This window comes from Anabrus simplex, chromosome 1, assembly GCF_040414725.1.
Source record: "Anabrus simplex isolate iqAnaSimp1 chromosome 1, ASM4041472v1, whole genome shotgun sequence".
NCBI lineage: Eukaryota > Metazoa > Arthropoda > Insecta > Orthoptera > Tettigoniidae > Anabrus > Anabrus simplex.
The window spans coordinates 1581731389-1581875567 of record NC_090265.1 but is presented as its reverse complement, the minus strand read 5'-3'; the positions used below and the strand labels follow the sequence as shown (position 1 = coordinate 1581875567).

General features: G+C 40.4%; 1 protein-coding gene across 2 annotated transcripts; it reads left to right on the top strand.

Annotated features, from left to right (window-relative positions):
- Nucleotides 1–71541: 71541 nt before the first annotated feature.
- On the top strand, nucleotides 71542–132369 carry LOC136881036 (protein obstructor-E). Of its 2 annotated transcripts, none has more exons than XM_067153642.2 (5): nucleotides 71542–71667; nucleotides 108257–108475; nucleotides 110774–110968; nucleotides 124166–124373; nucleotides 132067–132369. In XM_067153642.2, the coding sequence occupies exons 1-5, from the start codon at nucleotides 71619–71621 to the stop codon at nucleotides 132086–132088; spliced, it is 693 nt and encodes a 230-aa protein (XP_067009743.1). In that variant the 5' UTR covers nucleotides 71542–71618; the 3' UTR covers nucleotides 132089–132369. The 2 variants fall into 2 exon arrangements, with proteins under 2 accessions (XP_067009743.1, XP_067009739.1); XM_067153638.2 differs by having other exon boundaries at nucleotides 131973–132369.
- Nucleotides 132370–144179: the final 11810 nt, after the last annotated feature.

The window sequence follows — 144179 nt, the reverse complement described above, 5'->3', positions numbered from 1 at the left end:
CTTCAACTACTTCATCTATCTTCATAGGTAGCTGGTTAGCGTGCTGGCCTTTGGTCCTAGGGGTCCTGGGTACGATTCCCAGCCAGGCTGGTGATTTTAAACTTCATTGCTTGATTCCGATAACTCGGGGACTGGGAAGGTGTGTGTGTGTGTGTGTGTGTGTGTGTGTGTGTGTGTGTGTGTGTGTGTGTGTGTGTGTGTCGACTTCAGCATTTAAAAGTTCACCATATGTAGGCGCCCATCCTTACAGCCGCGCAAGTCGCGTATACGTCATCAACTCGAGAGACCTGAAACACGCCTCTCCGGAGGACACACGCCATTAAAAGGAAAGCTATATTCCTAGATTCAACGTTCTACTACTACAATGTTGTTGTTGTTGTTGTTGTTGTTGTTTTTTGAGTCATCAGTTCACAGTCCACAGACAGCTCTCCATGCCACCCAATCCTGTGTTAACCTTGTCATTTCTATGTAACTGCTGCATCCAATATCCGCTCTAATCTGCTTGTCATATTCATACCTTGGTCTGCCCTTACCGTTCTTATCGCCTACACTTCTCTCAAAAAACCAACTGTGCAAGTCCTGGGTGTCTTAAGATGTGTCCTATCATTCTATCTCTTCTTCTGGTCAAATTTACTCTAATCGATCTCCTCTCACCAATTCGATTCGGTATCCCTTAATTCGTGGTTAGATCTATACATCTAGCCTTCAGCATTCTTCTGTAACACCACGTTTCAAAAGATTCTATACTCTTTCCTTCTGAGCTAGTTATCGTCCATGTTTCACTTCCATTCAATGCCACGTTCCAGACGAATGTCTTCAAAACATCTTTCTAATTCCTACATCAATGTTCGAGATGATTAAATTTATTTTCTTGAGAAAGGACTCTTTCCTTGTGCTAGTCTGAATTTTATGTCCTCCTTACTTCTGCCATCATTAGTTGTTTTACTACCCAAGTAACAATATTCATCTACTTCCGTTAAGACCTCACTTCCTAACCTAATATTTGCTGCATCACCAGACTTCGTTCGACTGCACTCCATTACTTTTATTTTGGACTTATTTCTTTTTATCTTTTACTCCTTACCCAAGACTATGTCCATACCATTCATCATTTTTTTTTTTGCTAGTTGCTTTACGTCGCACCGACACAGGTAGGTCTTATGGCGACGAGGGGACAGGGAAGGGCTAGGAGTGGGAAGGAAGCGGCCGTGGCCTTAATTAAGGTACAGCCCCGGCATTTGCCTGGTGTGAAAATGGGAAACCACGGAAAACCATTTTCAGGGCTGCCGACAGTGGGGTTCGAACCTACTATCTCCCGAATACTGGATACTGGCCGCACTTAAGCGACTGCAGCTATCGAGCTCGGTCATTCATCAATTCCTTCAGATCTTCTGCCGTCTCAGATAAAATAACAATATTTTCAGCAAATCTCAGGGTTTTGATTTCCTGTCCCTGGAATGTGATTCCCTTCTCAAATTCCTCTTTGATTTCCTTTACCGCGTGTTAAATATACTCATTGAAAGGGAGGGGGGAGGGGAAGAAACTGGAAACTTGTCTCACTCCTTTCTGGATTGCTGTCTATTTTTCAAAGCCCTCGATTCTTATCACTGTAGACTTATTTTTATACAGATTGTAGATCATCCTTATTTTCGGTACTTGATACCAATCACCTCCAGAATCTCAAATAGTTTGGTCCAATCAACATTATCAACTGCATTTTCAAGATTCACGAACGCCAAGTATGTGGGCTAGTTATTCTTAATTCGATACTCGAATATCAGACGTAAATTCGGGATTGCTTCACGTGTTGCATCATTTCTCCTGAAGCCAAACTGATCTTCTCCCATTTCAGTTTCAACTTGTCTTTCCATTCTTCAGTAATTAATGAGTATTAAAATTTTTCAGGCGTGAGATACTGAACTAATGGTGCAGTAGTTTTCACACTTGTCAGCACCAGCTTTCTTGGGAGTGTGTATGACAACATTATGCCGCAAATCTGATGGCACTTTCCCTGTCTCATACAACTTACACACTAGAAGGAACAACCACGTAATGCTGATTTCTCCTAAGGCAGTCAGTAAATAAGAGGGAATGTCATCAGTTCCAGGTGAATTGTTCCTTTTTAGGACTCTCAAAGCTCTGTCAAATTCTGACATCAAAATTTGGTCTTCCATTTCATCAGCATCAACAGTCGCTTTTTGTTCCAGAACCATATCATATCTTTACCGTAATACAACTGTTGGATATGCTCCTGCCATCTTTCTGCTTTGTCTTCTTTCCCTAGAAGTAGTTTCCCATCTGAGTTCTTAATATTCATACACCTAGCTTTCTTTTCTCCAAATGTTTCCTTGATTTTCCTGTAAGCAGCATCTACATTTCCTATGACCATACAAACTTCAACATGCTTGCACTTCTCCTTCAGCCATTCTTCCTTAGCTGTCCTGCACTTTCTAGCCACTTCATTAATGGCCTGCATTCCTTTTAGCCCTAGTCATTTTTTGCATTCTTGTACTTTTGACGTTCATCATTCAGGTCTAGTATCTCCTGATTTATCCAATGATTCTTAGTAGATCTTTTCTTTATTCCTAACATATCTTCAGGAGCCTTACTGACTCATTTTTCACGACTGTCCATTCTTCCGCTATTATGCTTCCTTCAGAATTTTCGTTTAGTCCTTGTGTAACATGTTCCTTCAAACGATCCCTCACTTTTTTCTTTCATCTTGTCTAGATCACATCTCCTTGCATTCCTTCCTTTCATAAATTTCTTCAACTTCAGACGGCATTTCATGACCCAGAGTCCACGTCTGCTCCTGAGAAAGTTTTGCAGTCCAACGCCTGGTTTCTGAACCTCTGCCTAATCATAATGAATTCTATTTGATACATTCCAGTGTCTCCAGGTCTCGTCCACGTATGCAGCCGTCGTCTGTGGTGTTTGAACCTAGTATTAGCAAGGACTTAACTATGATCTGTGCAGAATTCAACCAACCGACTTCCTCTTTCACTCCTGTGTCGCGATCCGAATTCTCCTACTCTATTACCTCCTCTTCCCTGGCCTACCACTGCATTCCATTCTCACATCATAATTAGATTCTCGTCTACTTTTACATATTGTATTAAATCTTCTATTTCTTCATATATTCTTTCGATTTCTTCATCATCTGTTGAACTAGTAGGCATGTAGACCCGCACGATTGTGGTGGGCATTGCTCTGGTGTCTATCTTGACAACAACAATCCTTTCACTATGCTGGCCGTAGTAGCTTACCCGCTGCCCTATTATTAATTATTACACCAACTCCTGCATTTCCCCTGGTTGATTTTGTGTTGATAATTCTGTAGTCGCCTGACCAAAAATCCTGCTCCCCCTGCCAATGTAATTCGGTTATACCAATTACATCTAACTTTTGTCTCTGCATCTCTCTTTTCATATTCTATAACTTACCACAACGATTCAAACTTCTAACATTCCACGCTCCGACTCGCAGAATGCCAGTATCCATCTTCCTGATGATCGCCCCCTCTCGTGTAGTCCCCATCCGGAGATCCGAATGGGGGACTATTTTACCTCTGGAATATTTTATCTGGGAGGAAGGCATCATAAGTACATCATTCATACAGAAAGAGCTGCAGGTCCTCGGGAGTTAGTTACGGATGTAGTTTTCCGTTGCTTTCAGCCGCGTAGCAGTATCAACACAGCTAAGCCATGTTGAGTATTCTTAGAAGGCCATATCAGTCAATCATCCAGACTGCCACCCTTGCAGCTTCCGAAAGGCTGCTACCCCACTTTCGATGAACCATTCATTAGTCTGGTTTCTCGACAGATACCCATCCGATATGGTTGCATCTGCGACTCGGCTATCTGCTTCATTGGAGCATGCAAGCCTCCCCATCACGGCAAAGTCACATGGTTCGCGGGGGAGCGTACTACTAGGCCTATATATAATGAAAAACTATGCCACAAGCCTATAAGATCGTTTTTCTGCTTTTTATTTCTTCCAATACGGAACTGACTTCTGAACATATTTTTTTGGTTTGCCTTTACCTTGCTGATTGTAGAAGTACATGTTTCTTTGTATATCACCGAGAGATTTGCCCGTGCGGACAGGATCGCGTAGCTGTGAGCTTGCATTTGGGAGATAGTGGGTTGGAACCCCACTGTTGGCTGTCTGAAGATGGTTTTCCTTGGTTTCCAATTTTCACACATCAATTAGGGCCACAGTCGCTTCATTTCCACTCCTAACCTTTTCCCATCCCACCGTCCCCCATAATGACCTATCCGTGTCCGTGCGACGTAAACTAAAAAATTGTATAGTATATCAAACTTTTAAATGCATTTTTACTCATTATCGGAAAAATGACCAGCTTCATGGCTAAATGGTTAGCGCGCTGGTATTTGGTCACAGGATGCTGGATTCGATTCCCGGCAGGTTCGGGAATTTCAGCCATCATGGGTTAACTCCACTGGCACGGGGTTGGGTGTATGTGTCGCCTTCACCATCATTTCATGGTCATCGCGACCCGTGGATCGCCTACGGTCGTCAAAAAAAAAATACCTGCACCTGGTGAGCCGAACATGTCCTCGGAAACTCTCGGCACTAAAAGCCATACGCCATTTCATTTTCACCAGAAAAATGCAATAAAATTTTTAAAAAGTGACAGTTCTACACTAGTATGTATTATGGTTTTAATTTAATGTCTATTGTATCCAACAGCTGGCACTATAATCCAGAAGTCGTCTTTTGACTTTTATTGCGTTATTCACTGTACTGAATGTTTTCTCCAAGTAACATGTTGCATGATTTCCAGAGCCATACCATACACCCACGCATCGCTCATTTGCTGTAACAGTGACGCATCTTAGAAACTGTCATTTCTCAGAACGGCTTGTAGTATTTCGGTATAAGGTTTTATGAATCGGTTGTAAAATCGCTAACCTAGAATAGGACTGGTCTGAATTCGATTTCAGTTTCCTCATTTTTCTTCTTCTTCCTCATTACTGTTGCCCCTTAAATCGTCACAGTATGAATATTTATAAAATATCGATGTCGGGCATCCTCGCATAATGTTCACAACAGCAGTTTCAAACAGTTTCCTAGTAGTCATCTTGAGGGGAGCTGTGTTGCTAGCCAAGGCATTGATGTCGTATAAGCCTTCGTAACAGAGTCCTTTTACAAGGAAAGGAACCTCTTTTCTTTTCACTGATCGAATGGCACACATAAAGTGTTCTGGGGCATACATTTCATTTGTCTCTCTACCAATGAATGAGAAGAATCGCTCTCATTCTGTATGCCCATTAATGAGAGATTTGTGGGTGATTGGTCTTATTCGAAGGTAGCGCACGGCATGAAAGTAGACAGCAATCGGGATTTATTTTGTTGGTCGGCACAATTTTCTGATAAAGTACAATGGATGTGTCCTTTTTAAGGCTGATACCCTTTTCAAAGACTATACCACACAGGAACCCATTTCACTGACATCGCGATGACTATTTCCCTCATCCCATATAGAACATTCACATGCAATCACTTTTAAACGGTTACTACTGCATCAGACTTTTCCTTATCCCTATTTTCTCTTCTTTTTATAACTTTCTCATTTAGACGCTGGTCATATTGGTCCTTCAGGTCCTGTTTATCCTTGTTATCTGCATTATCGAAAGCTATGCGTATGTTACAAATGAAATATTGCAGTCCTCTCTAAACACTCTATAAAATATGGTATAGTTCGCGAATGGAAGATTATTTTCTTTACAACTGGCTGCATAGTCCATATGAATGTCGGCAATCGATTCGCTTGCATCAAAACAACTTTAATGTATTTGCTCGTAGATAGCGGCTCTCTACCTTTAGGGTAGAATTGATGCGCTATTATATTCCTTACTTTATACTGGAATCAATGGCCTTTAACTTTCCGTGATACCTCTGAGATCTGGTTCCAGTAATGCATTTGTGATCATATACAATGTATTCCAGTTCTAGAAGAGTCGGGCAGTCATTTATACAGATAAGTTGTTTCCAAGTCCGCCTCTGTGGTGTAGTAGTTATTGTGATTAGCTGCCTCCTCCCCGCCCCCCCCGGAGGCCCGGGTTCGATTTCCGGCTCTGCCACGAAATTGGAAAGTGGTACGTGGACTGGAACGAGGTCCACTCAGCCTCGGGAGGTCAGCTGAGTAGAGGGGGTACGATTCCTACCTCAGATATCCTCGAAGCGGTTTGCTGTGGTTTCCCACTTCTGCTACAGGCAACCGAAGGGATGGTACCTAACTTAAGTCCACGACCGCTTCCTTCCTTCTTCCTTGTCTATCCCTTCCGATCTTTCCATCCCACCACAAGTCCCCTGTTCGACATAGCAGGCGAGACCGTCTGAGCGTTGTACTGGTCCTCCACCCCTGTTTTATCTCCCTCACAAAATGCTTCACGCTCCAGAAAACTGCCCTTGAAGCGGTAGAGGTGAGATTCCGAGTCCGAGGTCAAAACCCGCCTTGAAGGGTATATAGATTAGGAAAGGAAGAAAGAAGGAAAGAAAAAAGTTGTGTCCGAATAAAACTTTACACATGCGGACACTCGGGTTGTTTTGATGGAAATAAAAAGCACTTCTATTTGCTCCCACACGAGCATAGCGGAACTTAACCTGAATAACTTGAATAGAGTTTGCCGAATCGCCTCTAGTATACAACTGCTTCCTTTCCTATCCTGAGAGCTTACTGAAGTACTTCTCTCCACATGGTGGATTAATAGTTCTTTCTTCCCGGATCATTTTTCCTGTCATGTTCATTTCATAAGCCTTTCCAATATTTCTGTTCTTATTTAACAAGTTTCTTTGCCAGTTTTCTCGATCTTTTTCGCTTGGTAATGTTAGAGGACTTATGCAGTTAGTTAGGAGCCTCCTGGGTTGGAGACAGAGAATTGCTAGCACTTGAAAAAGGATTGTTGTTCATATTTGAAGAAGCTTGCGAGGTTAGCACACGTTAATCTATTCGCAGCTACATTGACATGTTTCCTCGTCACTATTCCTTCTTATGTCGTCCTTCGGTAACTATGACTTAGTTATTTCATCTTTACAATCTTCTAAAGATAACTCCCTGGATGGGGTCATCACTCGTTGAATCACTAGTACGTGATCCTTCAGAAGAGGACGAGGAAGAAGAATAATAAGGTTCAGAACTTAACCGACTACACCCTGCCACTACATGCCACTGACTGTCTTCCAATTTACTCCCTAAGGAAGGAAAATTTAAAATATGCCTTTGAAGAATTTTAAAATTATTTAAGGTAATTAAATGTACTATTTAATAAATATTTACATTAAAAGCTTGTTTTAATTTAGTTGATAGTAATTACCATTGTCTTCACAAGATTGACCAAAAGAGGTGTAGACAGACATCGGTGTGTTTTTGACGCCAGGTTCAATCAATCTCTACTGATCTGCATTTAGGGCAGTCGTCCAGTTGGCAGATTCTCTGTCTCTTTCCCTAGCCTTTTCTTAAATATTTGCAAAGAAATTGAAAATTTATTGAACATCTCCCTTGGTAACTTATTCCAATCCCTAACACCCCTCCCTATAAATGAATAGTTGCCCCAATTTTTCCTCTATAATTCCAACTTTATCTTCATATTGGGATCCTTCCTACTTTTAAAGACAACACTCAAAATTATTCGTCTACTGATGTCTTTCCACGCCATCTCACCACTGGCAGCTCGGAACATACTACTTAGTCGAGCAGCTCATCTCCTTTCTCCCAAGTCTTCCCAGCCCAAACTTTGCAACATTTTTGTAATGCTACGCTTTTGTCGGGAATCACCCAGAACAAATGGAGTTGATTTTCTCTGGATTTTTTCCAGTTCTGGTGAGGGTTCCTTACGCTGGAACCATACTCTAGTTGGGGTTTCACCAGAGACTTACATGCCCTCTCCTTTACACTTTACTACAACCACTAAATACCCTCATAACCATGTGCAGAGATCTGTGCCCTTTATTTACAATCATATTTATGTGATTTCCCAAATGAAGATCATTCCTTGTATTAACACCTAGAGTAGGTACCTACACTGATCCCCAAAAGGAACCTTCAACCAATCAACGCAGTCATTAAAAGTGAGAGGACTTTTCATATTTGTAAAACTCACAACCTGACTTTTTAACCACGTTTATCATCATACCATTGCCTGCTGTCCATCTCACAACATTATCGAGGTCATTTTGCAGTTGCTCATAATCTTGTAACTTATTTGTTACTCTGTACAGAATAACATCATCTGCAAAAATCCTTATATCTGATTCCACTTCTTTACACATATCATTGATATATATAAGAAAACATAAAGCTCCAATAATGCTGCCTTGAGAATTTCCCCTCTTGATTATTACAGGGACAGGTAAAGCTTCGCCTACTCTAATTCTCTAGTTCTATTTTCTGGAAATGTAGCCACCCATTCAGTCACTCTTTTGTCTAGTCCAATTGCACTCATTTTTGCCAGTAGTCTCCCATGATCTACCCTATCAAATGCCTTAGATAGGTCAATCGCGATACAGTCCATTTGATCTCCTGAATTACAGATATCTGCTATATCTTTCGGGAATCCTACAAGCTGAGCTTCAGTGGAATAACCTTTCCCAAACGCAAATTTTCTTCTATCAAACCAGCTATTAATTTCGCAAGCATATCTAATATAGTCAGAAAGAATGCTTTCCCAAAGCTTACATGCAATACATGTCAAACTGACTGGCCTTCAATTTTACATCTTTATGTCTATTACCCTTTCCTTTATACGCAGAGGCTACTATAGCAACTCTCCATTCGTTTTGTATAGCTCCTTCATGCAAACAATAATAAAATAAGTAATTCAGATATGGTACTATATCCCAACCCATTGTCTTTAGTATATCCCCCGAAACCTTATCATTCCTCTGGATCATTGATTACAAGTGCATCTTCAGTCTATTAACTTTCAAAATATTGTTTATTCTTTTTTGACAATTTTTTTTTCAATTGCACCTTTTTCTCCCCGACTGCCCACTGCGCGCGTACTGAAATGGAAGCAGCACATAAAATTAACTTAGTTAAATTGGGATATAGTTGATGTAAATCTTTGTTACATCGATATTTAATATCAGAGTGTTAAAAAGGAGAAGGACATGCGTGAAAAAGAAGGGAGTAGAATGTTTGAGTCGGTATACGTCTTATGATTAAGAACGTCATATTGCCAGATAACGCCACACTATACAACTGACGGGAGTTAGCGGCGTTAGAACAGGCAAAGCTCAACTGAAATGTGGCGTTGTTTCGAACAGCGTAGATGAAAGAGTGACATAGTATGCCCTCTTGTGGGAAGTTAAAGAAGCACAGTCATGCTACTCTTGCACTAAGAACTTCATGTAGTCACGGTTCTCTGTACACCAGTAATATAAAAATGGCAGTTTCTTATATTTGTTACTGTTGCTGTAAATGAGGGACACAAACATGTAATCATCGCATAACCTCAGCTCTTGACTTGACAGCATTTAGGCTCTCTGGTGGCCAATTATCACAATCCTTATTACTTTACCACATGGCGGGGAAATTAGAATTCTGTCGCCGGCAAATGGCTGCATTATAATTCTTTTTTTTTTTTTTGGGTAAAATAAAATGTGCCACCAGAAATCTTACGTGCACGACACTGAGTACCATTTTTTTTTTTTTTTTTTTTACCGAGCTCGATAGCTGCAAAGTGCGGCCAGTATCCAGTAATCGGAAGATAGTGGGTTCGAATCCCATTTTCACAATTTTCACACCAGGCAAATGCTGGGGATGTACCTTAATTAAGGCCACGGCCGCTTCCTTCCCATTCCTAGGCCTTTCCTATCCCACCGTCGCCATAAGACCTATCTGTGTCGGTGCGACGTAAATAAAAAAAAGAACTTTCTTCCGTTCTTCAAAAATCTGCCGGGATCTAACCTTAAACCTTGAAATCCAATAATAGACTCTCTGACACAGATCCAAAAGGGAGAATCTGCTTGACGATACTACATGATTTTAGGACAGAAGATCAAGAATCAAAAGAGACTACAGTGTAAATTGCAATCAGGGAATGGCTGTACATTTTTCGTTTAAGAGACTTCAGGTGGATCATTTAACAGTTTATATTGAGTATGAATGATTGTGATAATAAAATAATAATAATAATAATAATAATAATAATAATAATAATAATAATAGTCCGCCTCTGTGGTGTAGTGGTTAGCGTGATTAGCTGCCACCCCCGGAGGCCCGGGTTCGATTCCCGGCTCTGCCACGAAATTTGAAAAGTGGTACGAGGGCTGGAACGGGGTCCACTCAGCCTCGGGAGGTCAACTGAGTAGAGGTGGGTTCGATTCCCACCTCAGCCATCCTGGAAGTGGTTTTCCGTGGTTTCCCACTTCTCCTCCAGGCGAATGCCGGGATGGTACCTAACTTAAGGCCACGGCCGCTTCCTTCCCTCTTCCTTGCCTATCGCTTCCAATCTTCCCATCCCTCCACAAGGGCCCTGTTCAGCATAGCAGGTGAGGCCGCCTGGACTAGGTACTGGTCATACTCCCCAGTTGTATTCCCCGACCAAGAGTCTGAAGCTCCAGGACACTGCCCTAGAGGCGGTAGAGGTGGAATCTCTCGCTACGTCCGAGGTAAAAACCGAACCTGGAGGGTAAACAGATGATGATGATGATGATGATGAATGATTGTGATAATAAAATAATAATAATAATAATAATAATAATAATAATAATAATAATAATAATAATAATAATAATAATAATAAGTTGTGATTTCTGTTTACGACATCAGGTTACATAAGTAAAATACAATTAATATACCTATTTTTGCTAGCAAGAGTTGTTAATAGATCAGTAAATACCTATTAAAAATCCAGGCGAATCCTAGTAGCTTTGACATGCATTGTGCAAATTTTGTATGTAAACGCTCGTGTCTTCGAAGGTTTAAAAATAATTGATTAATGTGATTAACGCTGCTGATATGAAAATGTGTGCTGTTAATAATGCTAAACCCGATAATTAACCAATATATTTCAAAATGATAAAGTGACGAAGTCTTTAGAGTTCGTATTCCATAGACAAATTCTGTGTATTTACAATATTTTCCTCGTGAAAACTTTCTAATTGTCACTTGGAAAAATTGAAATTGTTTAAGATTGCACGTTATATTGCACTAATACCGAGCTTCATATTATTGCCTTAAGTAGGCCTATATAACCTTAGAATATCCTGTCATTTATTAAAATATGGATCAAATAATATATATTCCTTAGAAACACGATGTTAACAAAGTAAACTATTTAAGTTGACCGGGCGAGTTGGCCGTGCGCGTAGAGGCGCGCGGCTGTGAGCTTGCATCCGGGAGATAGTAGGTTCGAATCCCACTATCGGCAGCCCTGAAAATGGTTTTCCGTGGTTTCCCATTTTCACACCAGGCAAATGCTGGGGCTGTACCTTAATTAAGGCCACGGCCGCTTCCTTCCAACTCCTAGGCCTTTCCTATCCCATCGTCGCCGTAAGACCTATCTGTGTCGGTGCGACGTAAAGCCCCTAGCAAAAAAAAAAAAAAAATATTTAAGTTGAATCGTTCCTTCCTGGTCATCAGCCAATTTGTGGACTACCATAGGAAAATCCTACCCTATTTTAAAGCGCACACATCAGAGGAAAATCTTACTGAGTGTTGTCGTTAAGACTAGAAGGGGCCTTATGCCTAGCTCTATATTAATGACTCTTGAAAAGAATGAACATTAGCACAAATAAATTCTTATTTCCACATCAAAATGCGTTTTATTATAATGTTGTCAGGTTCCTTTTCAAGTATAATATGACCGGGCGAGTTGGTCGTGCAGTTAGAGGCGCGCGGTTGTGAGTTTGCATCCGAGGGATAGTGGGTTCGAATTCCACTTTCGGCAGCCCTGAAGGTGGTTTTCCGTGGTTTCCCATTTTCACACCGGAAAAATGCTGGGGCTGTACCTTAATTAAGGCCACGGCCGCTTCCTTCCAACTCCTAGACCTTTCCTATCCCTTTCAGACCGAGTACGCACAATTGTGCGGGTTCGTATTTTAGTTATCCCTGACCTATTTGATGTTTTTTCGGCGCTACACCGGACTGCAGTGATTGTGCAGGACACGTGGCGCGTATTTCAATTGATTTTAGTATGCGCTTGACCGCCAGGGCGAAGGAAGAAGAGTTTAAAAAGCACAGTTGATCGGCGAGATGGCAGGAAGCAGTAGTGCCGAAAGTAAGTATTTATTTACTGCGTTTATATTAATCTAGAAGCTTTACTGAATACCGGAATATATTCAATGAAGTGTGTACATTGGTTAGTGAACGTAAATTTTGAAGCTACACCATCGTACGTGATACAACGAGGTTTTGAATTTTGATATGCACAATTGTGTGGGTCCTGTTTTTCGGATGTTAGTTTTTATTTTGTAAAATAAACTGTTAATATGTGTATTGAGGAGCATTTTAGTCAGTTCTTGACGTACAAACAAAAATTCACACCTCCAGTTTTCTTTCCGGTCTGAAAGGGATACCCCATCGTCGCCATATGACCTATCTGTGTCGGTGCGACGTAAAGCCATTAGAAAAAAAAAGTAGGACTATAACATGGAGCCAACGGCCGTAGCCGTGTTGAAACACCGGATCCCGTGAGATCTCCGAAGTTAAGCAACATTGGGCGTGGTCAGGAGTTGGATGGGTTGCCACGCGCTGTTGGTGGGTGGTAAGGGATTGGAGGAGCGGAACGGAACTGGCCACCCTACAGCACGTAAACTCCGGCTCAGGAACACCTCTGCGGAGGTTCGGACCTGCCTTCGGGCAGAATAACCCTTACCTTACCTAATATGGAAGTCTGTGAATTACTTACAGGCATATAGCGTGTATGTTCATCATGAATATTATCTTATTCCTCTTTACCACTGTAGACAAAGAGTATTTGTTCATTTATAGGTTATAATTTTGACAATGTACATTTATGTTATTTTAGATCCACAACTTGGCTTGTCATTGGGTAAGCCAAGCATGCAGTTAGGATGTAGTTCTTGTACTGTCCGCGCAGTGCAGTGTTAGCAGTTTGCTGGTGTAAACACCGTGTTGAGTGCCACATTTTCCCTGTGGAAGAGCCACAGTCGCTGTTGCCATGCTGGAAGGAATGTGACCTGTTCCTCTACTGACCAGTCTTTCCCTGCGAAAAAATTGCCCTCTTCTTTTTTACCTTGAGACCTCTTGGACTTGGTGACCATGAGATCACGTGACCTGTGGAACAGCTTTCAGCAGATCGTACATATTAACATCCGACCTTTTATGCCAAACCCACACGAGGAAGAAATCTAAACCACTACATGTTAGGACGCATGAAATTTTCTTTATAATATTTAAAGTCTGTTTGATGACTAAATAAACTTGTACAATAATTTGTAACTTTCAGAAATTCAAACTCGTAACTTTTCTGAATATTAAATAAACAATTTTGTAGTGTTATTAACCCATTTTAGGCGAAAGTTAGAAATAATTATAAAATATATGTTTTTGTTACTATCCATTCATTTAAGGGTAATTTATCGCAAATACAAAGGAATATTAAAATAATTGGGAGAGTATAGTATTTAGAACACGGGTCGTTTTCGATCCCAGCATTTAGTTTGACGTTTACTGAGATAACTACGCATTAAATCTCACTTCCAAAGCACTGAGACAAACTTTCTCGAGCATTCGTCTCTACTCAAAAATAATACGGTAATAATAGTGATATGTTTGGATTTTACTCTAATTGGAATTAATTTCAAAACTTTGCCTTCTAGTAACTAAAAAATATATTTTATACGGCCCTTCCCTAAGCCCAAATGCTTAACACCGGTATTAAAAATAGGGCTGTCTAGCCGATGTGGTAAAGGCGTGCTCTTCCGCGAGAAAGTCGAAAAATTTGGAAACGAGATTTCACTTCTGGACATGTATATGGACCTGGGGTTCACTCAGCTTAAGCAAGAAATGAGTACCAGATCAACTCCTGAGGACAACGGTGGCTGCGTATAAAGCCAGCCACACTATTCCACCTAGTACCTAGTCCATTCCTTCAAGGCCCTTCGTGGACTATTCGGAGATGGATTTGCTTTCCTTAAGAAATCGCATCATAGGTGCATATTATAATAACAATCACAAATAACTCTTGAATGATAATATTAAAACTCTTTGTCTTGTAAACAATAGCGATTTGTTTGGACCCCAGTAGTTTGCAGATATATATACAGTATAATGTTTATTCTATTTAAACTTGGAAGTTTAAGGACTGAACCATTCATTGCTACGTGTGATGCTGTCTCGAAGGTAAAATATTAGCGTGGAGGGAATGTATTACTGAGAAAGTGGCTGCGGGGTTTGGGCCTCGCAGCTATCAACTTATATTCGGAAGACAGTGAGTTCGAACCCCACTGTCGGCAGTCCTGAGGATGGTTTTACGTGCTTTCCCATTTTCACACCAGGAAAATGCTGGGGCTGATTAATAAAGGCCACGCTCACTTCCCTCTCACTCCTAAGCCTTTCCTTTCCCATCGTTGCGATAAGACCTATGAGTGTCGGCGCGACGTAAAACAAATTGTACAAAGAAATACAAAAAATAAAAGAGTATCTTTTCTTCAATATTTCTGTCTCCGAAATCGATTGACCAATTTATTAATGTATGTATTTATGTCTTGTATATTTGGTTAGTGATTGGGGAAACCTATGTTATTTAATAAGTTTTGGTTTCGAGATTATTATTTTTTAACTTAAATCTGAAATCAATCGCCTAATGATTGGAACTCACAAATTCTATTTTAATAATTCCTAAATCGTACTTTGAACCGTAAAAATCTGTGATGAAGGACGGTTAATAAAGAGTTTCCAGTCCTGATAATATGAAAATATACTAAGATTTCGGACAAAGAAATTTTACACCTCCTGTGACAGGACTATCACCAATTCCTTCCATGGGTTTCCTTTACAGATTATTGTATATAAAATCAAGAGAGATTGTGCACTTGAACTCGTGAAGATAATGTTAAAGTTGTGTAAATTGCGTTGTAAATGCTTGTTAATATGATGTGTTGTATCCACAGTCAGATGTGCAATCTGAGTTAACAAGTGCCAATATGTTGTCTTATATGCTACTGCTACAGCTTTGTTTCCAATGAAACAATGCTCGGGACAGATTTTTCTGGAGTAAGTTGTAGATTTCCTAGGAGAGCTGATGCTATATTACAGTATAGTTATTTATGTTATAAGGACCGAAAGTAAGGTTTTACATAAAATCAGGTGGAATTTGCAACGAAGAGGTAACCCTTGTAAGGTACAAAATGTTATTTTGTGCTGATTTCTTTATGTGTAATAAAATAGCATCAAGATAAACATTGTGGTCAGTTCAGTCTCCTCCCCATTAAAACTGTCGACACCATGCTTGAAAGAATCAATCAAGAATCAGTCGACATTTTTATTGACCAAACACATGTCGCAATATAGCCATCTGATAAGTATCTATGTAGCTGTTTCATATGCATTTAAGGAGGTTTTTGATGAAATGTTTTGATGCAGTTAGAGGATGAGCGGGAGCTAATTACTGTGTTATGAAGTTCTACTTTTGACGTTACTTTGATAGCGTAATCATATGAAAAGCGGTATAGTATGAAGTTATATATAAGGTCTACCTGCTGATGTTAGTGAGAGACCTATCCTTGGGTGATGGGAAAGAAGTCAATGATTAGAGGATAGGGTGGGGCTACTGCGAAACGCATGTATAATAGGGCGCTCTAAGAGACCTGTCAAGGACGAAATGACCAGTTACTGTATTCTGTTCCGACATTCGTTACCTGCTCAGAGGCCGTTTAGGGAGGTCACTTGTTCGTAAGTGGAGTCTCGAGAATTCAGTGAGTGTACGGAACACAATTTAAAAAGTGATCGAATAGTAATAAGCAAGAACGAAAGGTGTCCATGCACGTCTTAATTGGTCTAGATGGTGACGACGTATTAGTTTTCACTTCTTCTTGAATGAGTCTTTCTTCCCGCATATCGATGAGCAGGTCTCCTTGACCATCAGTGTATCCATGAATGAAGTGCTACAGTACATAGACCAGTTCCCTCGAGTTATATCATGAAGTAACATTCTCCTTCGTAGCATAATTCAAATGTCATCTACTGGAAATTCAATGAACTCAAAGTCAGAAGACCTTTCATTATAGGATAAGAATCAGTGTTCAAACGTCCGGCTCCATGGATAAATGGTTAGTGTGTTGGCCTTTGGCCACAGGGGCACCGGGTTCGATTCCCGGCAGGATCGGAAATCTTAACCATAATTGGTTAATTCCGCTGGCACTGGCGCTGGGTGTATGCGTCGTCTTCATCATTTCATCCTCATCACGACGCGCGGGTTGCTCACGAGATTCAAATAGAGAAAAAAAAAAGACCTGGATCTGGCGAGCCGAACTTGTCTTTGGGCACTCTAGGCACTAAAAGCCATAGGCCCTACGCCATTTCAGTGTTCAAATAAATTGATGTCCTCTCATAAGATTCAAACAAATTTAACTTAACTTAATGAACCATAAAAGTTGGACCATTAAAATTGAGGTTTTCAGTAGGCCTACATGTGATACAATTTCAGATTAATTAAACGGGTTCTTCTAGTGGCGCTATTTCTTCACACAAGGTTGGTGATGATCATGGAGTAGTTGTGCTTCCCGTATCTCGGATGTCAAACCACTCTCTGGAGTTCTTTGGCCAGACTCATCTATTGTACCCACGTGCAGTGGCGGCTCGTGGGGTGTAGCTGAACACACGCACGTGTGAATCAAACGTGTACATTTTGAATAGGTGTGTTGGGTAACCTAGCTAGGGGGAAATCTGGTATCGAGGTGATGCTTTGGACAGATAATGGCCTAAAAATCATCTGCTGTATCATTTCCATGCACTTACTTTAAAAATCACATTATGACTATAAATTTAACTAAAAAGGGAAATATTATTGACTTTCTGTACAGTCTATTGCTTGCATGTTAAATCTATTTTTCGGTCCTTTTAATCAGCGAATTTGTTTGTGATCTAATCGTAAAAGGACGCTGTGTCCATCATGTTGTTGAGTAGTGACTTCTTCAGGGATAGGTTGCCAGCGCAGTCAGCCTTTCCTGGAATGTTGTATTTCTTAAGTACGGTATGTTTTTATTCCCTTTAAGGCACGAACAGCTTCTTTCTACTGAGGAGCTAATAGACGGTATAGTAAGTATTAAACAAATTAATTTATACGCTTCTTGGAACACGTCCTTGAGCTCATTCTTATTGAGCGACAAAATAATTTCCTTCAAACTGGTATTTTTGCAGGTAGAATCAGAATAGATATACTGAAGTTCATTTTTTAACTTTTGCGTGTCAAATATCGTGGGATAAGAGATTTTTAAGTTCTGTAGAGCATCAAGAGGGAGTAATTCTTCAAACAGAGAGCTGTCTCCTAAGCAAAGAAATTGGAGCTTCTGGGTGTCTTGAGATCTTGTATCAGTTTCTACGGAGACTAAATCCAATATCTGAAAATAAAGCACTCGATACTTAAGAAAAATTTCCTTTTCTGTTTTTAAACCAGAATATCTTTTTTGTTCAATTTTGTTTTTCTTCTCAGCCGTATGAAAATAGGTTTTAAATGTTTCTTCATTCCTCTCACCTAATATGAGTTGCCGTGTAGTGCTTATTTTTGAGAGACTGAAGTATACATCCAGAGACTTCTTTTGGAGCACGTTAAATAACATATTAGCAAGCTCAAAAATGTCATTGAATATTATTGATAAAATTGTGAACTGGAAGCTATTGAAGTTATTAAACAACCCCTCTGACTGACGAATGGCTTTTTTCGTCTAAGTGAGGATCGTGCATAACTATTTCAAAAAAAAACTCTTTCAATCCCTCCCACTCCTCGACAACCACGTTTAAAAGTTTCCCATGTGACAAGCAACGTGTATTTATACCAGGAGCTATTCGCCTCGCAATTACTGAATCAGTGACGAAAGTTCTTTTAGCTGATGAATGAAAACATGAAGGAATACCATCAAGACTCGCAAAAAAGTATACGACACTTTAATATGTTGCTAATACTTTGCTTTACCACTAGATTTAATCGCTGTGCCAAGCAATGCGAAAATAATGCTTGGAGAATACCTTCCTTAACCTTAGTTTGAAGACCATTTAGATGACCTGCCATGGCACTAGCTCCGTTATAATACTGGGAAATCAATTTATTTTTGTAAGAAAACTCACTCAAAACAGTCTACAGAATGTTCAACAAACCAATCGCCATATGGTCCATACTAACGCCATAAAAACCAAGAAAGCGTTCAACTAGTGCACCTTCGTGGGTAATGTACCGAAGTTTCAACGAACACTGCGATTTCTTGCCGATAGCAGCTGTATCGTCGACCTGAACTGAAAATAAAGAGGTTTCTAAAAGGTCTTCTTTCACAGCATCCTTAATGAAGGTATAGATGCAGTCTATTAACTCACATTGCATTGTTTTCGAGTCTCCGTTAAAAACTTTCTTTATCGAAGTATAATGCTGTTTTATTTCTAATGAACTGCCGGAAACTGGAAGTTTCAACAGTTCTTTGAAATTCCCTCTATTTAAGGAGGAGTCGCTCTCATCATGGTTTCTAAATGCCATTTCCTGCTAAGAAATAAATAAAACTGCATCGATTGGTAATCGTATGAAAAGTCTGTTAAGCCTCACACTGTCATTACATTTTGTGATTATAGATGAGCCTTTTATCTTAAAGCACCAGCAATTTGATTCTGATTCTTTTTAAGTTCTTTGATTCCCACGGCATTTCTTATATGCTCCGAGGAATCTTCGTGCCTTTGGAAAGACCTAGTAACACAGGACATATTTTCAAATCTTGCGCAATTCCAGAGTCCCCTTTTCACTCCAACAATAAGACAAGGTCAACAAAAGAGTTTCTGCAAATAGTAACTACCGAATAACCACGTATAAGTACTATACAAAGATACTTGGAAATTTCGCGTGTGCATCTTTCCGGAGGCAGGACCGCTTATTTTCTGATAAGTCAAAACTGGTTGGGGATGATTGCTTGATAATATTCCTTTTCATCCTCCCCTTCTGTTTGGAAAACGGAGTTTCTCTTCAAATATAAACTAAATCCACGAAGGGTTCCATAGTAAAACACGCTTTGGAGGGAACAATATTCTTTCACAGTATAAGAAAAGATTTAAATACTATATATATGTAAGACCTCACACGCTACATATTTATATCCCTAATGAATTTCAAACGCACTTCCTCTCCAAAATACGTCAATAACATGCTACACTTCAAAGAGTAACTATAAAAACGCCAACAGCTCATCCTTTGAGCTGTACTACTAAATGCTCTTCAAAAGCACGTATTTTATTTACAGTTCAATCCAAAATTAATCCGTCACACTACCACGATTCACACTATAACAACGGACATTTATTTTCACTATAAAAGAATACTCCGTACACCACACGCTCAGATTTATAACAAGCTTCTTTTTACAGCTGTTGGAACAGTAGCCACAACTCTTGCTACAATATATACTAGTAAATTTGTCTTTGTTTGATTGTGTCTAAGCTTCAGAATGAGATACTAACATTGGCAGCAATGCTATTAGGAGCCGGCATGTGTTCAATCGTAGGCAACGGTTCAACCTAAACAGATAGACCAGGTTACATATTCAGATGTATTCGGATAATAATCGTCCCAGCTCGTTCCGGGCAACCAAATGTCCCAGTGCCTCGATAAGTCTGCACCAAGTAAAATACAGTTTTATACGTACTGATGGCGGTCTGCCACGTTGTCACGGCAACCGTTGTGTTACACGTCACAAGTCAGCCCCCACTGCGGAGAGCATTGAGAGGGTTGCACTCAGACTGCAAGGCGCACTCGTAAAGGAAACGAACTGCCCTACTTGCTACGTGAGTGTTACGCCGGTTGATTAATCACAACATATAAGGTGCACTCTTCGGTTTTTTAAATGAATAAGTTTTAAAGAGAGAATATAGGGATTCAGAAAATGATAGACATTTGTCTTGAGAAATGTTAGTTCAGCCAGGGTGTACCTGATGCACTTGAAAACCCACCTCTGCCCACGTCCACATTTCCCTTAGGTTCTTTCCTTCACGATCGGTTGTATTAATCTGTACTTGTTATTTCGGAAGATGTAATTGAAACAGACAACTTTTCTGAGATTTTCATGATTTCCCAGTTTGAAGGAATACCTCCTCGTTGGTGACGCGATGCACTTGTTACAGCCTACAGTCAGTTCATTGACACCAAACTTCGACACCACTAAGCACCACCGCTAACACAAAACACTTCACAACACGCGAAAAGTTTTGAGTCCAAGTTACTGTTTTACAAAATATGGTGTCAATCTAGAAACATACTTCTTGGAAGACTGAAAATGATTTAGATTTCTACATTCGGCTCTCATTTCCGCGTTAACCTCCTAGGTACTTGGCACACTTTCAGTTATGTTCCTGTCCAATATGATAACAAAGTTGTTTATTTTCTACTTGTTAATAATTATAATTAGATGGGAGGTTAATCTAAACAATGAAAAAGCTATTTACAAAAAAAGACAAAATTAATTACATCGAATGTTTAGACAATTGCCATGAAACCAAAATGAAATACATGCCGGTACAGGAATTAAATGGCAAGCGTCTGACAGAAGAAAGCGTACGATGGACACTGACCAAAGTGTACACTCCGATTTTGTTGATTTCACTGAAAATGCTTTCAAAATGACGTTCAATGACACCTATATTGTTGGCATCCCGTTTACCATCATGGTATTGCCTTCTGTCCCTCTCAGGACACAGTCGAGATCTTTTTGTAGTCACTCACAATCTTGTTACTTATTTACTACTCCATACTTGTAACATCATCCACAATAAAACGTTATCTGTGAATCCATTTCCTTGCAAATATCATATGTAGGTCAAATAATACTGCCTTTCAGGACGCCCCATCACTCTTAATCATTACATGATTAGACAATGCTTCACCTACTCTAATTCTTTGAGTTCTATTTTCTAGATATTTAGCCACCCGTTCATCCACTATTTTGTCTAGTCCAGTAGAGCACAGTTTCGTCAGTACTCTCCCATGATCTACCCTATCAAAATCCTGCAAGTTGAGTCTCACTAGAATAACTTTCCCGAAACCCGAATTGGCTGTCATTATACCAGTTAGCAATTTGACAAACATGTGTATAATGATAAAGAATGTTTTCCGAGAGATTGCAAGCAACACATATCAAGCTGACTGCCCTTTAATTAACCGATTTATGCTTAGCACCCTTGTTTTTGTTCACTGGGACTACTACAGCAAATCTCCATTCATTTGGCATAGCTCTTTCATGCAAACAGTAACTAAATAATTATTTCAAATACAGCACTATATCCCTAGCTTTCAACTTTTGTATCTATTCGTAAGTGGCTTTATTATCGCAGGTAAATATCAGTACTGGGTCAGTATTTTTTTTAAAAATTCAGGGCGTCGACCTACTCCCCACGCCGGGGATAGTAATATTTTACAATCAAAAGCCTCTGAACCAGTCGGGAATCGAAGCCGGGGCCGCCGGGTGACGGGCGGACGCGTTGCCCCCTACACCGTGGGGCGGGACTGGGCCGGTATTAGTCACCTTCTCAACCTGGATATCATCCGCATATCCAACAATCTTTACTTAATGCTAACTCAATATTTCTGTCTTCCTGTAAGTCCTCCCCATGCACATTAATGATTCTGGAATATCCTTCCCGAAACCTGTTTTTGTTTTAAAGTACCCATACATACCCTACCATTTTTCTCTAACATTAATTTGACTACCTATTATGTTTGCCATTATATTATCCTTAGCTTCCTTATTCTCTAAATTCCATTTACTAGTAAGTTCCTTCAATCTCTCCTTACAATAAAACCCATTAAAAATAATGGGGTTATATTTCTGATCTATAAAGTTTTATCACATAGTGATATATTTAAATAACATACTTATCCCATGCTAGTGCTGGTAGTGAATTGAATGCATGTTATTGTATATGCAATTATCAGTCCGTGGCTAATTGAGCATTGCAGTTGACTGTGGTCGTTACTAATGTTGATTCAGCCCTCTTTACTGTCGGATGCCTTTCCTGATGCCAAACCTATGCGGAATGATATATTCACTATTGCGTATTCCTGTGGCGCTTACATTAGTTGTATGATACGTTGTGTGTTTATGAAAATGAACATGATCACAAATGCCCATCCACCGAGCTAGAGGAATTAACGAAATATTATTAAAAGGCCCAGCCTGGTCGGGAATCGAATTCACGACTTTATGCATGTGATTATTTATCATAAAATAGTGTCAGTTAGTAGAATTGATGACACAGGTGACTAAAATATTGACAGGTATCTACATCATATAATCAGTTCTGCTATCATCCTGAAACTAAGCATTTCTAAACGATGTGAGTAGTTCTGCGGCCTCCTCCCGCGGGAAATTTGAATTCTGGCGGGAAATTTGAATTTATGGCCGGAAATTTGAATTTTGGCGCGAGATTTGAATTTGTAAACAAAGCCACGTGCTTTTCGACAGCTGTCATCGACAACAACGCATCGCTAACCTCACTGCTGCCATCTTCACGGGCCTAAACCTCAGTAGTGCCAACTTAACCTAACTAGCGCGAGGTAAACAAAGCCACGTGTTTTTTGATAGCCACGTGCTTTTAGACGGACAACAACGCATCGCTAACCTCAGTACTGCCATCTTGACGGGCCTAAACCTCAGTAGTACCAACATAACCTAACTAGCGCGAGATAAACAAACCCACGTGTTTTTTGACAGCCACGTGCTTTTTTGACAGCTGTCATCCGCCATCTTTAAACTACAGAGCACCGTTCTGCCCTCTTTATCGCAGTAGCTGCAAATTCGTCACCTGTCATCGGCAGTGCTGCCATCTTGGCGGGCCTAAACCTTAGTGCTACCAACTTAACCTCACTAGCGTGAGATAAACAACTCCACGTGCTTTTTTGACAGCTGTCATCCGCCATCTTTAAACCACAGAGCACTGTGCTGCCCTCTTTATCGCAGTAGCTGCAAATTCATCACCTGTCATCCGCAGTGCTGCCATCTTAACGGGCCTAAACCTTAGTGTTACCAACTTAACCTCACTAGCGCGAGATTCGAATCGGCAAACAAATCCACGTGCTTTTTTGACAGCTGTCATCCGCCATCTTTAATCTATAGAGCACAGTGGTGCTCTCTTTAGCTACTTACCTTTGAAATGTGGTGGCGGATAATTTGAAAAATGCTTTTTGACAGCAGCCATCTTTAATCTAGAGAGCACCGTGCTGCCCTCTTTAGCTAGTTACCATTGAAATGTGGTGGCAGGCAATTCCACATGACAGCAGCCATCTTTAATCAAGAGAGCACCGTGCTGCCCTCTATGTGATGGCGGCAATTTGAAAAATTCTACATGCTCTTGTTTTCTAACAAACTCACGCGCTTTTTTGACAGCCGTCATCCGCCATCTTTAATCAACAGAGCACAGTGCTGCACTCTTTAGCTAGATACCTTTGAAATGTGGTGGCGGCAATTTGAAAAATTCTATGTGCTCTTGTTTGGAAACAAAGCCACGTGCTTTTTTGACAGCTGTCATCCGCTATCTTTAATCAATAGAGCACTGTGTTGCTATCATGCGGGCAATTTCGTCAGCTGTCATCCGCCATCTTTAATCCACAGAACACCGTGCTACCCTCTTTATGACATGTAGTAGCGGGCAATTTGAAAAGTTCTGTTAGCTGTCATCCGCCATCTTTAATCAAGAGCGCACCGTGCTGCCATTTTTAGCTAGATACCTTTGAAATGTGGTGGCGGCAAATTGAAAAATTCCACGTGCTCCTGTTTAGTAAACAAACTCACGCGCTTTTTTGTCAGCTGTCATCCGCCATCTTACATAGCAAACCTCAGTGCTACACTCTTTAGGTACATACCTTTGAAATATGGTGGCGGATAATTTAAAAAGAAAAATTCTACAGCAGCCGTCTCTCGACGCTAATTGCACAAGATGGTGGCTATACATGACTCCTTAAAGGTGCTTATGCAAGATGGCCACTATACATAGGTTCTTATGAGACGCCCTTGGGATGCTTGCGCAAGATGGCGGTTATACATGGCTCCTTATGAGATGCCCTAGGGATGCTTGCGCGAGATGGCGGTTGCTCTTATGAGGCGGCTGAAGGGTCCTCGCACAAGATGGCTAGAGACACCCTAAGGATGCTTGCGCAAGATGGCGGACACAAGATGGCGGCTATACACGTCTCCTTATGAGACGCCTTAAGGGTGCTTGCACAAGATGGCTGCTGCTCTTATGAAGAAAGCTAGCTTAGAGGCTAACGCGTCGTGCTAGTTCGATTCATTAAATGTGGGGCTTAAATGCAAAATGTTAAATATCTCGAAAGCGGTGCATCGTAGAGCAAAACGGACAAAAAATTTCTGCCCAGTACCTCGGTTCGCAGTACGAGGAACAAGAAAAACATAGTCTAATGATGAGATCAACGGTTCGGTTCCTACTTAAGCCCTTTGGCATTCGCTCTGTTTTAGCTTGTATTGAAGCAAGTCTTCGTAACATGATCAGGTTTAGCTATGGTAGAGAGTATAACGTGCCGTGCAGGTTCGATTCATTAAATTTAGGGCTTAAATGCAAAATGTTAAATATCTCGAAAACGGTGCATCGTAGAGCAAAACCTGATACCTGGGTTTGCAGTATCAGGAATATGATAGCATAAGAAAAACATAGTCTAATGATGAGATCGACGGTTCCATCCCTACTTAGGCCCTTTGGCATTGGCAGCTATCTAATTCTACAAGATGGGGGCTATACATAGCTTCTTATGAGGCAGCTTAAGAGCGCTTGCACAAGATGGCTGCTGCTCTTATGAGACGCCCTAGGGGTGCTTGCGCAAGGTAGCAGCGACAAGACGGTGACTATACACAGCTCCTTATGATACGGTTTAGAGGTGCTCACACAAGATGGTGGCTGCTCTGATGAAGAAAGCTAGCTTTGCATCATGCAGGTATCTTTACAGCACTAAACCTCATACCTTTGAAATGTGGTGGCGGGTAATTTGAAAAATTCTACGTGCTTTTTCTTAACAGCAGCTATCTTTAAACAATAGCGGCTATACATAAGCTGCTAAGGCCTCCTCTTATGCCAAGACATAGCTCTATCGAACAAGTTTAAACCTGCATCGGGATAGCTAGAGTAAGCACGTGCTGCAGTGATGACGTCAGTATGCATGTTTAGACTTGCAAATCACTAAAGAAACATAACACGACTAGAATCGAACACTGCACTCTATGCCGTTAACTTTATCATGTGATCGGAACATTGATTGAAGTGTTTAGAACACTATATAAATAGAACCGAACACTGTGCTCGGTACAACATGTGTTTAGAACATGTCAGGGGATACCTTTGTTCTAAGAAGATTAGATTACCGCACATTCGTTTTAGGGCTAATAGGCTAAAGGGCTAATGGGCTAAAGGGCTAAAGGGCTAATGGGCTAAAGGGCTAATGGGCTAGAGGGCTAGGGTGCCTCTCCTCTCTTTATCCGGGCTTGAGACCAGCTCTACAACTAGAGGCGGAGTTAACACCCTAAGGAAGGGAGAATGTTGGGAAATAATCTATACGAATATAGCTACTCGATCGACTATATACTACAGATGGATGACTTAGGTGAGGGTAAGCGCTTACTTAATAATACCTACACGACGTAATTCATATTCTTTTTCAAAAATATCTTCTTTGTACTGTGTGTAACCAGCATCATGATAGGCTCTTAGCAGTTGTAAACGTTTTACGAGTACGTTGGGATCTTTACAGTAGCTTATATCTACATAGGGTAACAGAGGCTTGTTGTGAACTTTGAGTCTATATGCAGACAGTTGATGTGCTGGGACTTGTTTTGATGTAATACGTGCTTCAGCAGTAGCGTTTCTAGGTACAAACTTAACTTGTTTCGATAGCGATGAAGCGTTGAAATTTCCTTCTTCTTTACCTTGCATCTCTTCTTGAGATGTTTGCACTTCGACAGAACGTGTAGTAGGCTCAGGAAATGAAGTAAAATCATCAAGCTGTAATGGCAATGAATTTTCTTCTTCTTCTAATTTCCCTTTACTACTGTTTTGATCAGCATCATTATCCTTATTATCATAATCATGATCTTGCCTCTCTTTATCTTGAAGTTTGTGCTTAGTAACAGAACTTGCAGCAGGCCTAGACAACAAGGGAGAATTAAAAATCTCTCGCAGAGGTGTACTTTTTAAACATAAATCAGTGTTCGCTGGAATATGGTTGAGCTCTTTGTATTTTGTTCCCGATGAAGCTACATTACACGCGGCTTCATGACGTTGAGCGTTGTATGCGTTCTTGAACTCCCTTCTATAATGTTTGCATTGAAAAATTGTCCTACATGATATCTCATGACGTCTCCTGTGATAGCTTCGGGAAAATGCTTTTCAACACTCTTCGCAAATATACCTGGAAATAGGTTTTCCATGACGGACTTTTATCTTCTACTAACAGATTCTTCTTTAAATCTACTCGACATTTGTTACTCTCTACTTCGATGATGCGAACAGCTTAGCGATTAACAGTAAACTAACACAAAAGCGTATAACCAAGGTAGCAACAGTAAGGTTTAAGCCCATCAAGATGGCAAGAGTGAGGTTAGCGACGTTCTGCTGTTAGATTTTAAATTCCGCGCTATAACATGCATAAGGTGGTAGCCTTGAGGTTTACTGCCGTAAATATGGCAGCAGTGAGGTTAGCGACGCTCTATTGTCCTTCAAAGTGAGGTTAGGGTTCGTCAAGAAGACAGCTGTCAAAAAAAGCACGTAGCTATGTTTACCAAAAAAGAGCACGTGGTCATGACGTCACGGTCACGTAGTTTGCTGCTTCAGCATGCAAAGTTCAATGTCTACACCTACGTAGTAAACACTCTGCTATGTTCACAAAATTTTTACTCATAACTATTTTTTATGCTTTAAGTTCGTGCACATAGGTTATGTTAAGATAGCAGCACACGTACAAGCGATGGTCACGTGCTCTAGTAGAAGATGCATGCATTATCAAAAGGTGATATGTACACGCTTTTAAACCTTGCTATTCTTACCGCTGCCATGTTCGCAAGATTTTCAAAGATCGCTATTCTTTGTGCTTTAAGTTCGTTCGCATAGGTCATGCTAAAGTAGCAGAGCAAACACATGCGAACGTTGTACATTCTAGCGGGATGTGTTTAGTACGATAGTTGATGCGTGCAAAATCGATAGGTGTTGTGTACACACTTTGAAACAACTATTCTTCGTGCTTTAAATCCGTGCACATAGGTTATGCTAAGATAGCAGCACACTCTTGCGGGAGAGGTTTTGTACTCTAGTTGATGCATGTATAATGGATAGGCAATGCGTACACGCTTTTAAAACATTGCTATTCTTACTGCTGCTGCTGCTATGTTCACTAGATTTTTATACAACAGTATTCTTTATGCTTTAAGTTCATGCGTATAAGTTATACTAAGTTAGTGGCATACTTATAAGGTTGTTGCACGCTCTAGTAGAAAAAGTTTAGTAAGAAAGACGATGCATGCAAAATCGATAGGTGATGTGTGCACGCTTTGAACTTGGGTGTTCTTTGTGCTTTAACTTCGTGCACATAGGTTATGTTAAGATTGCAGCACACACAAGCGATGATCGCACGCTGTTGTAGTACAAGAGTTAATGCGTGCAAAATTGACAGGTGTTGTGTACACGCTATTCTTTGTGCTTTAATTTCACGCACATAGGTAGCAGCACACAATTGCGAACGTTGTACACTCTAGCGGTAGAAGTTTAGTACGATAGTCGATGCATGCAAAATCGATAGGTGATGTGTACACGCTTTGGAGCATAGCTATTCTTTGTGCTTTAACTTTATACACATACGTTAGCAATACACATATGCGATCGTTGTACACTCTGGCGGTAAAAAATAGTCGATGCATGCAAAATCAATAGGTGATGTGTACACGCTGTTAAACATCGTTATTTTTTGTGCTTTAAGTTCGCGCGTATAGGCTATGCTAAGATAGGAGTACAATATAGCGGAAGAAGTTCACGGTGATGTGTACACGCTTTGAAACTTGGTTATTCTTTGTACTTTAAGTTCATGCACATAGGTTATGCTAAGATAGCAGCACAATCTGGAGGAAGAAGTTTAGTACGAGAGTCGATGCTTGCAAAATCGATAAGTAATATGTACACGCTTTGAAACATGACTATTCATTGTACTTTATGTTCATGGGTATAGGTAGTGCTAAGATAGCAGCACAATCTAACGGAAGAAGTTTAGTATGATAGTCGATTCATGTAAAATCAATAGGTAATGTGTACACGCTTTGAAACATAGCTATTCTTTGTACTTTAAGGTCATGCGTATAGGTTATGCTAAGATAGCAGCACAATCTAGGGGAAGAAGTTTAGTACGAGAGTCGATGCATGCAAATCGATAGGTAATGTGTACACACTTTAAAACATGGCTATTCTTTATACTTTAAGTTCATACGTATAGGTTATGATAAGATAGCAGCACGATCTAGCGGAAGAAGATTAGTGCGATATTTGATGCATGTAAAATCGATAGGTGATGTCTACACGCTTTAAAACATGGCTATTCATACTGCTATTCTGTTCCTAAGATTTTCAAACATAGCTAATCCTAATGCTGCTCTTAACGACGTAGAGCTAAGGATTGATTACGTGACCATGACGTCACGACCACGTGCTCTTGTTTGGTAAACATAGCTACGTGCTTTTTTGACAGCTGTCTTCTTGACGAACCCTAACCTCACTTTGAAGGACAATAGAGCGTCGCTAACCTCACTGCTGCCATCTTTACGGCAGTAAACCTCAAGGCTACCACCTTACGCATGTTATAGCGCGGAATTTAAAATCCAACAGCAGAACGTCGCTAACCTCACTCTTGCCATCTTGATGGGCTTAAACCTTACTGTTGCTACCTTGGTTATACGCTTTTGTGTTAGTTTACTGTTAATCGCTAAGCTGTTCGCATCATCGAAGTAGAGAGTAACAAATGTCGAGTAGATTTAAAGAAGAATCTGTTAGCAGAAGATAAAAGTCCGTCATGGAAAAACCTATTTCCAGGTATATTTGCGAAGAGTGTTGAAAAGCATTTTCCCGAAGCTATCACAGGAGACGTCATGAGATATCATGTAGGACAATTTTTCAATGCAAACATTGTAGAAGAGAGTTCAAGAACGCATACAACGCTCCATGTCATGAAGCCGCGTGTAATGTAGCTTCATCGGGAACAAAATACAAAGAGCTCAACCATATTCCAGCGAACACTGATTTATGTTTAAAAAGTACACCTCTGCGAGAGATTTTTAATTCTCCCTTGTTGTTTAGGCCTGCTGCAAGTTCTGTTACTAAGCACAAACTTCAAGATAAAGAGAGGCAAGATCATGATTATGATAATAAGGATAATGATGTTGATCAAAACAGTAGTAAAGAGAAATTAGAAGAAGAAGAAAATTCATTGCCATTACAGCTTGATGATTTTACTTCATTTCCTAAGCCTACTACACGTTCTGTCGAAGTGCAAACATCTCAAGAAGAGATGCAAGGTAAAGAAGAAGGAAATTTCAACGCTTCATCGCTATCGAAACAAGTTAAGTTTGTACCTAGAAACGCTACTGCTGAAGCACGTATTACATCAAAACAAGTCCCAGAACATTAACTGTCTGAATATAGACTCAAAGTTCACAACAAGCCTCTGTTACCCTATGTAGATATAAGCTACTGTAAAGACCCCAACGTACTCGTAAAACGTTTACAACTGCTAAGAGCCTATCATGATGCTGGTTACACACAGTACAAAGAAGATATTTTTGAAATAGAGTATGAATTACGTCGTGTAGGTATTATTAAGTAAGCGCTTACCCTCACCTAAGTCATCCATCTGTAGTATATAGTCGATCGAGTAGCTATATTCGTATAGATTATTTCCCAACATTCTCCCTTCCTTAGGGTGTTAACTCCGTCTCTAGTTGTAGAGCTGGTCTCAAGCCCGGATAAAGAGAGGAGAGGCACCCTAGCCCTCTAGCCCATTAGCCCCTTAGCCCATTAGCCCTTTAGCCCATTAGCCCTTTAGCCCTTTAGCCCATTAGCCCTTTAGCCTATTAGCCCTAAAACGAATGTGCGGTAATCTAATCTTCTTAGAACAAAGGTATCCCCTGACATGTTCTAAACACATGTTGTATCGGGTACAGTGTTCGGTTCTATTTATTTAGTGTTCTAAACACTTCAATCAATGTTCCGATCACATGATAAAGTTAACGGCATAGAGTGCAGTGTTCGATTCTAGTCTTGTTATATTTCTTTAGTGATTTGCAAGTCTAAACATGCATAATGACGTCATCACTGCAACACGTGCTTACTCTAGCTATCCCGATGCAGGTTTAAACTTGTTCGATAGAGCTATGTCTTGACATAAGAGGAGGCCTTAACAGCTTATGTATAGCCGCTATTGTTTAAAGGTAGCTGCTGTTAAGAAAAAGCACGTAGAATTTTTCAAATTACCCGCCACCACATTTCAAAGGTATGAGGTTTAGTGCTGTAAAGATACCTGCACGATGCAAAGCTAGCTTTCTTCATCAGAGCAGTCACCATCTTGTGTGAGCACCTCTAGACCGTATCATAAGGAGCTGTGTATAGCCCCATCTTGTAGAATTAGATAGCTGCCAATGCCAAAGGGCCTAAGTAGGGATCGAACCGTCGATCTCATCATTAGACTATGTTTTCTTATGCTATCATATTCATAATACTGCAAACCCAGGTATCAGGTTTTGCTCTACGATGCACCGTTTTCGAGATATTTAACATTTTGCATTTAAGCCCTAAATTTAATGAATCGAACCTGCACGGCACGTTATACTCTCTACCATAGCTAAACCTGATCATGTTACGAAGACTTGCTTCAATACAAGCTAAAACAGAGCGAATGCCAAAGGGCTTAAGTAGGAACCGAACCGTTGATCTCATCATTAGACTATGTTTTTCTTGTTCCTCGTACTGCGAACCGAGGTACTGGGCAGAAAATTTTTTGTCCGTTTTGCTCTACGATGCACCGCTTTCGAGATATTTAACATTTTGCATTTAAGCCCCAAATTTAATGAATCGAACTAGCACGACGCGTTAGCCTCTAAGCTAGCTTTCTTCATAAGAGCAGCAGCCATCTTGTGCAAGCACCCTTAAGGCGTCTCATAAGGAGAAGTGTATAGCCGCCGTCTTGTGTCCGCCATCTTGCGCAAGCATCCTTAGGGCGTCTCTAGCCATCTTGTGCGAGGACCCTTAAGCCGCCTCATAAGAGCAACCGCCATCTCGCGCAAGCATCCCTAGGGCATCTCATAAGGAGCCATGTATAACCGCCATCTTGCGCAAGCATCCCAAGGGCGTCTCATAAGAACCTATGTATAGTGGCCATCTTGCATAAGCACCTTTAAGGAGTCATGTATAGCCACCATCTTGTGCAATTAGCGTCGAGAGATGGCTGCTGTAGAATTTTTCTTTTTAAATTATCCGCCACCATATTTCAAAGGTATGTACCTAAAGAGTGTAGCACTGAGGTTTGCGATGTAAGATGGCGGATGACAGCTGACAAAAAAGCGCGTGAGTTTGTTTACTAAACAGGAGCACGTGGAATTTTTCAATTTGCCGCCACCACATTTCAAAGGTATCTAGCTAAAGATGGCAGCACGGTGCGCTCTTGATTAAAGATGGCGGATGACAGCTAACAGAACTTTTCAAATTGCCCGCTACTACATGTCATAAAGAGGGTAGCACGGTGTTCTGTGGATTAAAGATGGAGGATGACAGCTGACGAAATTGCCCGCATGATAGCAACACAGTGCTCTATTGATTAAAAATGGGGGATGACAGCTGTCAAAAAAGCACGTGGCTTTGTTTCCAAACAAGAGCACATAGAATTTTTCAAATTGCCGCCTCCACATTTGAAAGGTATCTAGCTAAAGAGTGCAGCACTGTGCTCTGTTGATTAAAGATGGCGGATGACGGCTGTCAAAAAAGCGCGTGAATTTGTTAGAAAACAAGAGCATGTAGAATTTTTCAAATTGCCGCCATCACATAGAGGGCAGCATGGTGCTCTCTTGATTAAAGATGGCTGCTGTCATGTGGAATTGCCTGCCACCACATTTCAATGGTAACTAGCTAAAGAGGGCAGCACGGTGCTCTCTAGATTAAAGATGGCTGCTGTCAAAAAGCATTTTTCAAATTATCCGCCACCACATTTCAAAGGTAAGTAGCTAAAGAGAGCACCACTGTGCTCTATAGATTAAGGATGGCGGATGACAGCTGTCAAAAAAGCACGTGGATTTGTTTGCCGATTCGAATCTCGCGCTAGTGAGGTTAAGTTGGTAGCACTAAGGTTTAGGCCCGTTAAGATGGCAGCACTGCGGATGACAGGTGATGAATTTGCAGCTACTGCGATAAAGAGGGCAGCACAGTGCTCTGTGGTTTAAAGATGGCGGATGACAGCTGTCAAAAAAGCACGTGGAGTTGTTTATCTCACGCTAGTGAGGTTAAGTTGGTAGCACTAAGGTTTAGGCCCGCCAAGATGGCAGCACTGCCGATGACAGGTGACGAATTTGCAGCTACTGCGATAAAGAGGGCAGAACGGTGCTCTGTAGTTTAAAGATGGCGGATGACAGCTGTCAAAAAAGCACGTGGCTGTCAAAAAACACGTGGATTTGTTTATTTCGCGCTAGTTAGGTTATGTTGGTACTACTGAGGTTTAGGCCCGTCAAGATGGCAGTACTGAGGTTAGCGATGCGTTGTTGTCCGTCAAAAAGCACGTGGCTGTCAAAAAACACGTGGCTTTGTTTACCTCGCGCTAGTTAGGTTAAGTTGGCACTACTGAGGTTTAGGCCCGTGAAGATGGCAGCAGTGAGGTTAGCGATGCGTTGTTGTCGATGACAGCTGTCGAAAAGCACGTGGCTTTGTTTACAAATTCAAATCTCGCGCCAAAATTCAAATTTCCTGCCAAAAATTCAAATTTCCCGCCAGAATTCAAATTTCCCGCGGGAGGAGGCCGCAGAACTCTCCCATTATACTACTGATGTGCTACCGAATAATATTGAGCGTGAGGTACATATAGGATAGGATTATAAATGAACAGCATCATAAAAGAGGAGAATCATAAATGAAGAGAAACAGAATGAATTTGATGAGATATAGCTAAATTTGACCAAAATAAGTTATACAGTGATAGGCCACATCTTGAAAAACCGACGACTTATTCAATTGGATTTTGGATTATGAATAAATGTAACATGAGATTGTTAAGAAGTTATGAAGGTGTTTTTCTCTATTGGTTTAACGTTGCACTAACACACTGAAGGTTTTCGGTGACGCAAGGATGTGCAAGGGGTACGACTGAGAAAGAAGCGGCCGTGGTGGCCTTAATTGAGATAAAGCTCCGGAATTTGCCTGGTGTGAAAATGGGCAACCATGGAAAACATATTTGGGGCTGCTGGCGGAGGATTTCAAACCCAGTATCTCCCGATTTCAAGCTCACAGTTATGCGACCCTAACCGGACGGTTAACTCGCTAGGATATGAAAGGTTTAATAATGTTAATGTTATTAGATTTACGGCCCACTAACTACTTTTACTGTTTTCGGAGATGCCGAAGTGCCGGAATTTAGCCCAAGAGAAGTTCATTCACGTACCAGTAAATCTACCGACACGAGGCTGACGTTTATGACCACCGTCAAATACCACTGGACTGAGCCAGGATCGAACCTGCCAAGTTGGGGTCAAAAGACTAGCGTCTCAACCGTCTGAGCCACTCAGCCCGTATGAAAGTTTTTTCACAAGTTGTTTTACGTCGCACCGACACAGAGGTCTTAGGGCTACGATGGGACACGAAAGGGCTAGGAGTGGGAAGGAAGCGGCCGTGGTCTTAATTAAGATACAGCCTCCAGCATTTGCCTGGTGTGAAAATGGGAAACCACAAAAACCCTCTTCAGGGCTGCCAACAGTGGGGTTCGAACCCACTATCTCCCGAATACTGGATACTGGGATACTGGCCGCACTTAAGCGACTGAAACTCTCGAGATCAGTATTTGAAAGGTTTGGTATGGAATATGGTGGCATGGAAAGGGGCATGAAATTGGTTTGTGGAGTGATGAGCCAAACAATAAGAAAGATACAAATAATGCAGTGTTATATAAGCATACGTAAAATGCACCCTAGAGTGAGATATGTAGGTATAGTGAATGAAACTTGGAGACATGAATGCTGGAGTATAAAAGGAACAGCACTTGGCAACATCAGATGTGTCGCGGTAATTCAGCCATTGTTTTAGACTTCAGCACCTGATCAAGTCATTATCTTTCATGTAAGGTGGCAAACAGATGATAGATATGCAGGGCAGGGCTCCCTCAAACTACATAAGAGGTAAATGACTACCGTAACGAGTTCCATTGAAAGCATCTTGTAGCTAAGAGGGTCTTTAATACATTATCTATCAACTAATCTTTGGTTTTTATCACAGTTGCGGCGTAGATCCTTAAAACCATCTCACACTCACACAAGGATTGATAAATAATAATAATAATAATAATAATAATAATAATAATAATAATAATAATAATAATAATAATAATAATAATAATGGCTGATTGACTCACTGGCTGAATGATCAGCATCGAGGGCTTCGGTTCCGAGGGTCCCAAGTTCGATTCCGGGCTGGGTCGGGGATTTTAATCGCGTGTGATTAATTATTCTGGCTCGGGGACTGGGTATTTGTGTTTGTCCCAACACTTTCATATTCATATTCAGACAACGTACTACACTACTAACCACCACAGAAACGCAATAGTGATTACACCACTCCATATAGGGTTGGCGTCGGGAAGGGCATCCGGTCGTAAAACGAGCCAGATCTACACGTACGACACAGTTCGCACCCGCGACCCCACGGATGTGGGAAAAGCGGTAGAATAATGATAATAAAAACAATAATGACGTAACATAACAATATAACATGACGGGTGTAATTTATTTAATTCTTCTGAAGATATATTTCGCGCGAATGATGCTCTTGTTTCAATTGTTCCTGCATGTGTTATCCAATGTAGTTCTAATATCTTCTAAAGATTACCATATGTTTGTATATAAGGAAATTAATTCTATACTATGGATTCTATGCCACTATCTCTCAGAAAAAGTATTCTCCACAAATGGAACAAATTAAGTATGTATAGAAGATATATAACAAACAATAAAAATTGGACCCAGAAACGTCAAGACTGGCAGAGAAAAAAAGACTAGCAGCTGAAAATGGATATAAAAGGGAAAAACAATAGAAATATGAAGGGATAGAAAGGGAAGAAATATTCTTGATTATTTTCTTTCCATACTTTAAGCTAAAACTGCATAGTATGCTTATATGTCTAGCATAATCTCTAATATGAAGATTGAGATTAGAATTACCAAATGCAAGTAGCCTGTATTTAAAGATTAGTGTTGGAATAAATATTTAAATTTTTGATGTATATATATATATATATATGCTACAGTAAATAATTTAAAACTTCCTCCTCATTCTAAATATCCTCTTGATTGGTTTCCAAGAGATAGAAATCTGGAGACTTAGAGAAGTGAGATAACTTATGTTGCAATAGCATTCCTACCGAGTGAGTAGCAACGTGGTTTGCGTCACGTAGCTAGCAGGTTGCATTCAGGAGATAGTGGGTTCGAACCCTACGGTCGGCAGCCCTGAAGATGATTTTCACACCAGGCAAATACTTGGGGGTGTACCTTAATGAATGCCACGGTCACTTCCTTACCTGTCCTAGCCTTTTCCTACCCCATCCTCTCCTTATGGTCTGTCTGTGACGGTGCGACGATTAACAAATAGTCAGACAAGAAGCATTCTTGAATTATGTATCGTATCAAAAATAAAACATCATTTCCTGGAAAATTAAATATACTGTTTGCTTTCAGCGGCTAAAATGCACTCAAACAGATGTAGTAGTCTCGAGATGAGTATTTTTAAGACGGTGATAAAACTGGGCATACCTAAGCACTCGTAAACACCAACTCCATGTGTCAGGATACTATTCTGCAACTATATGCACCGTGGATGAGTACAGGTATTTTTACACAACAGGGCAAGGAAGCGCAATAAATGTCCGGCTCCATGGCTAAATGCTTAGCGTGCTGGCCTTTGGTCACAGGGGTCTCGGGTTCGATTCCAGGCAAGGTCGGGATTTTTAACCACAGTTGGTTGATTTCTCTGGCATGGGGGCTGAGTGAATGTATCGTCCCCATCATCATTTCATCCTCATCACGACGCGCAGGTCACCTACGGGCATCAAATCAAACGACCTGCATCTGGCGAGCCGAACTTGCCTTCGGACACTCCTGACACTAAAAGCCATACGCCTTTTCATTTTTACCGTAATAAATAAATAAATAAATAAATAAATAAATAAATAAATAAATAAATAAATAATGGTATTGGTTGTACGTTACCTTTTTTGGTTTACGGAGACACTGGCGTCCCGAATAACTTACCCACGGGAGCTCTTTTATGCGTCAATACATCTACTGACACCAGGCTGACAGATTTGAGCATTTTCAAATACTAGCGGTCTGAGCAGAGATCGAACCAGCCAACTCAAACTCAGAAGACAGCGAGCTACAGTCTGGGTTACTTAGTGTCTAGGAACTTTGAGATCAGTTTCCATATACCGATTGTAGGTCTAATTCGTTCCTACGTTATTTATTAATGTAAAATAAAAGTTCCCGCTGTAGTACAGATAATGGGCTTCTTTTTGTCCATTAGCCACGTTGGAGCTTGTGTAAGGTGATAAACAAGAATCAAACTGTATGACTAGTTTACCCATAGATTATATAAGAACACTCTGATTATATCGATCAACAGATTTTGAATTTTTAAAAGACGTACCATGTTGCGTTTTGCGAAAGGAACGAGTTAATATTATTTTATCTTGTCAGAAATCATCTAATATGTATTATTTTTTCCTCAATCGCAACTTCATACTTAATGTGGGCTCGGCGAATCATCCTAGCTCTATTTAACACCTTGCCATGAGATGTCCTCCCCCCAGCCACACACTATTGCCAAAAAAAGTCTCACTCGATGTCACCGCGTTTCGAACCCAGTGCAGTCTGATGGGGAGACGAGTGGCTCCATCTCTGTGCCAGTGCGACCCCATAACGTGAAAATATAACACGAATTAACGATTCGTACTATATACTTCACGAAAAAGCATACAAACCGACGGTAAATTATCCAGTCACAGTAAATATATTTTGGCCAGTACTTCGACAGATCACTAGGTTCAGACGTTGCATGCTTAAAATCTAATGGTCGTACGTAAAGGAGCAAAGACAAAGACAAAGTCACCTCCGTACAGGCCAAGAAGGCCCTTGGGGGAGTGGAAGGTAAAGGCTTCCACCATTGTTAACAGCGGTACGTGATGGGGTAGAGTGGTTAGTTCTACGCCCGGCCGCCTTTGCCCCCAGGAATTAACCTGGTACTCATTTTTGGTGTAGGCTGAGTGAACCTCAGGGTCATATGCCCCTCCGGAAGTGGAAATATCGTTTCTTAAATTTTACGACTTCCTGACGGGGATTCGAACCCATGTCCTTCCGGGCGAACCGAGCACGCCTTTACCGCCTCAACCAGGCAGCCCCTACGTAAAGGAGCGCATACTACAAACGAGGATATGATCATTTGTTTGCTCTTCATCTCACCTCACTTCTTTACATTTATCCCTGATCTTCCAACTACGGAATTCTTCTTGCTAGTTGCTTTACGTCGCACCGACACAGAGAGGTCTTATGGCGACGATGGGACAGGGAAGGGCTAGAAGTGGGAAGGAAGCGGCCGTGGCCTTAATTAAGGTACAGCCCCAGCATTTACCTGGTGTGAAAATGGGAAACCACGGAAAACAATCTTTAGGGCTGCCGACAGTGGGGTTCGAACCTACTATCTCCCGAATACTGGATACTGGCCGCACTTAAGCGACTGCAGCTATCGAGCTCGGTAGGAATTTTTCTTCTTCTTCTTCTTTTGCTACCGCATTTTCCCAGACCTGTGGGTTCTCGGGTGCGAACTGCGTTGCGCATGTGGATTTGGCCCTGCTTTAAGCCCGGATGCCCTTCCTGACGCCAACCATATATGGCAGGATGTAATGACTTTTGCGTTTTTCTATGGTGGTTGGTAGTGTGTTGAATGAATATGATGGAGGGAGTGTTGGAACGGACACATAGACCCAGTCCCCGAGCTAGAAGAATTAATCAGAAGCGATTAAAATCCTCGACCCGGCCGGAAATAGATCGCGAGACTGAACCGAAGGCCAGTACGCTGACCATTCAGCCAACGAGTCGGACATCTTCCAACTACGGAATATAATCTATAATAAATCCGGAATTTTCTTCGTGACTAGGAAATAGACCCTCAGTTGGATGGTTTATTCTGGATTGACAAGAATTTAGCCTAAATGTTCGTAGTTCAGTGATATTTTCTCTTGAATGAAGTAAATGTCCCCTTGATTTAAGCCTCGGAGCCACTTAAAATATGAACATCAGAGTTTGAAAGCTTACACCTCTGAAGTCTGGCTTCACTTCTGAACGGATACCTGGAGACGGCATTTGATTATTTCAGTCACCCTACTATGAGACCGCAGATACCATGTAAAGTTCGGCGTGATAAACCTATAAGTTACTAGACAGGTTCAATGTGTTCTGAAACTGAGTAGCAAAAGAGTACAGAGGAAATTCTTGCGTATCAGCCTGTGTCCTGGAGCTAGTACTAGAATGTTTACGTAGAATCTTGCTCCTACATGATCCGTTAATTTTGGGGGAAAGGCGGAGTGGGTTGGGGGAGGTGTTCATTCAATGTGCTCTGTATCAAGATACTCCGAGATACCGAAAAGTCCAACACTGTCCTATTTCGATTTCAATCAATCAATCAATCAATCAATCAATCAATCAATCAATCAATCAATCAATCAATCAATCAATCAATCAATCAATCAATCAATCAATCAATCAATCAATCAATCAATCAATCAATCAATCAATCAATCAATCAATCAATCAATCAATCAATCAATCAATCAATCAATCAATCCTATTGATCTGCATTTAGGAGAGTCGCCCAGGTCGCAGGTTTCCTATCTGTTGTTTTCCTAGCCTTAAATGATTGCAAGGAAGTTGGAAATTTATTGAACATCTCCCTTGGAAAGTTATTCAAATCCCTAACTACCCTTCCTATAAACATATAATTGCCCCAATTTGTCCTCTTAAATTCCAAATTTATTTTCATATTGTGATCTTTCCTACTTTTAAAGGCACCACTCAAAATTATTCGTCTACTAACGTCATTCCACTTCATCTTTCCACTGACAGCTCGGAACATACCACTAAGTCAAGCAGCTCGTATCGTTTCTCCCATTTCTTACTTAATCTGTTTACCCTCCAGTGTTGGTTTTACCCTCGGACTCAGCGAGGGATCCCACCTCTACCGCCTCAAGGGCAGTGTCCTGGAGCGCGAGACATTGGGAAAGGGGATACAACTGGGGAGAATGACCGGTACCTCGCCCAGGCGGCCTCACCTGCTATGCTGAACAGGGGCCCTGTAGGGGATGGGCAGATTGGAAGGGATAGGCAAGGAAGAGGGAAGGAAGCGGCCGTGGCCTTATGTTAGGTACCATCCCGGCGTTTGCCTGGAGAAGTGGAAAACCACGGAAAACCACTTCCATGATGGCTGAGGTGGGAATCGAGCCCACCTCCACTCATTTGACCTCCCGAGGCTGAGTGGACCCCGTTCCAAATCTCGTGCTACTTTTCAAATGTCGTGGCCGAGCCGGGAATCGAACCCGGACCTCCGGGGGGGGGGGGGGGTGGCAGCTAATCACACCAACCACTACACCACAGAGGTGGACTCTCCCAAATGTTCCCAGCCTAAACTTTGCAAAATTTTCGTACCACTACTCTTTTGTCGGAAATCACCCAGAACAAATCGAGTTGCTTTTCTTTGGATTTTTTTTTCCATTTCTCAAATCAAATAATCCTGGTAAGGACCCCATACACAGGAACCATACTCTAGTAGGGTCTTACCAGAGATTTATATACCCTCTGCTTTATATCCTATTTCCTCCCTAGTCTCAGAACATTTCTTGCTACCAATACTCCAAGATACTTGGAAGTCAAACAGTGTTCCACTTGAATGTCCTCCCCAGTCCCAGATCATTTCTTCCTGCCTATGTGTTAAGTGAACCAAAGAGTTAATGGATTATTTTACGAAAAAGAAAAAAGTATTCTGTACTACATAAAGTGTTTTCTTTTTATTAATTTTTATAAGCATTTGAATAGGTTTTATTAACTATATCTTGAAAGAGATACAACTTCCTCGTGCCAATACGGTACTGGCCGCCCCCAGCGTGTGGCCCCTTGAGACTTTCACCTGCCCGGAGGCCACGTCGACCGCTACAGCACAATATGGAGCACCTCGATACTAACTGAGAGCGAAAGTTGAACGGAACGAAACCGAGATTTGCAACACTTGACCAACAGCGGCGAGTTAATGACCTACAGGGACTTGCTTATGTCATAAGCATGCATATGCTATAACACTACACTAAGTTCATGACGTTTATGACGTAAAACAATTCTCCTGCCAGAGTTTTGAAGTGCATTTTGATGAATTCTTGATACAATCAGACTTGCATATGCTATAATACTGCTGTAAGTTTATGATGTAAGACATTTCGCCTGTCATAGTTTTGAAGTTCATGATGATATCACCAGAAATTCTTGATACACTCACATCCCCATACCATAGATGTACATAGGACTTCGTTAACTGGGCTCACGGCCTTTTAAAATTCTTCATATGTAATTGGAGGCAAGGAAACTGAGAGCACTGATCAGCACCTCCTAATCGTAGACATCATCTGATCTGATCTCGTACATGTCTTCTCCTTCTTCTATACTACTACTACTGCTGCTGCTGTTGCTACTACCACGCCTACTTATTCTTATTTTCAACCTACCTCAGTCACGCAGTTGATTAGTCGTTGTCCTTTTGTTCTCAAGGTAGTGGATTCGATCTTAGCCGACGCCAGTGGCATTTTAGGGTGTGCGAATGATGTGGTGGTTGTTTTTGTTGATGTTGTTGTAGTCATCGGTCCATAGACTGGTTTGACGCGGCCCTCCATGACACCCTATCCTGTGCTAACCTTTGCATTTCTAGGTATCTGCTGCATCCTACATCTTTTCTAATCTGCTTGTCATATTCATACCTTGGCCTACCCCGACCGTTCTTACCACCTACACTTCCCTAAAAAAACAACTGAACAAGTCCTGGGTATCTTAAGATGTGTCATATCATTTTTTCTCTTATTCTGGTCAAATTTAGCCAAATCGATATCCTCTCACCAATTCGATTCATTATCTCTCATTTGAGATTCGATCTATCTTACCTTCAGCATTCTTCCGTAATACCGCATTTCAAATGATATAAAATCTAAATTTCGACAATTTTATATTTCAATCATATTGTTTAAAGGATTATTACCACTAATATTTTATGACAGGAAAATATTACATGTATTAATTTGTTTACTTATGGATTATGCTTATCTGTTTGACTAGAGAATGAAACACAAAATAAATGTAAACCATTCTGGAAGAAAGAGCCGCGAGAAATGTATAAAGGGAAGCATAAATATATTCATAATATTTCGGTTATCCTCTCCAAATCTACATCCATTTTAAATTCTACCGCGGTGCTCATGTTGCCACCCATAATTATTACAGTTTGTAAGGTCACCTTGGTTATTTTATGATAAAAATGTATCCTTAAGCCTCGCGTTACACAGTTTAGACAGTGCCACTCAATATAAAAATAAAAATGTTTATTTAGCACAGGGTTCCAGCGACCAATCGGTAACTTCAACCAATCAATAGCTGTCTATTACCACTGTATTTATATTACCACTTCCGTATTATCGCACCTACATGCAATTGTTTTTATATACATTCATCAGAATAGCGTACTGAATGATCTTTATATCTTCTTTGCCATAAAAACCATTCTTCAGTTGTCTTAAATAATAAATGTGCGTAACTGTGGTATTTTGATGAAGCCTACATGTTTGAGGATTGCAGTCCAAATATTTCTCTGCTGAAAGTTTTATTCCCTGTACAGGTTATGAATATCTATGTATTTGATCTGTTTATTTTTATATGTATGCATTTATATTATCATAAATATCTTAATTTTGAAGATATTCGATAATTAGCCGAAAATGAATATCACTATAGCTCCAGACTATTTCTAGAAAAATTCTGGAGTTCCCGCTATGTTACTACATACATAATTCTAAACGAGGAAGATAAAGTAAGTTCATTTTCGGATTTATTTTGCTATTGTTATGACGGTATGAACTAGCTCCCAAAGAGGGACTAATGGTGAAAGTTCCCTCAGTAAAAAGAAGTGAATAAACATATTGTTTTCGTTTCATGTAAAACTTTTCGTAAAATCTGTACAAATAATAACTGAAATAATTTTATTAAGCTAGACTTATGTGATATTATATGGGAAGAGTATTCTCTTTCTGTTTACTGATATCTTCTTTTTCCCAGAGAGTATTATATCAAATTTGGTGAATTTCCACAAGTATTGTATGTGTATTACTTAGAAATCGTAATCTTAATATGTAGAAGAATATAAACTTATCTCACGGCCCCAATAACAAGATTAAAAAGATGAAATAAAAATATTCAAGGCTGCAGAGCCCTAGTATAATCAAGCATTTTTTTTAATTCCAGAAGCTTTGTCTGCAACTGTAGTAGACATCGTCAGTGGCAGGCTGACCTTGGTAGAAGATCCCTTCGTCTCGTCGCCTTAACAACGTCTGGAAGAAGAATATTTTTAGCCGACAGCTCTGAAGTTCGAAAGAGTTTACTTCCATTATCAACGACCGAGTAAGCTGATCTTCTTTCATCCGATCTGTGTGGTACAGTGGGTAGTAGTTGTCCTACTCCCAAGACAGCGGATGCAAAAATGAAATGGCGTATGGCTTTTAGTGCCGGAAGTATCGGAGGACATGTTCGGCTCGCCAAACGCAGGTCTTTTGAATTTACATTACTCCCATAGGCAACCTGCGCGTCATGATGACCCTGCCGAGAATCTAACCCGCGACCATGTGACCAAAGGCCAGCACGCTAACCATTTAGTCATGGAGCCGGACTATTCTGACTGAGATCCGCAGTATTTGAGGATATTTAAATTCGACGTCTCCATATCGTTGGCTTCCGACACGTGTAAGAAATTCAGTGGGACGAAATTTCGACAATCCAGTGTTTGTTAAAATCTATACAGAACGAACGGACGTTAAGTAATAATAATAATTTTGTATTTTTACATAATAGACTAATGTAAGTGAGCCTCCGTGGCTCAGATGGCAGCGCGTCGGCCTCTCACCGCTGGATACCGTGGTTCAAATCCCGGTCACTCCATGTGAGATTCGTGCTGGCCAAAACGGAGGCGAGACAGGTTTTTCTCCGGGTACTCCGGTTTTCCCTGTCATCTTTCATTCCAGCAACACTCTCCATTCTCATTTCATAGCATTTATCAGTAATTAATAAAATCACTTTGGGAGTGACGACCCCATCGTACTAATAGGCTATATCTGCTACATTCATTACATCCCTGACGCGGTCAATGACTGGAAAACAGGTTGTAGGTTTTTATTTTCAGACGAATGTAACGAAAGAATTAGAACAAACAGGCTTTCAGATATCCTTTGAAAAGATGGAAGTAATGTCAAACATCAAAGACAACATGACCCAACTGAACACCAAATATGGAACAATAAACCGAGTGTATAAGTTTAAATACCTTGGTGAGTGGATCCACTCAAACAGTTCAGATACAGAGGCCCTAGCGGCCAGAGCAAGGAAAATGGAGGTAGCTTTCCAAACCACCCGCAACGTATATAACAAAAGGTGCTTTTCTATAAATACCAAAAATCACCATTATTATAACACTGTGATCAAACCGATATCTTTTTTTTTTTTGCTAGTTGCTTTACGTCGCACCGACACAGATAGGTCTTATGGCGACGCTGGGACAGGAAATGGCTAGGAGTGGGAAGGAATCGGCCGTGGCCTTAATTAAGGTACAGCCCCTGCATTTGCCTGGAGTGAAAATGGGAAACCACGGAAAACCATTTTCAGGGCTGCCGATAGTGGGGTTCGAACCTACTATCTTCCGAATACTGGATACTGGCCGCAATTAAGCGACTGCAGCTATCGAGCTCGGTAAACCGATATCTCTCTACGCGCCAGAATGCCTTATCCTCTCTCAGAAATGTGCACTCGCTAAGTTAGAGCAACATTCCCCACAGCATTCTAGGCCCAAAATACAAAAACGGTAGGTTCATAAGAAAATCCAAACTAGAAATCTGTTCTAAGATAGAGAAGATCACGGACACAATGCGCAAACGCATGACTCGCTTCTCCGGCCTTCTGAGCCCAACTTGGCAGGTTCAATCCTGACTCAGTCCGTGGTATTTAAAGGTGCTCAAATACGTCAGCTTCGTGTCGGTAGATTTACTAGCACGTAAAATAACTCCTTAGGGACTAAATTCCGGCACCTCGGCGTCTCCGAAAACTGTAAAAGAAGTTATTGGGACGTAAAGCAAATCACATTATTATGGACTCGCTTCTACCGTCACCAACGACGGATGGACGACTCTCGATGGACGAATCGCATTTTAAACAATATTGTCTCAAACCCAAAAGAACAATTCCCTGGTACGTTAACGTGAAGATAGACCTCGAAGAAATGGGCCTACGACCACAAGACGCTCACAAACGAGACCTTTTTAGAACAATCATTGTGACTTTTGGGGCTTTACGGGATTCGAAGTGGACAACTGGTGCACAGTGGTCAGATGAATGACGTGCTCGACACAGCCAGCTAATGAAAACCTACTGGATCAGTCGAAAACTGAGTAAACGCCAGAATGTATAATGAAGCATCGTGGACACTAGTTTGGCGATTACCAAATAAATAAATAAATAAATAAATAAATAAATAAATAAATAAATAAATAAATAAATAAATAAATAAATAAATAAATAAATAAATAAATAAATAAATAAATAAATAAATAAAAAGCATATTTTTATTAATACACTTCTTCATCTGTTTACCTTCCAGGGTCGGTTTTTCCCTCGGACTGAGCTAGGGATCCCACCTCTACCGCCCCAAGGGCAGTGTCCTGGAGCGTGAGACTCTGGGTCGGAGGATACAACTGGGGAGGATGACCAGTGCGTCGCCCAGGCGGCCTCAATGCTATGCTGAACAGGGGCCTTGTAGGGGGATGGGAAGATTGGAAAGGATAGACAAGGACGAGGGAAGGAAGCGGCCGTGGCCTTAAGTTAGGTACCATTCCGGCATTTGCCTGGAGGAGAAGTGGGAAACCACGGAAAACCACTTCCAGGATGGCTGAAGAGGGAACCGAACCCCCCCTCTACTCAGTTGACCTCCTCGAGGTTGAGTGAACCGCGTTCCAGCCCTCGTACCACTTTTCAAATTTCGTGGCAGAGCCGGGAATTGAGCCCGGGCCTCCGGGGGTGGCAGCTAATCACACTAACCATTACACCACAGAGGCGGACTTATTAATACACCAACATTTAATAATGAGGGCATCTAGATGGACAACCAATGGAAACCTAATAAGGCAAAGTATCCTATGTGTCTAAATTCAAATACCTGGGAGAAGTCATCCAACCTTCAGGACTCAATCGCGAAGCAAAGAAAGGGTCTCTAAAGTACAAAGAACATACAGATTCTTACCAGGCGAGTTGGCCGTGAGGTTAGGGCCGCGCATCTGTGAGCTCGCATCCGGGAGATAGTGAGTTCGAACTGCACTGTCGGCAACCCTGAAGATGGTTTTCCGTGGTTTCCCATTTTCACACCAGGCAAATGTCGGGGAGGTACCTTAATTAAGGCCACGGCCACTTCCCTCCCACTCCTAATCCTTTCCTATCCCATCGTTGCCAAAAGACCTATGTGTGTCGGTGCGACGTACAGCAAATTGTACAAAAACATACAGACTCACGCGCAGCAGATACAATAAAAAAATCTATATCCCGAAATACAAAATTAAGACACTAGAACACTGTAATCAAGGCTGAAGCACTACGTGCATCTGAAACACTAATCATTGGGGGGCAGATCATTGATTAATAATGTAGAAAAGCAAGAAAGAAAAGTCTCATTGAAAGTTTTTGGACCAGTCTGTTCAGGGGGAATTTGGGTGATAAGGAACTCTCATGACCTGTACCAACACTCAGACAACATCTCAGACACATTTATGAAAAGACGTTTGAAATTTGATGGACACATTCTCAGAATGTGTAACCGGAGATTGGCGAAAGTAATTCTGAACCTAGCCCTATCAATCAAAGTAAAAAACAATTGTCTTCTCGAAATTGGAAAGGATCTTCAGGAAATAGGCGCTTTAAACATCATCGAAGCGCTACCACTAACAAAACTTGGTCGGAAGATCGCAAGAAAAGCCAGAGAGAGAAGATGAAGAGATTTTGGGAGAAGAAAAAACGGCAACGACATCAGATAAATGAGTTGGGCATAACAAAGAAAGAAGAGGAATGAGGGTAATAACAACAACAATAATATCTTATGTTTCTGGAGGATTTAGCCAATTATTGTGAAACGCTTGGATCTTACGTGTATGAATCTTGTTACGTAGAAAATGCACGGAATGCATTGCATAAACATGCCATAACAGTGCTGCAGGCTTTTACGTGGAATTGGTATGGCCAAACACAGATTACTTCTAGATAATGAGTGCGCGATATATTTCGTGTATCGTGCACGGTTACGAATACTGGATCAGTACATAATCAGCTGACTGGATTTCATAACCAAGAATGTGTAACACTGGCGGAAGTACAGTTTGAACTGCATTACGAAAAAAAAAAACCTAGTTACTATGTGCACCCTGAATGGACATGTGTTCGATTCTTTATTAGGATCTAAAACAATATGTTAATTAACTTCTACTTCTGATTACCCTAGGGCAGGGATGGCGAACCTATGACACGCATGCCACTAGGTGACACGCGAACACGTCTTCTGTGACACATCACACAACATACTAACATACATTTTAATGTTATTAACATGTAATAAATATGTCGAAAATCTAGCAACATTTTAACATTACGCTTTAATAAAAAATTATGTCCCTATTAATTTAATGCCCATGTTCCTTTTACAATTTTATTAGATCCGAGCAAAATTATACCTTCTTAAAATTTACCTGTTTTTAAATGTAATTTTCAGTGACGTTTGCAAAATAAAATCATAAATCCTTCAGTCGAATAGATTCATACGTAATGCAATGTAATACCTAAATGAAGTCAAATGAGGACTTCCGTGATGATGATAAAGAAATTAACTGATGGCACACTAGACAGTAAACAACAATAAACAAGACCTTTACTGATACGCTATTTGGTAAAGGTTTGCCATCCCTGCCCTAGGGTGTACTTATCCTACACCGGAAACAAATACCAGGCTAATTCCTAGGGGCAAATGTGATGAGACATTTTAATAATTGTACCTGTAATTCTAATCATAAACACAGGTCTAACTACTCTGTTCCACTAAGTGCTGAGTTTAAAGAGGGCTTCAATGGTTTGTACAGAGACTGCGTTGATTTTACTGTGTATATTTCACTAAGGTCCACCTCTGTGGTGTAGTGGTTAGCGTGATTAGCTGCCACCCCCGGAGGTCCGGGTTCGATTCCCGGCTCTGCCACGAAATTTGAAAAGTGGTACGAGGGCTGGAACGGGGTCCACTCAGCCTCGGGAGGTCAACTGAGTAGAGGTGGGTTCGATTCCCACCTCAGCCATCCTGGAAGTGGTTTTCCGTGGTTTCCCACTTCTCCTCCAGGCAAATGCCGGGATGGTACCTAACTTAAGGCCACGGCCGCTTCCTTCCCTCTTCCTTGCCTGTCCCATCCAATCGCCCCATCCCTCCACAAGGCCCCTGTTCAGCATAGCAGGTGAGGCCGTCTGGGCGAGGTACTGGTCATTCTCCCCAGTTGTATCCCCTGACCCAAAATCTGAAACTCCAGGATACTGCCCTTGCGGCGGTAGAGGTGGGATCCTTCGCTGAGTCCGAGGGAAAAACCGACCCTGGATGGTAAACAGATTCAGAAGAAGAAGATATTTCACTAAGAAGGAGGGGCGAATATAAATTACACTGATGGAAAATATTGATGGTTTTTGTATTAATTTATCCTTCACAATAGCATATGAAAATATAATAAATATTTGAAAATCTCATATTGTTATATGCTGTACAACATTGCATAAGGCTAGGATTCTGCTGTTTTGGCATCCTTCTATTTTCTTTTTTTTAAACTCAATTTACTGTCGAGTTGAATATTTATCTGTTTCACAGTAAAAAATTCTAATCTAAACATATTTGTTCGTGTTCTATGATATTTTGCAGTTTTCAAGTTTGTGTTATAAGGTTTTTTAGTTTAATTTTAATGAATTCATGGATACTTTTTTTGTTTTATTTTCATGAGTAACGGGTAATTTGTCCATCTTTCACTTCCTTTCTCATGAAGTTAAACTTCGTTTCTTAGCAGTACTAGAACTGAAATGATTACGCTCTGGTTCCAGGAAACAAGGCAAAGACCATCTTTCACCCATTCTATGATCCTGGACTGACAGTGAACTCGCCCATATCATTTCTTATCTCTTATACTTGCTTTACAAGAAACAACTAGTTGCAGTCCATACAAGTCCTATTGTATCATCTCGATAGCACAGACAGAGATTCACAGCGTAAATAATTACGCGGAGTTAAATTATTACTACCGTGTAGGAAAGCAATTTGTTTTAGATTATGGTGTAAAAGTTTTCACCGAGGACGGGAATATACTTTTCTGCAAGATATACGAAATTAAGAATAACGGTCAACACTTGAAGAGAGAGAGAAAATACGAGGTTTGCAGCAGCTTCGTGGTAAAAAGCTATTTGGTCCTGCTATTCATTTTCACTGGCCTTTTGAATAAGACCGTGAAACGTTTATTTGTGCAGATATTCCATTAAACAAAGTGAATAATTAAAAGTTTAGTATCTTCCTAGGACAGTATTCCAAATATCTACTACCAGATACTTCAGAATTAAGGAAGAACCATGTGATTAGATGCTACCCAGAAGTAAAGCAGGAGATGAGGCTGAAAGTGTCAGGGAAATTCTTTTGTGTGTGTATGCACGTATTCACTAAGCCGCTTTGTCACTAACATTGTGGTGGCCACGATGGAGGAAGATGGTCCGCGGGACCATTTCCTAATCAGTTATGAACTGCTGGAAAAGTAAATTTTTCAACAATTAGCAAAGTGTTTGACACGTCCTTTTTTTCAAGTTGACTGGTCAATAGCGCGTGTCAAGAAGTTATTCTTGAAGCCGCCTTCTTAAATTGCAACTTTAAGACCGAGGCCCCTGAAGTTCCTTTGCCTTCTTCTTCAATTATAGCCGATGAAGGACCTGGATAGGAACAAGCAACAGCGAGCACATGAAGGTGTTAGAAACGTTTGATAGCTGTGATGCAGCCACGTACAGGAACTTCTCTCCGACAGTGAACTTACAGGTACATACTGATCTGTGGGGTCCCTGCCTAATGCCGTAACTTGCTTGAAAAAATCAGGAATTAAGTGGAGCAGGGAGGCATGGTGGAAAAAGCGACACGTGACTTAGAAAATATGAATGAGGGGAAGAGTGCTACTCAAAAGCAGAGGATGGTTTCGAGTATAAGTAAAGGGGTTGTTACGTTGTCTTTAATAGCAGATGGTCTATCGGGTCAGAACTGCCAGGGGACTTAGAAACAAGCGAGATACGGTAGATTAATTTAAGTATGCTCCTCTAATGTCAGTTGAAGTGAAATGGAACTTAATGGTAAGTTTGAGATGTAGGTTTTACCAAATGATGAGTAAATACCATATTTATGTGCTTTTTGCAGTCTGAACCGAAGTCCTGTGCACTAAACATTTAGCTAGGGAGCCGTTACAGTAAAACACCTATAGTATTAATAATTTAAAAACTTAATCAGTAAATTAACATAACACTCAAATTTAAGGATTACATTAGGTCTACTAACTTTTAAACTCAATTAATTTTTCAAATCACTACAAGCAGCAGGAACATAGCTGTAAGTTAAGCTTTAATTTTATATAAAATTAGTGGGTCATGCTTTAAAAGTAACTGAATATATTATCGGGCAAACAACCGGTTCCTACTCTGAATCATGTCCTGTAAAACAGGCCATTTAGCGAATGAATACATAGATACATAAATAAATAAATAAATACTTAAATAAATATTGAACGGATATGTGGAACAAAAACAAGAACCACTTAGATGAAAATATATTTCGAAGTCATTCTTTCTACAGTATGAATGATATATATTTTAATAAAAAGATGAAATACGATATTATGATTTATATTTTCTTTTTTCGTGTGTATTCGAATCCGTATGGGTTAGTCCATCGTGAAAACCCTCCTTTTCGGTTCGACCATTTCGTCACGAGACTCCAGGCTCATTCAAAACCACTTGATGTCTGCTCTTTTTTGTTACTCAATCCCAGAAGCGCAGAAGGCAGGTGACCTTCGCAGTCAGACCGCTAGCCTGGTTCGTTTGCAACCGGCCTACGTCCTCACAGCGGTAGAAAGGGATCACCAGTAATTGCTCCAGTAAGGAGAACCACATACCTGGTTAGAGCGGGAGCCACGTCAGAGCGTCCGGCTACTCCCTACACGCACTGTCTATTGTTTCGGAAAACGAAATGAATTGTCAGTCTGGTCAAAATGTTCTGGCTGCAGGAGATAGTCCAGGGGTTTTCAAATAGCGGCCCTCGAGGGCTTTAACAAATCAATATTTTTAAAAATGTGAGGAGAATTTACAGAAACGAGCTGGACGAAAAGAAAAACCAACCTGGAAGTCTTAAGAGAAGTTAAAGAAGAGAGAAGATTTTTAAACGAAATGGAAAACAGAAAATTAAAATTTATTGGACATGTCATCAGACACAATACTTTCATCACTAACATACTTGAAGGGAAAGTGCTGGGAAAGAAAGGGAGAGGAAGACCTAGGATGAAGTATTTGGACGACATCAAGAGGTGGTTAGATTGTGACAATTACATGGAACTGAAATGAACAGCCAACGAAAGAAAAGAGTGGTTGCATCGACAAGGCATTAGCCTTTAGAAGATTGATTGATTGATATTTCATAGCTCATGTATTAATTTTCATACCATTTATACGCCCGGGTCAGAACTAATTCATTCCTTAATATTATTTTCTTTTTTAAGTATTCATTTGGTCTGAATAGATTACTGTTCATTTAAAAATGTAAAATCCAAACTTCGGCGGAAAATGAGCCCTCTCAAATGCCAGTGCTAAGTCTTAACCATAATAAAAATGGCTATAGGATCAAAACCAAATCTTGAACTCTATGCCAACCTCACGGTGGACATTTTATGCAATTTAGCATGCAATGAATAACAAGAAATATTTGATTTGCCATTGGTGTAAGAAGCGGTTTCAATTTTTCGTTCTTTCCTCACTGTTAGTAATGGCTGGTACACAGTGCTTCACACTGGAAGATATGTTCAGGGAAGTACTCCTGGAAGTACATTGCTGGGATGTTAGACTCTTACCACTGTATATCACTGTTACCTTCACACTACTACACTAAATTGTCCTCCTTTAAGTTTTGTTTTGATTACACAATTAATTTCAATTTGTCTTTAAACATTTTTTCCATTTTTGTCATTTATTCAATATTAATTCAAATGAACTGACGTTGTTTGGTACTCTCCTTCCAAATTTAATTGTGCTAGGTATAATAGTATGTATTTTTAATTTCACTATTTTATGCGATTAAAATTAAAATTATTAAATCTTAATTTCAATTGAACTATGCATGTTATTTAAATTCGCGGAATTTTATAAAAATTGGCCTATTATTTTAAAAATAATGCAAGTTGTTTTACGTCGCACCGACACAGATAGGGTTTATGGCGACGATGGGAGAGGAGCGGCTAGGAGTGGGGAGGAAGCGGCCGTGGCATTAATTAAGCTACAGCACCAGCATTTGCTTGGTGTGAAAATGGGAAACAATGGTAAACCATCTTCAGGACTGCCGACAGTGGGGTTCGAATCCAGTATCTCCCGAATGCAGGCTCACAGCTGTGCGCCCAACTCGCTCGGTATCTGTATTTTAAACCCGTGACATTTTATGGAGTCAGATAAATAATTGTCAATCTAGAGAGTGGGCAATTTCGTTCTCCCTAATCGATGTACAGCTGATTAAACTAACATGAAGATACGAATATTGGCAGAAAGTGATTTCAGTTAATGGCAAATCGAGGAAAACAGTGGTCGTAATTGAGGCGCACTATGAAGGTGATCGCCTCCCTTTAATGTGTTGGTTGTATTCTACTTCAAATGTCGCATTTGAGTACTAGAGCACTGGTGATTGAGAAACAAGGGGAGCTGCGTCAGCATTTTCCCAAGAGGTCATTGACCCCAGCCAGGGTCATTGGCCCCATGACGTCATGACCACGTGGCCATGACATCACAATCCTTGTAAACAAAGCCACGTGCTTGGCCACGTGTTTGTTGACAGCTGTCATCTTGACGAACCCTAACCTCACTTTTTCCGACAAGAAAACATCGCTAACCACAGCTACCATCTTAACAGTTCCTAACGACGTGGGCGTGGATTTTTGAACAAGTGAACGTTGCTAACCTTAGTGCTGCCATCTTAATAGGGCATAACCTCACTGCTTAACGACGTAGGGGTGCGGAATTTAAAAATCCACGTGCTTTTGACAGCTGCCATCTTGACAGATCCTAACCACGTGGGCGTGGAATTTGTACAAGTGAACGTGGCTAACCTCAGTGCTGCCAAATTAACAGGGCCTAACCTCACTGCACGTGCTTTTGACAGCTGTCAAGATGACAGGTCATAACCAAGTAGGCGCGGATTTTAAACAAGTGAAATGGCTAACCACACTGCTACCATCACAACAGGGTCTAACCTCACCGCTGCCACCTTATGCATGTGGGCGCGCGGAATTGGAAATCCACGTGCTTTTGACAGCTCTTAGAGTTCCTAACCACGTGCACTTGTTTTGCCGCGGAATTTTGAAGTAACCTCAGTGGATTATAGTTTTAATGTAAGCTGCCCTTCTCGACATGACCTTTCCCTGACACTATTTTGGAGAGATGATTATAGTTTTAAAGCAAGCTACCCTTCTCCACATGACACTATCTTAGAGGCGGGCTAGATTAAGACTAGCTGCCCTTCTCGACATCCCCTTCGCCAACACCATCTTAGAGGAGTGTCTAACCTTAGTAGATTATAGTTTTAAGGCTAGCTGCCCTTCCCGACACCACCTTGGAGGGGCTTAACGTCAGAGGATTAAGGCTAGCTGCCCTTCTCGTCATGTGCCTTCCCCGACACTATCTAAGAGGAGTCTAACATTATTGGGCTATAGTTTTATAGTAAGATGCCCTTCTCGACACTATTTTCCCACCACCACCTCCTCCTCCTCTTCTCGACAGCGTAACGTTACGGAGGTAAGCTTAGTCCCTCCTCCTCCTCCTTTCCGTTACAGAGGTCACCTCAATCCCTCCTCCTCCTCCTTACAGATTTACAGACAGATGCCTTCCTGTGCTACATAGCCCTCCCCCCTCTACACCGTCGCTAAGGCTTTACGTTACCATCCGACAAGACAGAACCTGTTGACAATCTGTGATAGAAGGAGGGCGCGCGGTAACAAGAGAAATTAACACGCAGGCAGCATGGAGTAAAACTACCTCTCTCTCCCAACAGTTACCGTGAACAGAATAAAAAATCATGGATTTGAACTCTGTTCAGCAATAGAATAAAGAAAACTCTAATACATGGATTTCGAACCCTGAAAAATCATAAATTTGAACCCTATTTTTGTTGGACGAATAGCAAACACAAGGCTTTAAGTCCCTATCTGACAAACAAAACTATGAACATCGCCCTCTCACTGCGGAGAGGATTTTTTACACAAAATGGAATATACTTACGCTGAATGGCTTGAACTGCGCTGGCTTTCTTGATGATACTTACTATCTTCTAATGCAAGACAATACAATCTTCTGCTGGCCTCATAGTAAATACCAAGCAAATGCTGCGACTGTATCTTCTGTCGATATTCGTTTCTAAATTTAAAAACATTATAAAATATTCCGGCAAACACAACAGCCTATCTTCTAACGAATATTGTTACAAGACAATTCCTGTTCTGACTGGAAATCGAACACGTGAATACTATCTTACTTAGTTGCGCAACCACAACGCTGTAATCATTGACAGGAGGGCTGCTTGTGTAACCTCCGAGGTCTATGTCATGCTAACTCATCAATGGTAGTGATTATTGGTTTTTAGTATTCAAAGAAAAACCTGAACCATGGAACCCAGAGGTCAGAGGCCGCAGAACGCGCAGCTGTGAGCTTGCATCCGGGAGATGGTGGGGTTCTCTTGTCTATTTTTACGATTAAAATACTTCATAAAGATTATTTTGTATAATGCTTGCACACCAGAGGCATGCGTTTAATTCACGGCTTTTAACAGAACAAGAACGGTGACTACACAACTACAGATTAAATTCCTACACCGTGAGAGGGTAGGTTTTAAAAACCGATTTACTGTAGGCAAATCTATAATAGAGTTTATTCATGTTGTTTCCTATTCTCCAACAGAGTAAGGTACTGGTCATTCTCTCTAGTTGAATTCCGTGCGGTTAGGGGCGTGTGGCTATAAGCTTGCATTCGTAAGAGATAATAAACTATCTTGTTCTAAGTTCATCTCCAAGTCTTAAGAGGTAAACACGTGGTCAGCAGAACGATTGACCTGCAGTATTAATAGAGGATAGAAGTACAGTTGTACTTCCTCTTAAAACAATTATCACCACTACTACCATTGATGTAATTAGCACGCACAAGCTATATGCCAAGAAAGACGATGATTATTTTACTACTGCAGGAAGCATGAGGATACAGATCAATTTACTAGATTGTACCGAATAAGTTTATATGTTTCGCCACTGCAGTGTAGTAGTAGTAGTAGTAGTAGTTAAATAAAATATCTATTATTGCTAATCCCTGACGCACTAAAGTTCAGAGTCCCTCCTGGTCCCCTTTTAGTCGACTCTTACAACAGGTATTTAGTGTTTATAACGCTGAATGTTTGATTGCAACATTTGAAAGCTTATAGATTTGAACACTAGAGACATTTAATTGTCTACTGTAATGTTCACATCACTAGAATCGAACTCTAATGTAAAAAGAAAATCAACGGGAAACTACCTCACTCCTTGTTCGTCTCTTCTGTAACCTAAAAAATTGTAAAGTTCAGAGCTCCTCCTGGACACACAACCCTAACCGTGTGGTCAATTCGCGCGGTATAGATATGTTGGATTGTTGTCATATAATGCTACTATAAAACGGAAATCATAAAAAACGAAGAAAAATATTAAAAGCGTGCTTGGTTAGTAACAATAAAAATTTCATTGCTTTTACGTCTCATGTCATGGTCTCGGAATTTTGCCGGATGAGAGTTACTTTATGTGCCAGTAAATATCGCCAGATTAAGGTGAAATTCAACCCACTGACTTGGACTCAAAATCAGTGATATCCCATCTGATGCACCTAGACTGTATCATGGTCAAAGAGAGAGCATTTCCTCTCAGTGGCCTGCCTCATCCCTCCAGGATGGGGGAGGAAATTATCCTCAGCAGCAACCAATGTGCCCGAGTACCAGTGAACCGGCCTTGAATCCGGACCATATGGCAATCTTAAGCACGCGGTGTCGCGACTACATTCTTGTGAGCCAAAATCAAGCCAACTTTTCATACTTTTTCATCAGTTTGTTTAAAAATGGTACATAGAATTAAGGGAATATACTCTGTAAGATTTATCAACTAGAGAGCTACAGTAATAAAGAAGGTAGTTCGGGATCTCTAGTGACGAGTTTGAAGGCCATTGGCTGCGTTGTTACTAGCATCAACATAAGCACGTCAAAACGGGGAGTGATGATTCAGGTCAGTACTGAGAACGTGTGTAGAGTTTCGTGATATTAGCTGCAACGACTCCAAAGCGAAATGACCCTTACTGGGAGGGCTACATATCAGCCCTTTACTGTGCTAAATATAGCAATGTGCAAGAAGCGTAATTTCTTAATATCAAAGAACGGGATCAGTGCTGTATGGAATAGAAAGGGCAAAGGCCGACTGGGCAAATCCACGACCAGTCACCAGCCACACACCAGAAGTGGTGAGGAATGTGAAAGCCTTTGCCTCAGGTGGTAACCTTGCCTCCCCAAAGGACTATCGGTCGTAAGTTGGAGATGTCTGTTTGAACAGTTAACACCATCATCAACAAGGACCTGCAATTAGAAAGGTAGAATAAGCGCCGAGTTCACAAGCTGTTGTCTCGTCACATTTAGGAACGTCGCACTAACGCAAGAAAGCTGTATGAGCAGGGGCGGCCGTACCTTACGTGCTGAAGTGCTGCAGCACACTGCCTGTTGGAAAAATAAATTAGTTTGAAAATATTATCTACAATAAAATACAGTGCGTTGAAAAAGACGTCAACCAAATAATAGAAAATTATTCAACTCCCCTCACAACCAGTTAACTACTGGTGCGCTCCACGCCGGGTGCTGTGCGACCACAGCTCAGCGAGAATTTCTAAGCTTTTAGTCGGAAACCAGGAACTCTGCCTTTTGCACATGCGTGCCCAACGTTTCCGATAAAAAGAGTATGTGTTCCGATAGGCTGTGGAAACAACAGCCAAGACATCACTCCACAGCGATTCTTCGTTCGACCACAGACAGGCAGCACTAGCACTAGTCACACTTGCATTACGACCGATATGAGAAGGTGGCAGGTAGCACCCTCTTGACTCAGCAGTAGTATTTAAGAGAGGATCGCTCAAAACAAACGGGAAAACAAAATACTGAGCTGTTCCCACCAAGTCTTTTGATACCAAAGAGGATAGAATACTCCCAAATTGCCTATTCCGTAGCCACATTTGTAAATCGATGAACTATAAAAATTGTACTTTTTATGTTGTCAAAATAAGGGCATGATATTGTGATTTTCTTTAATTAAAATGTCTAGTTTATATTGACACTATAAAAACATAACATATAATGTTGCATTACGACGTTGCTGGTTTTATTTCAATGATGTTGGTAATATTGGGAAGTTCTGTTTTGCGCGCTCACACCAAGTGTTTAAGTTTGTGAATATTTTGCCATTGCATGTGTTATTGTGTGTTTAATTATATAGTTTTATAGTTTTTTATGAGGAATGTGTATATATGTTGGGGTTGTTTGCGTGTTTGTTCAGTGTGGAAAACTCAGTGGAGAGCCTCTTGAAAACTACATACTGGTATGTTTCTAAATATTTTTATTTTTTGGAGTGGGGATGGGTTACAGCACACAACTGATTTTCTGCACCAGCCACCACTGTGTATGAGAGCTATCTGGCGGAGGACAGATGGAAGAATGTGGTGAAATTACATGTGTAACTTAGTGACTGTAACAAACCACGATAGATTTACTACATCTCCGGAGACAAAACAAATTATCAAACATTGTATGAAGAATGCCAGGAAAATTTCTCAAGAGGTTTCATGATTATCGCTGGATATTGCTACAATGGCAAGTTAACCATTCGCCGTGGAACTAATAATCTGAAAGTGAACTCTACATACTATCAGCAAGGGGATTTAACAGTAATTTACGATGCAGATATCTCAGCACTGTATGGGAGGACGAAAAATTGGGTATTGGTACAACATCGATATAAACCATTCAGCGTCCAGCATTCGAGTGGAGATGGAAACTGGAATCCGTGCAATTCCTTTTACTGACATTCCGGTGAAGGCACCCGATGGGTCATCCATTGACTTCTGTGCATTTGGACTCCTAAAAAGGGCCATAGGAAATAGACGGCCACACATTATCAATGGCCTCTGGAAAGCCTATCAGGAGGAGTGGGATAAGATAGACATGCTAACTCTGGGAAAAAGTTGCTGCAAAGGAAATTACGTTGTCGGGCTATAGCTAGAAATGCTGCCTTTACAGTTGAGCATGATTGTTGGTGGAGACATGGCTTTTCTTAAGTTAAGATCCCGAACGACCTTCTGTATTAGCACAGAAGAAGTGGCCACCATTGGCCCCTTTGAACTTCCTCTTGAAGCGATAATCACCGTCACCACCAAAGTCTTCGTGAAGCTAGTGTTGCCACCCAGATACCCAGAAAATCCATCTCCGTATAGGCCACGAATGTCCTGGAAAGAGTGGAAGGAAATGTCCTCCACTACCATTAACCTCGACACGAAGTGGAATGAAGTGGTCAGCTCTATGAACAGCCACATTTGACCCCATTAACCTGTTACTCACATTTAATGTAGCCTGAGTGAACCTCAGGGTGTCAGTAAAAATAAGTGAACATTTAAATTTAAAATGTTTGCACTTCTTGACTTGGAATCACCAGGCTGGTTAGCTCAGGCGGTGGAGTGTTGGCCTTCTGCGCTCAAGTTGGTGGGTTCGAACCCGGATCAGTCCGGTGGTATTTGAAGGTGGTCAAGTACGTCAGCCTCATGTCGTAGATTTACCGGCACATTAGAGAACTTCTTCGGGACGAAGTTCCGACATCTTGGTGTCTCCAAAAAACTGAAAAGTAGTTCGTGGGACGTAAAACCAATAACATTATTATTATTTGACGGGGAATTGAACCTACGTCCTTCTTGGTGAAACGAGCACGCCTTTACTGCATTTGTTAGGCTTAACATATCATTTTCTAAATTGTTTGCTAGACTGACTGGCAGGTAGGCAATTTGAATTTGTTTCTAAATTAAAGATCAGTATATTCAAATCGTACAGTGGCGAATGAATAGGTATTTCATGATTCATGTGTTCTATGTTCAAAGTTCTATAAATGCGGGCTATTATGGACAAATGTGCGTAGGGAAATATGATGGAGTAAAAGGACACAATGTAAAAGACGAGGTCGCGTAGTTACAAGCGTGAGGAGTTATGGTTGATTACTTGCCTTAATGTGCAAAGTCATTCTCGCTGTTATGATAGGTGTGGTTCAACTTTACGTCTTAACACTTTACACCTTCTCAGCTTCTGTCATATTACAGTCGAACGTTGATATCTCAAACCCCTATTACTCAAATTTTCAGTATCTCGAAGCAACGTCTATTTCCTGATCGTTAGTCCTATTCTTCGCCTATATTTATGTCTCTAGTACCCGAATTCCATCACGTGAATTTTTTGATTTCTTGAAGCAGAAGTTGCGTACCAATAAAAAGAATATATTTTGTAATTCGAGTTTTGTTCGTCAATAAAGTGCAATACTGCGTTTACCGAGCTCGATAGCTGCAGTCGCTTAAGTGCGGCCAGTATCCAGTATTCGGGAGATAGTAGGTTCGAACCCCACTGTCGGCAGCCCTGAAAATGGTTTTCCGTGGTTTCCCATTTTCACACCAGGCAAATGCTGGAGCTGTACCTTAATTAAGGCCACGGCCGCTTCCTTCCCACTTCTGGCCCTTCCCTGTCCCATCGTCGCCATAAGACCTATCTGTGTCGGTGCGACGAAAAGCAAGTAGCAAAAAAAAAAAAAAAAAAAAAAAAAAACAGCGTTTATTGCACAGTGTTTCTTCCCGGCCGACCTCGGTATGCTTACATAGCGGTTTACCTGTCCACCCTGGGTGTAATGACCATAGGCAGTTGGGGCAGCTTGAACCCTCTCCTGTAGCATCAGCAGACCAGGCGTTACTGCTCTTCGATTGTAAAGGATAGTGTTTTACCAGCAATAACTGCTGTTGAAAACTATGTGAAAGAAAGCAACCTTTAGATTAAAAAACAGAAGAAGGTGTTAACGGAGGTTTCATGCTCCCCTTTTTTACGTACTGTATTCTGTTTTCGACAAGTTGCTATAATAAGTGTTGTACTGTTATTAAATGATAAAATACTTCGAATTTGTTTTATATGGTTAAATAACAATCGATACATGATTCTATTATGTGCTATACATGCTCAAAAATGGGAATTCTCCATATCTCCAAATTTCGATGATTCGAAATAAAATTTGTCTCCCAAGGTGATCCAATATATCGAGGTTCGACTATACTTTCCTTTCAGCCACCTCTAGCTCATCCTTCCTGTCTTTTCGGTACACACGCTAAATGGCATTGGAACTCCGAATGTTGCCGACATGTGCTGTCGGCGAGCCAGAGTTACTAAGACAGAAGGTAAGGGTTATTCTGCCCGAAGGCAGGTCCGAACCTCCGCAGAGGTGTTCCTGAGCCGGAGTTTACGTGTAGTAGGGTGGCCAGTTCCTTTCCGCTCCTCCATTCCCTTACCCCTCCCCCCCCACCAACAGCGCGTGGCAACCCATCCACTCCTGACCACGCCCAATGTTGCTTAAATTCGGAGATCTCACGGGATCCGGTGTTTCAACACGGCCACGGCCGTTGGCAATAAGACAGAGGAGGTTACAAAATAAAATGTATGTTCGATGAGGTGTATGTCATCAACAGAAAAAAGGAATAATAATAATAATAATAATAATAATAATAATAATAATAATAATAATAATAATAATAATAACTCCGCCTTTATTGGGCACTGGGTGGATTTAATAGTTCCGGTCCCAAGCCCGTATAAAGGAGGAAGGTTAGTGGTCTACACGCGGAGTCAGTTGTAAAAGGGATTTGAAATTTAGAACACCAAGAGGTAACTTTCAATTTCAACAATCGACCTGTAATCATACGGTTATACTGTATACCCACAAAGCAATCTAATATTCCAAAACTGGCACGCTATCCCAATAACTGACCCTGGTCATGGACGCCCATAGCCCGATAAGCGAATTCTGTGAGATCGGGAAGATCATGAAGAGAAGGATAGGAGTTTCTCAAAACATCTTTACCCCAAGAGTGAAGAACTCCATAGGCATAATAAGCGTAGATGCCCTATTGAAAACGGGCAAACTAAAACAAGTCACGGATATCCTAGACAAATTCAACATCCAAATTGCTGCACTAAAAGAGACATGATTTAAAGGCGAAAACCATTTCGAACCATTTCGACTCGGAAAACTATGCTGCCTATATAAATATAAACCAGCCAAATGAATCAGAGGGAGCCTATCGAAATTCGGGACCTTTCTGGTAAGAAAAACAATCATAAACTGAATACTCGACTTTGTATACCCATCTGAATGAATTCCAGTGCTCACTAAAGCAACAACGCGTACGCTTTGATTAACGCCCACGAGCCAATTAACAGTGACAATAAGAAAAAACCGAAGAAGGGATTTCTGAGAACTTCTAGAGGAAATCACTACCAAAATCCCTAAAGATCCTTTGAAAATCTTATTAGATAACTTCAACGCACAGGCTGGCGAAGAAAGAAAATACACATGAATCGAAGGACATCAACCAGCACTTTTAAGAATGATCGACCTATGATAAAACCGTTGGAGATAGAATCAAATCGTCGACACAGTGGAACGGACACAGATGACTGAATGATGGTACAGATTCCTAAAAACCCAGAAACGGACCACAAAAATAATCTGTAGAAAAAATTGCGTACGACAAAAGCAGACTCGTAAAAATGAAGAGCACCTAATAGTCTTCTGCAAAGCCTTCAGTCTGAAACTCATGTCTACATAAATCACCAGACCCCTCACAGAAAAGGAAGGAAAACCTGGTATATGCCTGTCTTGTTACTAGAGAAATTACAGATTGACCCTTTTGCGGTTTCCAAAAATAACATTTGTAAAATGCAGAAGTGTACGTAAGGGACTCATCGACTCGGACGCTACTTAAAACAAGTCAACGTGAGCTGATCCAGGCCTAATTTTAATAGATTACTAAGGCTCGACACCGAATACCTCAAACAGAACTCCAGCATCACACTACAACACATTCGTAAGAAAGATTCCCTAGGGATGGCCAGGAACAGCCCCCAAGGACACGTCAACTTATATGATTGAACTCGACCTGTGAGAAAACCATCGGAGATAGAATCAAAGCGTCGACGCAGTGGAACGGACACGATGTGACTGAAAGATAGGACAGTTTGCTAAAGGCCCAGAAACTGCCCACAAAAGTAATCCGTAGAGAAAAACGCGCATACGACAAAAACGGACTCGTGGAAATGAAACAGGGTTTCCTCAACATCAGGAATTTCTACTGGATCTTCCGTGAGAATATATCCAGCTATTGACCACCAGGTTTATGTTTTCGTCGAGTAGATGGAACAGTAGAGACAAACACTAAAGAGAACTGTATGACGATTTCCTAGACCTATTCAATTGTGATCCACGAATGAGATCATCCGATCACTTAAAAACAACAAAGCACCAGGAGACAATAGCGTCATGGCAGAGATGTGGAAATTAGGAGCAGATGACCTCACCAGAAAAATTCGCACTCTCTTAACGGAAATATGAGAAACAGAAACGATCCCACAGGATTGGAGGTGAGCATTGATACATTCACAAAGTTACATAAGAAAGGCCGGATTGGGCTAGGACTGGATACATATAAGAAAGGGAATAAAAATCTCGAACTTTTCCTGGATAAATAAAACATTTTATGTTCCCTATAGTCAGCCACTCACAAAACTTTCTCAAAAACCCTCCTGAACCCAGTAGAGTAACAAATGGACCATTTAATTGGAGAATACAAGCGGGCTTCAATACAGGTCGTTTGTGCGTCAGACATATATGGAACCTGAAGACAATATTGTTATTGTTGGCGCGGTAAAGAAATTAATGCAACCACTGGTAGCACTTAACCTCAATAAATTTATAATCTAACTACTTAATGTTACAAACTGACACAGGCACTAGTTAGCGCTCTCTCAGCTTTCTCAATGTTCAGCCACTCTAATTCACACTCAGAGTCCCTCAGCCCCACAGTTACTCTCGCTCCCGCTATCACAGTCCCCAGTTCACAGCCCGCACGCGACAGTCTCACAGTTCGGCATGACGTACGCTATCCACTCACTCCAGTAGAACTTCGATCACAGTCTCAAGCCGATATCCAGTCGATCTCTCCCACGCTGCACCAGAACACGATGTTCATTCGCAACAGCTGGCCCCAAAGACAACTCTACGACAACAGACAAGGACAGAACACTCCACATACTGCCTCCTCAAACTCAATCTATCAAATCCCACAGCGACACTCACTCCCACACAGGCTCGTTTACCGACAGACTCTCCACTCCAACTGGACCGAACTGAACCGTTCCAACCGCTGGCAAGTCTCGCGTGTCTTATTTAGCCAGATGGCCCTTCAAGAAACTTCGGACGCTAGAAGCCCGGGAAGCCTCTGTAGATGGAAGGCTCCCGGTTCAAGAGTTTTCGTTGTTTCTGCATCCTTTGAGACCCCCAGTGAACTAGCGCCCAATGACAGTAACGACAGTAGTGTCTGATCAATGCGTGCAGTCTCTATCCCGCCAGGTTTCATGTGAGGCAAGAACGAGGCTCCAGCGCAGTGACATTCCTCGTGATCCAGTCCAGGTTCGACTGCTCCTCCCCACAACTTACGAAGAAATGGCGGACGCGGAGGCCTACCACGTCACAAACTTAAGTATCAGCAGATGAATCAAAATGAATGTCACCTTCGTGCACTTAAAGGAGGTATACGACTCTGTGAACATACAGGCTGTCGCGGCTTTTGTGTTGGCAACTCGCCTGCCCCATTTTCATTCGTTATTTGTCACAGTTGGCAACGTGTTGCTGTGTCCATTTATATTGTCAGACTGAATATGACGACCGGCAGCAGTACACGGATTTTGTTGTACCTCTACCTTTTGTTGTACATATGTGTAAATGTTTACTGTTTATTCATGTGTAATAAATATTTGAACCATCTTCTGAATGATGACCAGAGAACTGATTCGTTAAATCCTCAGAAATACGGCATCTAAAGCGAAATTCTTTGGAGAAATCTCTGAGTCTTTAGAAGTAGGTACGGGTGTTCGAAAATGAGACAGCCCCTTCCCCCTTCTGTTTAATTTAGTTCTAGAATGGTAAGAGGACTTCAAAAGTATAAACATCAGGAGGTCGGGGTACAAAATCAAGGTGAAATGCTGAGCTTTCGCAGGTGACCTAGCAATCATCGCCAAGAACAAAGAAGAAACTAGTAGAGAGATTACACAGGATAGCGTCAAAGGCAGGCCTCCAGTTATTATACGAGAGAGCCCAGTACTTGGAAAATCTATGCCAAAATAGCACAAAAACCCAACCAGAAATGGAATATGGGATGATTGCGCAGGTGCTCTATTTTTAATACCTCGGAGATATCATTCGACTATTAGGATTGGAATGTTAGGTCAACTTTGAAAGAGGCATCAATAAGGCAAATAGACTAATGTGGAACTACCACAACAAAAGAGAGATTTCGCGTAACGCGAAATAGAGACACTACGAAACAGTTGTCTTTCCAGAAACTATAACCTTTCGGAAACTAAAAAAAGGCAAAATTGAAAAGCTAAATTCTCAGGAAAATATACGGCTCGTCGCGAGACAATCGGGTCTGGATTAAGAGGATAACTTCCGAACTCTTCAGTCTAGCAGACAGGCTCAGTAATATCATAAGCAAGAGACGCTTGCAATTCTATGGTCATTTCTACAGGATGGACAACAACAGACTTAAAAAATGATTATTGAATATAATAAACTCAAATTATACGAAAATAAACTAGTTATAAGAAACAAAGAAGACCTGTAAGAAATGAACATCGTGGAACTGAACATCATAACAAATCCCAGATCCTTCGTAAAATTAGTAACTAAGCTTAAAGTCGTGTAAAAGCCTAAAAGAGAACTGGTAAGAAATGGTCAGAAGAACGCAAGAAACAACATAGAATATTCTTTGAGAGATTTTTGGGGAGATAAGAAGATGAAAGCCATTAAGCCAGTTAACAAATCTCAACGTGTTCTTGGAATGACCAAATGTAATAATAATAATAATAATAATAATAATAATAATAATAATAATAATAATAATAATAATAATAATAATATTAATAATAATAATAATAATAATAATAATAATAATAATAATAATAATAATAATAATAATAATAATAATAATAATAAAACTACTTCTACTCTTATATTCCCAAATGTCAGGTTACTTTGCTAAATGATCAGGGTAGCGGCCTTCGGTTCAGAGTCCAGGTGTTTGGTTCCGGCCGTGCCGCGTCTGGTTAATTCCCATAGCTCGGGGGCTAGATGATTGTGCTCGTTTTCTTCATTTCATTTCTTCATTTTCACAATACATACCAAACTCTAAACTACCACATACAGTATGGAATACCTTCCTCCACGTAGGTTCGGCGTCAGAAAAGGCATCCGACAATATATTTGGGTCTAATCCACATTTTGTGCCTAGTTTAAGTAGGCTAGTAGGGAAAAGCCAGGAAATAGAGGATTATCAATGAACGAAGATTTTCAGATATAAAACAGTTTTTAGTGGCTAGTATTGAAAACTAGGCTACTGTAATTTCTCTCTGGATATCTCACGTAAAATTAGGAATTTTCCTTTGGAACTACGATTTAAATGCTATTAAAACCTTACTGAATTGGTTAATTTAATGTGAATACTGAAGTCTTAATGTCAGTAAATTTGAACATGGAGGCAAAGTAGCAGTAACTGTCTTAGCTAATATCTCACGGTATGCTTAATAAGAGTGTTTACAGTATATACATCATACAGCCGCAGCATTGAGTTTTACAATGGCTTATTCACTTCTTCCTCCTGCTACTACATAGTTACAGAAACAATTATTTCCCACCGCCTGAACGGAACTTCGTGTAGATAAGTTTGACGCACTGAGAAAATGTCTTTTATCCTTTCATTCAAGGATATATTCGCTGCTAGAGTGGAGGAGTTCTTGAACAGAGAGCTCTTGTGACCTATAAAGGTGTTGAAAATTACTGCTTGGAACAACCGGATCATGAATTTCAAGACCTCGTTCATCTAATACGAAAGTCTAACTAGAGATTTTCATTAAACCATTCCTTTTAGAAATTACCTCTCATATTTGTAAAGAGGGAGAATTAATTGCCCTTATTCAAACAAACCCTAGATCAGGAAAGCAAGTTGAGATGCTCAGTTCCCGTATTTACAAGCTCTACTATCCCAAAACGGAGTTCAACAAGGTGAGCCAACCGGACCAATGATTTTTCAGCCTCATTTTACATTAATTCATACCAGATCTGAAGAGACCCTTAACATTTTCTATTATACAAAGGGACTTTGACCGGCAGCCCACATATAGTACCGGTAGTAGAATAATTAGCGCTTGCAAGAATATAGGTTTAGACATTAATTTAACAAATGTGGGTTATTTTTCCTTTTGCGAAAGGGATCTAACTACTCAACCTCCTTTTCATAAGTTTGCTCCAGACATTGAGGTTATTTCAGAATATGATTTAACTATTCTTGGATGTTGTTGAAAAATCTGCTATGTTTTGGAGAAACGTTTGGATGTTCGATTGTATCTTAATTCTCATACTTCATACATTTCACATAAGAAATTTTAAGTGATTCGTTAACTAACCACTTTTTGTGAGAACTATGCCTCTGTTATTGTTCCTATTGCTTCTCGAGTTTTCTTGTACTTGTTTCAACATTACATCTATAGCCTATCCTTGAAGCAAGAAAACTTTAAAAAATCTGTATATTTCAATTTTAAGGACCATTTTTTGGCGTATGATATATCATACGCTGGGCAGTAGGGGCTAACATATTACACCAAGTATAGTTATGATTTACTAAGAACAAAAATAATTTATTGTAACATAAATTAGAACTAAACACAGAATACTGATCTTATAGGTGAAATTTAAATAATTCAGAACGCGCTGGGGCAAGGAATACTCGTGGGGAATGTCCCTACTTCCCACCTATCATATGATGTGTTAGCATGATCTAAAGCGAATTTTGAAGCCTACTGTTGTTTTTGTAATACAACAGAAACTTTTAGGATTATTTATGAAGTTCTGTTTTGTGGTGAATCATAATATGTGATATCATCGATTCACCAAGGGGGCGTGTAAAAGCCACATTGTCCATAGAGGTGACATTAGGCAACGTCCCCAAAAGGCTGGCTGCGCTACAACGCTGAATGGTGATTCCTACCTTTTGCAGCAGATATTCAGTTGCTGTGCTCTCATGTCTTATAAACTGCTACTTCCGCCTGTCTCTGAAATGATTTTGGCTTCTTTCCTCCAGGAGACCTAAGTCTCACCGGTAAAGGTGACAAACATGAAGTTATCAATAGTATTTTTATAGTTTAGTAGCTTATTATGAGCTGCAGTTCCTGCGGCAGAGCCTTCAAGGAGCGATGTAGATGCTATATACGGAGCTGTCGATGTATCTTGACATGTTTTATTCCACATCAACGATTCTCCTCTGGTCCATGGAACTATGGTTATTCCGTTTGGCCGCTTGCCGTCAGATAGACCTATTACAATAGGTTCCAGTACTCATTCGACAAATGTTGCTGTTAATGCTCTTTAGATGAGGTCGTTGAGTAAACAAGGTCTTGTCCACCTTCCCTAGATTTTAAGACAGCACAGAGCATGCTGCCCAAATTTAACAGATAATGCTCCACAGAGACGGGTAAATTTCACAGCAACGGGCGAGTTTGTCGTGCGGTCAGGGGTACGCGGCTGTGAGCTTGCTTCCGGGAGATAGTGGGTTCGAATCTCACTGTCAGCAGCCCTGAAGACGGTTTTCCGTGGTTTCCCATTTTCACACCAGGCAAATGCTGGGGCTGTACTTTAATTAAGTCCATGGCCGCTTCCTTCCAACTCCTAGGCCATTCCTATCCCATCTTCGCCATAAGACCTATCTGTGACGATGCGACATAAAGCAACTAGCTAAAAAAACAAAAATACCGAGCTTGATAGCTGCAGTCGCTTAAGTGCGGCCAGTGTCCAGTAATCGGGAGATAGTGGGTTCGAATCCCAGTGTCGGCAACCCTGAAGATGGTTTTCCGTGGTTTCCCATTTCACACAAGGCAAATGCTGGGGCTGTACCTTAAGTAAGGCCACGGCTGCTTCCTTCCCATTCCTAGGCCTTTCCGGTCCCATCGTCGCCGTAAGACCTGTCTGTGTCGGTGCGACGTAAAGCAAAATAGCAAAATAGCAAAATAAATAAATAAATAAATAAATAAATAAATAAATAAATAAATAAATAAATAAATAAATAAATAAATAAATAAATAAATAAATAAATAAATAAATAAATAAATAAATAAATACATGCCGGATTTAAAGGGCAGGGATTCGACGTATATGGAGCAAGCCCACGCCATTTTCTCTCGCGCTGTCAGACAAAATTAGCTTCAAATTTCTTTCGGACCATTTGAAGGTGCTCAAATACGACAGCCCCGTGTCTGTAGATTTACTGGCACGTGAAAGAACTCCTGCAGGACTAAATTCCGGCACCTCGGCGTCTTCGAAGACCGTAGAAGCAGTTAGTGGGACGTAAAGCAAATAACATTAATATTATTATCTTTCGGACCACCATTTCAATAATACCGCTGGAATATATTTACCTTGTAGTAGGCCTACACTGAGCATAAGTGGAGAACGAAGTATGAGGAAGTAATTCACAGTCTAGAGCAGTTTAAAAACAAGTGTGCTTCTTGTAAATTTCAGTTGCTTTCATCTACCTTTAAACATTTTCAGGTCTTTGCCATGCGTAAAATGCTACTTGCGACAGGTTTCTTATCGGATTCATCTGAAATTTTCAGAGAACGTTTGAATATGTACAGGGATTAAAAATATTTCTGCGTTTTATTATCAGCTGAATATTGCCTTGAAAAACTTTTAATCGTGAAATAGCACGAAACTAGATTTTTGCCTATTGATTGAATAATGAAAACTTAAAAAAAATTGTATCTTCAATACTTTATATCTGATTATAAAACTCGGACTTGTTCTTAAATATATGAATATTTTTGACAAGTCTGCCGAATTATAGCCCCAAAATAATAAAATAAAAATGCCGCAAGGAGCATTTTCCATGTAACACAAGTAACAAAAATAAAAATTATTCGTCAATAATTTTGCAGCAAGTTAACTAATCAACTCCAAATTTTTAGTGGTGCTATACCTTATTAATAAATGCTTGTGTTTTAAATTTGATTGTGATAAGAGGTAAATTGTAGAAGTTCAAATTGTTAATTGTTAATTGTTCTGGTACGCTCAATATATACATTATATAATAGTTTAGTGTACCAATACATCTAAGAGTTACTTACCCGGGTGGTAAATGTGTGCTGGGTTCACCTGAAAGAACGTGGATTCGAATACCAGTCAAGAAGTAGAAAAAATTTGGAAACGAGATTTCCACGTCTGAAGAGGCACATTACTTCGAAGTTCAGCCAGCCTACAAAAAAAAAAAGTTAACAATAGAAAAATGGTGGCCACTAATTCCTGAGGTAAAAGGTTACCGGGCATGGAGCTAATCACTCTTCCCCACTTAATGTCGAGGTTCACCTTCCACTCCTACAAGGGCCTTCACGATCCTTATGGAGATGACTACGGTCCCTCATATTTAAGTATAATTTAATGGTGACCAACTGTGCCGAGTGTTGTCCTCGAAACTGAGCCAATTGGGAAGTTAGGGCCTGATGAGGAGGTACCACTGAGCGCTGAACATGCCAGACTAAGTAGCTCAGTCGGTAGAGTGGTGGCCTTCTGAGCTCAGATTCCATCTTTGCTCAGTCCGATGCTATCTGAAGGTGGCTGAATACGTCTGCCTCTTCTCGTTAGATTTACTGGCACGTAAAATTACTTCTGCGGGAAAAGATTACGGCACATTTGCGTCTCCAAACATCATAAAAATTTAGCTCGTGGAACTGATACGGCGTCGGGGATGATGTGAGATGTATTTATATGGTATGCTTTTAAGGCTGGATGCCCTTCCTGACGTCAACCTCATTTAAGGAGCTGATGAAGATAAAATGAATGATAGTGAATGTAATTGGGTAAGGAGGTGGAAGAAATAGGCTGTAGGCTATGAATAAGACCCGTTCCGGCAATTATCTGGAAGTGAAAACGGGAAACCACAGAAAAACATTCTCAGTACTGCCGACTGTGGGGTTCGAACCCCACGCTCCCGAATGCAGAGCTTTGTTCTATAGACGTAGCGCGTTAACACTAGCGGCCACGCCCCTCGGTTAACAACAATAACATTAATATTAAACTAATAAATATACATGAAGACACAAAACCTACCAAGGAGATTTATAAGCGTCTTTCTTTTAATCAGGTTGAGTTTTCTATTTCTTTCTTTCTTAATCCGTTTACCCTTCAGGGTTTATTTTTCCCTCGGACATGGCGAAGGATCACATATCCACCGCCTCCAGGGCAGTATCATGGAGAATGATCCTTTAGATCATGGGATACAACTGGGGGGAGGACCTGTACCTCACCCAGGCGGCCTCACCTGCTATGCTCACCTTGTGGGGGATGGAAAAATGGAAAAGGATAGACAAGGAAGAGGGAAGGAAGCGGTCATTGCCTTACGTTACGTACCATCCCGCAATCTGCCTGGAGAAGAAGTGGGAAACCACGGAAAACCACTTCGAGTATGGCTGAGGAGGGAATCGAACCTCTCTCTACTCTGTTGACCTACCGAGACTGAGTGGACCCCGTTCCAGCCCTCGTACCCCTTTTTACATTTCGTGGCAGAGCCGGGAATCGAACCCGGGCCTCCTGGGGTGGCAGCTAATCACATTAACCACTACACCGCAGAGGCGGACTATTTATTTATTTATTTATTTATTTATTTATTTATTTATTTATTTATTAATTTTTTAGTTGAATGTTTTTTAAAATATTCCTGTTCTACCAACTAGACAGGTTGTAATATAGATTTACTTATAATCGTAATTAGAAAGTTTCTCCTTAGGGCACCTGTGATTATCTCGTCAATCTTTCAAAATTCGTATATTTGAACCAGGAACCTTTCTCTGAGCAATACCTGTCTTATTTCACTACGAAGTGCCATTATGAATTAATGACGTATTTGATATTTGAACAATGTAACTAATTCATGGCGATAGTTTTTTCCCCCTTCTACTTGTATTAACTTGTTTGAAGGTCTATATTTATTTTTGTTAAACCCAATACATGTGAGAGTGTGAGTGAAGGGTGTAGAGAGCAGCACAGGCGGACGGCACCAGTTAAGTTCCACTTGGTCTGTACGCTCAGTCTGTTCTGGTCCCAGCCGCAATGAAGGCGATCGTCCACTGTGTCCTAACCCTCGGTGTCGCAGCGGCAGGTAAGAACACCAACTGACTCTCAAACGGAACCATCTTATAAATGAATAAGCTTGTTCCTTCAGTATCTACTACAGCAAACGTAAATATTTCCATATTGGTATCATTATTTTCCTCAGATATTATTTAAATAGAAAAATTCCAGTTTTATTTTCTTTAGATATTATTTGCATAGACAAATTCTAGCTTTATTTGTTTCTGTGGATGCAGAACTCCATTAAGGATAAATTATACCAAGTAGACACAATGACATTAAAGGAATATGTAGACAATAAGTGATTATTTTAAAAATTAAGGGATAAAAAGGAAAGAAAAATAAATCATAGACATTATGTATACAAATGAATTAGTACAATCTGAATGGAACGTTTATGGGATAGCGTAGTAGATTCCTCTGCGCCTTTCAAATTATACTCGCGTAAACTGCAGCTGATTAATTTTCTCTTACATCATAGAAGAAAGTGCATGGACAGAGCAAGCCCATCTCCGTACTCTTAACATGATTACTGCTGCTTGAAGTGTAGCTAACGACTCCCACGTTATACATTTCATGCCCAGAAATTGGTTCTGAAAGGCTCATGTAATTCTAGAATATCTAACTAAAAAGGGCTATACAGTTAAAGTCGAGTGAATTTGCTCCCAAGCAAACGAAGATTTTTTCCATTTATCTTTCACACTCAATCACAGTTCGATTATTGTACGGTGCATTAAACGTCAGATGGGCAGTTTTCCATATCCCTCTACTAAACGCGCAGGTGAACACGTATCAGAACAGGCATCCACAATAACGTAGGTGTTCAGAAATGGTTATAAATTTAAAATACCTACAAGGATTTGATAGCCAAAATTTCCTTGACTCATAACTTATGTATGAAATGTATGAATGCATGAGTGCTCCTTCAGTGCACTCCTCGCCACGAAGGATTGTGGATAAGCAGGTGGTAAAGAATTCCACTATTCGTAATCTCGACACTAAGCGGGAGAGAGTGGTTAGCTCAATGCCCGTCTTCATTTACCGCCAGGAATTAATTTAGGTGTAGGTTGAATGAAACTATGGGTCATGTATCTCTGAAATAAAGAAGTATCATCCCGAAATTTCTAGATTTTCTGACAAGGACCTTGAACCAACGTCACTTCGATTAAAAGAGTAGGACTTCACCACCTCGGTTAGGCAGTCTCAACTATAGAAATGAATGAAGTGTAGAATTACTTTAAAAATGTAATATAATTATCAAAAATATCCCCTTCATAGCTCTCAATAACCTGAGAATGAATTGAAATACTTCCCATTTATTATTGAAGAGGATACCGTGTTATTCTCAGGTAGAATCTGAATATTCTGTAAGCATCAGATTTGATTTCAAGGTTCTTCTGTTTCTCATGATGCAGACTGCTTTATTCAGAATAATCCTTTCTCAATTCTAGTGATATCTTTTCTGGTCCTGTTGAGCCTGTTTGTCAAATCACTCTTGTACTGTGTATTACCTCATTGAAGAAGATTGACATGATTGTATTGAAATGTCTCAGGTCGCGCCTCGCCTATTACAGCTTGACCCACATTGCAAGCCACTCTCCTCTGCGTACTGTATGTCTGACTTGAACATCTTGTCACCTGGCTGTACGCCTAACATCTCTTTTGTACGTGAATGAGCGTAAGGTCAACCGTGCAAGAGAAACGCCGATGTACCACAAATTATCGCAAGAGCATTTCTAAGGAAATATTGCCACTTGTCACAACTATTAACTTTTTTATAAATATTGTACTTGTGCATCCATGTTCACCACCAATATGACAGATAGGTCTTTACTTAGTTTCCTTCGAGGATTACCGATTCATCTGAGAGTGGTAAATCGTCAAACTTAGAAACTGCTGCCTAAGAATACTCCCGGAAAAGGAAGATTAGCTGAGGAAGTCGTAAACTGACAACAACACGCTCCTATACAGTGCTGCAGTCATCTTTCGCTATGCTCAAGCTCTAAATTTGGCTGCACGATCCACTCTGAACTCGGAGGGAGAACAAAGGAATATTTGGATCATTTTCAGTCATCAGCTTGGAGACCAGTTGAATACTCCAAATGACACTTGTTATGCAGTTACAAAGAAAATATAAGCGACACAGCAAGCATGTAGTTTTCTGTGACTGCTGATATCGTGATCATAGCCAGAGAACATCCCGTTTGTGTGGAATTCGAACCAATGGAATGAGAATGTTTTCAAAAATTCCATGTGCACTGGCCAGGTTTCGAACCGCGGCCGCCTTGGTGAAAAACCAGTTGTTATGTCACTCGGATATCGCGCCTCGTGTTGGAATCCAAGATGCTATAGTACTACCATAATGAAACATAGTATACGAGGTAAGGAGTGAAGTAATTTGACACCGTTTGCCTTTTAATCAAACAGTGCTATTGCAACACTCACTTGCATTCACGGGTCATTGTGAATTCTCCCAGGATCATTACCTGACCGCCCATTCCGATCTGCTTCTAGAAATTCACCATCGTACATGAAACTGAGGTCCGCCTCTGTGGTGTAGTGGTTAGTGTGATTAGCTGCCACTCCCGGAGGCCCTGGTCCGATTCCCGGCTCTACCACGAAATTTGAATTGTGGAAAGAGGGCTGGAACGGGGTACACTCAGCTTCGGGAGGTCAACTGAGTAGAGGTGGGTTCGATTCCCACCTCAGCCATGCTGGAAGTGGTTTTCCGTGGTTTACCACTTCTCCTCCAGGTAAATGCCGGAATGGTACCTAACTTACGGCCACGGCCGCTTCCTTCCCTCTTCCTTGCCTGTCCCTTCTAAACTTCCCATCCCTCCACAAGGCTCCTGTTCAGCATAGAAGGTGAGACCACCTGGACGAGGTACTGGCCATTCTCCCCAGTTGTATCCCATGACCCAGAGTCTGAAGCTCCAGGAAATTGCCCTTAAGGCAGCTGAGATAGAATCCCTGGCTGAGTCCGAGGGAAAAACCGACCTTGGAGGGTAAACAGATGAAGAAGAAGTCATGAAACGGATGCTTTAATTAAAGCTGTAACCTGAGTCAGAGTTTAGAAGCAAAAATACTACATCGACTACTGGATAGTCGTCGTCTTACAATGAACCAATGCGCAGACCTTAACACATTATTCCATCCTTTCAGTTAAAACTCATACATGCCAGAAAGAATATCAATATGGATTTTGGAGCGCTGATAGTGCTTTTTGCCTTCTTTAAAATAACAATCACAACTAACACTACTTGCTCTAGGCTCATACTTATCGATAAATTATTATTATTTCTTTTTAAGGTTTGTAATTTTTTGCACTTTGCTTCACGTCGCACCGACACAGATAGGTCTTATGCCTCGATGGGATAGGAAAGGGCTAGGAGTGGGAAAGAATTGGCCATGTCCTTAGTTGAGGTACAGCCCAAGTATTTTTCTGGTGTGAAAATGGGAAACCACGGAAAACCATCTTCAGGGCTCACGACAGTATGGTTCGAACCCACTATATCCCGCATGAAAGCTCACAGCTGCGCACCTCTAAACGGACAGCCAACTCGCCCGGCTTATTTAAGATCTAAGGTGACTGCCACTGAAATACTGATGCAAAAGCTGCCTTTAATATTCTTACCTTCAATAAAACAGTACTAATAGTATATTACTTTCTTTCTTGCTTCCTTCCTTTCTTAATTCGTTCACCCCACAGGGTTGGTTTTCCCTCGGACTCAACGAGGGATCTCACCTCCACCACTTCAAGGGCAGTGTCCTGGAGCGTGAGACTTTGGGTCGGGGGGATACAACAGAAAAAGAGATTGGGAGGATTGGAAGGATTGGAAGGGATAGACAAGGAAGAAGGAAGGAAGGAAGCGGTCGTGGCCTTAAGTTAGGTACCATCCCGGCATTTGTCTGGAGGAGAAAACCACTTCGAGGATGGCTGAGGTGGAATTCGAACCCCCTCCCTCCCCTACTCAGTTGTCGTCCCGAGGCTGAGTGGACCGCGCTGCAGCCCTCGTACCACTTTTCAAATTTAGTGGCAGAGCTGGTAATCGGACCTGGGTCTCTGGAGGTGGACGCTAATCACACTAACCGCTACACCACAAAGGCGGCAGAATATTACCTACAAAGTGTAATGCACGTTCGAATGAAAATGAAACTGTATTACTACGCAATTTACGTACCATTGTCTACTTTTGCGGTGTTACAAGATGCACCAGCGTACCGGATTTCTGAACTACAGGAAATTTTTACGCGCCGGTACATGTATGGCTATACGAGATTAGCGTATTTGAGCACTTTCAAATATGATATGACTGAGTCACAATCAAACTCTCCAGAGTGGGATGACAAAGCTTGCAGAATGCACCAGAGGCATTACTTTATCCAGGGTGTACGTATGATAAAAATTCGCCTATAATTGACAAGGCCAGTCCGGTGGCGTCGGAGCAGTGTTACTGCCGTTTACCAGAAGGCCCTGGATTTTATTCTCGGCTCGTCCAAAAATGTCAATAAATTAAAGGCTGGAAAGATGTCCACCCAGCCTCGTGAGACAATTTGAAGAGCTGTTGATATGAGAGGCAGAGGAACGGGTCAGGAAAGTCAAGCAATATGGCTGAGGATGTTACAACACGGACCACGTAAAACTGTAATATCTGGCTGGACAGCAGTCGTTTTGGAAGTATGGGCTCTATGTCTTATGGGATCATCATGGATGATAAGAGATCAATCTCGATACATCGCTATCTGTTTAGTAGGCCCTATAGGTGCCGTTGGTCTCGGTTAGCAAAAACCAAACATACAACTATCTTCATTATACACTGTTTTCTCTTTCAAATGAATGAAGCGTCTCACAAATCTTCATTTATAACTAGCCCTGTGATCTTGTCTTGTTTGATTCTTCTTTCCTCAGAGTCCACTACCTTTCCAGGTTACCTAACCTCCTACATTTACCTCACAGGACTCCGCCACCAAAGCAACTTCATAAACACAGCTTCATCCATCGATTTTTTTTTTTGCTAGGGGCTTTACGTCGCTCCGACACAGATAGATCTTATGGCGACGATGGGATAGGAAAGGCCCAGGAGTTGGAAGGAAGCGGCCGTGGCCTTAATTAAGGTACAGCTCCAGCATTTGCCCGTTGTGAAAATGGGAAACCACGGAAAACCATCTTCAGGGCTGCCGATAGTGGGATTCGAACCTACTATCTCCCGGATGCAAGCTCACAGCCACGCACCTCTACGCGCACGGCCAACTCGCCCGGTCATCCATCGATTTAATGTCTACTTTAGCCTTTAACTTCTGCCATTTTCCCACCTGTTTGTACCACCGATCATTCTTGCTATTTTCTTGAATGTTACCTCCACCTTATGAATAATATATCCTGAGCCCACCTAGGTTTCATAAAAAAGTAAACATTCCTTCAATGAAGTGTGACGGAGCATCTGCAAGTAACGCACATCTTCAAACTTGGCAATTACAATTTTACGTATGGAATTTTACGACGAGGATTTTCATTTCAATTATTTTCGCAGAATCTCGTAGTGAAAGCCATAGACATAAAGTGTGAACACCGAACGAGCTGACTGCACAGTTCGAGCCATGCAGTTGTTAGCTTGCATTCGCGAAATGGTGAGTTCGAACTTCACCGTCAGCTGCCTTGAAGATGGTTTCCTATGGTTTTTTTCCACTTTCACATCAGGTACATTGTGGGGCTCTATCTTAATCAAGAACACGTTCGCTTCCTTCCCAGTCCGAGCTCTTCATATCCCATCGTTACCGCAGGACTTGTCTGAGTCTGCGCAACGCAAAACCAATAGCCTGATACGATTCTGAACATCTGTGTATTTATTGACCTGCAGTATATTTTCTCACTCTCGGTGGCTTTTATTTTATAATAATAATAATAATAATAATAATAATAATAATAATAATAATAATAACACCAACACTCAGAGAAAATCTCAGACACATTTAGGAAAAGATGTATGAAATTTTGACATATTCTCAGAATGAGCAAACAAAGATTGACCAAAAGAATTCTGAACTTTGCCCTATCAATGAAAGTAACAAAAAAAAAAAAAAGAATCGGTTGCTCGAAGTTGGAAAAGACCTTCAGAAAATAGGCATCACAGATGACACTGTGTTAGACAGATGTAAGTTCAGAAAATTAGTTGACAATCACTGCTTTACACACCATCCAAGCACTACCGCCACCAAAACCTGGCTAGAAGACCCCAAGATCACAGCGAAACGATGTAGAGATTTTGGGAGAAAAGAATGGCAATATCAGCTAAATAAGTTCAATTGCGCTCCTTCGTTGGGCATAACGAAGAAATAATAATGATAATAATAATAATAATAATAATAATAATAATAATAATAATAATAATAATAATAATAATAATAATAATAATGGGCTTGAACGCGTCGTGAATAAGTAATTCATTTAACATTCCTAAATTAATGCTCATTATGCTCTGTATTATATTGAGTGAGGTAACAACTCAAATGGTAGTCGTGTCTTAGTAAGTTTTACTGCAGACCAGTGCAGTGAAGTTGTACCTCCAGGCGTTCTGTAACCGGGCAACCAGGCCGCGCTGTTATGTAACCATGACCACTGGACCACGACAGACGTGGCTGGTATAGGGTGTTCGTACAAGTTTTGAATACATAACGAAGAAATTAATTACTCTCCTTACATGGAAATGTCCCTTATCAGCGAGTCTTAAATATACTTATGATTGATGTGAGTCAACAACCTTGAAGAAGATGCCATCTCATAGGACTAATGTTTGCTCAGGTTCAATACAGGCGTCCTTACATTGCTAGCAAAAGCATGGCAGCAACAAAATGTTACGAAAGATCATATTTATGTCTGCAGCGATCATGACATTTATAATGGAATATGAGCAGAACAATAAACGTTTTTTTAAACTTTTTTCCTATTTGCTACTGGTTTGGCGTCGCACTAACACATCGAAGGTTTTCGCCGACACAAGGATGGGAAAGGGCTAATGTTGGGAAAGTGGCGGCCGTGGGCTTAATTAAGGTATAGCCCCACTTTTTGCCCGGTGTGAAAAAAAGGGAAGCTATGGAAAACCATCATCAGGGCTGCCGACGGTGGGATTCGAACCCATCATCTTCCGAATGCAAGCTCACAGCCAGGCGACCCTCATCTCAGGCCAGCTTGCTCGGTGCAATGAATATATGATTATTACTTTTGTGATATAATAAGCAATCTGAAAATATAACATGTACTTCTTAGACTATTTCCATCTATTTAAATTCGGATCCGTGATACCTTCTGCCAAATTAAATATGTTGCAATTATTTTCACAGAACAGAACAACACATTTTTCGTGTAGCGAGTTCCTACAGTCACGTCCTAGTTTCTGAATGAATTTGCCGGGCTGAGTGGCTCAGACGGTTGAGGCCTTCTGACCTCAATTTGGCAGGTACGATCCTGGCTCAGTCCGCTGGTATTTAAAGGTGCTCAAATACGTCATCTTCCTGTTGGTAGATTTACTGGCACCTAAAAGAACTTCTTCGGGACAAAATTCCGGCACCTGAGCGTCTTTGGAAACCGTCAAAAGTAGTTACTGGGACATAAAAGCAACAACATTATTAGAAAAGGGGAACAAATAGATTCAAGGTCTAAGAAAATTCCTTCATTCTTAGTCTTAATATGAAGTTTGTATATCAAATTATCCTTGCATCACTGTTCTCAGGCTGATTGAAGATGTAAACATATAATAATAATAATAATAATAATAATAAGAAGAAGAAGAAGAAGAAGAAGAAGAAGAAGAAGAAGATTTAAAATCTCTTAAACTATTATGGATTTCTAGAAACACAGAAAACCGGGCGAGTTGGCCGTGCTGTTAGGAGCGCACATCTGTGAGCTCGCATCAGGCAGATAGTGGGTTCGAACCCCACTGTCTGCAGCCCTGAAGATGGTTTTCCGTGGTTTCCCATTTTCACACCAGGCAAATGCTGGAGCTGAACCTCAATTAAGGCCACGGCCGCTTCCTTCCCATTCCTAGGCCTTTCCTGTCCCATCGTCGCCATAAGACCTATCTGTGTCGGAGCGCCGTAAAGCAACTAGAAAAAAAAAAGAAACACAGAAATGCCGCAATATTTGCATAAAATATATATTTTAACGAGCCAGTAAATCTTCTAATAGTCTGTGGCACCTTAACTTCCGACTGACTGTTGTGGGATTGGGTTCCGTAACCTTGATCATAACAAGTGAGCGGCTAATAATACCGAGAGGATAACCTTGGTGAATAATAATACTTAGAGACTGTAAATATGAATCACTTCATTTATTGTCCGGCTCCATGGCTAAATGGTTAGCGTGCTGGCCTTTGGTAGCATTGTTCCCGGGTTCGTTTCCCGGCAGGCTCGGGAATTTTAACCATAATTGGTTAATTCCGCTGGCACGGGGACTGTGTGTGTGTGTGTGTGTGTGTGTGTGTGGCGTTCTCATCATCATTTCATCCTCATCACGACGCGCAGGTCGCCTACGAGTGTCAAATCAAAAGACCTGCACCAGGCCTCCCCGGAGGCCACACGGTATTTCATTTCACTTCATTTGTCGGGGCATGTGAGTTAGATTATGTAGAATAATTATAGACTCGGCTATGGAAAATAAGAGATGTAAAGAGAGAGGTGGGGGACGATTGTCTCACGTAAGACGGAAATAAACAAGATTTAAGAGCTGAAAAAAAAAAAAGCTTTACTGACTACGAAATTAATATATCGTCTAACAAAGAGGACGTCTTCAGATATCTAGGTTGGCTCAGATGGTTGAGGCGCTGGCCTTCTGTCCCCAACTTGGCAGGTTCGATCCTGGCTCAGGGCCTTCTGACCCCAACTTGGCAGGTTCGATCCTGGCTCAGTTCGGTGGTATTTGAAGGTACTCTTATACGTCAGCCTCGGGTAGGTAGACTTATTGGCACGTACAAGAACTCCTGCGAGACAAAATTTCGGTACCTCGGTGTCTCCGAAAACCTTCAAAATGTAGTTAGTGGGACGTAAAAAACAATAACATTATTACTGATATCTATGTTTCTTAGGTTGTTGAGTCATTCATATCATTAAAGCAGCCTCACACAAATAAACGTCGTGTGGTACTCTCCCTCTGTACCTGATAGGATGATATTTACCGGTAATTCTAGTATATGTCCGCCTCCGTGGTGTAGTGGTTAGCGTGATTAGCTGCCACCCCTGGAGGTCCGGGTTCGATTCCCGGCTCTGCCACGAAATTTGAAAAGTGGTACGAGGGCTGGAACGGGGTACACTCAGCCTCGGGAGGTCAACTGAGTAGAGGTGGGTTCGATTCCCACCTCAGCCATCCTGGAAGTGGTTTTCCGTGGTTTCCCACTTCTCCTCCAGGCGAATGCCGGGATGGTACCTCACTTAAGGCCACGGCCGCTTCCTTCCCTCTTCCTTGCCTATCCCTTCCAATCTTCCCATCCCTCCACAAGGCCCCTGTTCAGCATAGCAGGTGAGGCCGCCTGGGCGAGGTACTGGTCATACTCCCCAGTTGTATCCCCCGACCAAGAGTCTGAAGCTCCAGGACACTGCCCTTGAGGCGGTAGAGGTGGCATCCCTCGCTAAGTCCGAGGGAAAAACCGAACCTGGAGGGTAAACAGATGATGAATTCTAGTATATTAATTTTTCTATTCATTTTGGCAGTCTGTTACTAGCTGGTGATATCCATTTTTTGGACGAAACATATCACACTTGGTTAATAAATTTTTTTGTTTGCTAGTGGCTTTACGTCGCATCGACACAGATAGGTCTTATGGCGACGATGGGATAGGAAAGGGCTAGGAGTTGGAAGGAAGTAGACGTGGCCTCAATTAAGGCCTGGTGTGAAAATGGGAAACCACGGAGAACCATCTTCAGGGCTGCCGACAGTGGGATTCGAACCCAATATCTCCCGGATACAAGCTCACAGCTGCGCGCTCCTAACCGCACGGCCAACTCGCCCGGAAATAAAGTTTCAAGATTAAGCTAAATTTTATTTTCAAATTGCCAACGGCCGTAGCCGTGTTGAAATACCGGATCCCGTGAGATCTCCGAAGTTAAGCAACATTGGGCGTGGTCAGAAGTTGGATGGGTTACCACGCGCTTTTGGTGGGGTGTAAGGGAATGGAGGAGCGGAAAGGAACTGGCCACCCTACCGCACGTAAACTCCGGCTCAGGAACACCTCTGCGGAGGTCCGGACCTGCCTTCGGGCAGAATAACCCTTACCTTATTTTGAAATTGTGTTCAACGCGCTGAAAATGTTTCATATACCCTCTAAATCAAACTGGGAGAGATAGACACTCAGGAACTTTTCGTCCATTAGCACAATATGTACACCATTCGTATTTTCACTATCTTTGCAGTTCATAATTTTTGCTGTCATTCAGACTCGAGATAGAACTGTGGTGACATGACTATTATGTTACGGAAAGACTCAATAAAGGCCAAATAACAAGAAAATAGAAAGTGAGCTGAAGGGAATGTATCTACAAGAAATACCAAGCGAACGTTACGACACTAGACCACCTCCGGCGATAGCGCTGACACCACCAGCGAGGACAAGAGTTTTTACAAAGCGAACAGTTCGGACTCCTGAGACCAACATTGTTTGGCTATAGCTTCATACGGAACTAGATTTTACAATCGCTTACAGGAGAACTGACAAACATCGATAATCTCTACGAATCTTGAGTTACTTTGTAATTCAAAGTCTTCAGAAATAATAATAATAATATACATTTTTCCCTTTTGATCGTCAAACCATTGCCAGGTTTCATGAAAATCTCTGTCCTACCATAGTCTGTTCAACATGCAGTACCTACTCATCATGCCTTGATCAATACATATCGTCCTATCCAAAACACTTTCATCAAAAACTAACTAAACAAGTCCAGGATGTCTCAATATACGTACTAACAATCTAGCACCGTTTCTTGTCAAATTTCACCGAATCATTCTCCTCTCCCCAACTCCATTTTGTATCACTTGATTTATGATTCAGTCCATCCATCTCATCTTCAACATCCTTCCGTAACATAACATTTCTTTTATCCTATTTCTGAGCTAATTACTATCCACATTTCATTCCCATGAAATGCCACTAAGTTATTAAAAAACATATTTGTAAATAATAATAATAATAATAATAATAATAATAATAATAATAATAATAATAATAATAATAATAATAATAATAATAATAATAATAATGAACAAATCAGCCACGTTTGAAACTGCTAAAACAACCCTCATGAACGCTCGAAGGTTGCTTCGGAAAAGTAACTAAGTTACTTTCATCATCATCATCATCATCATCATCCTCAACACAGACAAACATTAGGAAATGTTCTGAGAGGCGCTAAAGTATGATAATTTCCTTCCAGAGGAGATATTTGGCGATCCATTAAAAGTACTGGGCCGATGCTGTCACATTGTAGCAGTTACAGACTTGAGTCACGATCGAGATAGGAAGGTTAGGATCTGAACTCTGAGGTTAATCAATTAGAACAGGCATGCAAATTCAGCTAGGAATTTTAGAAGTAACTTTCCTCTCCGTACAAAATTAACAGAGGATAGCGGTACGAATTTAGGAACTGTTATTTCTACCGCGATCATGATAGAGCACTGGAAAATACAAAAACCATTAATAATATTACTGGGTTTATGCCCAATAACTACACTAACGGTTTTGGACAACGCTGAGGAGCTAGAAATTTTGTAGGAGTTCTTCTACACACCGGTAAATATAGGCTTTCACTAGAATGAGTCAGAATTAAACTTGGGCTCTACCCTCTGAGCCACACAGTTCGGTGCCAAATTCTGGCAAACAAATCAACTCGTGGTGTAACTGCCAATTAGGGCCTTGGTCTGCCAAGACGACTGCTACACTGACAGAGGGTCTGAAGATGTCGGGTGTCATATGGTCAGCGTAACGATATCCTGAACCATTCTTCAACATTTGTATCATGATACAAGAAACGAGTCGAAATCACGTGAATTATTATTATTATTATTATTATTATTATTATTATTATTATTATTATTATTTCGTATGGTCGTTTTTTAGCCTGGTGCAGCCCTTGTAAGGCAGACCCTCCGACAAGGGTGGGCAATATGAGCCGTGTATGAGAAATTGCTTGTTGTTGTAGTGGAGGAGAGTTTTATTTGTGGTGTGTGAAATGCAGGGATGTTGGGTGCAGTACAAACTCCTAGTCTCCAAGCCAAGAAATTAACCATTTAAGATTAACATCTACGACCCGGCCTGGAGTCGTACCTGGGGCCCTTCACTACTCTGACCATTCAGCCAAGGAGCCGGACACCATAATGAATGCCATATTCTTACTGATTTCATTCACGTAGCCGTAAACGTTTCGTTATAAAACCTACGCCATACACGTGGTTTTCATAGATACTACAATAATACAACCTGTCAAACCAAATCAAACTAAACCAAACCCCATGGCACAACAGCCCCGAAGAGCCGTGGACCACCAAGCGACCGCTGCTCAGCCCGAAATACTCTAGATTACGAAATGTTGTGTGGTCGGCTTGACGAATCCCCTCGTTATTGGCTTTCTAGACTTGACTGCTATCTCACTGTCAGATAGCTCCTAAATTGTAATCACGTAGCCTGACAGGACCTCGTATCAGCCCTCAGATCCAGGTAAAAATCCCTGACGTGCATGCAACGAAACGTTGGTAACTTTCAAATCTCTTTTTCTCATTAGTAAGATTTTGACCTAATGTGTTTTTCTCCTCGAAGAAATAACAGAGCAGAACAGAACTAACGAAGAAATGCTCTTCCAAACTCTCAAATTTTAATGGGTCCTGTTTTCCACCTGAATAAACATGCGGTTTGTAGGTGGTTCTTCTCGTATAAATCTCATGTTTTGCTGACAGTATTTTCTCCGGCTGTGGCCAAACACATCTAATCAGCGATATAAACCTATCCTGCTTTCGCTAGTTTTCTGCATATAATCACTTTAAAGATACAAATGCAACTTCTGCATGAAGGAACAGGTAATGATCATTCAACTACCTTTTATATTGAGTTGTCTTCTCCTTAAAACTCGTCTAGATCGTAGATTTTAACACGTATAGCAGTTCAACAGTAAATACAAACCATCACAAAATCAGCAACAGGATAGTCATCTAAATTTCCCGGTGCGTGTCAACACTGTTGATTCATCGAAATTTCCGTTGTTGTTGTTGTTGTTGTTGTTGTCACAGAGTACATAGTTATACTAGAATTTCCAAGTATTGTACAAGTATATACGTTACATACAATATCCAATACGGGAAACCTTCCAGCTTCTACATATAACATATGAAAGAAATTACTTTTTCAATATAAACGTAACAACACATTCACTGGGTTGTGATATCTGTTCCATCACTGTTCGGACGTGAAGAATTACAGGAGAGTCTGACACAAGTAGAAGGAACAACAGCATTTATACTCCACTAAAACCCGGTAATTTCCCCACACGTCTCACAAGGTATGAGCCGGTGTTGGTTGCAGGAACATGTCGCCGAAGTTCTGTAAGAGCTCTTATCAGGATGCCACGGAAGATGGGTGTGAGACCTCACAAGTTCTACTTGTTCATTACTAATTAGCATACTACAATTACTCCCTAACAAACTGTAGCGTAACACGAACAAGGAAGAGAAATCAGTCACGCACCAGACCGTCTAAATTAGCGGCTACACATGTGCTCGAAACTCTGCTCAATTGGTGAAATTCAAGTTCCAGTTTCAGTTGAATGCCATGCATTTAGTGGAGGGAAGAGACCTAATTGCTTCATAAGCGTTCAACCGGATAAAATAGCTACCAATAAATCATGTGAAGATTACATACGAAATTTACCATCGATATTATACTCGGCGAAATTAGTAACTCTCATCTTAAATACGTCCGTAAATGTACAAATGATCATTTTATATTCCTTAAGAACATTTTCCATAATTGTACTCTTTTCTGACCTATATGCTTTTGTATTTGTAGAACTACATATTCATCGAGAGTTTGTCAAGTTGTGTGATCTTCAGAACATCTTCAGACAAACCGAAGAGGTAGGCTGGTGATCTTCTTAGCCTGATCTATCCATCTTCTTCTTGTCCTTTCAAGTGGCTGATTACTTTCAAGTTTACCTTGCATAATGGACTTAATTACGACAATCAATCCTCAAAATGTGCCAAAGGTACTGAATGATTCTTTCATTCACATGGGAAGAAAGACGTTTCAGGATATTCATTTCCTTAGTAATGGACGCATGCAACATTCTTTCCGTGCAAGGTACACGTAGCATTCTTCCCCAGCAACATATCTCAAAGATACAGTATCAATGTGACTTATATTTAGGCTTGGTGTCTAGATTTCACGAATATAGAAAGAAAAGAGTAACAGGAGAGCGTGAACGAATGAAATCTTCGTAATTTTAGATAACTTATCCTGACAGACCTTGATAAGACCATGGCAACTAGTCCGAGGATAATTCATCTCTTTCATGATCGCAGTCTTTCATGTCACCGATGATTGAACGAACCATCTCCAATTCCCTCAAACGATCTGTCGGTTCGATTGGAGCCCCTCGATCAGTTATCGTGAGTCTGATCCCTTATCAACACAACGAAGTTTAAAATTGACTTTTCTGGTTTAAAATCTCACTAGCAACTATCCTAGAACTAGCCCACTTCAGCCCCAAATTAATAAAACGGTAATTTTAACACAAAATATCATGGCTGTATTTGTCTTAACACTAGTTCAAAACTCGCATGAAATTTACTGTGTAAAGAATAATTTCTATTCATCAGGTTAATGCATTACCCTTACACACTGCAGAGTACATCACTTTCAATTCATATCCCCAGCGATGGACAATGTCTAACTTTAAAAAGTATATCTTCCCATTCATTCATTCATTCATTCATTCATTCATTCATTCATTCATTCTTAAATTAAGTCTGTTACTATAAAATTAATGTTTTCTATGAGATCGTACTGGTACGTAACAAAATACTTGAATAATTTAGAGGGTTCAGAAATCACGTTATTCTATCAATGAAAAAATCAACACCTCTATAGTGTTATTTTACAATTTTTTTCTTTACGTCGCACCGACATGGATAGGTCTTATGGCGACGATGGGAGAGGAAAGGTCTGGGAGTGGGAAGGAAGCGGCGTGGCTTTAAATAAGGCACAGCTCAAGAATTTGCTTGATGCGAAAATGGTAAAGCACGGAAAACCATCTTCAGGGCTACCGACAGTGGGGTTCGAACCCACCACCTCCCGGATGCAACCTCACAGCTGCTCGGCCCCAATCTCACAGCCAACTCGCCCGGTCCTCTATAGTGTAATGGTTAGAGATTTTAGCTGCTATTCTCCTGCCAGAAATGTAAGATTGATATGAGGGATGGTTCGTGTCAAAAAGGTAGACGCAGCTTAGGCCTGAAAGGAAGCTACTCACGAATTAACATTACGTCGGCGGAAGTTCTTTAGCTGATATATGTGGCATACAGTGCATCTTAAAAATGTCTGCGGAATAATTATTTGTATAATACTTCAAACATGTTCTGAAACGGTGATTCTCCTTTGCCAATGTACCGAATGTAAAATTGTCTGGATGCATCCTAGACTCCACTTCCGGTACTTCCTTCATTGTCTGCTCTGAAGAGCAGTGACTTTGCTACGAATTTAAGCTTACTCCAAGGACTAAAATGAGATGTACGCTTCAGGTAGCACAATTAGTATGTAAATAACTTAATCTCTTATTCATGGCCATGGTGAAAGTGTTATTCAATGGTTTCCCTCTCGGGTACCTAAAATACTATCTTCGAAATCCTATCTCCAATTAATTACTAATGCACACAATGTTGCTGTTGACGTCCTCGTCCCATGTTCAGTGCTATCATCATGTTTGTAGTGACAACTTCGGCACTCATAAGTCATTTGCGCCATTCATGAACTTCATTTGGCTTCACTTCTGTCTCACCGTGTTTCTAAACACAATACTTTATAGTCGTATTTCTTCTGTACCTTACATTTTCAAATTTAAGTAGCCAAGATCACTTAGGAATAAGTAAATCTTTTCGAATAAACTTTATTGCGCTTTATCTATAACTGGATATTGCGTAGACTGACAAAGCTTACAATAACATCACTTAAAAATGGAATATCGTCGCCATAAGACCTATCTGTGTCGGTGCGACGTAAAGCCCCTAGCAAAAAAAATGGAATTATGTTTTAAAAACTTAAAAAATACTCAGTTACAATTGGAAACAAAAGATTAGAGCATTCTTAATTTAAGGATACCAAAATGATACTAAAACTGAAGTTAATTTCCTGAAGTTTCATTAGACTATAGTGTTGATGTTATTGTACATTAGATATATGGATGGTTCCTAAGGATACTAAGAGGACCTTTCAAAGTGTGTAGACACAGTTTTTAAATACAAAAATCATCTCCGTACAGGCCATGAAGGCCCTTGGAGGGCTGCACGGTAAAGGATTCCACTATCCGTAACCTCGGCACTTGGTGGGGTAGAGTGGTTAGCTGTACCCCCGGCCGCCTTTGCCCCCGGGAATTAACCTGGTACTCATTATTGGTGTAGGCTGGGTGAAACTCAGGACCATATGCACCTACTGAAGTGGAAATATAGTTTCTTAAATTTTACGACGTCCTGATGTGGAATCGAGCCCACGTCCTTCTGAGCAAACCGAGGACGCCCAGATCCTACAATTCTTAAATAGTGCAAGCCATTCCTCTCCAGTTTCAACTTACCTAATGTATAATTGTGAGGTTATTCACCTTTCAAAACTAATTTAATTTAAAATAATTTAGAAAAATCCGAAAAACGTTAAATAACAAATTATATCTGTTTTAATTAATGGTATATCAATTCAGAAAAATGGAACGCTTTGTCCCAGACACACCTCTTTTGATTTTCGTGAAATCAGGGAAACAAAACGGTAATTGGATATTTTAATCCATTTAACCATTCACATATTATTATAGAGATTCCACCCATCGCCATGTTCATCGTGCCCAGATTTCAGTTCCTACATATGGTTATGGAGGGAATAGCCTATACACTCTAGTTCATTGGAGTAATAGACATATGAAAAAAATTAAAATGTATTTGAACCTCATTCAAGAGGAAAATATTTTCACGCGGTACGAATCGTGTTGCTGTTCGCTTGCACTCAGGAGATCATGAGTTTGAATCCCACCAGTCACTGCTATGAAGATGATTTTTTTATGGTTTTCAATTTTCACTCCAGGAAAATACCAAAGTTGTAGCTAAATTCAGGCCAATTCCGCTACCTTTTCAGTCTTAGCCCTTTCTTGTCCCACTGTCGCCAAAGAGCTGGGTTACTGCGACATCAACACATGACAATATAAACAAAAGAAACATTGCTCCTTCGTAGGAACTCTAGATCACCTAGAAGGTAATTAAGTAGTAGTCTCTATACTTTAGACTGATGATTGAATGTTGGTGGGGCACATTGGTATTTCAGCGTGCTCTACGAGATTCCTGTATCAGTAAGGCAAAACTCGGACACTGTGTTGTCTAGTAGAAGTTAGAGTACCCCAGTGCCATCTCCATACACGCCAATAACCCCCTTAGAAGAATGGAAGGTAAAGGAACGAGGTGCGATAGAGAGTTAACTCTGCTCCGCTATCTTTTCCTCCACGTACAAATTTCTGGTGTGGGCTCAATGAATCCCAGGCCCATATACCTCTCCGAAAGTGGAAGTCTCATTTCTACATTTTTTGTATTTTTGTTCATTTTTTTCGCTTCGAAGTAGATTCAAGTAAAACCCTACTATGAACTATTTCTAATAACAATGGTATTTGTTTTTACGTCGAACTAACTACTTTTACGGGTTTTGGAGAGGCCGAGGTGCCAGAATTTAGTCCCGCAGAATGTCTTTTACGTGCCAGTAAATCTACCGACACGAGACTGACGTATTACTACCGGACTGAGCCAGGATCGAACCTGACAAGGTGGGATCAGAAGGCCAGCGCATCAAGCGTCTGAGCCACTCAGCACGGCCAACTGGTGGCACAGATCTGTTCCATAAATGAAATCCATTTCACAGCAACTTTATTCCTGTTTGAAGATATCATCGCAATTGAACGCATCTCACAGAAACACATTGATCGTCAACTTGAAAAAAAGTAATACTTTTTAATACACGACTTCCGTTGCATAAAGTGGTTAACAAATCATAACGGTGTCGTGGGACGAAATTAGCTTGGCGTGCAGAAACCAGATCAGAGCCTTGCTCGATATCCTTAGAAAGTGCACGGTAATTATGAGCCGCTGAAACCAGTCGGATGAAGGTCACTGCAAGTGTTATTTCAGACCGGTCCATTTTAAGTCCAAAACTGATCCTTATTAAGTCATCGAGTGCTCTGTGCAACATTTACTTAATTTTATGTGCCTCATTTCAGAGCTATTTCGAAAGAACTCATCATGAACCAGACTAATATTGAAACGATTTAACTTTATTCACAAAGTTTAAGAATTGTTATTACATTTTAAGCAATACCGGTACACGTTTTCAAGGAGCGATCCTTCCTTAGTTAATTTTAATGCATGAAATAACGCTGAATTGTACACTTATAATAATAATAATAATAATAATAATAATAACAATAATAGTAATAATCAACATATTTATCTTCACCTTCACATACAAGTCGTCGACAGACTCCGAATATGTTACAATACAGACGCTGTAACCTCTCAGTTGAAGTGAGTTCGACATCTCTTCATATTATACGTCCTTTATCGTTTCTCTTGTCTCTCCTTGAATTATTGAGATTACGCCACTTGCTTTGGGAGACGAATATCAAGAATGCTGCAACGTGACTGATCTGTTAAAGTTCATGCCTGATAATGATTGCCTCAATCCTCTTGGCATTGGCCATTTCGAAGACACCGTCCTGCCATTTTAAAGTAAATATCCTTCTAAGTCAGCACTGGCGGTACTTTCCCAGACATTTTTAGTGTCTCCTGTAAGTATTCAAAGGCCCGCATCCATAAATAAATATTGGTGTACCTACCATTTAGCTTATTTCGTAGACTAAGTTTATGGTTGTCGAAGACCTTGTCAAGAAGATGACCGAAGGCCTCATCAACACATCTGAAGTGGCACTGTATTTCAGCATCTATGTTAGCACTCTTCGAGTGGTAGCTACCGCGGTATGGAAAGTGCTCAATATGGTGCTAGGTGTCGTCAATAACCGTGATGGACCCTCGTTATTGTTTGGTGCAGAGTGGTAGAGAACATGTGTTTCGTTTCTATCTCGATAGTGGTCTTGTGTAAAGAAACATAAGAATGGACATATTCCTCCTGCGAATTTACCTGGTGACTTAAGTTCATCACCTCGAGTAATTTACTTATGGGGTGTATCCTAATGAAAACAGAGACAACTTTCATTAGGCTATAAAGGAAAGTAACTAAAAGAACACCAAACATAATAATAAAAGTGTTCCGTAACACTCATTGTTCCTACAAGATTTGTCACGGTCTGCTGGCTCAAGGCGAGGCGAAATGCGGAATTAGTCTACGTTCTATTACTGAGAACTATGCCCTATGCCATTGGTAGTAGTCATTTGAGAAAGTGAAAACTCCCTGCTCCAAAACGTAAGGTCATTTCACACTCACCCTGAACACAGGAGTCTGTATGACGTCCACAAAACTTTTTAATGATAATTTGCTGAATGGGTGGTTGAATGACATTCTCCCTATCCTCTGGATAACTCGTAACGGGCTCTTGTGAAGAATTTTCAAGGCCAATGATCATCAGTGAGAAAGTTAAAAATATGATCTTCCTGTTCCAAAAATGAAATATTGCCCAGCTGCAATACTCATTCTCACGGCTACAGATGCATACTGCGTTCATTATTCCACCGGGAGTGTGACAGACAATTCCTATCTTGTATATAAAATGCAGACTAGCATAAGCAAGGAAGAGCTTTCTTAAGAAAAGAAATTTGCTCACTTCAAACATTGATATAAGAATTAGAAAGATGTTTTTGAAGACTTTCGTGTGGAGCGTGGCATTGTATGGAAGTGAAACATGGACGATAACTAGCTCAGAAAGAAAGAGAATAGAAGCTTTTGAAATGTGGTGTTACAGAAGAATGCTGAAGGTGAGATGGATAGATCGAATCATGAATGAAGAGATACTGAATCGAATTGGTGAGAGGAGATCGATTTGGCTAAATTTGACGAGAAGAAGAGATAGAATGATAGGACACATCTTAAGACACCCAGGACTTGTTCAGTTGGTTTTTGAAGGAAGTGTAGGTGGTAAGAACGGTAAGGGTAGACCAAGGTATGAATATGACAAGCAGATTAGAGCGGATGTAGGATGCAATAGTTACGTAGAAATTAAAAGGTTAGCAAAAGATAGGGTGGCATGGAGAGCTGTATCAAACCAGTCTATGGACTTATGACTCAAACAACAACAACATATCACTTGTATGTCCTCGCTCATTCAAATGTCAATTACGCCGAATGTTCCTCGTGATGGTATCGATCAAATCTAGCATTATGGTGTGCATTGCATACCAAATGGAGAAAGAACTTCTTCGTAGAACACAAAATTCACTGACCCTGGAAACTCAAACTTTATTTGGGTCATGAACTGGAAGCTCGGTCGATTTTGAATGTGTTTCCAATTAGCTTTAGACAAATATTGGGATGTCTAATTTTAGTTCGTACGTTCTGAATCACCTGTCTAAATGACAGATTCATATAAAGTAGGTGAAGTGTTATGACTAGGGCCCGGGTGTTTGTGACATGTCATATTCTTTATATTTATTCCATGGAAAACATAAGTTAAGCATGATTTTATCTACGGTGACTAAAATTATCTAATTTTCACGACATACATAAAGCCATATTCTGACTCTTTTAACGGTTTTTATAATTTTCTGGTAATTTTTCATATCATAGTCGTATTTACCCGTGATTTTTCGTATTTTTGTCATATATTTATCTTTATATTCCATTTTCGCATGCCTTCTTGCAATCGTCTCAGGCGGATTTTTCACATCTCCTAATAGTTTTCTATAATTTCCTACAATTATCTTTCTTGGAAATATATATGGATGTGAATTAGGAGGTTAAGCTGTATAGAAAGAGACAGATGCGTAGGAAGAGCAGAATAGTGAACCTCAATTGAACTCTAATGATCTGACGTATTTCAAATATGTTCCAGAAACATCGTGCGATATCGAGTGTTTTTTCTCCCATTATATGTCAATGTTCCGTGAAAATAGAAAAAGTTCCTATTTGAAAACTTATGTAATTTGCTCTTGTAATTCTTTCTGAGCGCTCATCTAAATGTGAGATTTATTTCATTCTGTGAAGAGTCGAGAGTTACCTCTGGACTGAGTTATTAAATAAATTCAACATTTATAATAATAAAGGTAATATTATTACTTACTTGTAATTACTGAATATTCTAGATTTTAAAACTGTACTACCGGGCGAGTTGGCCGAGCGCGTAGAGGCGCGCGGCTGTGAGCTTGCATCCGGGAGATAGGGGGTTCGAATCCCACCGTCGGCAACCCTGAAGATGGTTTTCCGTGGTTTCCCATTTTCACACCAGGCAAATGCTGGGGCTGTACCTTAATTAAGACCACGGCCGCTTCCTTCCAACTCCTAGGCCATTACTATGCCATCGTCGCCATAAGACCTATCTGTGTCGGTGCGACGTAAAGCCCCTAGCAAAAAAATAAAAATAAAAGTGTACTTTAAATATAATCTTAATTTAAACAGCGGAAAGATTTTGAATATTTCGAAAATGTTACCAAAAACTTTTAACTCATATTTATTGTCACATTTTAATGCATTTTTAGGTCATCTTTAGGCGATAAATAACCGGATCCTAGTTATTAACAGTACTTATTTACGGTGTAGAAGGATGAACACTAAAGACTTCGTCAATGCTGGCCTTTGAAATGTATACAGTATATATCGCAGAATATTCAAAACCTCATGAGTAGACAACGACGATTACTCCACCGTATCGGAAAGCCTTAGAAAAAGACGAAAAGTAGGCCACATCTTACGAAATTACAAATACAACCTGATACAAGTGATCAAGATAGGTGAACGTGAACATGAACTTGGAAGTAGAAAATTATCCACGGTGTGGAACCTCCAGCAGTGGTCCGACATCTTCGATACACTAACTCTGATTACTGGAGCGCAAAGAACGAGAAATTAGTCCGTGATGGTCGCTAAACTCCTGTGAGAAGAGGGCGCCAGATAAATAGAATATACAGTACTAGTACAAGCACAGCTTACCAGGCATATTTCATGTTCACAATGAAATAATGGAGGTTGATCTCACTGTATCCTTTCCTTAGACAGTGCTTCATAAGAACAAGGCCTCACGAGCTGACCCACAAATCTCTCATCGTCTTATTCAGTATTATTTCCCACGTATTCAGTATTCATTCCTGAGGCCTGTTCCTAATTAGTTTTAAACTATTACGACTGCTTTTGCATTTAGGGTCTAAGAACTCCTCAAGCATTGTCCCCATACTCTCGTGCGTCTGTATGAAAACAGTAAAATACCTAATGTAATAGTTGGAGTGTATCTAACAGACCTAAGGTAGATTTCTTGCCTCGTAATTTTATGCAACATATTATCACAGCATTTCTGCAGTAAGCTTGGTAAAAGTCATCGAAGTAACAAATCGGAGCACTCTTTGAAAGTTACCTTACTACATTTTACTACTTGATTCTTCCATTGGACATAATGACCAAGGTACTTCTTGTAATACAAAATTTAAATTCTCTTCGTTTTTAAAGTATTGTGCTTCGTTTCGAACTAATTGCATGCCTGAATGTAATTCCTATCAGTTTATAAAATAGACACCTTTGCCTATTACACAGTATCCAAGACTCCTGTCTCCATTCATGACGAAACACACAATGGTCTCTACAGGAAGAGGTTGTTCTCCACTTTGCCGCGAAGCATTTCAGGTTCACAATATTGGAATAGCTCGGTCTGTTAGAGACAGTATGAAACATTGTTTGTCAAAATATAGGTCTGGATGGCAGATTTAAGTAAAGTAAATTGAATGCCCCTTACATCTAATCATATTCCTTGACTTATTGTAGGAAATATGCACTAAATACACTTTTAATTATCAGACAGCTTTTCATTGCATGTAGATGTCTATGTTCGGGAGCCATGCTACACGTGATTTTGTCCGTTTAACGTATATACCGTACTATTTAACACCACAAGATACATGGAGAGAATGCAAAAGTAAACATATTTGTACTCCAAATTGCGTTTAGGTGATAGGCCTCTTTGACTACTCACTACGCTAACTAAACTCTAATCCCAGTCACGAAAGCCAAACAATAAGTTAGACTTCAGTATTCTATATCTACCACGTAGGCCTAACATTTCGATGTCCAAGGGCCACCTGAATGGGCAACAATTGGCTTGACAGGTCTGAGCTTCTGGTTTTAATCTGTACTCTATTAACATCGAACATGGAAGTTCTAGGAAAGGTAATCTCTAGATCGCTAGTCAGTGTTCACGTAACAATATAGACCTATTAGAAGAAGAATTCTTAACATAATTTATTCCACTGATTGCCTTTCTTCTGAAGTTCACTCTAAACATTTGGTATTCCATACAGACTGCTCATCCTCAGAGGACGTGACTTCAAGAAATAAAAGTTTAAACTATAACAGGTGACATAGAGCTCGTGTGCTGAGAAATATTACGACTAGGAGGTGAAGGTAGGCATATAAAATGATTGGTACTATTTTGGTCAGAACTAATTTGTGAGTGTACAAAGCAAGCTCTAATGGCTGTAATATTCAAACCCCTGAGGGTGGGGGTGGTTCATACGTGGTATCCCCTACATGTCGTAAGAGGCGACTAAAGGAGGCTCCAGCAGTTCTTAACTTAGGAGCGTGGGTTGGCGACCACAGTGCTTTTAAATGAGTCCCGGCACTATTTCCACTTATTTGTTCCTAGCTCCTCACTTTCATTCATCCTATCCTACCTTCCTTGGTCATCACTTGTCCTTTTCAAGCCCTGACGTTATTGGTTGGGAGGCCTACATAGTCTTTCATTTTCACGCCCTTCATGGCCCTTGTATTCCTTTGACCGATACCTTCATTTGTCGAAGTGTCGGACACACTCAGTATTTTTTATATCTGTTTAGTGTTAATAGAGGATGGTTACCCAGTTGCACTGCCTCTTAAAACAATAATCACTACGACTACTGTAATGTTCAACTTACCTCGCTAAGATTCTCGCGTAGAGGAAGTGTCTTAATCATATTATACTGCTTTTACTTCCCTGGGTACTCCTCGGAGTGTAACTAGTTATACATTTAGTAACACAGACATCACCACATATTTCAAAGGTAACTTACGACACCGATGTGCTAATTCTCAATCATCTTTAGAAACTAACGCTTCGAGCAGGAGAACTTGCAGAAACATGTCCATGCCTAAATTTGGATTAGAAATGCTTTTCAGAATGTACTACAATTTTGTGACGAATTCAGAATCACAGTAGACCAAGCCCATCAAATATTATTTTAAGAAATATATCTTAAAGTTTCTGTTAAATTATATGCACTGAAATGATAATGCAGATATAAATACATCAATACAGAGTGAAAACTATTAATCTGACATTTACACATTATTTACACTTACCGCAATAATTTACAATATCACTTACCAAGGTTAAATTCATCCAGCGATTCAAATGATGTGTTCTTTGAGTCATCATCGACTGGTTTGATGAAGCCCTCCATGCCACCCTATCCCGTGCTAACCTTTCCATTTCTACGTAACTATTTCATCCTATTTCTGCTTTAATCTGCTTGTCATGTTCGTACTTTGGACTATCTCTACCGTTCTTACCGCCCACACTTCCCTCAAAAACCAAGTGAACAAGTTCCGGATGTCTTAAGACCTGTCATATCATTCTATCTCTTCTTCTCGTCAAATTTAGCCAAATCGATCTCCTCTCACCACTTCGATTGAGCATCTCTTCATTCGTGATTCTATCTATACATCCCACCTTCAGCATTCTTCTGTACTTCTGTAACCCCACATTTCAAAAGCGGCTATTCTCTTTCATTCTGAGCTAGTTATCGTCCATGTTTCACTTGCACACAATGCCACGATCCATACGAAAGTATTCAAAAAGCATCTTTCTAATTCCTGTATCAGTGTTCGAAGTGAGCGAATTTCTTTTCTTAAGAAAGGCCTTCATTGCTTATGCTAGTCTGCATTTTATGCCCTCCTTACTTCTGGTATCGTTACTTATATTACTACCCATGTAACAATATTTATCTACTTCGTTTAAGACTCTTCAGCTAATATTTCCTGCATCACCTAACTTTATTCTTCTGCACACCATTACTTTTGTTTTGTACTTAAATGATGTATGAGAAACATACTGCTCGTCAGAAGATTCAACATTACACATTTCCGTCACCTATTTGATTGGTTAAATTCATAGTAATTAAAATCTACTCTAATATGGACTTAGTTCAGTTTTGTTGTGAACTTCACTTGCTGTTTAAAAGGATTCTTGGGCAGCAAATGAACCAATAACTTGATTCACTGTAGCTGTGAACCCCTCATATAAAATTCAAACCGTAATGTCGGTAGTGGATCCATTACTTTATATGGTGGGTTTGAAAGCAAAACACATTCAGTTTTCGAGTTCTTTACGTTTTCGCACTCCCCTACAGCGCTATTATAGATATTCGAACAAACCCTTTGCATAATTTTAAAGACTTCAAACCTATATTTCCTCAGAAAGTTTTTTGACTTAAAATGTTTTGATTGTAAATCTTCGATATGTTCCTGTCTCAGGAGTCAGTTGCTGAATACGACCATTTTACGGTAGAATAACCTTCACAGGGTCAATTATTTTGCTTTAAACATAGAGTGAAGTCGGTATAATTGGTGGATACCTCTGCCATCATTAAAGAAGGGACATCAACGCTCAGGGGAATTACCGGTTCTAAGTGAGGTAGGTAGTTCTTCGGTGCTTGCTTATTTTGAACTGCTTAATAACTCAAACGAACTTTAGAATGTTATACTTCAGTAAGCTGGAGCCATACATCTCGTTATACATTCCGCATGACTGTTAACGTGAACACCTTTCACTTTCCATTGAGCCGCGCCGTCGGGAAACGGGTCAGTATTGCAGCATAACTGTTCCCCGTTACGTGCTTAAATCAGCATTCCTCCCACGAAAAGGATACAAAATCATTCTCTATCGTTTAGCTCTGGACCATTTAAAGAAATCTTTTATGGAATATACATAGAATATTTGAGAGAAAATCGTTGGAGCCGTGAAGGGCGAGTCACGGTTTCCTCACCAACGAGGCTCCTGCGGTTCAAATCCTGGCGAATGCATCTCGGACTTTTGAATTAAATGTCTCGTTCCTGTATCTGGGATTCCAATTAATACTAGAGATCTCATAAATATGATCACGATATTGATAGCCGCGTAAAGCTATTAGGCTGCTTTCTAAAAGTCATTCTTCTCTACAGTTGTTGTACGTGAGAAAACCGCTATGTGACCTCAAATGTACTCTGTTTTGGAGTTGAACTAAAATTCTTAATAGTGTGCTTGATTATCCTCAACTTTGTCTATTATATGAAAGTACCATTTCCACTTCGTTTTCAAGTCCGATTCTCAGTTCATCATATATTCCATCTCCTGTGTCATCAGAGCTAGGGAGGACTCCTGGGAGGTAGACTACCCAATCTACACAGTTGCATCTCTGATTTAACGTGTCATCCTCTACAGAACGCATGAATCTGCACAGTACCCAAAGGTTGATAAGTTGACTGCTGCCAGCCGGATAGCCTCCACATATTTGAGTGCCTAGTGATCAGCGTTCTGACATCCTCAACTGTATTGCTTGCCTTTCGTGAACGAGCCGCTGCTTCTCATATCAGACTACTCCTCGCTTAGTCTCACAAGGTTAAGTGAACCCCGTCCCAGCTCTCAGTACAGAATTAAAATCTATGGACAGGCCAGAAATTGAACCGGGGTCTCTGGATAAGAGGCATAGAAGTTCCTCTGTAACAATGGAGAAATATCTGGACTATTTCCAATGGTCCAAAATGAATCGATACAAGCATATTTAACAGTTATCCTTGCATTGTAAAAATAGAATAGAGATAAAACATAATTATAAATGAAAAACATAGAAAACGTACAATGCACACTCATTTCTTGAATGGTACAGTTAGAAATAGAATTTAGATGTCCCCTCATTAAAAATATGTTAATTGTCATCAATCGTATCCTGCAGGGTATTTGATAAGTAGAGTGGGATCCAACCATCATTACTGACACTGGGTTGCCTGTCCTCCTATATAAGTGATCTCACAAGGTGATCGGCAGTCCAACTTTTAGACGGAGATTTGTAGCCAGGAATAGGTGCTGTATATCTGCACACTTCAAAGCCAACATTCCTGTAGTTCGTGGGAAAATAGGGCCGAGAAGCGAATCGCTATATTAGTCAAATAAATATTGTTGTATAGTATTTTAAAAACCATGTAATTTGAAAAATGTGAATAATATACTATTGAAATACTGAGTTTTCCTTAAGTGTTGTAGGTAAAAGTATGTACTACGTAAACCTGTTCCAAATATAACCCATAAAAGGTCTCAGCCAGGCAATGCAGCTGCTACACAGCTAGCTTATAGGTGTTTGAGGTAGTCAGCCTAACAAGGTTCGCAGTCTTATTACCTGGCTTTGTTTTTTTCGCTGTGTTTGACATCAGACAGATCCTCAGTCTCAAGAGGCTGTGTGAGTCCCGTTCCAGACTTCAAACCAGAATTAAACACTTGGACGAGTCGGGAGTCGAAACCTGGGGTCACCGAGTGAAAGAGAGACACGCAAGCCCGAAACCACAGGGCTATTTAAAATAATATGTAATATGGGCGGAAAAATACCATAATAAGGAGAATAGACTTGTGTGTTGAATCGTTCTAAATCGTTCGTAAATATATACTCGTACATTCTGACGGAAACGGATAGAGCAGTAAATATATATTTGCTCATAAAACCTAGCTCTCATAATTTATCACCATTGTTAAAGCAAATACGACTACAAAAGGTTGGCATCAGGCCTACTCCTGATGTAGTGTTATTTATGGTCTAGCTATCACTGGATGTCAGAATCTTGTCCCTCAGGAATTGCATTCAATATGCTGGAAGTAAGCGACGTGGAGCTGTCACATCTAATCCCAATTAAATACAACCATCCTGAGGATAAATCTAACCCGCGTACTTAATAACAGAAAGTTGTACAACTAAGATCGACATTTTACCAGTTAATACATCGCCATTGCTCCAACTTTTAATGTTTTGCCTAGAGCAGTGAATTTGAACACCATAAGCTATAATTTTTTCAGGTCTGTTGCTTAAGGTTCTCAGTAAGTGATGCTATTGCGTTACAGTACTTGCAGATGTTATGTGGTAACCTTTCAAAAATATCAACATAGAGAAGAGATTCTACAACAACCGTGACGAGTTAGGAGTACAGTATTAACAAGTGTGGATAATGAGCTGTAATTGTATACATTACCTGAATTGTAATGGATGTTTGTGCAATGCGTTGCTGTACGGCAGGAGGGGAATATATTACATGCTTCTTCACAAATCAACAAGTCGTGGGCGATAATCTTGGTGAATTTTGAAGACCATAACTGTAATGACTGGTTTTTGATGTGCAATTATTCATGAAAACCGACGTAAACGGTTTGAAACAAGAACCTATTTAACGATATGCATTTTCTGCTGCCTGATTATGAAAATAAGTACTTTTGCTTCTCCGTGGCAGAAAGCAAAGTCACCTCTGTACAGGTCATGGAGGCCCTGGGAGGGATGCAAGGTAAACGCTTCCACCATCCACAAGCTCTTCACTTCGTGGGGTATTGTTAGCTCAAAGTTCAGACGGTTTTGCCCCCCAGGAATTAACCCCATACTCAATTTCGGTGTAGGATGAATGAACCTCACGGCCATGTACACCTTCAGAAGTGGAAATGTCGTTTCTAAAATATTTCGACCTCCTGACGGAGAATCGAACCTACGCTCTTCCGGGTAGACCGAGCACACCTTTACCGCCTTCATCCAGGCAGTTTTTCTTCCCCATAGTAGTGCGTAATCAATGCACAATAATTCCTCTGGACAGTCAACTCCTTTCCCTCGGCCATTTATCACATATCATATGTAAGCCTACAAAACGTAAATACACCAGACTATAATCATGCGGGCACATTCAGCCATTGGGAATTATAGATTAATACAATTATAATGTTGTCAGCACACTTGAAATGTTTGACGCATACTTCGTTCTTACTTTAATTCGGTTCAAATTTTAATATGTCTGTCTGGTTGGCTCTCAGATTATCTTACTTTCTTACCACATGGGGGAAAACTTAACAAAATTTCCCGAAGTTCGGTACATAAGTTCAATGATAGTCGGCGGAGCTGAAGGCTTCAGGCGGTTGACGAGCTGGTATTTCAACCCCAACTTGGCAGGTTCGATCCTGACACTGTCCGGTGGTATTTGAAGGTGCTGAAATACGTCAGCCTCATGTCGGTAGATTTCGAGGCAGGTAAAAGAATTCCTGCGGGAAAAGTTCCTGCAACTCAGCGTCTGAAAACAGTAGTTAGTGGGAGGTAAAAGCAATAACATTATTATTTAGAAGCTGGGTGTTCAGTTTGTCATTCCATCTACTTCAAAGCAGTTTCTAAACAGGTGAGCTGAGCGAGTTGGCCGTGCGGTTAGGGGCGGGCAGCTTGATCATTCTAATTCCCAGTTACTCTGGAACTCCGGAAATTGGAGTTCTATTGTATTTATAAATATATCGAAGGTGTAAAGCATTCCTCTCTCTCATTCTCAACAGTTGAATGGGGCACTGCTATAAGAGATGGTAACTAATTATTGGAGTTTGTCTCTTATTAATAATACAATACCGTGCAATCGTATGTTCACGCTTTAATTAATATGTGAAATGAAAGACCGAGGAACACACATCTACAACCACATTAGTGAGACATGTATTATTATAGAATAGCTGCCTCGATGTATAATTGGTAGTGTATCTGACTCATGATCTCAAGTTAACGGGTTCGATGTCAGCGGAGATAGTCTATTGTTTAAGGACGGTCAAATATCTTGGCACGCGATATCATGGTTATTGACATGTTAAAAATCTTTGGTGGCCTACTCTGAATTATCCGACAAAATTTAAGTAACTCAGTCATAGTATCCATTCCAGAAGAATTCCGCTTTCGTTGCTAGATAGCAGCAAAATTGAAATGTCGAAATTGGTCGGCAGCCTACCTACGTGGTACCATTTCAGAAGATCTATTTCACGACAGCTGAGGTATTATTATTATTATTATTATTATTATTATTATTATTATTATTATTATTATTATTATTATTATTATTATTTACAATTGGCTTTACGTCACACTGACACAGATGCGGTAGATCTTATGGTGACGATGGGACAGGAAAGGGCTAGGAGTGGGAAGGAAGCGGCTGTGGTCTTAAGGAAGGTTAAAAGAGAAAACTATGGAAAACCATTTTGAGGGCAGCCGACAGTAGGGTTCGACCCCACTATCTCCCGAATGCAAGCTCACAGCAGCGCGCCCCTAACCGCATGGCCAACTCGCTCGGTAGATCATTGTTATTAGCAGTAAGTTGTTTTGATAAAGAGGCATTAAAATTTATAAACTGACTTGTAACATCAGTTAACGTTCTATTGTTATGAGAGCCGAGAAATGGAAGGATGGTTCTCATCTTCAATTTATTTTAAATGACCTCGTCTATAACATGAACAAAAGTGCCCACATTCCATACTCTCTATGCTTTAAGTACATAGCCTTAATTAAGGTACAGCTCCGGCATTTGCCTTGTGTGAAAGTCGGAAACCGCTGAAAACCATCTTCAGGGCTGCCGACAGTGTGTTTCAAACCACCATATCCCAAATGCAAGCTGACGGCTACGTGACCCAAACCAAACAACCACTTGCTCGGTATAGTATTTAATAATAGAAGTATGATAATCACCTTATTTCCCTCGGTACATTCTTCATCGAATACATACTGTAATGACTTGTAAGATGACAGCTTGACTCCACGAAATTGTCATGAACCTAATATTTCCAGGGTATTGACGTAAGCGCTCGTCAAGTGTCTATAGGATGCCATGCCTTTGTCAAACACAGCTGTCAGTACACAGGCGTTGCATACTTCCTTGTTGAGCCGGTCAAGTCTGTGTGCACAACACTTCAGTGCTTCAGCCTTCATGAATATGAACTGAATTAACATCTTGTTAGAAACAACCACTGACTGTTTTCTTGGTACAAATACAAAGAGGTTGCTATGAAAATAACTGTAGTCTATGTGTGAGGCATAAATGTACTTTTGTATGAAGAGATGAATTCAAATTTTGTACAAATTTAAATCTATTCCACACATAGTTTGATACGTAAATACAACGTCACAAAGTCTATTGACTTCCATGCCTTCTTCTGTAAAAGTAAGCATACGAATTGATTTTAGAAAATTGGAGAACTGGACAGACTGAAAATGAATTATCTATCTGTTCGGTATTTTATCTCACTGACACAGTGGTAAGTATAGTGGGATTTTATCGGAAGATTTAGGAAGAAGTCCGTACCACTATCATTTCAATGTATTCGGAAATCAACTGATAAAAAATAGTCTGTTAAAAAAAAAGAAGTTTGTATCATTACAATGTATTTGAAATACTCCTGACGAATGTGCTATCTTCGTATGTTCATATTTACACAGTAAGTAAGTATGCGGCTTTAGGTACTCTTTGTCATCTCGGTAGCCTGAAAATACCGAAGTAAGATTTTCAAACAATCTTTTGTCACAAGAGTTGAAGAATACATTCTAACATGTTATTGTTTTGAAGTATTGATAGATGTTTGTACTCTCTAACTTGTAACATCATATTAAATTTTTATCGCGGTTAATCATTTCAACAACACAAATGTTTTAACAACACTGTAAAATAGCAATGAAACTTTCCTCCCACAATTACAAAATCATTTCTGTCCTTGGTGCATCCGAATGTTTACCTCCCCTTCATAAAATTGAAGATCATACCATAATTCTTTACCTTTCTTTACTGCTTGTTTTACGTCACACCGACACAGATAGTTCTTGTGGCGACAATGGGATAGGAAAAAGCTAGGAGTGGGAAGGAATCGGCCGTGGCCTTATTTAAGGTACAGCCCCAGCATTTGCCTGGTTTGAAAATAGGAAGCTTTGGGAGACCATCTTCAAGGACTGACGACAGTGGGGTTCGAACCCACTATCTCCCGAATGCAAGCTACTCGCCCCTAATCGCACGGTTAACTCTCTCAGTAATTGTTTACCATAGAAGGTATAAATCTACTCGTACTTACGTTTACAAGAGGAGGTGGTATATCTGATCTCTTTTATTAACACATCATAAATTAATTTGCAATCCGTGTATATATAATTTACTTTATAATTAAACTAACGTAAATGGGCAGTGTGTAGTGAATTTATTACTGTGAATAATTTTGATATAGGCCTATATACAATTCTGCTTTACGTCACACGACACAGATAGGTCTTACGTTTAGGAGTGGGAAGGAGGCGATCGTTGCCTTGATTAAGGTCCAGCCCCACCACGGAAAACCGTATTCAGGGCTTCCACCAGCAGGCTTCAAACTCACTATATCCCAAATGCAAGCTAATAAATACGTGACCCAAACCGCGCAGCCACCTTCTGGCTTTGCACAACTTCGTATGTGCAGTAGATCTGGCATCAGTGCACCCCATATTACGCGTACGGTCTTTTAACTTATAGAGACGCACTTGAAGACGAATGTGCTGTTATGTTACACCTTATTTTCCTCTAACATACCTTCTTACAAGTACATACATTTTTGGTGTAGTGTCTAATTAACCTACTTTGAAAATCCAGGAATGAAGAATTATTTCTTTAAATGGATTATGAATGTACTCTCCACAAAATGCAAACCACATTATCAGTATCCCTGATCTGGTTTCATACACTTGCTACCAAGAATATTAGGTCAGAGAAAGTTGCTCATATTCATTGTTGAGGATTATTTAAATGGAAATTTTATTTGCATAACCTAGAATTAAATATTCATATCAAGAATCACAATTTATTCTTCTTATGATGAGTGTTACAGCAGCTATTGCATTAACAACGCTGTCATTCTTGCTTAATGAAACTTTAAAGCTGCATATGTTAATTTAGGGAAATAATTACATAGATATCCAGATGTATAATGTTGTACTAAGGCTAGGTCCTCCTAAACGGAGCCTTAGAATAGCGAAAACCTGTTTTGTGTTGTGAAATACTGTTTATTCAACCAAGAAGTTTCTGCATGACTTCATCTCAAGGGTCACTCTACCGCATCGGATGGGTTCATTTTTCTTTCTGTTTCTATAAACTGTTTTATGAAGAACTGCTGCGTCTCTTAAGAAGATGAGGTAAGAAACTCTCAGGTTAAAAATGAAGCTAGGAAATACTTTTCTTTTGCTTTATGCCTCCGAGAGTATTTCTAAATTTCCCTCACAATGAAGATTCGCTACCTAAAAACTTAACCCAGAAAGTCCTAAATATTTTTAGAGCAAAAATTCTCAGCTATGTTTCTTTTTCATTAGGCACAACAGACTAATGAAACAATCGCATTACATTCAAACATCAAATACTGCAATCGAGAAAATGTCCCAAGCTAGAAAATTCATTTTTCTTTAAATGTTACTCATCATACTGGAAGAGAGGCTGCTAGGCCGATGCGGGAAAGGCGTTCTCGGTTTCCCCGGAAGATCGTGGCTTCGATTCCCTGTCAGGAAGTCGAAAACATTTAAGAAACGATATTTCCACTTCCGGAGGTGCATATGGCCCTGAGTTTCACTCATCCTATACAAAAAATGAGTTAATTTCTGGGGGCACAGGCGGCCGGGCGTAGAGCTAACCCCTCTACCCCACCAAGTGCCGAGGTAAAACGTTGCCTCACTATGCTTCCAGTGATAACATTACTGTGCGGCTTAATGGGGAAATTCTGCGGGTTCTAGGATTTTAATTTTTTTTACAAGTTGTTTTATGTCGCACCGACACAGATATGTCTTATGATAGGATAGGAAACGTCTAGGAGTGGGAAGGAAGCGGCTGTGGCCTTAATTGAGGTACAGAACCAGCATATGCCTGGTGTGAAAATGGGAAAGCACGGAACACCATCTTCAAGGCTGCCGACAGTGGGGTTCGAACCCACTCTCTCCCGGATGCAAGCTCACAGCTGCGCGCTTCTAACAGTACGGTCAACTAACCCTGTTTTAATTCATTAAATGGAATTTAATATCTTCATGTCTTCATCATCCCTCGTCATTACTACATATATTTAAAGCATTGAAACTCACACATTCCCAGGGGCTCTTGACTTAGGAGAATTGACTTGTAACCTTAAGGCCCCTAAATGATTAATTCCTTTTCACTGACTAGTATCGGTCTCTTCACTTTCGTATTTCCTTTGCGATCTCCTTATAAACTCTTATTCTCTTCTGACTCCAAGGCGTATTAGCCTTACCAAGCCTAGGGAGTCTTTCATTTCCACGTGTTTCATGGCCTCTCTTCCTCTCTCTCTCTCTATCTATCTTGCCGGAACCTCCATTCTTTGAAGTGTAAAAAATCCTCCTCTTTCTCGTACGATTATTAACAGAGGATGGTTATCTCGTCATAACCATTACCAACAGCACCATCTCAATCTCTGTACCCTTTACAGCACACGCAGTAATTTTTATATTATTCTAATACCTTACCTCAGTTCATTACTTTCATATTGCCTGTACGTGTTCATCAACTTCTTTATTAATGCTTTTGCTAACATAGTGTCATATATGGTGATTGCAAATAGTAAAATAATGAATACATTACTAATTACGTGGCCGAACATGCGGTAGGACAAGCAATTCCCATATTGTCGGTTGAATGGGTAAATTAGCAGTGTATTTTGGTTAGAATAGACAATGACACCTTTAAATGGGACTAATACATGAATATGAATGTATCAAAAATTCAATCATTGTTTTAAATCTTTTGATGGATGTTACCCCTTTGAGGCCCAATTTTATGAAGAAATGTAGTTTTACTACCTGTAGAGAAGATATCAGACCTGAATGGGAACATCAAGTCATTCATTTCTACGGAACGACATATTCTTCATTTCCCATTTCGGAAACGTACTGTATATTAGTGTAAAGTAAATGGAAGCTTTATTTCTAATATTTCAGGTTGGTACAATTTACAGGAATAAGATAAGCGGGATATATATACTCGAAAATCAAGGATATTTATGTTTCATTTTGGGAACTTAACGTTTCTGAACTCTGGCTCTGGAAAGCTTGAAGTGAACTCTGCTCTGGAAAACCTGAAGAACATGAAGTTTCAATATAGCATCAGCTGTTGAAAATATTTGCTAATCTTATTCCATGATAACGGAAGATCTCAATGGAGTGTTTTCATTTCAGTGTACTGTAATATTTCAAAACTCCATTCCCACATTTTGAAGCATTCCACTCATGCAACTGTATAATCAATGTGTGGTATCTTTTTCGGATTATTTAGAATCTAAAAACTGTGTTCGTCCGTATCCGAAACGCTTAGGAATAACCATTGTGCGTCTAACATCACTATACGACGATTGTTTACAGTATTTGTAGGATGTAAATTGTTGTAGGGGCTGCATGTCAAGGAGGCAACATATGATCGATTCACTCGGAAGGACGTGGGGTTGATTCCCAGGCAGTATGCTTAGAAATTTAGAAACTAGACTTGCACTTCTGGAGAGGCTAATAATAATTATAATAATTTCGTGTGGCTATTTCTAGCCGAGTGCAGCCCGTGTTAGGCAGACCCTCCGATGAGGGTGGGCGGCATCTGCCATGTGTAGGTAACTGCGTGTTATTGTGGTCGAGGATAGTGTTATGTGTGGTGTGTGAGTTGCAGGGATGTTGGGGACGGCACAAACACCCAGCCCCCGAGCCATTGGAATTAACCAATGAAGGTTAAAATCCCCGACCCGGCCGGGAATCGAACCCGGCACCCTCTGAACCGAAGGCCAGTACGCTGACCATTCAGCCAACGAGTCGGACCTGGAGAGGCTAATGGCGCTACATTTCACTCAATCTATACCTGAAAAGAGTACTAAGTGAATTCTGGGGCACAAATATAGCTGTACCTAGAACCAATCACTTTATTCTACTTAGAGCCGAAGTGAAAAATAGAGGAAGCCTTTACATTCCAACTCTTCCAGGGACTTTCATGTTGTATCGACGTTCCATCGTTTTTTTCTTACATATTTCTGTAGAAGAACGTCGTGGTAATGTATTTCGATTCTCTTGATAGTTGAGAAGAAGTCACCTGATTTAGTTTTCCTAGTTGTCGATGTGTTTCCACTTGTAATTTTCCTGTGTTGTGTTACAGTGAACGCTGGCGTGCTGCTCCACGTACCAGCCTGCCCCGAGCCCATTGGTGTACAGACCTACCCTCACCCCGATCTGTGCGACCACTTCTTCCTGTGCACGAATGGCACCGTGACGCTGGAGCAGTGTGAGAATGGTCTGCTCTACGACGGCAAGGGCGCCGTGCACAACCACTGTAACTACAACTGGGCTGTCGACTGTGGACCCAGGAAGGCCGACCGTGAGTTCATTTCTTATAGCTATGTGAGTACTGGTGACTGTGAAATAAGCTCTGTCCTTCAGGACATGACTAATGTTTCTGTTCCCTTTACAATTTGTTTCCCTAAATAGTTTCCGAGAATAGAAATTAAATTCTTACATTAGAACGGATTAAACCGGAACTTTTTTCTAACACAGCATAACTTTCTTTTTTACAACATAGAGATCTGAAATCATTAACAATAAATCATTATAAATGATTGATTAAATCGAGTTCTAAAAATTAAACAAAATGTGTTCTGACTGATATTGTTTCCATGGCACCATTTTTCTCTTCATTTCTTTTCTCATTTGTCAATATGTGAAAATTTTTGAAATAAATTGGAAAGATGATCAATTTTAAAAGTATGTAACAACACAAGTTATGTAAAACATATCGATTGTTATAATACTGATATGAAACTTAAACGTAAATCGAGTGATAAATTAAAAAAAATAAGGTTAGATTTGTACATCATCTGATATAGGTGTCTTTTTCATCCGGGTGCGAAAATTGAACATTTGTCACATGCTAACCGACTAAAAAGCCCATTTCATCATATTGAGTCATTTCCTTTAACTTTTATATCCAAAAGTTCAAATCAGGAACAATTATCATACATTATAAATGGAATATAAATTACTCGTCATAAAGAGGTTCCTCATGGAGCAGATGAGGATTCGCGGCACTCCAGTAGCGGCTGTTTTGAAAATGTCCGTTGCCATGAAAGCGAAACCACGCGTAGTCTGAGAATGATGTTGGGATCAATTTCTCCATCGTGCACTTTCTTCAAAATCCATTCAGGAAATCTAATCCTACACACAGTATCACCCACTTGTTCTTGCATCACTGTACATTTATAGGGTTTTAACTTATCTAACTCCAGATCCCTTTGTACGGAACTGTAAGAAATTCCTGTTTGCTAAGAAGAAGGGCGGCTAAGAGATAATATGAGAATTTTTAGTCTTGCGCAAAGTCTGTACGTCGTCTTCTTCCCCTCTTATCATAAATATTTCCCGTTTCATGAAATTTGTTAATTCCAACACTTGGGAATTTATCTTGAAATAAACTAACAGCACAACGGATTTCGTACGGATATACGAATTGTGTGCTTGTTGCCATATCTTGATGGATGCAGTATTTTGGTATCCATCTCTTGGCACAGGCCAGAGCAAACTGTAGCTTTCACCGAAGTCCCAGTCTCATCAATGGCTGTGACAATATGGATGCTGCTGGGGTATGAATGGTGCTGAGTAATGAAATTTGGAGCACAAATAGTGTCCAAGTGTCATGAAAGGTGTTGCTCATAGGATCAGTCGTCCTGCAGTGGCACCTTCTGGTCCAGTGAGGAAAGCAATGGCAAACTACCTCACTCCTCATCTTGCCTAGTACGCCACATTTGGGCTCTGCCATAGGTTTTTGTGGTTTTCCTATAACTGCATAGCCTTTGGTGGTGCTATCTGAGGATCCAACCAGCCTCTGGGCTGATGACTTAACAGACACACATGTATGTTCAGTCCGTCAGCTCTGCCATCAGCTGTCATAGATGGCTTAGGCATCACTGAAGAGGCGTACTAGGGAAATGAGGAGTGAGGTAGTTTCCCGTTGCTTTCCTCACCGAGCCAGAGTTGCTATTACATATCAGTCTGCCAACCCCACTGAAATGCGTACACCAACCGACCCTATGAGCAACATTTTCACACCATTCATAGCAGGGACTGGCTGCATAATGATTGGCGTTACTAGCATCGCTCATACCTCAGTCACTTTCATATTGTCAAAGCCAAGGATAAGACAGAGACAGATTTATGAAAGTAACAAAATTGCTCTAGCCTATACCAGAAGACATAGTGTACTGTAAAGAATAGGTCCTGCCAGCGAAGGCATAGCAGACACACATACGAATCGTAAATAAACGCTGGATGAGGAGTACAATAATTAGGCCTATTATTATTATTATTATTATTATTATTATTATTATTATTATTATTATTATTATTATTATTTTCCATTTATTCTCCCTTCACTTTGTACACAGCTGTTGCTCTCAGAGAAACACGAAACTGCGTTGCGAGACAAGGGGAGAATCGGTAGTCCTCGTAGGCTTCCTCCTTCTAGCCCAGCCGCCACTCCGGTTCCAAGATAATTGGATGACCCAGTATATGAAATAGTCTACCTGATCTAATTTCATATTTCCTATTCTACGTACTTCATGGAATATAACACTGTTCTTCATGCTTATGGTCGTTGTATTGGAAAGTTAATGCTCGCCTGTTGCAGTTACCCCAGTGAGCACCCCTGGCTGTCTGTACCAGTTCGGTATCTACCCCGACAGCGCGTCCTGCAGCACCACCTACGTGAAGTGCGCCTTCGGAGTGCCACACCAAACACCATGTGAGCCTGGTCTTGTCTACGACGACCGCACTCACAGCTGCAACTGGCCCGACCAGCTTCTAGAGATCTGCAACCCTGAAGGTAAGTTCACTTCCACCACTTTGTCCGTGAACTGTTTTAAGTGAAAATAAATATCATTTAGATGAAAATGAACAGGGAGAAAGACATGGGAAAATACATTTTCATCAGTTGTGAATACTGTAGATGCCATCTGGGATATTAGCATTATTCATGATATTATATCCGCCTCTGTAGCGTAACGGTTAGTGTTGTTAGCTGCCGTCCTCGGGGGCCCGGGTTCGATTCCCAGTACTGCCAGAAATTTAAAAATGGCAGGAGGAATGGTGTGTGGTTGAAATGGTACATGCAGCTCACCTCCAATGGGGGTGTGCCTGAAAAGAACTGCACCACCTCGGGATGAAGACACGAGCTTATCCGGTTCCATCTAAATGGTTACCGTGCTGGCCTTTGGTCACAGGGGTGCCGGGTTCGATTCCTGGCAGGCTAGGGAATTTTAACCATAAGTAGTTCATTACCCTGGGAATCATTTCCTCCTCATCACGACGCGCAGGTCGCCTAACAGGTGTCAAATGGCCACACCCCATTTATTATTATTATTATTATTATTTCTTATATATTTAATGTACGTGGATGATATTAAGAGACATTATGTCTAGCATCTAAGTAATTATTTAAGGTGTCAACAAATCTAGGTTTCTCCGCATAAGCTGTAGTTAACCTTGAAACCTTGGGGCAGGAAGTCTAATGTGCAACCAAGTGGGCCACAAAACGTGGATGATTAAAATTAATATACGATTTATAAAATTAATTTGAAATAATTTTGGACATTTTAGGAGCTTATTTGGAAAGTAGGTACAGGGAAATTTCAGGATTTGATGAATCGTTTTTAAGAAAGAATAATAATAATAATTCAGACTACAGAAATGGTTGGTTAAAACTAATTTTTCCCACTGAAAATAATGAGAATTTAAATGGTTAATTATAGAATTGTTGTTAAAACTAATATTTAAGGAAATGAGGCAGTAAACAGTGAGACAATATTAAGTACTCTACAGTACAAAATGTTAATGAGTCAACGTCTTTTGCTAAGTTCCTTGAAAGCTATTCTCTTTACCAAGAACTGAATCTGAGATTATATTAGCAACTTAAATTTTCAGTATTGGCTCAAAGAAATGTATGACTGCATCGAACATTTTTGTAGCATGGAATTATAAGTGAATGAGAAATGTTAATCTTCTTTTCTCGAAAACTTGCTGAAGTCTGGACATATCTCTTCACATTCTAAATGAAAAATCCTCACCAATCGCCTTCTAAAAGGCTAATTAACCGCATAAACCTTGATAAATGAAGTCACTCGAAAACTGGTTCGATCTGCAATATTTGAACATTCAGTTGCCATTTCTTTGATTTAAAAAAGGCATATAACGGAAATGCAGCGTGAAATAGTTCCCCGTTATTTTCCTCGCGGATACGCAAGGTTTTCAACGATATTTCCTAAGCAGAGAGAAGTGTTGGATTCGCTCTAGGAGAAAGGTGGGCACAATTCGGCGCTCCAGCTCAGGCAAGTAAAAGAGCAGAGTATGCGCTCTGACGGAAGGTGCAGGCTAGGAGCTGCTTGCACGGCTCTCTGTTACAACTAGTGAAACGGGTGCGTGTCTAAACAGATTAACAGATTTTTTGGGGTGCCTAATGTCACATTCTATTCTGTGTATTAGATTAGGTGAGGATCAAAACAAGTTATTTTGCATGCAAACGCCTTATGCTAAGTAAATACGTTTATTTACATTTATTTCATTAGGTTATGCGTAAGGAATGGAATTAATTATTTTGACATATGGTAAGTAAGTACTCCTTTGACTGTGAACTGTACGACTGTATTGCACTCAGCCAGGTGCATTCGTGTGGCTTTACTTGCGCCTTGACCCCGCATATCGCCATCTAGTCATTACAGCTCAAACTATTTTAAGTTAACTCTTCCCGCGATCATGCCGTTAGCTCAAGGAGTGGGGCGCTCTCTTTGCCAGCCTATGCTCTAGGACTACTTTTCTTCCACATTTTCCAAATTACCCAAATAGAAAAATGTTATTAAATACAGGTGGACTGAGTAATGTGTAAATATACATTATTTGGAAGACTATATGATGTAGCATTTGAAATGTCTGCTTTAAAAATCAGCATTACCCTTCGATCGATGTAAATGAAATGTCGTATGGCTTTTAGTGCCGGGATATCCCAGGGCGGGTTCGGCTCGCCAGGTGCAGGTCTTTCTATTTGACTCCCGTAGGCGACCTGCGCGTCGTGATGAGGATGAAATGATGATGAAGACAACACAAACATCCAGCCCCCGTGCCGTTGGAATTAACCAATTAAGGTTAAAATCCCCGACCCGGCCGGGAATCGAACCCGGGAACCTCTGAACCGAAGGCCAGTACACCATTCAGCCAACGAGTCGGACTCGATCGATGAAACTCATTTACTGTCAGATACTCTAAATTATTTCTGTCAGATGAAATGTATTTTACGTAAAGTGTATGAAAACTCATTCTTCATCCTCCTCTGGCAGTTCAATCCACTATGAGCCTTGCCTTGTTAGAATCTCAGTTATCATGATCTTGTGTCTTATTTCTCCATTTGTTGCGTCAATCAGTTTCTCATCTTCCTCCACGGATTACAACAGCCTCAGTTTAGATCTTCCAACTCGTCAAGTATCTTCCGGCTTCTGCAGTAGTAACTTCCTACATACATCTTCATCTTGTTTTCTAATGTGATGTTCCAACTTAATTCATGGTTATACTGTGCTCTCCACGCATCAATCCCCTCGTTATCTTCCTTAAATACTTCTTTCAATGACAATGTTTCTACATTATTTTATAATAGCTGAACTGTCGCTGCCATACACCAGTACAAGTGTTACACGGGATTTCTACGACATACATTGTTTATATCACTGCAAATATCGTGAATTCACCTGTTTCATTAAGACATACCTGAATTTGGTCTTATTTGCAAGATATTTTGCGGTCACTAATTAACAATACACAATCTCGGTACACCCAAAGTTGTAAATGTAAAATGTATTATTCTGAACTGTAGGAACTGTAGATGACAGTGAAGTTACATTTATCAAACGATCTAGAAAGTCCCTTTCTGTGTCTTTTATGGACTGCTGTCAAATTTGGATAAATATGTACATTGCATTTTAAGATAAGAGTTGTATTCTCGACATGGAAGCTACTAACAATAAGGTTATTAGCATCCGGTAAGTACTATCTCGATCTCGGATATACCTAGTTAGGATAGATTCAATCCAAATCATGAAATATCTGTGTGGGTAGCGATTTATACATCCTGAATTAAGTGTAATCTTTGAACGCAATTTTGTTGAAGCAACAATGTTGACTTACATGTTTCATTTTATATGTGTGAGATATTTTGTCTGTATGAGTAATAATCCTAACTTCTGAAGTATTCCCTGTGGATGGCCGGGGAAGTTAACGAGAGATGAGATGCTACGTATTTCCTCAACACAAACGAACAAAATTCCTCGCAAATCAAGAATTACATCATTCACAACCGATGCAATCCTCTAGCTGCAATCGACTTGCGTCTCTAATTCATACATGACGAAAGATTGGAATCCTGCACTACTCAACTGTTTCCAAAGAACAGTGTAAACATCAACTGAGCTCAGCAGGAAGATAGTGCTCTTGACAGACTGCTGCGGTGCGTGGTCTCATTTCAGACAATGATAGGAATTTCTTTATGATGATTCACATGGCATCTCTCCTTAGTCTCTCTACCGAGCTCGATAGCTGCAGTCGCTTAAGTGCGGCCAGTATCCAGTATTCGGGAGATGGTAGGTTCAAACCCCACCGTCGGCAGCCCTGAAAATGGTTTTCCGTGGTTTCCCATTTTCACACCAGGCAAATGCTGGGGCTGTACCTTAATTAAGGCCACGGCCGCTTCCCTCCCACTGTAGCCCTTCCCTGTCCCATCGTCGCCATAAGACCTATCTGTGTCTGTGCGACGTAAAGCAAAAAAAAAAAAAGAACCTACTTATTCTTCTGTTTATAAAGTTGTCAGCCGTGAGGTTGGTTGGCACCATTTCTCCATTAACCCATGTCTTACGCCATTCTCTTCACCTCCATGTAAAATTGCCAGCCCAGCTCTTCACTAGTTGTCCAACGTAATTAAGACATGCCCTTCCCCTAAAATTTCTTCCCACTATAGCACCCTCCTAGAAATTGGCTTGTAGACGCATATCCCTGGTTGCATGTTCAATCCAGACGTTCCTTCTCTTCCTCCTGTACTTTGACCAGTATGGCGTCTCGCGTAATCTTCTCAGTAATGCAGAGTATCCTCAACATTCTTCTATAACACCATAACTCTAAAGCTTTGACTCTTTTTCTCTCACGCCTAGTGTCCAACTCTCACATCCGTAGAGGAATTTGCTCCACACATATGTCTTGACCATCTATTCACTAGCTTCCTTCTTAGCCATTCAAATATCAATGTGGAAATTTATGTTAGTATAGTCACACGATACCTCCAACGTCATGAGTTGGTTAATTCGTATGAGAAATTTGTGCAATCTTTGTTTAGGTCTTCAGACCATTGAACTTACAAGTGTAGAAATTGTCTGATAATAAGCTGTGCTACTGTATGATCTGTAATAGTGTATACTTATTGTGGTTTACCGTTAAGATAAGTGCTATGGGACTTGAAATGCCGTATTATTCCGGACATGATGTTCAGTGAGCAAGAGACAGGTGTCATATTGGGTACCATCACTGAATTAAAATCTGGAGGAGCAAAGTGCTCTTGATTATATCGGTATTTGGATTGGCCAACTGTTTCACGTCGCATTAATAAAGGAAGGTTTTTGGCAACCGCCGCATCGGAAAGGGCTAGTACTTGGTAGGTAGCAGTCGTCACCTTAAGCCACAGCACTGGTATTTTTTGTGGAGTAAAAGTGAAAACCACGTAAAATTATTTTCAGGGTTGATGATGGTGGGGTTCTAAGCCACTGTTTCACGAATGCAAGTTCACTATTTGTTACCTTAATAAAGTTAAAGCACCAGTATTTGCCTGGTGTAAATTTGAGATATCATGTAAAGTGCCCCATCTCCTGAATTCAAGCTAACAGCGACACGGCTTGAACCGGGCAGCCAACTCGCTTGATTTGAATTTCGTGTATCTAAACGAAGGATCATGCTCTCCTCAAGTATTGCCTAGAGAAGAGATAACGAAGCCAGTCCCCTTCAGTAGGTTGCAATCTACCAAATATTTGAACCTTGGAAACTTTCTCCTTACCTGCTGTCCTCCATACAGATCAGCATGTGCCCTGCCCAGAGCTGTACGCCTTGATTGCTAACCAGCGACCACTCGGCAATGGACACGCCCTGTCGTTCTAATTCCGTGTGAAGACTGGATATGGCATGCAGCTCCGGCGATAACTGCACTTCATAAGTAATGCAGTATTAACTGTTGGAACTTTCCTACCCTATTGTAGCGACGCATTTGAATCTGATGCAACAATCGTTACTCTTCTCTAAAACACACTTACCTGCATACAATAAATAGGCCACAGCTTACAAAATAAAAAACGATGACCAAGGATAAATAAATTTATTAAGAATGCGGGAAGTTCTCGGTCGTTGAATCAACTTTCTATGGAACTGATAACCCATGAGAGAGCATTGCATGTTTAAGCTCTACATTTCTCGACACCAAGTATGAATAACTGCAATAATATAGCCATCAAGTGGCCTTTACCCTTAGAAGTTAACAATGATAGATGGAAAACTTACATCACAGAGTAATCCAGAAGTATGGCTGTCTATGAAGTGAAGAGTATGAAGGCTGGTTGCATTCTGAATTACCATAACCGAATGAAAATGCAAGAGCGGATGGCTTCTTTATAATGGGGAGTAATAGGATAAATGGGATTGTAAATAAAGGGTACAGATCTCTGCACATGGTTAAGAGGATGTTTAGGGGTTGTAGTAAGGATGTAAAGGAGATGGCATACAAGTCTCTGGTAAGACCCCAACTAGAGTATGGTTCCAGTGTATGGGACCCTCACCGGGATTAGTTGATTTAAGAACTGGAAAAAAATCCAAAGAAAAGCAGCTCGATTTGTTCTGGGTGATTTCCGACAAGAGAGTAGCGTTACAGAAATGTTGCAACATTTGGGCTGGGAAGACGAGCTGATCGACTAAGTGGTATGTTCCGAGCTGTCAGAGGAGACATGGCGTGGAATGACATTAGTTGACGAATACGTTTGAGTGGCGTCTTTAAAAGTAGGAAAGATCACAATATGAAGATAAAGTTGGAATTCAAGAAGACAAATTGAGGCAAATATTCATTTATAGGAAGGGGAGTTAGGGATTGGTATAACTTACCAAGGGAGATGTTCAATAAATTTCCAATTTCTTTGAAATCATGTGAGGAAAGGCTAGGAAAACTACAGATAGGGTATCTGCCACCTGAGCGACTGCCCTAAATTCAGATCAGTATTGATTGATTTTGATTGAAGAAAAGTAAGTTAATTTATCATTGCTTTCTTGACTGAGTTAGAAAGTGTTACTGAAATATGACTATGAGTAATACCCTTCTTAACATCTAGAACACTAGTTCTGTTCTCCCAAAACTCTGTAGCTTCCATACTGTCACAGACAGTAAGACTGCAATGGAAGCTAAGTATGTATCTAGTCTGTATCAGGAAGTAAATGCCAAAAAATCTGCATCTGCCAAGGCATTCCTGGAGTATAAGTGATAAAAAATATTTCCTGTTACTTTGATCGAGTTAAATATCACTGTCGTCTCTTTAGCTTCACGCCCTTCTCCCCTCAAGCCCCTTCGGACAGCGACCGAACTAACTGAATGTCAGCTCCATCTTAGTCCAGTCATTGGTGTCCCATCTACACAATGACTGCAGGAACCCACATCACAGATCACTGTTAGTTTATAATAAGTTATTCGTTTGAAATTCTACTTACGGTATTACAATGACTGCTTCTTCTTCTTCTCCTCCTCCTTCTTCTTCTGATTATTCCTCTTCATTTTCTACCGATTTACCACACCTGTGGGGTCGCGGGTGCGAACTGTGTCGCAGATGTGAATTTGGCCTCGATTTACGGCCGGATGCCCTTCCTGACGCGAACGCTATATGGAGAGATGTAATCACTATTGTGTATTTCCGTGATAGTTGGTAGTGTAGTATGTTGTATGAATATGAAGAGGAAAGTGTTGGGACAAACACAAACACCCAGTCCCTGAGCCAGAAGAATTAGTAAGAGGCGATTAAAATCCCCGATACGGCCGGGAACCGAAGGCCTCAACGCTGACCACTCAGACAATGAGTCGGACTACGATATTACAACGACAATTTTGTATGTATGTCTACCTCTTAGTCCACTCTCCTGGTACGGAGTCGGGGATGAGGTGTGATAAAATTATATATGACATGTTTCTACGGCCAGATGCCCTTCGTGTCGCTAACCTCTATTGAGGAGTTGATGAAAATGAAATGAATGATAGTGAATGAAATTGGGTAAGAAGGTGGAATTAATCAGTTTATAGCCAATGAATAAGAACTGCCCCCGCATTTGCATGGAAGTGAAAATGGGAAACCACAGAAAACCATTCATAGAACAGCCGTCAATGCGTTTCAAAGCCATTATCTCCCGAATGCAGAACATGGCTCTATATCCGTACCGCGTTAACACGCGTTGCCACCCAATCTGTCCAATAACTGATCCGTGTATCTTGAGCAAAATTCGTGCACATTGTCGTCCATACTTCTAGTGTGTCAAATTTGCTCATAATGTGTTGTGTTTGGTGGATATATGACAACTCATGGAAATAAAGCCGTGCTAGTCATGTCATGTTAGTGTTTCTTTAGTGCTTCATTTCATGACAGTCACCAATGCAGACAGTATTTTGAGCGTTTTCCAGTTAGAAATGTTTGATTGTTCTGACTGCAGACTATGCTTTAAGTATGTAGTCACCGTCCAAAACCATAGGCCAAAAATCATTTCAAAATATATCTGTCATTTATCAATATTATGCACGGTGATAATCGCGGTGATGTGTAACTGTTAAAGTTGAAAAACAACAAAATACATAGCCTATATCTCACAAAATTACTGCACTAAAATATTCTCGAATTCGATCAAGAAATTAATCAGGAGCATAACTTTAAATATATTTATGCCAGAGCAATATACTGGACGTGATTAGAAGAGTTCTATTTACGTACCAGAGCCGAAGAGAAAATGACAAATACCTAGTGCTGGTGTGTGATGTGCTTGTAGGTCTCCAAGAGTTAAATGCGTGTCCTTATAGGTCAGGAAGGCCTGTAGGCGAAGTAACGGTTTCGATTCCGTCATTTTCTTGCCTCCTAGTTAAACGGATTTCTCATCTATTCTCTGCGGATGAACGTGGAAACGTTGGTAAAGTGGCATAATGACAGCTTGCATGTGTCGGTCAGTGTGTTAATTAGGATGGCCGAATAAAACTAAATTGAAAAGTAATTGTTGGATTAAAAAAATTAAAATGTACATACAATATATAATATTATGAAGCAATGAAATAAAATAACACTACTGTTGAGGAACCTCAGCTTACGAATCATTAAATCAATCAACACGATTTTTTTCCAATTATTTTAGAATGAGTAGAATAACCTTGGTCTAATAAGCACACTGATGTTGTATTTTATTAGTATTATTAACAAATACATCGCAAATGGGAAATATCCCGGTAGCAATGGTCACTCACAGTAGTGTAATAATAAAGTAAAGTTAACGTAATTACCCAACAACAACAACAACAACAACAACAACAACAACAACAACAACAACAACGGTACAACAAGTAATTACATAGAAAGAAAATATTTCAAGAAATACGACTAGTTAAACATTCTAAATCCAGCATCATCGTATAAAATTTCATACACAACTTAATTATTTCCAGTGCTTACCACTACGACTTACAGTACTATAGGTTGAGCTTACTACTAGCTTAAATAATAACTGCCCAACAAAAACAACATCTACAACATTAAACCAAGCAAATCCCTGGAAAAAACGTATTACAAGAAATACTTCTAGTTTAAGTTTGAAATTCTAAATCCATCATCATCATATATAAATTCACACAAAACTTAAGTATTTCCCAGTGCTTAATACTATAGCTTACAATACTATAGGTTGAACTTACTACTGGCTTAACATTACAAATTTTAAAGTAAAGTTAAAAAATTGGGTATTACCCAACAACAACTAGAACAACATGAGTACAACAACGTTGAACAACCAATGTATCTCAAGAAGCGACTTTTAAAAGATTAGTGTGTGCTACAAGAAGATACCGTTTACAATAGTTCCGCCATTAGAATTTTCAATGGTAATTTTCTCTAGAGAATGTTGCTAGGACAATATTAACTGTCCATATATTTTAACATCAAATGAGGTAAACTGCACATATTATTAATTTTTTTTGAAATTGAAATGAAATGAAATGAAATGGTGTATGGCTTTTTGTGCCGGGAGTGTCCGAGGACACGTTCGGCTCGCCAGATGCAGGTCTTTCGATTTGACACCCGTAGGCGACCTGCGTGTCCTGATGAGGATGAAATGATGATGAAGACGACACATACATCCAACCCCCTGGCCAGCGAAATGAACCAATTATGGTTAAAATTCCCAACCCTGCTGAGAATCGAACCCGGGACTCCTATGACCAAAGGCCAGCACGCTAACCATTTAGCCATGGAGCCGGACTTTTTGAAATTAATTGGGAAGGGTAGTAAATAAACAAGGAAGTGAGGAATCTTAACAGGTAAATCATATTGAGAAAATCAGTGCCGTAATTGTCCGGTTGCTTGGCTAAATTGTTCAGTAGGCCCCAGATTCTATTCTTGGTAGGGATGGAGACCTTAAATGCATATTGCTAATTATTACTCTTACTTAAGGTGTGGGTAAACATCTCTTCACCTACATACAACATACCGATCTACAGAAAACACATTACTGAATACGTCTCTCCACTTAGGTTTCGGGTCAGGAAGGACTTCCAACCGTAAAACTAGACCAAATCTAGACCAAATGAACATCAAGTGCTGACCCCAAAAACATCTATAAAGGTCATAAAGAAGATAACCTCAGTGGGTTAGGTGGTTAGTTGTTATATTTCCAAGATAGCGGGTTCGATTCCAACTGAGGCCAATGATATTTAATGGTGTTTAATTGCGACGTGTACACATCGTTGGGTTCTAGCGAGTTAAAGAAATATTGTGAGACAAAATTCCGACAACCTGGCGTCTGTTAAGACCGCTTGTAGCTTAAATAGTCCTTGAAGGTTTTTTTCTCTTGGTTTAAAGTCGCACCAAGGCATCGAACGTTTTCACGTACGGAAGGATGAGAAAGGCCTAGGATCGGGGAGGTAGCGTTCGTGGCCTTAATTAAGGCACACCCCTGGCATTTTACTCTTGTGAAAATGGGAAACCAGGGAAAATCATCTTCAGGACTGCCGACAGTGGGATTCTAACCCACAATCTCCTGAATGCAAGCTCACAGATGAGTGACCCAAGTATTTTATAGTAATAGTCTTAGTAGTAACTGGAGAAGAAAAAACATGACGCAACAGCCCCGAAAAGTAGCAGTAGCAGGTGAAGCGAAATATTCTTAAACTACGTCCATAAAAGGAACAGTAATGAATCTTCGAAAGGTCACATGTTAACAAATAAACTACGTATGATGTTAAGAGTGTTGCATAATACATTTCTTGTGGTGAAGGTGAGGGCTGCTTGGCAGTAACTTGATCTCGACTTTTAGCGGCAATATTCGTGTTGTTGTTGACAAGGATCATCGTGAAGAAGCCCGCCTGGTGACCATGATCGTCAGGGTGTCAAGGTCATATGGTGTGATATCGTGGTTAGCCAGTTCGAGTCCGTTCAATGGGGGAAAGTGAATCACTATAAGAATGTTGGCCGGCAGGGAGGGAGGTCGTAATAATTATACAATTTATGATCAGTATATTGCGTGCCAAAAGCCTCAATTCAATTCCAAACCTCTCCACAGTGTTCGTATGGAGTGAAGTCAATTGACGCTCTTGATGGTGATTCGTACGTCGGATGGAGACGTTAATCCTTGACCAGTCCCCTTGGTGTTATTTGACGGGAGTAGACAATGTGTCAATATCGGATATTACCCTCTTCCTACTTCGTTATTATCACCATCATCCCACATCCTGACGTGCATGTCGCCCATGGGAGACAAATGGAAAGATCTGCATCAGGCGAGTCAAATGTGTCGTCGGACACTCCCGGCACTAAAAGCCATACGGTAAATAAATAAATAAATAAATAAGTAAATAAATAAATAAATAAATAAATAATTGAATCGTGAAGAGCTATTTACGGAACCAGTCTGATAATGTGCTTTATTCCAGAATCTGTAAAACACCGTGATGTCCATTTTAGCCAAGGAACAAAAACGTAGCTTGGCCTTGAATAAAGGCCTACATCTGGCGAGCCAAATATGTCCAACTACATTCCCGGCACTAAAAGCCATACAGTAAATTGCGTCGGATCACTTTCTTTCAATAAATGTAGTTCAAAAGATGTTGTTTACTCAAATTTTACTGCGACATCGTTTCAGTCTTAAAATCTCGGATGTAAATCCCAAGGTAAAAGAATCGATCCTGGTTTGGCGCAGAAGTATTTGAAGATGCTCAAGTAAGATGCGACCATTATAGACTGGTCCCAGCGTTATGCGAGGTTTAAGACTTCGCAAAATTCCCGGCAGAATGGAGTATCTCCTCGGTGGCGTGATCTACCTTTGGAATAAAGTTTGGTTCCAAAAATGAAACATGACCTAATATCTATCGGTGAATTCTGTGATTCCACAGTAAGCAATGCCAAACATAAATCAGGATCCCGATGTGACGTCTCACATTTTGTGGGTCCTTGAAACGAAATTTGTCATGCAGAGATTGCAATAGCACTGATACGATGCTTGGTAAAATCCTCCTTGGCCACAGATCTTGTAATGGAACCCGTGGAGCACAGTCCTGGTGAACACGTGCTGCATTGCAAAATTAGACCCCTTCTATTCGGTCGATCTCAAGACGGTAGTTAAGAAGAGCTCGTTGCTTTCTTGTCTGTTTCTCTGACGTGAGATTCATATACTGCTGTATGTTCTAGGCTGCTGATCTGTGCTAGTTCCCTAATAAAGAAGTAGGTGTCATCCATTCGATATCCACGCCGGGTCAATGCTCTTCTTGATAGACAACAGGCTCGTTAAAAGTATTCAGCTTTAACTGGCTCCGGCCTCTTCAAGGTACATCCATATCTTACTCATTGCATAGTGTAAAATTGGTGCTATCTTAATAAAAAAAAAAGGCGCAAAGCTGTTCTCAATTTCCTTTATATAAAACATTGAGTTGACCACATCTATACAACCTTCTTCTATATACTTGCAAAAGGTCTTCCCTGTTACTTGTAAAGTTATTCCCAAGAACTTATAGGATTTCACCAATTCCAGTCTGTCATTGCAGCAAGAGAAAATATCTGGTTTTGATATGCTTCCCTCCAAGCATAAATTTCATAATTTTTGGTTAGCTTGTATTAATTTCTAATCCATTCTTCCATTCTTATATGACCATATTTGCAACCTGTCCAATCCTCCTTGTAAATCCAGTTTGATTTTTAACAGTAGAATCATATCACTCGCATATAGTAGAATTGTGATCTCTTCCGAATCAACCTCTTGGATAACGTTATGAATAGGCATTAGGCTAAGGGCGTGTTCATCTCCAGCATTTACCCGGTGTGAATATGATAAAACATAGAAAATAATACCGACGGATATTCTAGTATCTGCATAAAAAACTGACCAAAATTCACCATTTTAATAAGCAAATATACTCCAAAATAATTACGTAATTGATTAATTAATTGCCCTGATTTTTGGAAGAACATTAGGATAGTCTATGTTAAGGATCAATTCCGGCGTTTGCTGTTGTGTAAATTGCCAACTACGGAGAGATATCTCCATGGCTGCTCAGTAGGGCTCGAACCCACCATCTCCCACGAATACAGACTTAGAATTACACGATCTGTACCGTTCCCCGAACTCGTTCGATGTGTACGTATGTTAATTCTTTGATAATATGACACAGAATATTAAATGTATGAGATTTCTTGGGAGTTCTCTGTCTGACTGTGGTATTCTGCTATGTTCCTAGCTGTTATCGGCTTCAAGTGCCCCAGCAAGGTGCCTTCCAACACAGTGAACGCCAAGTTCTGGCCCTACCCTCGCTTCGCCATCCCCGGAGACTGCGGTCGTCTCATCACGTGTGTCAATAACTACCCTCGCCTCATCAGCTGTGGAGACGGCAAGGTCTTCGATGAGAGCACTCTGACCTGCGAGGAGCCTGACCTCGTGCCCAAGTGGTGAGTACCAGCACGGAAAACTTTCCTCACAAACGTTTTTCATTTACAATTATTTTTATTGATTTTTTACAATTAAAAACAAAACTAAGTAATAATAAGTATTAATAATACTAATTGTTATTTTCTATCATGCACTTTACGAGATATATTATCTATATCTTCCTTGAATACCAAATTTGACTATCTATCTAGCTAAGTATCTGCATGTACCATCATTTTCTATTTATCTATCTGCCCACATTTCTGAAAATGAAAATCCACAGCCTGTTTCCAGTCATTCGACTGTGTCAGGAATGGAATGCATGAAGCCCCCCTCTAGCGACGAGGATAGGAATTGTTCCGGCTGCCGAAGCCTGTCGCACTCCTCTGTGTCCACATTTCTACCGTATTAATTAGAAATTACAATAGACTATATTCGAAAAATTGTGCTTGTTTAAAAAAGTATGTAAATTTTTAAAATCATGTTTAACCCGAGTTTATGATAAAATAAGTTTTGAGAAAATTCATGCTCTTTAGGCACTTTCTTCTTTCTTTCTTTCTTTCTTTCTTTCTTTCTTTTTTAATCCGTTTACCCTCCAGGGTTGGCATTTCTCTCGGACTCAGCGAGGGATCCCACTTCTACCGCCTCGAGGAAAGTGTCCTGGAGCGTGGGACTTCGGGCTAGGGATACAACTGGGAAGGAGGACCAATACCTCGCCCAGGCAGCTTCATCTGCTTTTCTGAATAGGGGCCTTGTGTGGGGATGGGAAGATTGGACATGGATAGACAAGGAGGAGGGAAGGAACCGGCCGTGGCCTTAAATTAGTTACCATCTCGGCATTTTCCTGGAGGAAAAGTGGGAAACCACGGAAAACAACTTCGAGGATGGCTGAGGTGGGAATCGAGCCTCCTGAGGCTGAGCGGACCCCGTTCTAGTCCTCGTACCACGTTTCAAATTTCGTGGCAGAGCCGGCAATTGAATCAGGGTCTTCTGGGGTGGCAGTTATTCACACGAACTACTACACCACAGAGGCGGACTTGGGCACTTTCAGTTGTGAAATAAACAGCATTTCGCCCCAGTGTGGCAGTGGGTTCATCAGCTAGTTGCCACATCTTTACTATTCGTGCGCCAGGAGAAGTCCGCTGGGTTAGAACTGCAGACATTTTCCCTCGTACCGCGAATTCCATAAACATGAGTCGGCCTCTTCCTACTTCACTTAGGCCTACTCACCGCATTCTTTCTCTGTACTCTGCGAAAGGGATACGTGAAAGGGGGCTGCAGAGACAGACTGACTGACAGGTCAGTGGCAGGTATATGACGAACGGAAGTAAACACAGTAGCATTCCTACTCATCTCAAGACTCGATATGAACTATAACAGTGTGCCGTTACAATACAACAGCACGAGTTGTAGGCTACTTCATGTAATCATGAACAATCAGTGTCTGAAGAATATTTACAACAATAAGAATAGGAATAAGTATCGCTTACTGTTTGTAGTATGGTAGTATTAATGGAAAAACAATCCATGACTTAAGATTTGCAGGTGACACTTTGTTGGTGGCAGAAAGCCCACAAGATTTACAGTGACTGACCAATCGAGTCGTGGAGGCAAGTGACCAATGGGACTTAACACATAATGTTAGTAAGACACGTTTTATGGTAGTATCCTGAATACAACACCAAGAGATTTTGATGATCAATGGAGAGACAGAGCAGCAAGTGACAATATACACGTATTTAGTAACAAATGTGAACTACAACATTGACTGTGCTGAGGAAATAAAGTCCAGGATCAGCCAAGCCAGAAATACATTCAATAAAATGAGGAGAGTATTCTGTAGCAGAGACCTTAATTTACATCTAAAAATTAGACTTCTGAGATGTTACGTCTTCTCTACCTTCTTCTATGGAGTTGAGACCTGGACTATAAAGAAAAGAGAAATGGAAAGATTAGAGGCATTTGAGTTATGCACATACAGAAGGATACTGTTGGACAGATGAGGTCACAAGCGATGAGGTGATGAGGCTAATGGGAAAGAGAAAGGGAATATTAAATACTGTCAAAATCACGAAGCTCCAATAGCTCGGTCATGTGATGCGAGGAGAAAAATATAATCTATTGTAGCTGGTCATTCAAGGGAAGATACAAGGAAAGAGAAGACCAGGAAGGATTGATAATCTGAAGACTTGGTTCAACTGTTCCACTACTGAGCTGTTACACGCTGCGTCATCTAAAGCAATAATCTGTATGATGGTAGCCGACCTTCTGAGAGGAGATGGCACTTGAAGATGAAGTATTAATGTTGTTTCGTATTAGTTAGAAAATTACAAAATCATTTCTATTTGACAACGTTCATAGTATGGAAATTAATTCATAACAGGAAGTTCTATTGATGGATAGTATCAATTAAAGGGAAAGTACTGAGACCAGCGTGTCCAATATGAAATAGTAGGGTATTATTTATTTTTTCTGGTGGTTTAACACCGCACTAACACATCGAAGGTTTCCGGTGACGCTAGGAAGGGACATTAGTGGCCGTGTTCTTAATTAAGGTACAGCCGTAGCATTTGCCTGGTGTGAAAATGGGAAACCACGGAAAACCATCTTCAGGGCCGCTGACGATGGGGTTTGAACCTGCTATCTCTGGAATGCAATCTCACAGCTGCATGTCACTAACCACACGGCCAGCGTGCTCAGTTCAAGTTACCTTGGGCGGATTCCTCACTTTCACCAACACTCCTGCTCCATATGTAGAATATAATATAAACACATTTTTAATGATTAAAGAAGTTTCGAGATGATATAATTTTAGTTTCGAAAAAATTCCGTACGGCTGATAAAATACTGGATGTATTTAATCGACTTAGGGGTCCCAATTTTATTTTTCTCTATCTATAGTCACTTATCATCCCTCAACGTTGATTATTCTTCTTGCTCATTATAATATGACAATTTAGTTATTAGGTTATGCATGACATACAAATAATAGCAGATAAAGAAGTCAGTACGGAGCAGCCCTGAAGAGACAAGGTGGTCTATTGAAGGTCTCCAAATAACTATATCTGAAATTCACAGTTTAGTCATTCCACGCGAATTTCCATAATCGAACTAGTCAAGTTCGTCGATGGTAATTTTGATATCAAATTCAAATCCAAAATCATTAGTTATATGTACTATCACAGACATTGCATTTATGCAAGCTATCAATCCCTTCTTTACATGTGAGGCCGAGGAGTATTTTGTCGATAAACCGAGCAAATAAACACAATATCAATAATAGTGATTGCCTGATTTGATCGTAGTACACCAGAGAAAAGAACCATTAATGACCATGATTTTTCAGTGAACGAGAAGTGTATCTTTCTTAATAATTATGCGTAGTTTATGCCTGGAGACTTATAACACAAAGACTTCAACTTTGGTATTCATGTTGGTCATTGCGCAAGGTGCAGGTTGTTCTCTACAGGATGTGTACTTCGCGTCATGACTACAAATTTAATGGACGGCAATAAAACAAATATCCAGGGTCACCTGCTCAGTAAAGATGCACTGTAGTTAGGGAAGAGACCATACGTGACTCTTTAAATCCCAGACGTTAGGTAAACACGTTGTCACTGCCATTGTACCATGAGCTGCTAAACTTATCTTAAATAATACTTCTCTCAGGTGATTTGAAACTAATAGGAAAGAGGAAGCAAGCCAGCACTGATAATGACTAATTTGGAATTTGATTTGATTTCATGTTCGACCGTTATTGCGGGTAGGGGGGGGGGATGTTATTCTCTATAGAGTGATAAATAAGTTACAAGATTGTGAGCAACTGCAACGTGACTCGAAAATGTTGTGATATGGACAGCAGGCAATGGTATGTTGATAAACGGGGTTAAAAGTCAGGTTGTGAGTTTTACAAGTAGGAAAAGTCCTCTCAGTTTTAATTACTGCGTTGATGGGGTGAAAGTTCCTTTTGGGGATCATTGTAAGTATCTAGGTCTCAATATAAGGAAAGATCTTCATTGGGGTAATCACATAAATGGGATTGTAAATAAAGGGTACAGATCTCTGCACATGGTTATGAGGGTGTTTAAGGGTTGTAGTAAGGATGTAAAGGAAAGGGCATATAAGTCTCTGGTAAGACCCCAACTAGAGTATGGTTCCAGTGTATGGGACCCTCACCAGGATTACCTGATTCAAGAACTGGAAAAAATCCAAAGAAAAGCAGCTCGATTTGTTCTGGGCGATTTCCGACAAAAGAGTAGCGTTACAAAAATGTTGGAATGTTTGGGTTGGGATGAATTGAGAGAAAGAAGAAGAGCTGCTCGACTAAGTGGTATGTTCCGGGCTGTCAGCGGAGAGATGGCGTGGAATGACATTAGTAGACGAATAAGTTTGAATGGCGTTTATAAAAGTAGGAAAGATCACAATATGAAGATAAATTTGGAATTCAAGAGGACAAACTGGGGCAAATATTCATTTATAGGAAGGGGAGTTAGGGATTGGAATAACTTACCAAGAGAGATGTTCAATAAATTTCCAATTTCTTTGAAATCATTTAGGAAAAGGCTAGGAAAACAACAAATAGGGAATCTGCCACCTGGGCGACTGCCCTAAATGCAGATCAGTATTGATTGATTGATTGATTGATGTCACAAATATTTCACACTATTAGTTTTGAAAAAAAAAACTTTACAATGAGACTAAATTAACACTCTGATAATGACAACATATGCACTCTGTGTGATGATACTCATACCGAAGAAATAAACCTCGTGAAACCCAGTTTGACCGAAACCAGTGAAAGAAGGGAATCGTTTATATTATAATAATAAAATAATAATAATAATAATATAAGTTCACAGCCACTATCTTACCAGTCCTATCCATATACCACAGTGTGACATTAAACTGCACAGATTAGCATTTTCATGTATTATTAATACGACGTGAAAACATTTCTTATGACTTTTACTTTGCAGGGACTGTAACGTTAATTCTTTACCTTATCTTCAAACAATATTTTTCCTGAAATTTTCACCATGGAAGGCACTCGAATCAAGAAAATAAGAAGGATCAAAGCGGCCTGGACTGAAAGAATTATGTGAATGAAGTGAAAGGGTGGTAAAACCCCTGTACTGTCTCAAAAGGGGAATTCGCATTTAATTACACCATGTTCATTTCAGTCGATTCTTTCATATCAAACTCATTTCAAGAAGTGTCCTCCTCTCTAGTGTTCAACCACTGTTGGTATTGTATATAATACAAAATACATCGCAATAGCAGTATAATTCCTATAGTTTCTAAGTGACGTATTGACAAGGAAAAGACCTATCGCCAAAATCTTAATTGGTCACATGTATGTAACTAAATAAAATACAGGAACTTGCTACTTGGGGATACCATGGCATACTCTCTCGAGTAGTGCTTGAAAGCAATAGAGAACGACGTACAGAATTGTAATATAAGTTTTGGTTTAATTACTTGCCTTTACGACAAAATCAACCACACGGAAAATATATTAATTTAACTACATAATTGAGATTACATAGGAAATATTTATAACGTGTTCTATGTAGTCTGCTAATGATGATTGTAATAGGGTTCTCACAATCTAAAATGGATCCCTTCAAGGCCGAATGTACCTACGTCGTGAACTATTTCTTTACTTAAAGAGAAGTGGTCAAACAGTCACAAAGTATTTCTGAGTTAATTTCCACTGAAAGCTTTTTTAATGACAACTTATTTGAGGTTATACATGATTCTGGAATAATTCATCTCTAGATGGGCTAACAATGGATGATCTTCATCAGTTTCGAAACGAATGTGGAATCAATGATGAAGCCTGATCTCGTACTCTTCTCGATGTTGAATTGAATGAATTGGGATATTTTTGGTAATCATGTCATTGCTGTTGTAGTAATAGTAAATGCTTGATAACCTACTGTACACTGTAATTGAGTTTGTGCGGTTCGGGTTGTGTAGGTTTAGGGTTCCATAGGGAGACGGTTTATTTGAAACATCATGTTGGGCAGATCTCTGGTTTCCCATTTACACCAGTTCAATTCTATTCTTGTTTCTTATTTCAAGGCCGATGGTGATGAGTCATTTACAAGTATCATTTTGTAGGAATCCTGTATTCTCATAAAATTAAGGAATATTTCATAAGTTATACGACAATCGAACTAGATGCCATATGTACAATTAGTCGAGAGATCATAGGAAATGGTGGTACCGCAATAGTAGTTTAGAACACCATAAGTTGGACTTTATCGATGTCTTATATTCTACTCGCTCATGTTTGTGCACTGGCATTGAATAAAATGAAAATCAACTGCTTCGATCAAGAAGGGCGTTCGCCAGGGTTGTGTACTGTCACCTCTGTTGTTTAACATTTACTCAGAGGCAATCTTTAAAAAACCATTGCAAGACTATGGTGGGATCAAAATTAACGGGAAAACCATCAACAACATCAGATATGCAGATGATACTGTTGTCATAGCTGATGACATGCCTGCCCCTCAGTTCATGATAAACTCCTTAGTTCAGCACAGTGAAGAGTTTGGATTATATGCTAACCCCTCAAAAACGAAGCTGATGGTGTTCTCTACGAAGACAATTCGGACAAATCTCACAATAAAGGATAAAATAGTGGAGGAAGTGTTTTCTCTCAAATATCTGGGTACCATCTTGGATGAGCAATGTAACTCCAAACGGGAGATGATATCTAGAATTGAGCAGGCCAGGAAACAATTCATTACCATGAAGAAATTCTTTGTGAGGTCAGATCTCAGTCTCCAACTACGAGTTCGTATGATCCGCTGCTATATATTTTCTGTTCTCCTATATGGATGTGAAAGCTGGACTCAGGATCCAATAATGGAAAAACGTATTGATGCCTTCGAAATGTTCCTGTATCGCCGTCTCTTGCGGATATCCTGGGTAATGAAAATCTCAAATGCCGAGGTCCTTCGTCGGATGAAAAAGCAGAAAGAACTACTGCTCACCATAAAACAGAGGAAAACGCAATATCTAGGACATATCATGAGAGGTGAGAGGTATCAGTTATTACAGCTTATTATCGAAGGAAAGATACAGGGGAAGAGATCTGTTGGGAGAAGAAGAAATTCATGGCTGAAAGACCTTCGAAAATGGCACTGCTGTACTTCAAAAATGGCATTCCATTCTGCGCTGTCAATATCAGAGCTAGTTACGTGGATCGCCAACCTCCACTCGGAGACGGCGTCTTAAGAAGAAGATTAAACTATTGTAGTCGTCTACGTGACATCTCTATGCATGACAGAACTTACAATAACGGATAATTTTGTGGATTAACGAATATTAAGAACGCGCGTTGTAAATTTTGTCTGCTATGTGACGTCCGTTAGTACTGTGATGCATGGTAATTCTTTTTTTCCCTCTTCCAAAATTGAGGTGCATATCTAACATTTACATTTTCCTGCATGGAAAATAAATTTAAAAATAAAATTTAAGACAATTTCTTGATAATGGCATGTGTTTTCTATAATAATTTGCTCTCTTAGTTCTCCTGACCTTCATCTATCAGTCCTTCTGGCGGGAATGATATAAATTTGTGTTAATATTTTGTAATCTTTTCATTGCAGCTACCGGCACGTGGCGAAATGAAGAAAATCTTTCTTCTTTTCTTTCACTTTCTCTTGTTCTCTCTAACTCTTCACCTTTTTCTATTCTTTCCAGTGCCAACTTCCTCAAGAAATAAGGAACTCTTACTTATTCCTTTTACTTCTTGCCATCTTCATCAAGTCGGCCGCCAAATTTCAACGCAGAGACATTCGACGCTAAATTTAATTCATAAGTTACATTTAAGTTAAGAGATTTTGTGTATAAAAGCAAGGTTGTTGAAATTAATTTTAGATACCAATGCAATGCTTTAAATTATATGTTTTATATCACTGTAAAGTTATTATCACAACACCTTTGTATAAAGTTTTGAAAGTCAGTGTAAATAATACACTCAATAAATTTCCTACTGTACAGTAATACTTGATTTATGTCTGAACTGCACACCCCCAATCCCACCCAATACAAAGGTAACAAAGGCACAGGTATTCTATTCATAGTTTTATCGTTATTACTAGACCTCGGATTTTTGGGCGGCAATAGGTTAGAATGCAAAGTAATTTGGTTTGTATGAAGTATCATGCAACCCGTTGTACCATAATGTAGCTAGAGTAACATACATTCAAGGAGTTATATAGGCCGTACCCCTAATATCTATGCAAATCTCATAGCATAACCGCTGTACGGGGCAGTATATAATTGATGTTCGCTTAAGTAAATTTGCGTTTTAACCTATCAGTACCTAAAAATCCGGACTCTAGTTAGTACAATAAACATTGAATATTAAAAAGGAACATTTTTGAATGTGTATGTAACATCAGATGCTGATTGTAAGCCTGTGAGTGCCACGTTAAACTAATTTCGATTCTGTGGTGTCAAACCAAAAGTTAAGCTCTTGATGAATGATTTTACTGTTTTTGACGCAGGTAATTAATATCGTTACTTGACATATCGATTTAGAAAGGAGTAAAAGAACTGTTGGAAATTAATTAAGTTGGTTTATTGAAATATTCTCAAATAAATGTAACTAAACAAAGAAGACATATAAAAATGTTTGAATAAATGGCATTGTCGTGACACAGGCTTTGCCACGACGAGAATGATAAATAATCAGATTGACTTCCTCCGAGCGGTAATGAGGGATTGTTCAATGGGCCTGGGAGATTTGCTACGTGTGAAGAGACGAAGTCCTCTATTTCCCAAAACCTTCCTTTAATAGCAGACTGATGAGTATGTATAATTATATACAGTATTTACAATCTCCTTCCTAACTTCAAATGACGCTGACATAGAAGACTTGGCGTGGTCGAAGTATTGAAGTGAATACTTTAAGTCCACACTTGGACCTTATTATTATTATTATCGGAGACCTGACTGACAGGGCTTCCGCCCGCACTTCTAGTTGACTTGTTCCAAAAAGCCTCGATCAGGGTGTGTACCCCTGTTTTATACCTTCACTAACTTTCACCTCCCCTCGAGAAGGCCATCGAAGTTTCCATCCTATGGAGAATGTCCTAAGACACACGAAAACGGAATTGCCTCTTCCGTTCACTCGCTACCCACCTTTTCTGAAGATATACTACGCACCTTTAGCAGGGTGCAGCTTATGATTCACCTACTTCGACCAAGCCTTACTTTTAATTACACAACTTGTGGCTCACAGCTTTTGGTGTGCCTTCAACTCTTAAATCTTGTATGATTCTTAATTTACTTATATCAGCATTATAATTATGATTCCTTGGCCTTGTTGCCATTACATAGTCATTACTATTAACTTATAATTTCCCTTATAATATTAACGTATATCTCAGCGACACCATTCCTCCTACGTCCCGGTCATGGGTTCGATCCTCGGAAGAATGAGTCCTGAGCTCCAATCTGGGGCTGACACGACACCTCCCCCCTTTGGGGAAAAATGAATGCAATACCTCTGCATTCATTTTTTACTCTTACTCTTACATCCTGTTAGAGTCTCCATGCTCTTGTTCGTGGGTGCGCTGTGCCAAGTTATCTCTGATACTTGCTCTACCTGTAGTAGGGCGTTCGTGTAACTCTAATCCCGACAGCGATCCTGAGTGGCTGAGGGCCCTTTCAGCCAGTCGAGGATGCTGAAAATGGACAGTAATGTCCTCATCAGAGACCTTAGCTCTGTGGTCATTAGCGATCACATTCTGAAAAATACATAAGTTGGGACAGCGCTCTCTACTATCTTCTATGCATTTACTTAAAGGTCTACACCTTCTACAGCAACCACAACAGTAACAACGACAGCAACAGACTATTATAAGTACTGCAAACAAAATAATACCAGTTATAATTTGATATACACTTGTATACTGTTGGGTCATTTGCATTTTAAATTCCTTTTCTTTCTGCATTACCAGTGCTTCTACATCTTCAGTCTTATGACTGGCTAACCTTAGGTCGCTTATATGATTCAGTAAGCTTCCTACTGTAACCCTATTTAATTCTGGTACATCCTCTAATTTGATCTCACTGTCTAATTGTTCACAACAATCATATATTAACATTACTTCTGGCACTAAGTCTTTCCTTGTTGTCGTATTCACTGAACCTGCACTCTGAATTTTACTTGTGGGACTGTAAACTGTACACAAGTCTGTGAATTGTATTATTCCCACACCATTTAAACTTATATCACTGGTAATATCCTGACAAACACTGGTGACCTTAGTTTCATGAGGCGATACAAAAATATACATGTTATCATCAATAGGTATCCATAAGAGTTCATAAATCGACATCACACTTTTCTTGCAGTCTTCTGGAATAAAGCTAACACCAGTTAACAACTTGACAATACAACTACCCTTTGACATTACATTATTAATAGGAAAAATTGCCTTGCATAATCTCTGTCCATTGTCAGTCCACTTGCATTGTTTCACTTGTTCATCACTTAATTCTACATATGTCTGTCTTTCTTGATCAACTAATACATACTGTTTTTCATTAGATATATACACAAAATGGTTTGGATTACTCTTCATGGGAGAGGGGAAAGGTATACAATGGTACAAATTGTACTTTATTTTGTTAGTAAGAGGGGTGCGTAAAATATACACCAAGGTATCTCGAGTTATATATACACTCACTGATGATATTTTTAGAATCAAGTACCCATAAGTGACTTGCAAATCATATGGCAGATCATAACCCTTAGGGAAATCTCTTTGGGCCTTCTTATATGCCCTTACTAGATCATCGGGGCTTAACACTTGGACACTCACCGTGCCTGTCTGAGAACTTACAATACTATCTAATAAGATCTGATAATGCTCGTGCAATTGCATCAGAAATCCTTGCAATTCAATTAAGTGTTTATTTAATGATATTTGCATTTCTGATTGTCTAAAAGCCTCATTTATACCCGTTGTTTCATTCTGAATGTAACTCTTAAGTTGCTCAAAGTTTTCACTTAGCTTGAGTTCATTTGCTGTGATGTCATACAGGGTATTATTGACAGATTGCAAAGTTGACTTTACAACTAACATTTGACTTTTTGCTACTTGTATCATGGACAATTGTTCCTGTTCTAGTTCCTTAATCTTGCCCTCGTAATACATAGCGTCGCTTTCATCCATCGTTCCGAATAACGTCTTCGCAATGGTACCGATTGCATTAATTAACCCGCGCTTACTTCGTTTCCCGTTGCCTTCCGGTGTTTCGATCCTAGTAATTTTCCTAATTAAATCTTTAATCCCTTGAATCCTTTGAAATTGTTGCTCTACTAACATTATCTCATGTTCGCACTTAATATGTACTTCCTTTTCTATCTGAATACAGAGGGTTTTAGTCTTCTGTAAATTTCTACGGGCTATCACAAATAGATCTGCCAAACGTGTAAGGTTAATATAAGTAACCAATTTCCATTCTACAGTGTATAATTGTACCTCTCCTTGATAATCAAAATAGACTCCGGCTGTATTCTCGTACCGTTTCATCTTGAAATCCAATTGACTGGTGGGTATGGACACCCCTAGCAACATAACTGCGACGACCAGCATTCTCCAGGTCGTGCGGTCTGTCATCCCTTTCATTCTGCCTGGTTCGTTCACCTCCTTGCAAGGTAAACACGACTTTCACTTTCTTGTCACTCTCCCTTACACACTATACTGTTAGGTGTTGTGGAACCTACCCTCAACTGTTTATCTGTACCTGAATACACACTTAATGTGACTGACTGTCTTACTATAACGTTTGTCTTCTCATAATTATGCTCTGTACTAGTCTACTAGTATACTCGTGAGCAATTTAAATAAATCTACGAATTCTTTTTCGTAACTGATATCTCTGTAAAACTTCACTCTTGGGCAGCTCTAACAAAATTTTAGAGCCATCATTAGCCCATTCAAAAATTCTCTCCTTGTTTGACGTACCTGCGTTACTCCTCCTTATCCTTACGGACAGATGAAAGGCATCATTGGCAATTAAGAATTTGAATAGCGTCTGTTAAAGACTGCAGAGGATTTACCTCCAGGAATGGTTACAGAAGTTAAAGTTAAATACAGGTATGAATCTACCGAAGTGATCTTTATGGGATTGTACTCCGTATCCTTGGAGTCACATCTCACGGGATGGTTCTCAACGTAGTGAGAAAATTCCCTTCAGTGGATTCTGTTCCCACGAGAATCACACTGTTGTGGAAAATCACCGGCCTAATGGTGATATTTCCCAGGCAGGACCCGCCTCACTGGGTTCCATGCCTCACTCAGGACGCCCGTATTCGTGCATAAAGGACTAAATACAAGGTCATTCCCTAAGTGGAACCTTTAGTCGCCTCCTACGACAGACAGGTTCGAGTCGTGGTGTTATTCTGGCTGTGTAACTGTATGGGAAGAAGAGTACCAAAGTGTAGAGTGTTGTTTGCGTAAATCCCCGACACCACACGGGGTTATCTTCAGGATAACGACCTTCAATTAGATATCATATGGATTACGTAAAACATTTATCTGTGAAATTTTTCTGTACCATGAATGAATTTCGTTTCAGTGGAACTAAGCTTGGCTTCACGCCCTTTCTGATTTTAATAATTACAAGCAGATCTCATTTATTTTACATACGACGCTACCTAATTTACTCATTTAATTTCTAGTGACAGTAAGTGAAGGCTTTTCAGAACGTGCATATAGCAAGTGTAGATAATTTTAATCCTCATTATGAACTCGAATTCTCTCCATATTCAGTTTGAACCCTGCGGTTCATTTTTGACGAGTTGATATCTGGACATACAGTCTCGTCACCTGTAGTCTTTCTGACGGGTACTTAGGACGTACTCACAATGGTACTCCCGTACCAAAATTCCTAGGTTCCTCTCTTACATAGGTTAAACTTTCTAGTACTTTCCTGATTTCGACGCGACCTGACAGAGTATTTCAACTAACTCTATCAGCGGTACACGATAATCCACAATGCCGTTGGAGTGAGGGAAGTGTAACTCACTGCGACCTAAATAGGAACCATTACCTTACATTCTTCTCTAATTAATGTACATTTTTAATCTATTCTGGTGCACGATAATTTGTCTACCACGCTTGTTTACCTGTAACGTGCAATTCACTCCCGATACCTTAGTAATTTTATAAGGACCTTGATACGGTGGAGAAAGTTTCTTTGAACGTCCCCTTCGTAGGGCATCGTTACGTAACAACACGAGATCTCCTACTTTGAATGAAACTTCATTCTTAGCCTTATCATAGTATTCCTTATCTCGTTCTTTGGTTTTAATTAACGTCTTTCTAGCTATTTCATGGCTCTCTTGCAGTTGTCTGGTTAACTGCTCCAAGACATTCTGGCATTCATTATAATTTGGCTCTGGTTTCCTTTGAAGAACACCAGGGATATTTGCCTTTCGCCCAAATATTAACTCAAATGGTGTATAACCTGTGCTAGTGTGCTTGGTCGTATTATACACAAACATTGCCATAGGAAGATAACTATCCCAGTCATCTTGTGAACTGCATACATAATGTCTTAAATATTCTGAGAGCACCCTATGAGAGCGTTCCAAACTACCGTTAGATTGCGGTCGAAATGCCGCTGTATGGACCTTCTTGATTCGCAATATTCTACATAACTTCTTAAAAACATCTGACATAAAATTTGCACCTTGATCTGTCAGTATAATATTTGGTATACCGAATATACTAATTACTCTATTAATCAGAGTTCGTGCTATGGTTTCTGCACTTTGGTCCGGCATAGCACTCGCAATTAAATACTTAGACAGCTGGTCTTGACAGGTGAGTATGTACCTGTTTCCTGCTTCCGTTACATTTAAAGGTCCTACCACATCTAGTGCTATTTTCTCAAAGACTGCTTTCGGAGTATCTGTGATCTCCATTTTTGCTCTTACTTCAGGCCCGGTAATCTTATTCTTTTGACATGATGGGCATGAGCGTATATACCTTTCTACATCCTTTTGCATCCCTTCCCATTGATAATGGTCTTTTATCCGGGCATACGTTCTGGATATGCCCTGATGGCCTGATACTAATGACTCATGACATTCCTTAATAATCTCTAATTTATCTTGTTCTGTTAGCTCCGGGCTAGTGTTCCTAGCCTCTTCGGTTACATCCTCACTATCACTACTACCTTCTTCGCTTCCACTCTCAGGCTCTGTCACCTCTGCCGTGGCGTCCTCGGATTCAGAGCTGAGTCTCCGTGGTTGCACAATTTTATCTGAGCTAACAGGTCCTCCTAAGTTGTCATTAGCCTCACACTCCTCATTACTAGTCTCTTGGTTATTATCACTAGATTTAACTACTCGCACTTTTTGATCAGGCTCTTCGTTTCTAACTGGAATTCTACTTAAGGCATCTGCGTTGCAGTTACGTTTGCCTTCCTTGTACACTATCTCAAAGTCGTACTCTGCTAATTTCAATCGGAATTTAATTAATCTAGAAGATGGGTCTTGGACATTAAATACCCATTTCAAAGGCTTATGATCTGTTACTACCGTAAAATGCCTGCCGAACAAATACGGCCTAAAATACTTCACACTCCAAACAATTGCTAGTAATTCTTTCTCTGTCACAGAATAATTTCTTTCGGCCTTATTTAAAGTCCTGCTAGCGTAAGCTATCGGCAAATCCTTACCTATCTGTCCTTGTGACAGCACTGCTCCTAAGGCCTCATTACTAGCGTCTGTGGTCAATATGAAAGGTTTCTCAAAGTCTGGGTACTGCAATATCGGTTTCTCTGTTAACTTTTTCTTTAAGATCTGGAATGCCTGCTCTTGCTTATCCGTCCATTCGTACGGTACTTCCTTCTTAAGTGGCTCGTACAGTGGTTTCGCTATCTTACTATAGTTCGGAATAAACCTACGATAATAGCCTGACAAGCCTAGAAATCCTTTCAGCTGTTTCGTAGTGGTGGGCTGCGGATATTCTCTTACTGCTTGAACCTTCCGATCATCAGGTTGAACACCGTCCTTAGTAATCACGTGTCCTAAGAAAGCTACCTCCGTTCTTAGAAATTCGCATTTATCTGGACCTAATTTGAGATTTACCTCTCTCAATCTCTGAAAAACATCACGTAATCTCTGATTGTGGTCCTCTACAGAGCTAGCATACACAATCAAATCATCCATATACGCCAAACATTTAATGCCTTCTAAGCCTGCTAGTGCTGTTTTCATCAAACGCGTAAAAGTTGCTGGCGCGTCTCGAAGTCCCATAGCTAATCTCTTGTATTCATAGTGCCTCCCTAAGGCAGAAAATGCTGTCTTTTCTCTGTCCTCAGGCTTCAGCAATACCTGATGGTATCCACTGGCCAGATCCATAGTGGAAAAATACTTCGCTTTTCCTAGGGCATCTAATATTTCAGAAATTAATGGAATAGGATACGTAGTTCCTATGGTGACGTCGTTCAAAAGTCTGTAGTCCACTACGACCCTCCACTTCTGCTTACCAGAAGCATCTAATTTCTTTGGGACTAAAAGGATGGGACTAGACCATGGGGAAGTCGAAGGAGTAATAATATCATCCTGTAACATCTGATTTATCTGACGACCTATCTCTTCTTTCTGAGCCTCAGGTAACCTATATTGCCTCACATGAATTGGAGGTTGATCTACGCGTGTGGGGATAGCATGTTGAAGTATATTCGTATGCGTTAATTTATCCCCTTCTAAGTGAAAAATATCCTGATAAGCCGTGCAGATAGCGTAAATTTTCTCCCTGTCTTGGGGAGCTAAGTGATCTACTCTAAGCAGCTCCCGTATTCGCTGCGTTCGAGATTTACCTTCCTGATTATGATTATTATTATCATCCCTCTGCGCGATCGGCCTCTTGGCCTGACTATTGCCCTTTACAGCTATGGTTTCTTCAACCTTGTGTACCTCCGCTGTATTTTCGCTTTCTACATCCAGTAACTTAACTACTGGGCTTTTTAATCGCCACTCCCTGTCAGTAGTGTTCAACATACTAACGAGTGCGACATAATCCTTGGCTTTCGTTAAACACTCAGCTAGGTATACACCTGGCTTTACTTCCTGCCGCTCTATCAAGCCTTCGGCTGACGGTTTGTCTACTTCTATGGCTACGATTTTCTCCACTCTTGGTTCGAGCACCACCCACATATCCTCTTTCGCCCCTAGTGGGTATCTTTTTCCTGCTATCACAGCATAGCCTTCCTTATAATTTAAGACGCTGTCTCTTAACACGTCCTTTCCAATTATACCGTCTTGTTTCAAATTAAAGTCGTTGTCCACTACATGGAAGTCTGGACATCTACCACCAACGGGAATTCGAACTTTTCCTTTGGTTTGCTTCGAACCTTTCGTTATGCCTCTTAACTTCAGAATTTCCTTGCGGTTAACCCAAGCACCGTAAGGAACACTACCTTCCTTAATAAGAGAGACATCACTTCCTGTGTCGATTAAAAATCTTAAGGCATCCTTACGCCCGGTTACCGTTATTAATACGGTACCCTCTTCATGCTGTCCGACCTTACTGGGACTGATGGTCTTATGGGAGATCTCAAGCGTCCCTGACTTGTCTCCCTTATCTAGTTTAAAGCCTCTCTCTCGGTTTTAAACCAGCATTCTTTAGCTGAATGCGACCATCGCCTACAAATTCTACATCGCGTCTTTTCGCGTGTTCTATCACGGGAATTATTATTATTACCGTTACAACTCTGAACATTCCTAGTCTGTCTTCTAGGCAAGAACTCTGTTCTACCTTTGGGCTCGCTATCGCATCTGGTTCGACACTGCCACTGTAGGTGGCCAACCTTGCCGCAAGCGTAACAACGCCTGAATTCCGGCTTCGAATTTCTACGTGGGCACTCTGCCTTTTTGTGCCCTCTTTCATTACACTTAAAGCATTTCGGTCCCACCTTATTCGCGCTCTGTTGGTAACCAGAGGTGCGCACTATGTTCACCTCGTTACCGGTCTTACCGGTCTCTCTATTTCTGTTTTGGTTAGCTAATTTCTTTCTACACTGCCGTGCCCAATGGCCTGGCTTTCCGCAATAATTACATTTTATCTCTCCTGCGGCGTTTCTTCGAGGAGTAAGGGATTCCTTTGTCTTAGAACTCTGATTCTTCTGCTTACAATCTCTAGCTATATGTCCCTCCTTATTACAATTAAAGCATATTAGCAGCACCTTGTTATAATGGGGAGATTTACTAGGTTTTTGCGCCCCTTGCGTGGCCTTGCCTTGCCACCGACCCTTCGTGTAGCTTACCGGCTGGGTGTGCGCGCCTTCTTTTCTAGAAGCCGTACTATTCCTGAGGAGTGCCTCTCTCTCCTTCTGGGAATTAATCATGGCTTCTTCTTGTCTAGCAATAGCTACAGCCGCCTCAAAAGTTTGAGGGCTACGATCCTGTAGCTTACCCTGTATTCGCGCTGTATGAATCCCCTGAGTGAAAGCCGCTATCGCGATTTTCACTAGCATTCTGCGCTGCCCTGTACGATATTCTATTGGTTCATTCTCCAGGATAGCGTTTCGAAACATCAACGCCATTTCTTCAATTCTATGGGCCCACTCGGCCACGGTTTCTTTCGGTCCCTGGCTTTTTTGGAACAATTGACACAAATACAAGTCAAAAGTGCCCCGTTTTCCATAATATTCCCAAAGAGCTTCCTTAGCTCTTTCCCAGTTGATTATGTCACATCTAGATAATAACTTTTCGCGAGCAGAACCCGTAATCTTTGTCAAAATATATTTAAAGAATAACGGTTGGTCCCTATCCTTGATCATACTCTGTGCGGCATCCACATTAGCAATAAACTCACGCAATTGCTCTGGTTTGGCACCACTAAATTCATGACCTATTAACCGATATCCCTCAGTAACTGACACGTATAAATGTCCATCCTGTGCATCCCCAGCACTATCATAGTCAGAAACATTATCTGGCACATCATTGGGTACATTGGAATCTGCCATATTTACAACACTTGTGGGTACTTACCACTGCCCGAATATCTGCTGTCTTCTCTCGGTGTCTCGGCGTTGAGCTCCTCCAGGTGCCTCCTGCTGCTCTCCTGTCCTGATGTCCGCTTCCTTCTGCGTAGGCTGGAACGGTAGGCCTCTCGTCTGCTGCTCTGGACCGGATCTGCGAATCTTCTTGCTTGAGCTAGCCTCTTCTGCGTGGCTCTTAAAAAATCTGTCTCTTCACTGAGGCGGAATCGAACCCAGTACCCCGCAGCTGCACACCAGTTTAGTTTTTCCTGTCGTGACACAGGCTTTGCCACGACGAGAATGATAAATAATCAGATTGACTTCCTCCGAGCGGTAATGAGGGATTGTTCAATGGGCCTGGGAGATTTGCTACGTGTGAAGAGACGAAGTCCTCTATTTCCCAAAACCTTCCTTTAATAGCAGACTGATGAGTATGTATAATTATATACAGTATTTACAATCTCCTTCCTAACTTCAAATGACGCTGACATAGAAGACTTGGCGTGGTCGAAGTATTGAAGTGAATACTTTAAGTCCACACTTGGACCTTATTATTATTATTATCGGAGACCTGACTGACAGGGCTTCCGCCCGCACTTCTAGTTGACTTGTTCCAAAAAGCCTCGATCAGGGTGTGTACCCCTGTTTTATACCTTCACTAACTTTCACCTCCCCTCGAGAAGGCCATCGAAGTTTCCATCCTATGGAGAATGTCCTAAGACACACGAAAACGGAATTGCCTCTTCCGTTCACTCGCTACCCACCTTTTCTGAAGATATACTACGCACCTTTAGCAGGGTGCAGCTTATGATTCACCTACTTCGACCAAGCCTTACTTTTAATTACACAACTTGTGGCTCACAGCTTTTGGTGTGCCTTCAACTCTTAAATCTTGTATGATTCTTAATTTACTTATATCAGCATTATAATTATGATTCCTTGGCCTTGTTGCCATTACATAGTCATTACTATTAACTTATAATTTCCCTTATAATATTAACGTATATCTCAGCGACACCATTCCTCCTACGTCCCGGTCATGGGTTCGATCCTCGGAAGAATGAGTCCTGAGCTCCAATCTGGGGCTGACACGACAGCATATTTTACATTACTGTTTCACTGTTGTGAGTAATGTTGATTATGCCTTGTGAAGATCATCACATACGCACGCAAGATATAACGAAAAGGTAAGTCAAAGACTAGAATGAAATTATACACTATATCTCTAGATGTTTACTTCTCAGTACTTCTCAATAATGTGTCACAATTTTCCATGCCAAATCATAAATTCTCTAAGTAATTGTTGAAATTTTTGACACTAGAACAGCAGAACTTGGAACTTGTTGGGTTAGACATGAGATGTGAATGCGTTGAAAGAGATAGAGAGTCCGGCTCCTTGGCTGAATGGTCAGCATACTGGCCCGCGGTTCAGAGGGACCGAGGTTTGATTCCCGTCCGGGATGAGGATTTTAACTACGTAAACTCCTCTGGTTCTAGAAACGGGTGTTTTCGACCGTCTTATTATCTTAATGTATATGCAACACACCACACTAGCAAACACCACAGAAACACTCAATAGTGAACACATCCTTCCACATAGGGGTGGCGTTAGGAATATAATCCGGCTAAAAATTGAGCTTAATCCACATTAGAGCCTACCTTAAATTATTGGGAAAAGGACAAAAAGAGATAATTTCAGTATTAAAAGTTGATTAAATACGTTGCAAAAAACTTGATTCTGTCTGAATGTCATATTGCACATATCTTGACTTCTGTGAAGGAATCACTGTGTTACT

What these genes read in the sequence shown, in the direction of transcription:
- LOC136881036 (XM_067153642.2), top strand. Translation starts at nt 71,619, where the DNA reads ATGAAGGCGATCGTCCACTGTGTCCTAACCCTCGGTGTCGCAGCGGCA. An exon ending in CCTCGGTGTCGCAGCGGCAG is followed by an intron (nt 71,668 to 108,256) that starts GTAAGAACACCA and finishes GTTGTGTTACAG; the next exon opens with TGAACGCTGGCGTGCTGCTC. An exon ending in TGGACCCAGGAAGGCCGACC is followed by an intron (nt 108,476 to 110,773) that starts GTGAGTTCATTT and finishes CGCCTGTTGCAG; the next exon opens with TTACCCCAGTGAGCACCCCT.